General features: G+C 39.7%; 3 protein-coding genes across 3 annotated transcripts; all 3 read right to left on the reverse strand.

Annotated features, from left to right (window-relative positions):
• Window positions 1-739: 739 nt before the first annotated feature.
• Window positions 740-36,927, reverse strand: igfn1.4 (immunoglobulin like and fibronectin type III domain containing 1, tandem duplicate 4). Its single transcript, XM_061218707.1, has 24 exons — window positions 36,904-36,927; window positions 32,116-32,281; window positions 29,451-29,590; window positions 28,857-29,010; window positions 28,733-28,759; window positions 28,401-28,449; window positions 28,051-28,237; window positions 25,912-26,025; window positions 25,647-25,809; window positions 25,071-25,343; window positions 24,398-24,685; window positions 21,601-21,660; window positions 15,673-15,794; window positions 14,143-14,284; window positions 11,548-11,841; window positions 10,802-11,101; window positions 7,817-7,996; window positions 7,511-7,639; window positions 7,143-7,222; window positions 6,442-6,634; window positions 5,550-5,837; window positions 3,738-4,061; window positions 1,542-1,597; window positions 740-835 (listed from the first exon to the last, which is right to left on the reverse strand). Exons 1-24 carry the CDS (start codon window positions 36,925-36,927, stop codon window positions 740-742), a joined length of 3,849 nt encoding a protein of 1,282 aa, XP_061074691.1.
• A 7,349-nt stretch (window positions 36,928-44,276) lies between these two features.
• Window positions 44,277-69,191, reverse strand: LOC133109385 (immunoglobulin-like and fibronectin type III domain-containing protein 1). The gene is made up of 28 exons (XM_061218708.1): window positions 69,146-69,191; window positions 66,762-66,887; window positions 65,783-65,922; window positions 65,104-65,203; window positions 64,207-64,242; window positions 64,052-64,091; window positions 63,121-63,313; window positions 62,469-62,607; window positions 61,490-61,629; window positions 60,811-60,910; window positions 59,912-59,947; window positions 58,826-59,055; window positions 58,222-58,335; window positions 57,792-57,960; window positions 57,345-57,617; window positions 56,569-56,964; window positions 54,415-54,474; window positions 52,964-53,085; window positions 50,304-50,445; window positions 49,283-49,576; window positions 48,513-48,812; window positions 47,326-47,505; window positions 47,021-47,149; window positions 46,771-46,850; window positions 46,126-46,318; window positions 45,231-45,527; window positions 44,476-44,799; window positions 44,277-44,281 (listed from the first exon to the last, which is right to left on the reverse strand). The coding sequence occupies exons 1-28, from the start codon at window positions 69,189-69,191 to the stop codon at window positions 44,277-44,279; spliced, it is 4,404 nt and encodes a 1,467-aa protein (XP_061074692.1).
• Window positions 69,192-82,765: 13,574 nt separating this feature from the next.
• igfn1.3 (immunoglobulin like and fibronectin type III domain containing 1, tandem duplicate 3) lies at window positions 82,766-97,479 on the reverse strand. The gene is made up of 22 exons (XM_061218883.1): window positions 97,353-97,479; window positions 96,744-96,883; window positions 96,310-96,409; window positions 95,973-96,014; window positions 95,517-95,562; window positions 95,232-95,418; window positions 94,710-94,823; window positions 94,311-94,473; window positions 93,104-93,376; window positions 92,097-92,804; window positions 91,682-91,806; window positions 91,342-91,483; window positions 90,770-91,063; window positions 90,208-90,507; window positions 89,677-89,856; window positions 88,439-88,567; window positions 87,333-87,641; window positions 87,125-87,210; window positions 86,663-86,855; window positions 84,823-85,119; window positions 84,210-84,536; window positions 82,766-83,981 (listed from the first exon to the last, which is right to left on the reverse strand). Exons 1-22 carry the CDS (start codon window positions 97,438-97,440, stop codon window positions 83,977-83,979), a joined length of 4,248 nt encoding a protein of 1,415 aa, XP_061074867.1. The 5' UTR covers window positions 97,441-97,479; the 3' UTR covers window positions 82,766-83,976.
• Window positions 97,480-102,093: the final 4,614 nt, after the last annotated feature.

The raw sequence follows: 102,093 nt of genomic DNA on the forward strand, positions 1-102,093 counted from the left end.
CGGGATAATATACTCTTAAAAAAAATGTTTTGCTCAAATGTGTGACATTAAAAATATTAAATTTAATTAAAATCCCCTCCTGCTAACAGGTTTTTTTTATTTGTCAATCGATAGTGTATATCCAGATCATAAAGGCTCTTGGATTCAGAAACCTAAACTTTCAAATGTGAGCCATCCTAAGAAGGGAATATTTGACAATGCCTGCATTTCTCATTAAATGAGTATACAATAACTGAAAAAATGTAAAACACATATTTAACAAAAATCTGAAATCCTACAGTATGTTCACTGAAAGAGGTTGTACTGTGGTGTGCAGATTCACTTCTGTGGTAAATAACTACAGGTTATAAATCATAAGGATCTATTGCCATCTAGACACATGATGTCCTTCCTGTCATGAGTGCTTCAACAAATCAAGTTGAACGATAGTCAAAATAGTAGATTGTAAAGATTGTAAGATACAACTCACCTTTGGATGTCTGAATCTGTATTTGAATTAAAGTATGTGAGCCAATTCCAGTGCTTTACTATGTGAGAAATCTTTCCCTCTTCACTCTTTCAGTGATGGGTATAATATCTGTACTCTCAGAAATGCCACCAGTGCATATTTTTAATGGAGGCGTGTTTGGTGGATAAAGTTCAGCAGGTCACAGCAAACCTAACTTTGGCCTTATGAACATGATGTCTGTGTCTTGGCTGGTGTATACCTCCAGTGGTTTGCATTACACGGTGACAGCGGTTATGTTGGCTTGACGTGTCCGGACAGCTTGTACACAACTGCTGGGCTGCACTTCAGCTGTTCTGGGTTGAGGTGCATCAGCACGATGACCAGCATCTGAGAAGCCGATGAACTGGAAGTCTTTTTTCAGCCATAGGGTTAAATAAAATACAGTTGAACAGACTGCCCGAAGAAGAAGAACTGGGAGAGGGTTTCCGCTCTGAAGAGCAAAACGTGGGTTTCCTTTCAATGGATGAAATTCTGGGAATGTCCTAAACCTATTTTTAGCCCCCAAACTTATTGCAGAGATAATACACCACTAACAGGTTTTATCTGTGCAAAACCCTGTGGAGGCAGGGTCTTCAACAGGCAGTCAACTGGAGTGCCTGTACTATAGCACTGCAGTACAGGGGGTAATGGGCCCTTTACCTGGGGAACAACTTTTAGCACCCAAGAAGATTTTGTTAGACAATGGCTTCACACAATTGGGAAAAATGTCTATGCCACACTAGAGAGAGGAGATAAAACCAGGTTTCCACCTGAGACTACGAACTGACAACCGACTCATCCATTCTCTAAACCTCATAAGGTGTGAAAACAATTGGGAAAAATGTCTATGCCACACTAGAGAGAGGAGATAAAACCAGGTTTCCACCTGAGACTACGAACTGACAACCGACTCATCCATTCTCTAAACCTCATAAGGTGTGAAAACCGAGGCAAAAAAAGAGGCAGATGGTTGTCAAGGTGTATGACGGCTCCAATCCGTCCCCTCCGCCTTGAACAACACTGTCACTGACAGGAGCAAGCTTCAGTCACAAACCAAACCCACTGTGTCATTGAGCATCATCTCGAAGTGATTACCCATAATCATCTCATCTTCATCACCACATCCATCCAAGAGGTTTGAGAACAATGGAGGTAGAATCAGTGATGTTAACACACATAGCGACAGACTATAATAATGTGAATATCATAATTATTTAACTTTTTCTTTTGTTGTATGAATCTAGGTTTATTTTTTTTTAAATGAAGATAGTTCAACATAGTTCTTAATGACATTGGCTGTATCTTTGGGTTTGTTGTTCTGCTGCAGAATAAATTTGGTCAGATGCCTCCCTGATGGTTTTGCTTGATAGATAAGTATTTCTCCACCATTAATTATCCCCAACTCCATTTGCATAAATGTAGCCCCAAACTCCCCAAGGAACCTCCACCATGCTTCACTGTTGCCTGCAGACACTTATTCTTGTACCACTCTCAAGCCCTTCGGCGAACAATATGCCTTCTGCTACAGCCAAATATTTTACAGTTTGACTCATCAGTCCAGAGAACCTGCTGCCATTGTTCTGCACCCCAGTTCCAGTTTTTTCGCGCATAGTTGAATCGCTCGGCCTTGTTTTCACATTGGAGGTATGGCTTTTTGGCCACATTTCTTCAATGAAGACCACTTCTGACCAGACCTCTGGGTCCCACTGGTTTCTACCAATTCTGAGCTGATGGCACTGCTGGACATCTACCGATTGCGAAGGGAAGTAAGCATGATGTGTCTTTCATCTGCTGCACTAAGTTTCCTTGGCCGACCACTGCGTCTACGGTCCTCAACATTGCTTTGCATTGTTTCTTTGTGCTTCTTCAACAGAGCTTGGGCAGCACATCTGGAAACCTCTGTCTGCCTTGAAATATCTGCCTGGGAAAGACCTGATGCAGTATAACTACATTGTGCCTTGTTGCTGTGCTCAGTCTTGCCATGGTGTATGACTTCTGACATTAAATTGTCTTCAGCAACGTCACCTTGGAAGCAGGGGGTGAGGCTGTTCCTCACCCAATAATAACCCTCCGACACAGCTGTTTCTGTTTCAGTTAATGATTGTGTTTCAACCTACATATTAAATTGATGATCATTGGCTCCTGTTTGGTGGAATTGGTTAATCACACACCTGCCTATATGCCTACAAAATCCCTGACTTTGTGCAAGTGTACCTAGAAGAATTGATGCTGGTTTGAAGGCAAAGGGTGGTCACACCAAATATTGATTTGATTTAGATTTTTCTTCTGTTCATTCACTTTGCATTTTGTTAATTGATAATAAATATCTATTAACATTTCTATTTTTGAAAGCATTCTTACTTTACAGCATTTTTTCACACCTGCCACAGCACTGTACATTGATGAAATGTTAATGTCATGCTTAATTAATGTATGTGTACATCATGAATTCATCTTAACAACTACATTAGTTAGTGCTAATTAACTTAACCTTATAGTAAAGTGTGACCAAAGAATGTAACCTGTGTCCCTTTGGATAGAAGCGTCCACTGATGTCATGACGACCAAAGAAGTTCATCAAGTGATTCCGGTTTTAAATCTTGGTGAATACCATGTGGAAGGTATCATCATGATTTGGCATTTTAGAGAGTGTGTGTGCAAGCATTTTGCATATATTGTGTTATATAACATGGTATCATTGGCGATGCTATGTTCAACATTAGATATCCTCTTCTTGTATGCACAGCATGTGGATGCGTCTGTGACCTGTACTGCATATCAGTCCATGGATGTGGGTTGTGCAGGGCCAGTACATCAGACCTTATCCAAGGGGCACATTATTTTATTAAACCCTCTGCAGTATGCAGACTCATGCATAATCTTCCCTGCAATACATTGTGGGCCCAGCAGCCGTGCAGATAAAACCTTCCGGGTCCCAGTCATGTACTTTAGCCACTAGGCTTACATTTGCAATTAAACCACAGTCATAATGATAATAATCATGATTCTCCCAGGTATTCTTCAACATGTTGGCCATCTTGCTGCTTAATCTGCAAAAAGAAAAGGAATAAAACAATTGCTTATTGTAACACATTGAGTTATGTTTGACGTACATTCTCCGGCTCCAGCAAATGCGTGTGCATACATAATTCTGTCTGCAGGTGAACTGAAAAATTAGACCTTCTCAATGATGCTTCTCAATTTTTACCAGAGCCACATTAGTTATAATTCTGAAGGTTGGGTTCAGTACCTTGCACGGTGAGTTTTGTGGTGCATTCTGCCTTGCCGAAGGAGTTGACCGCCACCACCTTGTACTCGCCGGAGTCCTTGGCCGAGACCCGGAGGATGTAGAGGGAGCAGACCCCGTAGGCGTTGGTCATGTAGTAGTCGTTGTTGGACTCCAGGCTGGTGTTGTTGAGGTACCAGGTGACATGGGGGGTGGGAGAGCCGCTCACCGCACAGGTCATGTAGCACTGATAGCCGTTGGGGTGGTTGTGCACCTTCAGCGGGACCAGGACCGATGGGGGCCTCTCCAGGGTGAGGGCTGTGGCTGTGCTTGCTGTTGCCCTGGACGCTGGATAAAATGGCCAAATGGGAACAGAGTTGAACGCTTTGTCAGGTGTGTGGTCACTATGATTAGAATGTTCTTAACTGAACTTGCTAATGCTGATGTAACAGTCACTGGTAATTGAAAGCAATGGAGTGCTAGAACACTGACTTAAAATGTTGAAGAGAAAATCCAAAAAACAAAAAGAGTTGAAAGCCATTAACAACAAGACCACTGCATGTACTACTGATATTGACATATCTATAAAGTTGAATTATAAAGACATCCTTAACAAGGAGTGTGTCACGTTTCATGTTTGTCACGTCATTATTCATGTTTAGTTATTGTCTTAGTTACGTTATTGTCATGTCACATATTATGTTAGTCTTGTTTCACCATGTTGTTATGCTTCATTTCTTGTTACCATTTATTTCTTAGTCTTTCCATTTCACGTTATATAGTTTATTCATGTCACGATTTATGTTTGTTTCATGTTATGTTCCGTTCATTGTTTAGCATACACTTTTTCTTGTCTTTCTGCAAACCTTGCGTTCCTGCTTTTTCTCTCTCTCCCTTTCTTCCCTCACACTTCCCTAATTGTTTCAATTTCCCTTGTCTACTTACTAATCTACTAACGCTAGATCAGGATTGGGTAATACTAACATTCTAACCATGTGTTCATGTTACCTTACGTTTCTTGTGCATGTCATTTACTAATTTACTAACGCTAGGGCAGGATAGGTTTATTACTAACAATGACTAATTATCTTGTTAACTTGTCAATCCTGCACACCTGATTTCCATTCTCATGCTGCTCTCAAGCTAATTGTCTACACCTGTCTACACCTGCATATAAAGCTCAGTTTCATGTCATGTCTTTGCAAAATTGTTGCCTGCTGTTTGTCAGTGCACCGCTTTAGCGGTTTTTGTCAAGCCATTGTCTACCCGTTACGATCCAAGCCTGTTTATTGACAAAAGATTTTTGACTTCTGTTTTGTTGACCATTGCCTGCCTGTACCACGACTTTGCCAGCTGTCTTTGTGCTTTTACCCCGTGGAGCAGACTTCGGTCTTGACTCTTGCGCTGTCATGGACCCTGAGCCTGCCTACCGCCCGCCTGTACTTCTGCCCCGCTGACAGCTTTCCTGGCTACCGGACTTTTTGCATGGTGTACCGATTACCAGACTGCTTTCTCCCTCGGTACTGTACTTTGGTTTTGGCTGGATTTTACGTGTATGAACATTGCTTGTTTTTTGACTACGCTTACTGGACATTCCCTTAATAAAGCCCTGACGGGCTTTATTACACCCCTGTTTCTGAGTCGTGCATTTTGGGTCCAACCCCCCAGGCACCCGTCTCAGAGTGGGCACTACGATGATATTATAGTAAAACAGGTCTCAGTATATTTGAAGAACAAACTAGAAAAAACCTTTGTTCATTAATCATGTTGACCTTGATGAACACAAAATCATAAGGTTTACTCTTTTAAAATGGCAAATGGACACACGTTTGAGGCAGTTCATTCCCCAGGTGGGAGACTCAGAGGGGTCAGAAAGGCCGATGTCGTTCTTGGCGAACACGCGGAAGTGGTACTCTCTCCCGGACATGATGTTGAGAGCGGTGTAGCTGGTGGCGAAGAGGCGGTCGGCCACGGTTTTCCAGACGCGCGTGTTTGAGTCGTGCTGCGCCACCACGTAGTACAGCCTGTCATCCTCCGTCTGGTCAGGAGAGGCCTCCCATGAGATGATCACTTTCCCGTGGATGATCTGCTCCAGTTCTATAGGGCCTGGTGGCTTGGGTTCGTCTGGAACCGGATCACAAACACGGTTAGGGATCCTGCTTCAGACACTCGCAGAAATAAAGGTACAAATGCTTCTCGCTGTGGTGGTACCCTATTGGTCAGTGCTCCTCACTCCTGGTCCTGGAGAGCTGCAGGGTGTGCTGGCATTTGTTGTTACTCAGCACTTAATTGATCAATTAAAGGAGTTAATTACACCGTTAACTCACCTCACTAACCTGGTTTCTTGGGTCTGAATTGGTTGCTGATATTAAGGTGAAAACAAAAACCAGCATGCCCTGCTGCTCTCCAGACCAGGAGTGAGGAGCACTGCTACAGGTGCATAAAATGTAACCCCTAGCCAGCAATATACTGTACCTTTTTCGCTTACTCATTTGTACCCAAAAGAACACTACTGCACTTTGAGGGAACATTTGGAAAATTTGATCCTTGAAGAACAAAAATGTACCTCTACCCTCTTCCAGTGGCACAATGGCTTTATTGGGTTGATAACTTTGGCGGAAAGTAAATAAAAATTGATCTGAGTTCTCTGACAGTAGAACTTCTATGGTCATTCAAGTAGAGGTTCTGGAACCTTTTATTTTTATTAGAATGACTTCTCTGAACTCACCTGTGACTCTGACCTCAACATCGAAGCTTGCCTGCCCGACCGAGTTCTTGGCTCTGATGGTGTATATCCCGGAATCGGTGCGATTTGAAGCAGGGATCACGAGCTGGGATGACGTGTCTGTGTTGATCATACTGATCCAGGAGGGCAGCGGGTCGCCGTCCTTCAGCCAGGAGATATCTGGCAAAGGAGATGCCTGTAAATAAAGACACGGCAAGGCTATTATAATCAGTCATTATTTTAGTCAATGCTATTATTATGCATACATGCTTTTAAAAATCCATTTATAAAGCTGGATAGTTATATAGTGAAGCAATTTAGTACCTTCATGAAAGGTTCAACATCTGTGTCTTAACCGGAAATTGAACATACAACCTATAGCCCTCTAACCATTATTCTACAATCACTGTTTTGTCATCCAACAAGGCTTTGAGCATGATCTCCTTTGACCCAGCTTTGGTAGAAGCATTGCTCATGTTGTGTTTTTGATAGAGCATTAATTTACGGAGCAGGATTTCTGTGTGCCCTGAGATGGATTGCGTGTATTCCTGCCTCTTGTCCAGTGCATGCTGGGATGTACTCCAGCCCCCTCCATCAATCCCTTGATGCTGCGTCTGCATAAGCATTGCATGTGTGTGTACTGTCGTTTGTCATGCTTAAATATTCAAAGCAGTGAACTGGGAGAGAGCTTCTGTCCTGCTCACCTCATAGTTGATTTTAATTCTTACAGAATTTCCTGCTCGCATCACCAAGAAGTCTTCTGGATCTTTGAATCGTGGTTTCACTGGAAAACGACAGCCAGATTATTTACGTTGGTCTAGATTCAGAGAAAACCTGAAATCTATTTTTATGCCTATTGGATGATGGCATGACATCATTTTTGAACATTTTGCTTCTAGTGTGATGCACTGTAACTGCAATGATGCCGGCATGCACAATGACATGTTGAATAACCTCCCAAGAATAGCAGGATGAGTGACACCAGTATAATTCAAACAGTGGTCAGACTTTGGCCATATGCACCCTGTATGCAAACTAGTGGCCCCTGATTGTGATGTAGTTCTGTACGTACTGTCAGGATTCTTTGCGCAGACCAGTTCTGAGGGGCCACTGGGGTCCCCTATCCCTGAAATGTTGATGGCCGATACACGGAACTGATACACCGTTCCTTCTGTGACGTCTTTCACCGCATACTTCTCCTCTGAAGGGTGAAATTAAAGGGATAGAAATATTGTTAATTTCATGGATTAAAGCATAGTCATAGTCAGTCAGAAATTAAATGTTGTGAGTGATGGATGAGAACAGTCAATGTCTCTTTGAAAAAAGGTTGGGCATTGTCACCCATTAAATATAAACTTGGATGGAATGAATGAAAGACCTTCAATAGGCTCAGTCACAGAGTTCACAGAAATCCACTGAGTGGTGTCCTTCTTGCGTTTCTCCAGGGTGTAGCCCAAAATTTTTGTTTCCCTGGTTTCCGTAGGGGCGGTCCATGACAGGTTGATGCAGTTCTTGAAAGCACTGACCACTTTAGGTGGATCAGGTGCACCAGGGAATACTGAGGGCATCAGAAGAAGAAAGCTTTGAGATGGTAGCTGACAGAATAAAATGTTTGTATTTCATCCACTGACTCTACAATAACAATCTACATTTTGTTGAAGACTAAGGAGGAGTGGATCAAACAATGGCTTCAGTAAATCAAACCAACATTCATACCAGACTTATTTACATGTGCAATTTCAAAAAGATATTTCTGAAGCATGTAAATAATGAAGACTTAAAGCAGTGCACAACAATAGCAATAACCGATTTCCCAAAAAGTGTTTTTTTCATACTCTATGAAGGCAGAAAACTTGTATTTTATTGATTGTATTGCTCATCTAATTGTGGTCCCCTGAATATTTGGATCTTGTGTTGTATATGATGGAATGCTTTGCAGATGTGGAAATATTGATATCAACTGGGTTATTTTGTAAGCCTTTTTTCCAAAAACTGCATTAATTATACTACAATAATTCTCCAGTCGAAGTGTCTGACACCATCTATCTGTATGCACACAGCTTTGGAAGTTCAGTTTGTTCACTTTGAAGTCACAGAAACCTTTCATCTTTGTTCTAAAGGATGTACTGTACCTATTTCCAGAGTTTGACTGAGATCACTGATATGTGAAAGTTCTGTTCTAAGCTGGAACTTATATATCAGGGGCCTCATTTATAAAACTGTGCTTAGGATTCACGTCAAAAGGTTGCGTAAGCATGAAACCTAGGACGTGCGTACGCAAAACAATAGTCTGATTTATAAAACAGTGCATACGCACGTCCCACGCCAATTTTCCTTTATAAATCACAATCAACTCTAAATGTGGCACAGCTTTGCCGGCTTCATGTCCCGCCCACAGTTGCCTATAAATAGGCAGTGAAACGCCCCTAATGAATATGCATTTCACGAAGACGACAATGGCAAACGCTGAAAAGAAGGCCAAGAAAAGGGATTTCAGCCATTTGATTACCTCTGAAAAGCTACAGGTGTGGGAATTATCCTGTAAATGACAAACAGTTCTGCACAACGAATGTGATGATGACGATGATAATAATAATAATAATACACGTCATTTGTCTAGCACCATTGAAAACACAGTTACAAAATTAAGAGATAAAACGAATAAAAATTTATAACAATAAACACATTATAAAACGTAATATATGAATATGATAACAATATATGAAACTATGCTCGTATCTGCCCGACTGACGCATTGTAAACGGCATCAGTGCAGCGCAATTTGTCCGACTGTTCACCATATTATTTATGAGAATACATTTAATAACATGAAGTATTGTTTAACAATTCGTCTACATATTTGAGGGATTATTTTACAACAACATCTCCGTTTATATTTATCATCCTAAATCATATTTTTTGGGCACTCCAGGGAGCATCAATCAAACAGCTGTTTGTTTATTCGTTGTAAGAGAGGCTTTTATCCGTTTTTGCAAATTAACTCTTCGTATATGATACGTGAGAGGTAATATTTCATTACATTACATTACATTACATTACATTACATTGCCTGGCATTTAGCAGACGCTCTTATCCAGAGCGACGTACAACAAAGTGCAAATTAAACACAAGAACAAGTGCAAATAGGACCTGAGAGGACAGTATAGTTCCGAGTCCTAGTGTAAACATGCAGAAAATCAGAACCCTTTAAGACTACAATCAACAACAATCCATTTCGATTTATTTTACACAGTGGTGTCTGTTGTATATCATTTTCGACTTCTCTCGTCGCCAAATGTTGTGTTGCACTTAGGAAGGGAGAGAACCCGTATAGCGAGATTCAACAACACAACACTTTAATAAGTATAACAGGGACGAAGCACGTCCTTACAGCAGCCATACCCAGCCACAACTCCCGGCAAATCTTTATACCTTTTTAAATCCTGTTTCACTTCCCGTTTTCCTGGTCTTACGTCACGAGCATTAAAGGCACAGTTTCTCATTTCCCCAGTTAATGTGTGTACGCATGGGTCAGAGTTTCCGTGGAGGACCGCACATTTTCCGGTCAAGTTCGTTTTTTATAAATGCCAAAGTTTCTTAAAAAGTGGCGTACGCATTCTTTTGTGCCTACGCAACGTTTATAAATGAGGCCCCAGGTCTTGTTACAGTTGGTGACGAATCTATCCTCAGACTCAGGGGCATGTGAAGGGAACAGGGCAGTATAGTTGAGCCAAAATAGGAAACCAACACTCACAAATATACGTTTTATTATATAGGCAGCATGCAAAATAAGTACGGATATTTTGGCTATGCTGCCTTCATTTTTTAGCATATGCTTACCTGTGTTCTGTTGTTTCAATGACCTTTGGCAAGCAATTATTGTATGTTGCTTTTTTAACTGCTAAATAAATTAGATGTAATGTATATTTCTGAACTGTGCACAAAATAATGTTTTTGGAGTTGTGAGCAGAGCCATGTTTTTGATTACAAAAATACACTGTAGGTTTTCTATTTCTCCCGTCCCTGCCGGCCTACCCCCACCCCCCACCCCACCCACCCTACCACCTTCTGGGAGAAGAAATATAGTAAGGATATACAGTAATTTACTTCAGAGACCTGAAATCACCATCAAGACTTAACACAAGCCGCTACTGAATTCAGCCCCATCCCCCACCCCACCCACCCTACCACCTTCTGGGATAAGAAATATAGTAAGGATATACAGTCATTTATTTCAGAGACCTGAAATCACAATCAAGACTTAACACAAGCAGCTGCTGAATGCCAAGCTATTTTTTTCTGCTCCATCAATCACTCGGATTAGTGAGTGCATGTACATTATTAGGAGTACAGGTAAGCTCACCTAAGGTGCCTGCCATCAGGTACTCTGTCTCCAGTGGCTCGCTAGCGCCCTCTGCGTTCAGGGCGCTGATTCGGTAGCGGTACCTCCTCCCGTGGGATACGTTCCTGTCCCGGAAGAGGAGGGGGTCGGCCGGGACCTCCCCCAGCTTCTTCCAGATGCTGTCCCCAATCTGCTGCCGCTCAAAGAGGTAGCTGCTCACTGGGGACCCTCCGTCGTCCTTGGGTGGTCCCCACTTGATCTCTATCTGCGTGGAGGATGTGCTGACCACCTCCACCGGGCCTTGTGGAGGACCAGGCCTGTCTACAAATTAAAATAGGGAGAATTACACTCCTCCTTACTGCTATGTGTGTCGCACACTCTGCACAGGAATGCTGTGGATTGTTGCCCTGATTTGGACTTCCTACTTTTCCAGCTAGTTTATGACTAACTGTAACCCAATTAAATTCTCCTTTATACCTTCCTGGCCTGCGGAGGATGGGCTCCCCCTCTATAGGCTTCCTCAGAGTTTTCTTCCCATTCTAGATTTTTATGTATAAAATTGGACACAGATCTACAGTACATAATTGTTTTGAATTAAAAAATACTTTTCTGAGCTTGTTGAGTGTATTGGAACCTATGGAATACTCTCAAAAAGTCAAACCCCACCTGGTTTTCTTGGTTAACTCGATTGAAAGGTATTTGAATCCAAAACGGTTACCTGCTATACCCAGGTCTGATTGGACAGCAGAGGTCGTAACCCTGCTTACCGAGGACACTGAGAGTAGTTTTGGCCTCGACGGAGCCAAACTGGTTGCTGAGCTTGATGCGGATTTCTCCGGAGTCGGAGCGCAGACACTCCCTGAAGAGCAGCCGGCTGTGAGTGGAGTCCTTCACCAGCTTCACGCTCCCTCCGTCCCTCAGCTCCCGCTCGTCTTTCCACCACTGGGCCTCCAGCGCGTCCTGGCTGGAGAACGCCAGTTTGAAGGCCGCAGTCTGACCCACTCGCACGACCATGGGTTTGGAGAACTTGTGCAGGTCGTCCAAGTCAAACTCCGGTGGGCCTATAGGATCATGTTGTGCAGAGAACACTGATTTAAATTCCACCTAAAAAAGCATTTCCCTCTACTCACTAAAAAAACTGTGATGCTAAAGTACATGTAAGTGCGCTGTATTTACAAAGTGCTTTTATCCAAAATGCTTTAGGATGAATGCCTCTCATTCACCCAGTCACACACTTATGTTCCTGAGTTCTGTCTTTTCGTTTAATATTTTTATTCTTGTAATTTATTATTTTTCATATTCATGTCTGGTGTTCTGTTTACATTCATTTAGTCTTTGCACTCGTCTTTCCCTGTGATGTCTGAGTCTGAATGTTTACGAGCCCGAGTCACTCCCCTGTCTGTGTGCTCCACTATTTGGGTGTTTACGGTAGTTCCGGGGTTCAACCTTCCTTCCAATCTTGCATTCCTTACTTCCTGCTCTCTCTCCATTTCATGTTTGTAGATTATTACATTACATGGCATTTAGCAGACGCTCTTATCCAGAGCGACGTAGAATGAAGTGCAAATCAAACACAAGTATGAGTGCTAAGAGGACCTGAGAGGATAGTACAGTTCCGAGTCCTAGTGTAAACATACAGATAATCAGAACTCTTGAAGAGTACAATCAACTTCCAAAGTAGCATACCACAGTTGGCAGCTAGAATACCCTGAATACAACAATACAACAGCCAATAAAAAACAACAATATCTATGCAAGTAACAATATCTATACAATCTATACATAAGTGCCATTACAGTCTAAGGCTAATCATGGTGGTGAGTTAGGGAGGGAAAGGTGTAGCCTGAAGAGATGAGTCTTCAGTCTGCGCTTGAAGTAAGTCAGAGACTCTGCCGTTCTGACATCCACCGGGAGGTCATTCCACCACCGTGGGACCAGGTCAGACAGCAGTTGTGAGTGTGAAGTGCCGGTGTGGCGAGGGGGAGGCGCCAGACGGCACGAATAGATAGCACTAATGTACTAATCCCAACTAACATAGAATTTGTACAGTACTAATTATACTAACACACAAATATGTTTGTCAAACTAACCAACTAACATCCACTAGTTTTGGGTATTTGTGATTTAAATCACGTAACTAACTTACTAACACATCTCCAGTTTCAATTCTGTTCTGTTACTCCGCCTCCCTATTCAATCACTGATTACTTGCTTAGTTTTAGCAATTTAGTCTCTCCTTATCACTACATCTCCTGATTCTGTGCAATTGTCGACTCTCTAGTCCGGAGCCGTTTGTATTACATGTGTGTCTTTGTGAATTCAGTCCGCGTTTTCGTTTCCCCCCGGTATTGTGTCATTACCGCTTCATGTGTCTCACCTGATGTTTATTTGTTAGACCGCCCTCACTCCCATGCCCCGCCTAGGTTGTCTCATTCCCCTGTATATTTATACCTGCCCTTTTCAGTTGCACCTTGCTAGTTCGTCTTGTCCTGTTTTTTGAGTCCCGAGCCCTTGAATTCCTTCCCCCCAGTTCTAGCTCTCTTGTTCCCAAGCCCTTGCCCTTGTGGCATTCCATCTTTTACATTACATTACATTACATTATTGGCATTTGGCAGACGCTCTTATCCAGAGCGACGTACAACAAAGTGCATACCCATAACCAGGGATAAGTTCCTAGAGGGAAGTACAATTTCAACTGTTCCGCTGATTTTTGTATCTGGATTCCTGTTTATGACCCCTGTCTGCTTTTTGGACTCTTCTTTTGGATCAGCCTTTGTACTTTTGCCTGTGTGGATTGACCCCCTGGTTTTTGATCTTGGCCAGTTTTTGATTACGCTATGTCTGCCCCTTCATCTGCCATATACCTGCCATTTTTCTACACCCCTTTGTCTGCTCCTGCTCCTCTGTCTTCCCCGCTGTGACACACACACACACACCCACGGTGAAACGCTGCCATGCAGGACACAAGTCTGCTCATTGGGAGCAATTTGGGGTTACCACCGTCAATTGTAGGTGTCTTGCTCAGGGACACTTTGACACTCCCAGGGCAGGGGTTCGAGCTGGTAACTCTCTGACTGCCAGACGAAGGGTTTTACCACCTGAGCTACATGTAATCTAGTCCGCATACTCTAGTACTGAGGTAAGCAACTCTGGTCCTGGAATGCCTGTGCCATTTCTGTTTTTTGTTCCATCTGGGCTTGATCACAAGAGTTTGATGGATAATTAAAAGTCTGAGGTTGAATACTGAATATTGAATGGTGAAACGCTGAGTGGCTCCAGCACATGGTCTCCTGCCTTCATTAAACTTGATTAATAAAATGGAATCCAGTCATGCATGTTACAGTAATGACATATTTCCTCACCTCCAACAGCGACTTTAGCTTCAGTCTTGCATCCCTCTGCTTCAAACTCATAGTGGCCCGCATCATCGTCCTGGCAGCCATGAATCCTCAGTGTGTGATCAGTCCCGTTTTTAGAGATGGATATTTTATCTGAGGTAGAGAGCTGAGGCAGGAGAAAGTGATGGAGAAAGCGTTGACTTCACAGAAGCATTTTTTCATGGAGGGGCATCGTTGAAAAATTCCGAAAAATAGACAAGCTTTGGTTATACACTCAGTGAGCACTATATTAGGTATTTATTAGATTTCTGCTGCTGGAGCCTATGCACTTGGAGATTTGATGTGTTGTGTTTTCAGAGATGATCTTCTGCATAACACTGTTGTAATGTGTGGTTATTTGCATTACTATCACCTTATTGTCAGCTTTCACCAGTCTGGCCCTTCTCCTCTGTCCTCTCCCATTAACAAGGTGTTTCTGCCCTCCTGCTGCATTTTGTCATGGAGGGACAAATTCTGAAAAATAGCTAGCTTTGGTCTATATTTGTATCTTTTTTTAGGCATAGACTCTGAGCTCAGAGCATCCTATAGGTTCTGGAAGGGGAAATATTTATTCTATCATGAAAGTGCGTTCAGTCATGAGAAATAATTTTGTTGTGTTTGTTGTAGAAATCACAACATGCCCGTCATAAGTGTTGCAAAGCCATGATTATTTGACTGAAACAAAGACTAAAGCTTGCCGTGGCAAGGATACTACTTTACTAGGTTACTTGTTTTTAAGAATGAATACATTTTGTGTACATAACTGGCTAGCAAAATGGACAAGTTTGAGAAGAAGCTGGTTCCTATAGTAACAAAGTGAAACGTCATCACATACAGTACTCAAGCCACTCTGTTGCCAAAGCACAAATTCCTCTTAAGTGTTCTGATATAATCTGCTACCACATTTTGGGGTCCACCCATACACTAGAATGGCACCATAATAAGGGGGTGATCCACCCAACAATGCAAAACCTTTTAGTATTCAAAAGTCACAATTATTTCCCTGAGAGATCGCTGAAACTTAATGCTTTTTTGAAACATAATAATAAACAAGAAATCTTCTTTTTTTTATCTGAAATGTTTTATGGTGAATTGTCAAGAAAAGTATGTTTTGTTTTTGTCTGGCTAACTGTGTGAGCACTATGGCTTGCTATCAAAGTATACTTATCTCAGTATTGGCTATTACTCCTGATTTATACCATTGATGTTTCTGAAGTAAAAGCTGTGAACATGGATAAAATGTAACTGTGGAACGAAACCCATACTTTGAGGAAGAGGAACATAAAAGAATGATGTGGCGATCTACCCAGCAATGACCCATAAAGCAACATAACTGAATTAGCTGGATACGTTTGCTGAGTAAAACCAGGAACAGCTCTTTTTACTTCACTCCATGTTCAAGATTTGGGAGGTTTCCAGGTTTTTCTCAGTGCCATTATCCAGTGAACTCAGTAATCCTGCTTTGTGATACAGATCTCTGGTTGCCATGTTGCGATATCGTGCTAATGCCCTCACCTTCACCCCATCTTTGAACCAGGCTCCATCGCAGTCTTTACTGAGCTTACAGGTCAGCTCTGCTGGCTGTCCCCGAACAGCTCGGATATCCGATAACCCACTGGTGAAATGAAGCTTACTTTCTGAAATACAAAATAACACAGTTATTACATATCCATTAGCATGTTTTGACAAGCATTAGTCCTATCCAAGTAATTACCTGATAAATTATCTAGTTAATGCCATTCATAGTTGTCTTTTTGTACAAATGGAATTTCCTGAACTGAATGTTAATTATTTCACTGCACTTATCTGTGACATAAATGTGTTTTTACTATCAAAGTGCATGATAAAACACACACAGTAAACAGTGGGCCATAAAAATAAATTTAAAAGCAGATTAAAATTCCCATCAATTTGTGCTCACTGTGAAATGTAATAATTTGTGGATTGCCAGCCATTAGTTGCAGCAATCAGTCTTTCCCAATCATTTTTAATTTGTTGAGTAGACACATCTTGTAAAATCTTCACGTCTTTCTGTTGTGTATTGAATACAGTTCAATATAGTTCCTCTCAGCCTTCTGTTGGACATATAATCAAACCAATAACAAAACTGCCACAATTAGCTTTAAACAACATACAAACTACAGCAAAGTAAGAGTACAGCAGAGCAAATTCACTCCTGTGATTTACAACTGGTTTTAATAACAAAGGTGAATATTTCCTATTTGTAAAAATAAAGCACGACATGTACATTACAATTTACACGATGGAGATAATGTATAATATGCGTACAGTGACACCCAGACAAAGCCAAGCCTACAGATCCTGACACTTGACATCCCTGAATTAATTTGAACATTAACTTATTATGATAGCAAAAATTACATTTTCTGATTCAAGGTTAGCCTTGGGGGGAGATTTGGATAATATTATAATTTTTTTGGGATAGGGGTTATTGTAGTTGACACACAAACTGAAAAACTCTTGTTCCACAGTAGCTTTTATGTCCTCAATAATACCTTTTGACTGTCTTGAGGTTGTTAATTCTTTAAATGGAGGAGCTTAGCTGACACTCCCCACAAAATCACACACTTGCCTTATTTGTGAGATTCTTCCCACTTCCAAAGTCATTGTTTTGCAAATGACTTTGATGATGAGTACGGCCACCATTTTCCCACAGCAGTTCTCTCACCTGCAGTTCAGTCCTCCCACAGCAAGGGGTAGTAGAGCCTTATTTAATCACATATTTAAGAGAATTATCACGAAACACCTCCCCCAGTGTTCCACATTGTTATGATATTGACTGGAATGCAAGTTTGGGAACCCTGTGGGTCATTTTGTTAGGAAAAAATGGTGACCACAATAATGCTATTAAAGGGTTTGTTTACTTTCTTGAGTTTTTGGATATGAATTCTGTCCTAGTGTATCTTTTTGTATTCATTGCAAAACCTTGTTGGGCCAATCAAAAACGTTAATTAAAACTTAAGTAATAATAATGGAAAAACTATCAAGAAAGATCTCTTTTAGTCCATCCATGCAGCTGCCAGTTCAGCCCTTGCAAACTCTTACCAGTGACCGTGTCTGTGTCAATGTTAGAGATGGGGGAAGATTTGGATTTGGAGTCAAGGGAATGCTATGTTTTGAAGATAAGGGCAATTGTAGTACACTCGCAAACCAAAAAATCTTGTTCCACAGTAACACATGCTGCACAATAACTGTAGGATGGGCACCTGCCACAGTTACTTTTTGACTGTCTTGAGGTTGTTAATTTTTTTGTTTTATTTTTTAGACGTCAGGGGGCTTAGAGGATATTCCCCACAAAATCACACACTTGGCTTATTTGTGAGATTCTTCCCACGTCCAAAGTCATTGTTTTGCAAATGACTTTGATGATGAGTACGGCCACCATTTTCCCACAGCAGTTCTCTCACCTGCAGTTCAGTCCTCCCACAGCAAGGGGTACTAGAGCCTTATTTAATCACATATTTTAGAGAATTATCACTAAACACCTCCCCCAGTGTCCCACATTGTTATCATATTGACTGGAATGCAAGTTTGGAAACCCTGCGGGTCACTTTGTTAGGAAAAAATGGTGACCACAATAATGCTATTAAAGGGTTTGTTTACTTTCTTGAGTTTTTGGATATAAATTCAGTTTTAGTGTATGTTTTTGATTCATTGCATGCAAAAGCTTTTTGACTCAATCAAAAACGTTCATTTAAACTGAAAAATAATAATAAACAAGTCTATCAAGAAAGATCTCTTAGTCCATCCATGCAGCTGCCAGTTCAGCACTTGCAAACTCTTACCAGTGACCGCGTCTGGGTCCATCTTGTCTTCTACCTTTCTGCTTACTGCTCGATCCTTATCTGATCAGTAATTATCAAAGCCACTGTGAATTTCTGTCATTATCACAACTCTGCATGATGCTTTTTTGATAATTATTGCTGAAGAAATGTTCCATTGTTACTGTTGTTGTTTTAACTCTTTAGTATCATCAGACATGAATGAAACAAGCAGATGTCTGGTAAAGTTGATGAATGTTACATTACATGTAATAACATGTTAATGTAGCAACGGATGAGTTTTTTAACCAATCATAAGGCGAATAACACTGTAAAAGGGCATTTTTGAAATGCCCCAGGATTTTTTATCTTTTGAGAACAGCATGATCATTAATGATAGCTTCCTATTTTTGGTTAGAAATTATTCTACTAGGTCAGTACAAAGAAGTGATTTGAGTTATTAATGGGCTTAGTTCTGACACTACGTAGTTCTTCATATCCATGGCCAAAGCCATTTTTTCTTATCATTCATTCATTCATTATCCTAACCCGCTTATCCTGAACAGGGTCGCAGTGGGGCTGGAGCCTATCCCAGCATACATTGGGCGAAAGGCAGGAATACACCCTAGACAGGTCGCCAATCCATCACAGGGCACACACACCATTCACTCACACACTCATACCTATGGGCAATTTAGACTCTCCAATCAGCCTAACCTGCATGTCTTTGGACTGTGGGAAGAAACCGGAGTACCCGGAGGAAACCCACGCAGACACGGGGAGAACATGCAAACTTCGCACAGAGAGGCCCCGGCCGACGGGGATTCAAACCCAGGACCTCCTTGCTGTGAGGCAGCAGTGCTACCCACCGCACCATCCGTGCCGCCTTATTTTTTTTAATGATAGCAAAAATTACAATTTGTTTTGTTGAAGTTGAAGTCTGAGTCAAGGTTAGAGGTGGGGGAAGATTTGGATTTGGTGTCAAGGGAATGCTATGTTTTGGGGATAGGGGCTATTGTAGTACACTCACAAACCAAAAAATCGTGTTCCACAGTAACACATGCTGCACAATAACTGTAGGATGGGCACCTGCCACAGTTACTTTTTGACTGTCTTGAGGTTGTTAATTTTTTTCTTTTACTTTTTAGATGTCAGGGGGCTTAGTGGATATTCCCCACAAAATCACACACTTGGCTTACTTGTGAGATTCTTCCCACATCCAAAGTCATTGTTTTGCAAATGACTTTGATGATGAGTATGGCCACCATTTTCCCACAGCAGTTCTCTCACCTGCAGTTCAGTCCTCCCACAGCAAGGGGTAGTAGAGCCTTATTTAATCACATATTTAAGAGAATTATCACTAAACACCTCCCCCAGTGTTCCACATTGTTATCATATTGACTGGAATGCAAGTTTGGGAACCCTGTGGGTCACTTTGTTAGGAAACAATGGTGACCACAATAATGCTATTAAAGGGTTTGTTTACTTTCTTGAGTTTTTGGATATAAATTCAGTTTTAGTGTATGTTTTTTATTAATTGCATGCAAAAGCTTTTTGACTCAATCAAAAACGTTCATTTAAACTGAAAAATAATAATAAACAAGTCTATCAAGAAAGATCTCTATTAGTCCATCCATGCAGCTGCCAGTTCAGCACTTGCAAACTCTTACCAGTGACCGCGTCTGGGTCCATCTTGTCTTCTACCTTTCTGCTTACTGCTCGATCCTTATCTGATCAGTAATTATCAGAGCCACTGTGAATTTCTGTCATTATCACAACTCTGCATGATGCTTTCTTGATAATTATTGCAGAAGAAATGTTCCATTGTTACTGTTGTTGTTTTAACCATTTAGTATCATCAGACATGAATGAAACAAGCAGATGTCTGGTAAAGTTGATGAATGTTACATTACATGTAATAACATGTTAATGTAGCAACGGATGAGTTTTTTAACCAATCATAAGGCGAATAACACTGTAAAAGGGCATTTTTTAAATGCCCCAGGATTTTTTTCTCTTTTGAGAACAGCATGATCATTGATCGCCTCACAGCAAGGAGGTCCTGGGTTCGAATCCCCGTCGGCCGGGGCCTCTCTGTGCGGAGTTTGCATGTTCCCCCCGTGTCTGCGTGGGTTTCCTCCGGGTACTCCGGTTTCCTCCCACAGTCCAAAGACATGCAGGTTAGGCTGATTGGAGAGTCTAAATTGCCCGTAGGTATGAGTGTGTGAGTGAATGGTGTGTGTGCCCTGCGATGGACTGGCGACCTGTCCAGGGTGTATTCCTGCCTTTCGCCCAATGTATGCTGGGATAGGCTCCAGCCCCCCTGCGACCCTGTTCAGGATAAGCGGGTTCAGATAATGGATGGATGGATGGATGATCATTGATGATAGCTTCCTATTTTTGGCTAGAAATTATTCTACTGGGTCAGTACAAGGAAGTGATTTGAGTTATTAATGGGCTTAGTTCTGACACTACTTAGTTTTTCATATCCATGGCCAAAGCCATTTTTTCTTATCATTCATTCATTCATTCATTATCCTAACCCACTTATCCTGAACAGGGTCGCAGTGGGGCTGGAGCCTATCCCAGCATACATTGGGCGAAAGGCAGGAATACACCCTGGACAGGTCGCCAGTCCATCACAGGGCACACACACCATTCACTCACACACTCATACCTATGGGCAATTTAGACTCCAATCAGCCTAACCTGCATGTCTTTGGACTGTGGGAAGAAACCGGAGTACCCGGAGGAAACCCACGCAGACACGGGGAGAACATGCAAACTCCGCACAGAGAGGCCCCGGCCGACGGGGATTCAAACCCAGGACCTCCTTGCTGTGAGGCGGCAGTGCTACCCACTGCACCATCCGTGCCGCCGTATTTTTTTTTATGATAGCAAATATTACAATTTGTTTTGTTGAAGTTGAAGTCTGAGTCAAGGTTAGAGGTGGGGGAAGATTTGGATTTGGAGTCAAGGGAATGCTATGTTTTTGGGAAAGGGGTTATTGTAGTAGACACACAAACCAAAAAATCTTATTCCACAGTAACACATGCTGCACAATAACTGTAGGATGGGCACCTGCCACAGTTACTTTTTGACTGTCTTGAGGTTGTTAATTTTTTTCTTTTTTTTCAGATGTCAGGGGGCTTAGAGGATATTCCCCACAAAATCACACACTTGGCTTATTTGTGAGATTCTTCCCACATCCAAAGTCATTGTTTTGCAAATGACTTTGATGATGAGTATGGCCACCATTTTCCCACAGCAGTTCTCTCACCTGCAGTTCAGTCCTCCCACAGTAAGGGGGCAGTAGAGCCTTATTTAATCACATATTTAAGAGAATTATCACTAAACACCTCCCCAGTGTTCCACATTGTTATGATATTGACTGGAATGCAAGTTTGGGAACCCTGTGGGTCACTTTGTCAGGAAAAAATGGTGACCACAATAATGCTATTAAAGGGTTTGTTTACTTTCTTGAGTTTTTGGATAAAAACTCAGTTTTAGTGTATGTTTTTGATTCATTGCATGCAAAAGCTTTTTGACTCAATCAAAAACATTTATTAAAACTGAAATAATAATCATAAAAAAATCTATCAAGAAAGATCTCTTTTAGTCCATCCATGCAGCTGCCAGTTCAGCACTTGCAAACTCTTACCAATGACCGCATCTGGGTCCATCTTGTCTTCTACCTTACTGCTCACTGCTCCATCCTTATCTGATCAATAATCATCAGAGCCACTGTGAATTTCTGTCATTATCACAACTCTGCATGATGCTTTCTTGATAATTATTGCAGAAGAAATGTTCCATTGTTACTGTTGTTGTTTTAACTCTTTAGTATCATCAGACATGAATGAAACAAGCAGATGAATGTTACATTACATGTAATAACATGTAAATGTAGCAAGGGAAGAGTGTTACCTCATTTTTCTTACACTGTCAGAATTTTTTTTTAACCAATCATAAGGCGAATAACACTGTAAAAGGGCATTTTTTAAATGCCCCAGGATTTTTTTCTCTTTTGAGAACAGCATGATCATTAATGATAGCTTCCTATTTTTGATTACAAATTATTCTACTGGGTCAGTACAAGGAAGTGTTTTGAGTTATTAATGGGCTTAGTTCTGACACTACTTAGTTCTTCATACCCATGGCCAAAGCCATTTTTTCTTGTGATAGCAAAAATTACAATTTGTTTTCTTGAAGTTGAAGTCTGAGTCAATGTTAGGGGTGGGGGAAGATTTGGATTTGGAGTCAAGGGAATGCTATGTTTTTGGGAAAGGGGTTATTGTAGTAGACACACAAACCAAAAACTCTTGTTCCACAGTAACACATGCTGCACAATAACTGTAGGATGGGCACCTGCCACAGTTAATTTTTGACTGTCTTGAGGTTGTTAATTCTTTAAATGTAATTTTGAGATGTCAGAGGAGCTTAAAATCACACACTTGGCTTATTTGTGAGATTCTTCCTACGTCCAAAGTCATTGTTTTGCAAATGACTTTGATGATGAGTACGGCCACCATTTTCCCACAGCAGTTATCTCACCTGCAGTTCAGTCCTCCCACAGCAAGGGGTAGTAGAGCCTTATTTAATTTAATTTTGAAGAGAATTATCACTAAGCACCTCCCCCAGTGTTCCACATTGTTATGATATTGACTGGAATGCAAGTTTGGGAACCCTGTGGGTCACTTTGTTAGGAAAGAATGGTGACCACAATAATGCTATTAAAGGGTTTGTTTACTTTCTTGAGTTTTTGGATATGAATTCAGTTTCAGTGTATGTTTTTGATTCATTGCATGCAAAACCTTTTTGACTCAATCAGAAACATTCATTGAAACTGAATTAATATATTTTAAAAGATCTATCAAGAAAGATCTCTTAGTCCATCCATGCAGCTGCCAGTTCAGCACTTGCAAACTCTTACCAGTGACCGCGTCTGGGTCCATCTTGTCTTCTACCTTACTGCTTACTGCTCGATCCTTATCTGATCAGTAATTATCAAAGCCACTGTGAATTTCTGTCATTATCAACTCATTATCAACTCTGCATGATGCTTTTTTGATAATTATTGCATAAGAAATGTTCCATTGTTACTGTTGTTGTTTTAACCGTTTAGTATCATCAGACATGAACGAAACAAGCAGATGTCTGGTAAAGTTGATGAATGTTACATTACATGTAATAACATGTCAATGTAGCAAGGGATGAGTGTTACCTCATTTTTCTGACGGTGTCAGAAAAATGTATTTAATCAATCACAAGAGGTAAAGGTTTTTTTCTCTTTTGAAAACAGCATGATCATTCATGATAGCTTCCTATTTTTGGTTAGAAATTATTCTACTAGGTCAGTAAAAGTAAATGTTTTGAGTTATTAATGGGCTTAACTACCTAGTTCTTCATACCCATGGCCAAAGCCATTTGTTGCCAAATGACTTTGATAATGTCAATGCTTCTGTCCATGCTATGTTCAGTGCAACCCTTGCAAACTCTTACCAACTGTGACTTTGTCTTGTCCTTTCCTGCTTTCTGCACCATCATCCTTAGCTGATCAATAATCATCACAGCCACTGTAATTTTCTGCCGTCCTCATAACAGTTTTCTTTCATTCACATCAATTCATTGTACAATATATTTTGGAAATTATTTGTAAGTGTGTAATGCAAGGCAGAGTTTGCCGTAGTCCAAATAACACCACTTGGGCAAGAATTATAATTGAAGAAGTAATAACAGCTAGATATATTTTATTAAACATTTTTCATGCACACATTTCCACAGATTGTTGTCACTTTTTGAATGCTTGCAGTCAATTCTCATTTATATTTTTATTCTCACCTTAGGTGACACTTGTACCTTGCAAACAAGCTAACAGTTATGTTCCCAGTAATGTTGGCAGTCATTTATCATTAATAGTGTGAACACTGCTGTGAAGGGAAAGTAGGTATACAGTCATAAGTAGCTCACACATCTGACTGTAAAAATGAATTTGCTAATGTATGCTATTTGGGTACTAAAGTGATTCCACACAAGCAGGATACAAATATTCTGGATTAAGAACTGAATTATAGGCTGTAAAATCCTGTCAATGAAATTTAGGGCCAGATCTTCTGCAACTGCAGAACCATTAAAATGGCCTTTAATGTAGTGTTGTACTACTCTAACTACTGTCAGAGTAATGACCATCATATCTACTATAGTGATAACAATACAAGAACACTGGCAAGGACTATAAGACCAACAGAAATAATAGTAAGCACAAGTTAATTAGTAGTAAGTCGTAAAACAGAACTGTAGTGTGTATATGGCTAGACTCCAGTTAACACAGAGCAGTTGTGTGTGTGTATGTATGGCTATAGTATATTTCAGTTAACACGGAACTGTAGTGTGTATATGGCTATATGCCAGTTAACACAGAGGAGTTGTGTGTGTGTGTGGGTCTTACAGAGTCTTACCTGTGCTTGGTTCTGGAGTTCCTGTGTATTGTCTGGGACCATTGTCCTTTCCAGAATCTGTATTCTGTCCTGTGCTCTTCTGAGCTCCACCATCATCGTTGGTGACCGGCACAGCTTCTGGGATGGGCTGCTTTTGGGCTGCTTCGCTGGCGTTACTCATGCCCTCCTTATCCTTCTGCAGTTTCATTTGCTGCTCCTGGGCGATTTTTGCCAGGTCGACCCCCGCACCTCCTGCCTGGGTGGTTTTCCGAACTTTCTTTTTACCATAAAGATTAGGATCGTTGTCAGCTGTGCCCACCCAGAAGGACATGGATGAACCAAAGGAAGAGAGGTGAAGAGAGAGAGATTAGCAGAACTGGTGTTTTCATAGGACATTTGGAGCACTCCTTAAATTTCTCTTTAACTTTATTCTTAAAAACTCAGGGACAAAGCAGTTCGACGACGTTTCGCCCATAAGCTTCTCATTTCATAAGAAACTTAAAACAATGCAGAGGTATTTGATGAAATAACAAACAAAATCATTGTTGCGTATTTCTTCGTAATTAAAATTTACATTACATTACATTATTTTACAGTTTAATAATCATGTTCTATTCTTCGTGGCATTTTGCATCCTGACACCAAACTCTTTTTGAAAGAAAATGGACGACGCATTATGTTATCAGTGACTCACCTTCCACTATAAGCCATGCACTGCAGGACTTAATGCCAGCCATGGCTGCATAGATACCGCCGTCTACGCGCATACAGTCCTTCACCACCAGCCTGTGGATGAGCTTGTCCTCAGACACGGTGATGTCAAACTTTTCCCCTTGTTCCAGGGGCTTGTTCTTACCCATCCATAAGATCTTTGGGAAGGGGTGAGAGAGGAGGCACTCAAAGACCGCGTCCTCTCTCTCTTTCGCCTTCACCTCCTGTATTTTGACGATGAACTCGACGGGGATAACTGAAAGACATTGTGTGTTATTGCTGTGGCGCACATGCGAAGCCTTTGTTTTTATGTAGACAGGGGCTTTCAGCCCTGTAAGACACTGTTCCTAATTATGATTACGGTTATGATTATGATGCTAATTATTATTATTCCAGAGCTGAGATGTTGTGTTGTAAAACCAGCTAATTTTACCCCGCATTGTGGCCAACAGAAGCACCAAGTTACCTGCAGAAGGTATCTGAAAACATGTGGGTAAATCTATGTAAATTATCAGTTATTCAATTCTATATGGCAGTGGTTGTTCTCGTGCAAAATTACTCTTGAAGTCAGTTGAGAAGATGGTGGCATCCTCAACAAAAACTTGGTACAACCCAGCATCGCTTTGGGTCAGGTCCCTGATGCTGAACACATATTTCCTGCCAGTCTTCTTCAGGTGGTGCTTGGAATCTTTGTCACTGCTAAGAGGAATGAATTCACCATCCTGTCAAATAAAAACCACCATTGAAAAACATCAATTCTTAAGCAGTGATGTCGGATTGTATGCCATGCATTATTGCTCTGGACTTAATAGAAATAACTTCACCTTATAGAGGAAAACTTGATGCTGAGGGTTCGTTAGATCCATGGAAAATTCAAACTCTGCTAAACCGCTTGGTTTAATCTCAATATGTTTCAGCTTGGAAAGGTTCTCAATAAACTGGAGAGGTAGAGAGACCCAGGAAAAGAAAACAAAATGAAGGCAAACTGACAAATGGATGATTAGAAACAATAGAGGAGAGGAAATCTGGATTGAAGTCCGGTCCACTAGAACACCTGCAGATCAGACTACCTTTGCAGCATTACCGTTTGATAGATAGATCAGATAGAGCACTGTTAACCTGACCCTGATGATGATGAACTTGAAGGTGGATCAGGGGCTTTTTTCACAAAGCAGGATAAACAAACCAAACAAAAAACATCTGGAACATGGACTGAAGTAAAACTAGCTGTTCTGGGTTTTACTCAGTGAAGTTAACCCAGCTAACTCGGTAATCCTGATATAGACCCCAGGTAAATTTAACTTAGTGGCCACCAACCATGTTCTGGAGATCTACCGTCCTATAGGTTTTCATTGCGATCCTAATTTAGAAAACCTGATTCTACTAATTAGCAGCTCAACAGGATCTCTAGATGTTGAATGTACTGTGTTGGAGTAAAAACCTCCTGGACAGTAGATCTCCAGGAACAGGGTTGGGCAGCCCTGCTCTAGTTGTTGAATGAGGTGTGCTTTGTTAGGGTTGGAATGAAAACCTACAGCACAGTAGATCTCCAGGAACCTCTGGTCTAACTGAAACATATTACAGTTGTGTTCAAATAAATAGCGTTAAATGGTGCATTCAAAAAAGTGAATAAAGTGCAAATATTTCATAGCTTTTAGTTCCATATTTCAAATGAAGTGGAAACATTATACATTCAATTCCAAATCAAAGCATCAACAAATTTGATCAAGTCTGCCTTATTCTTTTACAGGAAGCAAAGAAAAGGAATATTAATCTGTTAGATAAAATTTTTCTCTTGAAACTCAAACTCTTACTGTATAAACTGAAGACATTTTTCAAGATTTAACATCCCTTTAAATTACTGAAGTAATATTTAGTTGCATAACCATTGCTGCGCATCGTCGTTGCATTGAGTCAACCAACTTCTGGCACCTAGAAACAGGTATTTCAGCCCAGGATGAACAAACAACATTCCGCAGTTCCTTTGAATTTTTGGGTTTTGCTTCAGAAACGTCATTTATAATATCACCCCACAAGTTTTCAATGGGGTTGAGGTTGAGGGATTGAGCTGGCCACTCCATTACCTCAATCCTTTTTGTCTGGAACCAAGATGTTGCTTGCTCACTCGAGTGTTTGGGGTTGTTGTCTTGTTGTTTCCTCTTCAGCATACGGCAACATAATCTCTTCAAGTATTTTGATGTATTCAAACTGATCCATGATCCTTGGTATACGAACCCAACACTGTAGTATGAGAAACATCCCCATACCATGATTTTTGCGCCACCATCCTTCACTGTCTTCAGTGTACTGTGGCTTGAATTCAGTACCCAGGGGTCGTCTGACATACTTCCGACGACCACTATACCCGAAAATAACAATTTTACTCTCATCAGTCCACTGAATGTTACGCCATTTCTCTTTGGGCCAATCGATGTGTTCCTTTTTTAGCCAATACTGCACATGCCATTTTTTCCAACAATGGTGCTTTATGGGGGCTTCTAGCTGATAGCTTAGCTTTGATCAAACGCCTTCTGACTGTAATAGCACTTACAGGTAATTGTAGATCATCTTTGATCTTTCTGGAGCTGATGAATAGCTGAATCTTTGCCATTCTGACTATTCTTCGATCTATTTTAACAGTAGTTGCTTGTTTTCTTCTGCGTGTTATGGGTTTTTGTTACCATTTGACAGTTGGGTCTGTTGTTTTTCTATTACACTAGTACATTTACAAGTAAATTATTTGCCATGCAGAAATATGACTACTACGAATAACAGTGGTTCATCAGGTTACTGATGCTGTACTGCTATTCTTTTGAACACAACTGTACATTTTAGTCATTGGCAGACGTTTTTAATCCAAAGCAATTTACAAGTGCATAGGTTCTTCCACAGGTTAAAGCATAAAATCCATAACTAGTAAAATACACATGAAGGGCTGTTCTAAACAAAACGACAGTTCATACCTCTGCTTGCTCTTTTTCTCTCTCTTTTCTTATCTGGTTTAGTTTTGTCAACGTCCAGCGGTAGTCTGTGACACCAAACTCAAAACAGATGCGTTCATAGTCTTTTTTTTCTGAACTCAGTAAAATCTCCCAGAATTTTGGGTCTATCTCCCCTTCCTTCTTTGGCCCGGCTTTAGGTTTTATAGCCCTTGAAAAAGAACATTAACAAAAAAATAAAAATAAAATAAAGGGTCCATCATTACTGTATTGTTGAAAAAGCATATGAGCTCATCAGTGCATTGTGTATGGTCTGACATTTCCACATTGTTCGTTGAGTGTATTTATATGTCTGGTTAATGACCCTGTCTTACCTAGGCTTCAGCAGTTTTCTGAACTTTGCTGGATCCTCTGCTTTAGGAGCTTAAAGGGTAAAACAGAACAAGTTTGAAATTTCATCACATATAGATACAGTATGGATCCATATAGAGGGCACTGGTATTCATCATAGAAGGGCACTGTATTCATAAAGGTCAACATGTAATGTTTACAGTATTTAAACTACTTGAACTGTATTTTTGTGATACTGTATGTACTGTGTGCCATTTACTGTAGTATATATCATCTGGTGGTTATTGGTGGTTATAACAATAAGAATAATTAAGAACAATAATTCAATTTGTGGTAACATGACATGACAACATACCTTCTGTTTTATTCATCTCGAAGGCAACTGGAAGAGAGAAATTACGTTTTTTTTTTAAATACCTTTTTAACACCTTGTGGATTCTACATTTTCATTAAATATAAGAGTGCCACCTGCTGGCCACATATGAAATATATATGCAGTGCTGATCCCAAAACCATATGTTGTCGTTTCTTACCTTTAATAACATTCAGTGTGGCAATGCAGATTGCTCTTCCAAACTCATTGGTTGCAAAGCATTTGTAGGTATCTTCTTGGTCTGGCGATACACTGGGTATCTGTTAAAAGGCAGTATGGAGATTCTTGTACTTCCACATTCAAAGGTACTATAGGTCATTTTGGACTTTTAACGGTCAAAAGAGGAATTGCAGGAACAAACACCTTGAAACCACAACACTGTTTATCCCTCCCCCTTCTCTTTGGGCTGACGTTGATGGTCGAATGGTCTTGTACCTTTTGAATTGTACCTTTTGTACCTTTAAGTATAATCAGCTCTAGTTGAGCACATTGCTGTCTGTTTTATATGTATACTTAAAGAATGGAGCTGACACTTCTAGATTGTCTTCTACATCAAATAACCCCTGGAATGTGCATTGGGAGTTATATTAAACTCTAACAGAGTATATATGAGTGCATTAGCATTGCAATATTAGAGCTGATTTAACACTGATTTAAAGCATTTGCAGATAAATATTGTTTTGAAAGGAAAGGTTCTCACCAGTACGGTGTATTCTTCGTCCGTTTCATCATAGGAATTCTGGTATTTTTCTGGGTCTGACATGTCTCCCTTGTTTCTTGTCCATATTACAGTTGGTTTAGGATCCCCACTGACCACCGCTTTGAAAATTGCTGGTTTACCTGTGAGGTTCACAAACATCATGTCACAGCAGGGGGGACAGAGGAACCAATAGCAGACACTGGGCTGATGCAAAAATGGCAGGTTTTAATTAAGGCAGATGAAGGGGCAGACAGAGTGTAAACAAAACAGGCAGAGTTAAAAAAAAAGTTTAAAAGGCAGAGGTACAGATATCCACAAAAACGAGAGAAGAGACCAGAGAAGCAGGCAGGGGTCATACACAGGAATCCAGAAAACAAAAACCAACGATGCAGAATGGCACAAGGGCAAGGGCTCGGGAACAAGGAGGGTAGAGCTGGGGCTCGGACTCGGAAAGCAGGATATGACGAACTAGCAAGGTGCAACTGAAAAGGACAGGTATAAATACACAGGGGAATGAGACAACCTAGGTGGGGCATGGGAGTGAGTGAGGGCAGTCTATCAAATAAACATCAGGTGAGACACATGAAATCATACAATCATACAATGACGAGGGAGGAACCAAAAACGCGGGACTGGATTCATATTTACTTTGTAAACTTGTACTACTTGTACTACTTGTATTTGGATGCTAGTTAAGCAGAGTTTGGCTAGGTAATACATTTGTGCGTTGCGGTATTACGATAAAAACAACAACAAAAAAAAAAACTGATGATCAAATCGGCCCTGGGGTCTCATTTATAAACGTTGCGTAGGCACAAAAGAATGCGTACACCACTTTCTAAGCAAACTTTGGCATTTATAAAAAATGAACTTCACGAGAAAATGTGCGGTCCTCCACGGAAACTCTGACCCATGCGTACGCACATTAACTGGAGAAATGAGAAACTGCGACTCCGATGGCAATGGGATGAAACGCGAGAAATGGTGTGAAATTGATACCACTGTGTAAAATAAATCAAAATATTACCTCTCAAGTATCATATATGAAGAGTTAATTTGCAAAAACGGATAAAAGCCTCTCTTACAACGAATAAACAAACAGCTGTTTGATTGATGCTCCCTGGAGTGCCCAAAAAATATGATTTAGGATGATAAATATAAACAGAGATGTTGTTGTAAAAGAATCCCTCAAATATGTAGACGAATTGTTAAACAATACTTCATGTAATTAAATGTATTCACATAAATAATATGGTGAACAGTCGGACAAATTACGCTGCACTGATGCCGTTTACAATGCGTCAGTCGGGCAGATACGAGTGCATAGTTTCATATATTGTTATCATATTCATATATTATGTTTTATAATGTGTTTATTGTTATGGATTTTTGTTTTATTTTTATTTTGTATTATTTTTTTAGTTTTGTTTTTTTCGTTTTATCTCTTAATTTTGTAAATGTGTTTTCAATGGTGCTAGTCAAATAACGTGTATTATTATCATTATTATTATTATTATTATTATTATTATTATCATCGTCATCATCACATTCGTTGTGCAGAACTGTTCTTCATTTACAATCAATCAGGATAATTCCCACACCTGTAGCTTTTCAGAGGCAATCAAATGGCTGAAATCCCTTTTCTTGGCCTTCTTTTCAGCGTTTGCCATTGTCGTCTTCGTGAAATGCATATTCATTAGGGGTGTTTCACTGCCTATTTATAGGCAACTGTGGGCGGGACATGAAGCTGGCAAAGATGCGCCACATTTAGAGTTGATTGTGATTTATAAAGGAAAACTGGCATGGGACGTGCGTGTGCACTGTTTTATAAATCAGAATATTTTTGTGCGTACGCACGTCCTGGGTTTCATGCATACGCAACCTTTTGACGTGAATCCTACGCACAGTTTCATAAATGAGGCCCTTGGTCCTTATCTATGTTGTGCAGGTAGCAGTTGGACCCTCTAGGGTCTTTCAGCGCACTTATCCCTGGTAATGGGTATGCACTTTGCACTTTGTTGTATGTCGCTCTGGATAAGAGCGTCTGCCAAATGCCATGAATGTAATGTCATGATTCAAATAGACCAGAAAATTCCAAAACCACCCGAATAGTGAAGCACGCAGACAGGGGAGTGACTTGGGATCAGAAAACATTCAGACACAGACATCACAGGGGAAGGTAAGTGCAAAGACTAATGAATGTAAACAGAAAACCAGACATGAATATAAAAAATTATAAATTTACAAAAACACAGAATAAACTAGCGGACAGAAATCAGGATCACAACACATGCAACTTCCTTTATTGCTTAAGGTATTGGCAGGGGCTTCATTCCTTCACAGATTAGCAGATTGTCAGTACGAATGTGTGTCTCTCTTTAAGGAGGTGTAGGGAATTATACTGGGGAAGGTGCTCTCTGATACATATTAGCTACATACAAGTGAATGTAAAGTAGCCATGGTAACCAGTAACTCACTATACAAGTTTTCCTTCCTTAGAAGTGTGTGATAAGTGTGACATTTATCTACAGATCTGTGGACTTGATACAAGCTGTTATTCAAAATAAAATAAACGTATGAAAGAATTGCTTTCACAATTGATGAGCAGGATGGTGTATTCTGTACCTCAAGGGCTGAAGTTGCAATGGGGATAAGAAAACCATACCTTCCTGAATAGTCAAGGCGATGGGTTTGCGGATGAAATCCGGAGTGCTTTTTCCTTCTGGAAGTTCCTCCACATACTGTGTGATCATGACACCCGGGACTTTGGACTTCTTTTTTATTGCCACTGCTAAAATCAATATAAAAGTTAAATATTTGGTATTTGGGGTCTACACTTCATTTAAAGGCATGTGGTGTATATAAATGTGTCTGTGTTTTTATAAAGTCGCAGGGTAGGTTGTTACACAGGTATACAACAGACGATTAAAGGTTGGAATATAACTGGCCAGTTTCACAGACAGATTCAGCCTTGTTTTAGATTAAATTCAGTTCTGAATGCAGATTCTCCATACAACACTCAATTTAGTCCAGGACTACCCTGAATCTGTTCCCATGAAACCAGCCCTATATCATAAGAATAAAATATTTGCCACCGAATAGAAAACCTTGCTCATTTATTGAATAGCACATACATTCTTATATTAGTGTTAATTCATCAGTAATACTATTCTTACTGAGCTGGCCAATAGCAATGAGAGAGTGGGGCTACAGGAAATCTCCCCTGCACTTTGCAGTGAAGGTTTTTCTGAATTCCTACAATCAACTAGTGCATCATCATTGGTGGTCATGAGATTTCTCCACCTGTTTTTGAAGTTTGAGATTCAGAAAGCATCACTAATCAATCATTTCTATTCAACCACTATTCATCTGTGCTAAAATAAAATCTTTTTGTCACAAACATTTTTTGTTTTAAAATTGTAATTTTATTTGGATGCTTTTAAAACACGTGTGTGTATGAACCTCCAGGACAAGGTTTATCTAGATTTTACAGTTTTACAGATTTTAGCCTAACCTTTTTGGAGGTTATATTGAAGTCACATTACACAGTGCTGTGAAGGCATATAGTCACATGCAATGTCCTGCAGACAGACACACTTAACAATACAACAAGAAAAATCTAAAAGCTTACTCTGTTTACATAATTTACATAATTTAAAAGTTGTAATCTGCCATGCTGTAATTATGGGAAGTGAGATGTATTGAGTATTTAAAACATTCTTGTTATTAAATTTGCCATGACCTACCTCCACCCTTGGGCTTGTCTGGAAAACCTTGTAGTGTACAATTGTGGTAACCAAACAGAAAGAAACAAGACAGGAGAACATTATTCTCAAACATAACACATCTGTGACTTTCTGAAATTATGTATGAGCACAAGCACACAGTGACATACCAAAATAACATACTGTAGCTTTACCTAAACATTACGTTACATTGTGTTACCTTATGTTACATTATTACAAACATTTGTTTTTTATGTCACCGTTTGCAATACCCTGTCACGTCATCTCTGTGGCAGAATGTGTTTATTGCACATTAATCAAAAATGTGTCACACTGCAGACATTTTGTTTTCAGTTCCTGCAAATATATTGAATGGCAGTCTTGAGTGTGAGCTGGTTTCTCACTCCCCCTGCTGAGGAAAGCTGATCACTTTTTACTTTTTCTTATTTTCTTTGCACAGACTTGTGGGGGAAAAGGCTCATGCACTGTTAGTCTTCCCAAGCTAAAATGGTTGGCACATAAGTTGTGAGTAGGTCTTCTTTTTTCAATGTGTCTTCATTTTTCTCTTTCAAGCTTCAGGTGACCTTTGGAGGTTAGGACTGCAGTTCCTTGTAAACTGATGTTGGTCCTTGCAGTGTTCCTTGTATATGATATGCATTTTCAGTCATTTAAAAGCCATTTCAATTTTAGAAAATCAAATGTTTGGACATCCCATCGTGTCAAAGACGCTAGTCCAGTATTGAGATCATTTCCTTTTGGGCCGTGTGGTCTTGCGTTGTTCTGCAATGTATAATGCAACTACAGGCATGGTGACAAATGAACATAAAATTAATGAAGATAGTTATCGTTATTTTGCTCATTCTAATGGTCAAATATCGTGAGGGATAATGCTCTTTTTGTAATGCATTTATATTTACAGGTATTTTTTGTTTCGTTTATGTTTTGTTTTTGTGGCAGAGGGGTGGTTTACGGAGCACCATGCTTACCCTGCCCGGGGGCCATTTCTGATTTCTGCTTTTTCCACATGATGGCGCCGCTGAGACTGTGCAGATTTAGCAGGCTCTCAAAGGCTGGAAGAAAATATGTTTTCTCTTATTTTGTTTCACAGTTTCACAGGTCATAGACTGACATGTTTAAGAGTTAAAAAGAGGCTTAAGTTATATTTAACTTCTCTCACATTACAACATGCATTTTTAAACTGTGATCACTTTACTTGTAAGTCCTGTAGCATTACCAAAATGTATGCGTAATGATTCTTGTACTGTCAGTATTTCTCTTTAAAGACTTAACCAGCCTAATTGGGTTACTGATGCTGCAGGTTATACTCAACATTAGCATTCAACAAGAAACACATTTCATCTTATTGTCTCAGCTCAATGTACCAATCAGAAGTTGTGAAGTCACAATAACCTTTTGTGGTTCCTTTCCACATAAAGTTGTGTAATCTTTCCCCCTTAAGGCTAATTTACACTTTTGTGAGAAAGTGTCTTGTGACAAATATGATGCAAAGCCGACACTTTTGAGCGTGTCTTTTGGGTGTTCTGTACCTGCAGATTTTTGAAAGGTCGCAGACACCTGTCAGAAGTGTTGAGCAGCCGTGATTGGTCTACTTAGATAAAAGGTTGCCATGGCTAGTTTAATAATTTACTAAAAGGCTACTTGTTTTATGAGTGAAGGCGTTTTCTTTTCAAAATGAGCGAGTAAAATGGAGGTTTTTTCTGTCAGCAGATACTTCGTCCCAAGACACTCTGTTGCCGAAGCATGAATTAACCTTTAGACTCACTTTATACTCTCACAGCTCATCTCCAGGTGTGACCCAAAAAAGAAAGTTAAATGTAAGTTATTTTTTATTCATTCCATGATCCAAAGTAGAATGTTTTGAAACCTTGTGAGCTATTCGCCTGGTATACAAAAGGACATGGAGCAGGTTGGGGTGTTCTCTTTTATTCCCTATCTTGGTACTGTATGTTAAGGCACCTGATGGCATCCTGATGGCATCCCTGCTTCCCAGGTTCTTTGAACAGCAGTTAGTTTTGAAATGTTCTGGGTGACATGGATTGACTGGTGCATTTCACAAGCTCTGTCGGGGGTGCAGGAGCTGACTATCTGACAAGGTTATTTGTGCTGCTTCGCTGTGAAAATATTCAGTGTAAAAAAAAACTGAATTTGTAGGCACAGCCATTTTTTTAAAATTAGGATGTTGGAAGATGAAGAATTGATGATAAAGTATTATTATTATTATTATTATTATTATTGTTATTATTATTATTATTATTATTATTATTTTTTTTAAATTATTATTATTATTATTATTATTTTTTTAAATTATTCTATAATATCTTTTTATTTTATAATACATTTAAAACTGGAATCTGAAACCCATGGCCTTGGCCTACCTGTATGCAAAGTGTGTTAAAATGAATTTGCAACACGTGTACAATGTATTCCAATACAAAAATTCTGTTGAGCTGTAGGAATTAGTGTGGGAGATGTCTGAAAAGTTAGCAACATGGTGGAAAGTTGTGGCAACATTCACACTTTTGATATGATAATTAGGAGAGTGCCCTTAGTCTCAACACATCCCACTTGCAAGATGTTGGTCAGTTTGAAATGTTCAAATTATTTACTTAAATGTTGCCAAAAGGAACAAAAGGAACACAGTGCCCTCTAAAATATTTGACTCTTTAGCCCATAAAGATATATTAGGATTTTGATGTAATATGCAGTACGTGCAGGGTAACTCTAAACGGATAGTTAATATTTTTATGAGTTTCTGGGGGTTCAGGGATCCTGTGCAGGCTGTGCTAGTCCATCAGGTCCCTGCTTCTGATAGGTCACATGCCCCATAAAAATATGGACATGCAACATGTGCACTAAGCTTCACCAACAGAGTAACCAGAAATGGCTTATTCCTCTTATATATTCATATTCATATTCTATATTTGTTAAAACTTTACAATAAGGTTCCATGAATTGGCATGAACTAATGTAGTTCTTAACTACTACTGAGAAGTTAATATTTACAGCTCTGTTAATGTATTTGTACATTACACGATTAATTCATGTTAGCAACTACATTAGTTACTGCAAATTCATATTGGAATGAAAAAGTCAATTAATGTATTTGTTAATGACAAATTATATTTAATTTCATGCTTAATGTATTTGCCTATCATTAATTCATTTTAACAACTATACTAGTACATGCTGATTCATGAACCTTATTGTAAAGTCTGACCATATATTTAGCCTTTATACGTGTGCACTGCCAAACTGAAACACTTTGAGCCTGGCAGTTATATTACAGTAATTCCCAGCACTTTTAAGGTACATGACCTATTTTAGTAAATATCAACTATAGCTGTGTGAAATGGATTTTATGTATATGATATTAGCCGTGCGCAAGTCAGTCTGTATAAATAGCAATAAAATATACAACCTAAAATTCAAAAAATAAATTCTTGAAAATAAAAGAGTAATATGGTGGTTGGTCTCATTTTCTAGGTTTTTATATGCAATTTGCACAAGAGGGCATAAAAGAAACACAATGAAATTATTAAATATATCCGTTCTTTAATTTTGGAGAAGTAAACGTTTGAAATGTATCTTCCTATTTTCAACCGGTTGAGTGTTCTCCTCGTAGTTCGTCACATGAGGATAACCCATTGACATATATATATATATATATATATATATGTCAATGAGGATAACCATTCATCCCCTCATACCTGGCACGTGTCATTATCCACCATGTTACTGCTTTAAAAATCACACAATCATTTCACACACATGAAATGATTATCTGCAGCTAAATAACATGGTAAAAATAGTGTTGAAAGCTACTGGCTGTGATAACTGGGTGCAAGCCCGATCAGTGACATTCACAGATTTTTTACGAGCAGGTGAAATGTGCAGGCAGAATTAATCGCACCATACTGCTTGAGAAAGGAGCTTGTTAGCTCCTCGAGGTGTTGAGTAGGTGAGAGGAAGCGGAGACTTCTTCCCTGCTCTGCTGGAAATCTTCATATCTTCAAATCTTCAGATTTTTTTCTGTTTATGGGTACTGGGTAGCGTAACACTACAGTTACATTACTTTACATTATATTCATTTGGCAGATTCTTCTATTGAAAGCAATGTACTATATATGTGTCACATTGAGTTATATATTTGTTTATATGTCGTAGAAATCATCTGTAGAATTTCTATATGTGTATTTAGTGACTTCTACTATGCTGCAAGAGTTGAAATAATAAAATGTAAATACACAGCCTGAACCCACCTGCCTTACTAACATGCAGGCAAATGATAATTCAATATTTACCACCCTTTCTACAAATTTTAACCGCTGTGAAATTGTCAAGAGCTTTAAAATGTCAGGGATCTTTTTAGACATCATTAGACATGGTTCCCAAGAACCTTAGAAGAGCCCCAAGAACCTAATTTATTTCCATTATTAGTATTTATTCCCATTCTATTATTGTGCATTTGTTTCTGGATATGGATGAATTACAATTGTGTTAGATCGTCCTTGTCTCAGTTCTTTGGGAAGATTGACCTGTTTTCAAAAGCGTTTATGCCAGAGAGGATTAAGCAAGTTAAAATAGGCAGAGATTACTATCTAGGCTAATAATAAAAAATATGCCATTTCAGTGTACTCCAAGTTGCATTATATACCTATTCTTCCCTTTCATACAGCTACAAATCGTTTGTATACTCCGTCACTCACTGACATCTGTACCATTGGTCTTGTGATCGGAATTGTTAGCAAATAAAGTACATGATAGGGCTGCACAATATGAGGAAATTGATTCGTGATGATGATATGACTTGCGATAAATAAACAGATATTGAAGTGTGCACAGTTCTAATGTATTTCTGCTTTAGGTACACTGCTAACATAGACCCCAGACAATAAATACAATTTAGACATTATTTCCAACAACTTTTGAACACATGCACATACAGACACACACTGACACATCTGCGCACACCAAGGCAGATGCACACAAACACATATACCGTATGTGCTCCCAACCCTGAATAATCACTAAGAAAGCACACCCACATGAGCCGGAAGAGTCAGACACCCAAACTGCCGGGATCTAATCCACTCGCATTGAGACAGAGTCCCACAGTGATCTAATCCACTGGCATTGAGACAGAGTCCCACAGTGATCTAATCCACCCGCATTGAGACAGATTCCCACAGTGATCTAATCTACCCGCATTGAGTCAGAGTCCCACAGTGACAGGGCTTTTATTGAACAGATTTCACATGAACAGCCTATCAGTTTAGCAGATTTAGCAATTCTTTCAGATTTTTCCCTTTTTCTCCCAATTTGGTAGGCAATTGTACACTATCTAATTCAATTAGTGTTAGCTGGATACACCGCCCACATCCCGTCCCTCGGCGGCCCGAAGGAGAACAACACGCCTTCTTCAAGCCGTCTCGTCTCATGCTCGTGACCGTGATTCCAAGGGGCCCGGGGTGCTGTTGTCCACGCGATCCGCTAACCCTGCCAAGTCCCTCCCTTTGGAACAGCGGGCCAATTATGCCGCTCCACGAGAGCCGGCCAAACATGGCTTTTGGCAGGACCGGGAATTGAACCCCGGTCCTCGGTGTGCAACTGCATCTTAGCCTGTTGCGCCACTATTCTCTATTCACCAGACTATTCATTACAGTTTCATACAGTTTTTTGCAATTTGTTTATCTTGCATATTCAAAACTTGATGACGATAAATATACGATATATCGTGCAGCCTGAGTAAATTCCAGAGAGAGTGGGTTTTTGGGTAAATGACCGGTTAAATAATAAATAGCAGCTGTGAGTCTTACCTGTCTGGTCTCCAGGAGTTCCTCCACTCAGCGACTGCTGGTCCTACTGAGGCTGATATTTTAGTGCTGCCTTCTGCGTGATAAAACGTTTTAGGAGCATGTACTTCTGAATAGTTACTGTTGGGTGGGTTTACTATGGGAAAATGAGAGCAGGGTGTTAGTAGCTCCCATGGAACTAAATTCTTGTGCTTATTTTAATACATCATCACCCTCCTGATGGAAGAATCATATACATCATGTACTATTTTAAATCCCTGATCTCATTCACTGCTGGGAAATTGAAAAATATGTTCTATTCCTAACCATTAAAATCAACTGTTTATTGAAGTAATTTTCTTCTACTGATAATGGGGTTGTAACTAATGATGTGGCAGGTCTGGTTCATCAGTGCTTACCCGTAGATACAGTAGAGACCTACAGGGTCACTGGTATGTGCCTTTATTCATTTCCCCTGGCCATGTGTGTGCTGGCACCCTTCAATTTAGTTTTTGTGGGGGAAATAATTCTAATTCCAAAAAAGCAAAGCAAAGCAATTGCACATTCTGCACACACACAATCACCATCTTAAAAAAAAAAAAAACTTGCCGACAAATGTGAAAAAAGTGAAAAGATGCCATGATTGATTATACTGGGTAAATGATAAGGCAAATGTTTCTTTCTAGCTAGTACTGTAATTCAGGGTGATGGTGAACATTTAAAAAATGCAATTTTCCTTTGTTGTTGTCTGGAACTGTGCTGGTAAATTAGATCCCAAGGGACACTCATAGGGATAGCTATTACAGAAGTCTCCTGCAAGCAAACCCGGTTTATGCATTCACGGTAAAGGCTACCTCCCTAAACTCTGCTGGAATCTAGAGTGTAATGAGCTGAATCAGATGGCAGAAAATTGAAATGAGAAAACGAAAGAATCAGGCAGGGTGCTTGGTGTTAAGAGATAGTCCAGTGTTGTATATTTGCAATTTATAGTTGTTTTGGCCTTTTAGATGCTGAATATGATGTTATATTCCAGGAATGATATAGTCTTTAAAAAAAATGTTTTGCCCTGATGTGTGACATTAAAAATAATTAAATGAAAATCCCCTCCTGCTAACAGGTTCTTTTTATTTGTCAATCGATAGTGTATATCCAGATCCTAAAGGCTCTTGGGTTCAGCAACCTAAACTTTAAAATGTGAGCCATCCTAAGTCGGTGTCGGTGTGAGGATATTTGACAATACCTGCATTTCTCATTGAATGGGTATACAATAACTAGAACAAATATTTAACAAAAATCTGAAATCATACAGTTTGTTCAGTGAAAGAGGTTGTACTGTGGTGTGCAGATTCACTTCTGTGCTAAATAACTACAGGTTCAACAAATCAAGTAGATTGTAAAGATTGTAAGATACAACTCACCTTTGGATGTCTGAATCTGTAATTGAATTCAAGTGTATGAGCCAATTCCAGCGCTTTACTGTGTGAGAAATCTTTCCCTCTTCACTCTTTCAGTGATGGGTATAATATCTGTACTCTCAGAAATGCCACCAGTGCATATTTTTAATGGAGGCGTGTTTGGTGGATAAAGTTCAGCAGGTCACAGCAAACCTAACTTTGGCCTTATGAACATGATGTCTGTGTCTTGGCTCGCTGGTGTATACCTCCAGTGGTTTGCATTACACGGTGACAGCGGTTATGTTGGCTTGACGTGTCTGGACAGCTTGTACACAACTGCTGGGCTGCACTTCAGCTGTTCTGGGTTGAGGTGCATCACCGTGATGACCAGCATCTGAGAAGCCAATGAACTGGAAGTCTTTTTTTCAGCAATAGGGTTCAATCAAACACAGTTGAACAGACGGCAATCGCAAGAAGAACTGGGAGAGGGTTTCTGCTCTGAAGAGCAAAACGTGGGTTTCCTTTCAATGGATGAAATTCTGGGAATGTTATTTTTAACCTATTTTTAGCCCCCAAACTTATTGCAGAGATAATACACCACTAACAGGTTTTATCTGTGCAAAACCCTGTGGAGGCAGGGTCTTCAACAGGCAGTCAGCTGGAGTGCCTGTACTATAGCACTGCAGTACAGGGGGTAATGGGCCCTTTAGCACCCGAGAAGATTTTGTTCATGGCTTCACACAATTGGGGAAATTTTCTATACCACGCTAGGAGGAGAAAAAACCAGGTTTCCACCTGAGACTACGAACTGACACTTGACCGACTCATCCATTCTCTAAACCTCGTGAGGTGTAAAAACTGAGGCAAAGGAAGAGGCAGATGGTTGTCAAGGTGTATGACGGCTCCAATCCATCCCCTCCGCCTTGAACAACACTGTCCCTGACGGGAGCAAGCTTCAGTCACAAACCAAACCCACTGTGTCTTCAAGCATCATCTTGAAGTGATTACCCATAATCATCTCATCTTCATCACCACATTCGTCCAAGAGGTTTGAGAAGAATGGAGGTAGAATCAGTGATGTTAACACACATAGCGACAGGCTATAATAGTGTGGATATGATAATTATTTAACTTTTTATGTTATTGTATGAATCCATGTTTATTAAAAAAAAATGATGTCATACGGTACATTATTCCAGTGCTGTACAAAGACATGAATAATGTTCACAGAGGACATCTTCATAGTGTTTGACTCCTATGAGTCATGCTTAATTATCTAAGTTGCAGATGCAGGTGTATTAGATGGTAGCGTCATGCCATCACATTTGTGAGACCCCACTGCACTTTGGTATAATGTGATGTGTGCTATAAATATACTGATGTCACTTGACAGTTCGACTTTGTCTTTGACTAGTCTTTGAAAATCTATCCCCTTTTCAAGCAGAGAAGTGTGTTTAGCTGTTAGGATGCCCTTATCTTAACCCACTGTACTTCAGTAGGTAATGAAATTGGTCAGATAGTTTTGAATCTTTCAGAATGCTGCACTTTATCACCTTATATGTTGAACCGTAATACCTGTTCTACCTAAAGTTGCTTTTTGTTTAAAAGTTTTGTAGTGCTGAGATTTATGTTCAGCATATTGTTGGCATGGTATGCATGGTGCTTGCGAAATGACTATTTAATTGAGTGAAAATTATTTATTTTATTGGTTGTTTTTGTAATGCATTTCTCATTATTTTCCCCTTTTGACCTTTAATTAAATATGTTGTTGTTCCTTTATTCATCTTAAACAAACTATGTTATTAGAAAACAATTTGGAGCTAAACATGTACCAACTATCTTGAGATCTGTTCCTAAATATTAGTGCTATAATACATATTTTCTGGATTCTCAATAGCCCAATTTTTATATGAAATGCCTGAACTGGTGATCTGTGATTATTTTTTACATGCCAAAAGTGTACTTTCTAGTTTTGTTAACAAGTGAAGTATTAAAGAAAAAGAGTATGCATCATAAATATTTGTCAATACTAAAATAGCCGGAAACGTAGGATTTTCCCCAAGAGAACAGTGTGAAAGTTTTTATTAAATGTCCATAAGCAATAAATGGTACATGCATTTTTAATTTATTATGGGCATGATACATCATTGTTCTGTTGGATCCTAGCACATTGTGATTTCATAAAAACAGTGCATTGAATATCTCAGGAAGATGTTGCTGCTGTGTGTGTTCTGTGAAATCCTGTTCAGACATGGTGATGTAGGACTGGACATGGAGAAATGGTGTATATGCACATTCTGATAGAACATGATGTATATGATTCTTCCATTTTAAATCCCTGATCTCTTTAACTGCTGGGAATATGAAAAATAATGGGATACCAGTGACTACTACTCAACAGGAAAATTGGCAGTACACATAGTTTCTCACATAGTTTAGATCACAGTGAAATGAGTGTTCATGAGCTTCCTAATACCTTTAGCTAAAATATCTTGAATAAATTATTAGGTTAGTAATAATTAAGCAGGACAGGAACTGTGGGACAGATATGGCTCCCACGCTGTGGTAAGAGACCATCTGGAAGGGTTGTTTTTTATTCCGACACAAAACAATGCCGTACCTGTTGAAATGTTAATGAAATGTTCATTCAATTCAATTTCAATGTATTTTTCTGTAACGCTTGTATAGACAGAAGACTGTGACAAAGAAAATTTACAGAGTAATGTATTTGTACATCATTAATTTTAATATTTGTTATTGCCAATTCATATTGGAATAAAAAAAAAAAACAGTTAATGTATTTGTTAATGGTTAACTAATTGTATGATTATCCTGTGGTTTGCTATTGCATAATTATTCATGTAACTAATACATTACTTTGTTGTTACTGTACATAAACTCACTGGGCACTATACTAGGTAGATCTGTACACCAACTTGTTAATGCAAATATTTAATCAGCCAATCAAGTGGCAGGAACTAAAGACATAAAAGCATGCAGACATAATCAAGAGGTTCAGTTGTTTTGCAGACCAAATGTCAGAATGGGGAAGAAATGTGATATAAGTGACTTAAATTACAACAGTGGTATGCCAAAGAGCATCTCTGAACACGCAACATGTCAAACCTCTTAAAAGTGCTAGGCTAACGCAGCAGGAGACCAATAAGTCTAAAAAATATGTCTAATACGTCATAAAGTTTTCACTGAGTGTACATACATTCATGCAATGTTAATGTCATGCTCAATTAATGTATGTGTACATCATATATACATCGTAACTACTACATTAGTCAGTGCTGTTTCATTTAACCTTAAAGTGTGACAAAAGAATGTAACCTGCGTTCTTTTGGATAGAAGCATCCATGTGTGGAAGGTATCATCATGATTTGGCATTTTAGAGAGTTTGTGTGCAAGCATTTTGCATATATTGTGTTACATAACATGGTATCATTGGCGATGCTATGTTCAACATTAGATATCCTCTTCTTGTATGCACAGCATGTGGATGCGTGTGTGACCTGTACTGCATATCAGTCCATGGATGTGGGTTGTGCAGGGCCAGTACATCAGACCTTATCCAAGGGGCACATTCTTTTATGAAACCCTCTACAGTATGCAGGAGGCATGCAGAATCTTCTCTGCAATATATTGTGTACACTTAATAATAATAGTTTATTATTTATGCAAGGCGACTTACAGTTGATTAGTCTAAGCAGGGGACAATCCCCCTGGAGCAATTTGGGGCTAAGGGCCTCGCTTAAGGGCCCAGCAGCTGTGCGGATCTTAGCGTGGCTAACCTTCCGGGTCCCATACATGTACCATACCAACTAGCCACTAGATGATAATAATCATAATTATCCCAGGTCTTCTTAAACATCTTGGCCATCTTGCTGCTTAATCTGGAAAAAGAAAAGGAATAAAACTTATCGTAACCCATTGAGTTATGTTTGACGTACATTCTCCGGCTCCAGCAAATGCGTGTGCATACATAATTCTGTCTGCAGGTGAACTGAAATATTAGACCTTCTCAATGATGCTTCTCAATTTTTACCAGAGCCACATTAGTTATAATTCTGAAGGTTGGGTTCAGTACCTTGGACGGTGAGTTTTGTGGTGCATTCCGCCTTGCCGAAGGAGTTGACCGCCACCACCTTGTACTCGCCGGAGTCCTTGGCCGAGACCCGGAGGATGTAGAGGGAGCAGACCCCGTAGGCGTTGGTCATGTAGTAGTCGTTGTTGGACTCCAGGCTGGTGTTGTTGAGGTACCAGGTGACGTGGGGGGTGGGAGAGCCGCTCACCGCACAGGTCATGTAGCACTGATAGCCGCTGGGGTGGTTGTGCACCTTCAGCGGGACCAGGACCGATGGGGGCCTCTCCAGGGTGAGGTCTGTGGCGGTGCTTGCCATTGCCGTGGACGCTGGATAAAATGGCCGAATGGGAACAGAGTTGAACGCTTTGTCAGGTGTGTGGTCACTGTGATTAGAATGTTCTTAACTGAACTTGCTAATGCTGATGTAACAGTCACTGGTAATTGAAAGCAATGGAGTGCTAGAACATGGGCTTAAAATGTTGAAGAGAAAATATGAAATACAAAATGTTGAAACAATAACAATAAGACCACTGCATATAATACTGAGATTGACATATCTATAAAGTTGAATTATAAAGACATTCTGGCACGATGTGGGCACGATGATGATATTATAGTAAATTTGAAGTATTACAGTATATTTGAAGAACGAACTAGAAAAAACCTTTGTTCATTAATCATGTTGATCTTTTTTGTTTATTAACTATATGAGCACAATATCATAAGGTTTACTCTTTTAAAATGGCAAATGGACACACGTTTGAGGCAGTTCATTCCCCAGGTGGGAGACTCAGAGGGGTCAGAAAGGCCGATGTCGTTCTTGGCGAACACGCGGAAGTGGTACTCTCGCCCGGACATGATGTTGAGAGCGGTGTAGCTGGTGGCGAAGAGGCGGTCGGCCACGGTTTTCCAGACGCGCGTGTTTGAGTCGTGCTGCGCCACCACGTAGTACAGCCTGTCATCCTCCGTCTGGTCAGGAGAGGCCTCCCATGAGATGATCACTTTCCCATGGATGATCTGCTCCAGTTCTATAGGGCCTGGTGGCTTGGGTTCGTCTGGAACCGGATCACAAACACGGTTAGGGATCCTGCTTCAGACACTCGCAGAAATAAAGGTACAAATGCTTCTCGCTGTGGTGGTACCCTATTGGTCAGTGCTCCTCACTCCTGGTCCTGGAGAGCTACAGGGTGTGCTGGCATTTGTTGTTACTCAGCACTTAATTGATCAATTAAAGGAGTTAATTACACCGTTAATTCACCTCACTAACCTGGTTTCTTGGGTCTGAATTGGTTGCTGATATTAAGGTGAAAACAAAAACCAGCACACCCTGCTGCTCTCCAGACCAGGAGTGAGGAGCACTGCTACAGGTGCATAAAATGTAACCCCTAGCCAGCAATATACTGTACCTTTTTCGCTTACTCATTCGTACCCAAAAGAACACTACTGTACTTTGAGGGAACATTTGGGAAATTTGATCCTTGAAGAACAAAAATGTACCTCTACCCTCTTCCAGTGGCACAATGGCTTTATTGGGTTGATAACTTTGGCGGAAAGTAAATAAAAATTGAGTTCTCTGACAGTAGAACTTCTATGGTCATTCAAGTAGAGGTTCTGGAACCTTTTATTTTATTAGAATGACTTCTCTGAACTCACCTGTGACTCTGACCTCAACATCGAAGCTTGCCTGCCCGACCGAGTTCTTGGCTCTGATGGTATATATCCCGGAATCGGAGCGCTTTGACGCGGGGATCACAAGCTGGGACAACGTGTCAGTGTTGATCATACTGATCCAGGAGGGCAGCGGGTCGCCGTCCTTCAGCCAGGAGATATCTGGCAAAGGAGATGCCTGTAAATAAAGACACGGCAAAGCTATTAAAATCCATTCATACAGCTGGATAGTTATATACTGAAGCAATTAGTACCTTCATAAAAGGTTCAACATATGTGTCTTACCTGGTAATTGAACAATATATAGCCCTCTAACCATTATTCTACAATCACTGTTTTGTCATCCAACAAGGCTTTGAGCATGATCTCCTTTGACCCAGCTTGGGTAGAAACATTGCTCCAGATGTGTTTTTGATAGAGCATTAATTTAAGGAGCAGGATTTCTGTGTGCCCTGAGATGGATTGGGTGTATTCCTGCCTCTTGTCGAGTGCATGCTGGGATGTACTCCAGCCCCCTCTATCAATCCCTTTATGCCGCGTCTGCATAAGCATTGCATGTGTGTGTACTGTCGTTTGTCATGCTTAAATATTCAAAGCAGTGAACTGGGAGTGAGCTTCTGTCCTGCTCACCTCATAGTTGATTTTAACTCTTACAGAATTTCCTGCTCGCATCACCAAGAAGTCTTCTGGATCTTTGAATCGTGGTTTCACTGAAAAATGACAGCCAGATTATAACAGGAAGAGTGCCACCAGTATGATTCAAACAGTCATCAGACTTTGGCCATATGCACCATGTTTCTTGACATTTCAGCCACTTTAATTTTGTTTTAAAGGTTGTGTTACCTAGTGGCCCCTGATTGTGATGTAGTTCTGTACGTACTGTCAGGATTCTTTGCGCAGACCAGTTCTGAGGGGCCACTGGGGTCTCCTATCCCTGAAATGTTGATGGCCGATACACGGAACTGATACACCGTTCCTTCTGTAACGTCTTTCACCGCATACTTCTCCTCTGAAGGGTGAAATTAAAGGGATAGAAAAATTGTTCATTTTATGGATTAAAGCATAGTCATAGTCAGTCAGAAATTAAATGTTGTGAGTGATGGATGAGAACAGTCAATGTCTCTTTGAAAAAAGGTTGGGCATTGTCACCCATTAAATATAAACTTGGATGAATGAATGAAAGACCTTCAATAGGCTCAGTCACAGAGTTCACAGAAATCCACTGAGTGGTGTCCTTCTTGCGTTTCTCCAGGGTGTAGCCCAAAATTTTTGTTCCCCTGGTTTCCGTAGGGGCGGTCCATGACAGGTTGATGCAGTTCTTGAAAGCACTGACCACTTTAGGTGGATCGGGTGCACCAGGGAATACTGAGGGCATCAGAAGAAGAAAGCTTTGCGATGGTAGCTAACAGAATAAAATGTTTGTATTTCCTCCACTGACTCTACAGTAACAATCTACATTTTGTTGAAGACTAAAGAGGAGTGGATCAAACAATGGCTTCAGTAAATCAAACCAACTTATTTACATGTGCAATTTCAAAAAGATATTTCTGAAGTATGTAAATAATGAAGACTTAAAGCAGTAGCAACAAAAGCAACAATAGCAATAACTGATTTCCCAAAAAGTGCTTTTTCATACTGAATGCAGAAAACCTGTATTCTATTGATTGTATTGCTCATCTAATTGTGGTCCCCTGAATTGTTGTATATGATGATTCCATTTGCAGATGTGGAAATATTGATATCAACTGGGTGATTTGTAAACCTTTTCTCTAAAAGCTGCATTAATTATACTACAATAATTCTCCAGTCGGTGTGTCTGACACCATCTATCTGTACAAACACAGCTTTGAAAGTTCACTTTGTTCACTTTGAAGTCACAGAAACCTTTCATCTTTGTTCTAAAGGATGTACTGTACCTATTTCCAGAGTTTGACTGAAATGACTGAGATAGTGTAAAAGTTCTGTAAGCTTCTTTCTGTTCTAAGCCGGAACTTATATATCAGGTCTTGTTACAGCTGGTGACCAATCTATCCTCAGACTCAGGGGCATGTGAAGGGAACGGGGCAGTACAGATGAGCCAAAATAAGAAACCAACGAAAACCAACGAAAATACTCTGTAGGTTTTCTATTTCTCCCATCCCTAGGCATAATAACTGCCGCCCCACCCCCCACCCCACCCACCCTACCACCTTCTGGGATAAGAAATATAGTAAGGATATACAGTTGTTTAAATCAGAAACCTGAAATCACAATCAAGACTTAACACAAGCAGGTGCTGAATGCCAAGCATCTATTTTCTGCCTAGCTCCATGAATCTGAGTGATTGATGGAGCATGCTATATGTTCATTATTAGGAGTACAGGTAAGCTCACCTAAGGTGCCTGCCATCAGGTACTCTGTCTCCAGTGGCTCGCTAGCGCCCTCTGTGTTCAGGGCGCTGATTCGGTAGCGGTACCTCCTCCCGTGGGATACATTCCTGTCCCGGAAGAGGAGGGGGTCAGCCGGGACCTCCCCCACCTTCTTCCAGATGCTGTCCCCAATCTGCTGCCGCTCAAAGAGGTAGCTGCTCACTGGGGACCCTCCGTCGTCCTTGGGTGGTCCCCACTTGATCTCTATCTGCGTGGAGGATGTGCTGACCACCTCCACTGGGCCTTTTGGAGGGCCAGGCCTGTCTGCGAATTAAAATAGGGAGAATTACACTCCTCCTTACTGCTGTGTGTGTCCCACACTCTGCACAGGAATGCTGTGGATTGTTGCCCTGATTTGGACTTTCTACTTTTCCAGCTAGTAACTGTAACTGTAACCCAATTAAATCACTTACTACACTGTTACATCCATTCTCCTTTATACTTTTCTGGCCTGCGGAGGATGCCTCTGTAGCCAGCTTCCACTGAGATTTCTTCCCTTTCTAGAGTTTTATATATAAAATTGGACACAGACCTACAGTCCATAATTGTTTTGAATTAAAATACTTTTCTACGCTTTACTGAGCTTGTTCAGTGTTTTGGAACCTATGGAATACTCTCAAAAAGTCAAACCCCACCTTCTGGTTTTCTTGGTTAACTCGATTGAAAGGTATTTGAATCCAAAACGGTTACCTGTTATACCCAGGTCTGATTGGAGAGGTCGTAACCCTGCTTACCGAGGACAGTGAGAGTAGTTTTGGCCTCGACGGAGCCAAACTGGTTGCTGAGCTGGATGCGGATTTCTCCGGAGTCGGAGCGCAGACACTCCCTGAAGAGCAGCCGGCTGTGAGTGGAGTCCTTCACCAGCTTCACGCTCCCTCCGTCCCTCAGCTCCCGCCCGTCTTTCCACCACTGGGCCTCCAGCGCGTCCTGGCTGGAGAACGCCAGTTTGAAGGCCGCATTCTGACCCACTCGCACAACCACGGGCTTGGAGAACTTGTGCAGGTCGTCCAAGTCAAACTCCGGTGGGCCTATAGGATCATGTTGTGCAGAGAACGCTGATTTAAATTCCACCTAAAAAAGCATCTCCCTCTACTCCCTAAAAAAACTGTGATTCTAAAGTACATGTAAATGCGCTGTATTTACATAGTGCTTTTATCCAAATGCTTTAGGATGAATGCCTCTCATTCACCCAGTCACACACACACGCACACCCACGGTGAAAGGCTGCCATGCAGGACATGTCTGCTCATTGGGAGCAATTTGGGGTTACCACCATCAATTGTAGGTGTCTTGCTCAGGGACACCTCGACACTCCCAGGGCAGGGGTTCGAGCCGGTAACTCTCTGACTGCCAGACGAAGGGTTTTACCACCTGAGCTACATGTAATCTAGTCCGAATACTCTAGTACTGAGGTAAGCAACTCTGGTCCTGGAATGCCTGTGCCATTTCTGTTTTTTGTTCCATTTGAGCTGGATCACAAGTTTGATTGATGATTAAAAGTGTGAGGTTGAATACTGAATCAGGAAACACTGAGTGGCTCCAGCACATGGTCTCCTGCATTCATTGAACGTGATTAATTAACAGGAATCCAGTCATGCATGTCACAGGTTTGGATGGAGCAAAGGACTAGGGATGCCTGCCCCTGCTCTCATACATTTTCATTTAATTAATATATTGGCATGGCAAAGCATGCAGTATAACTGGACTCAAATCCTAGCCATTATTGGGAACTACAGTAATGACTTATTTCCTCACCTCCAACAACGACTTTAGCTTCAGTCTTGCATCCCTCTGCTTCAAACTCATAGTGGCCCGCATCATCGTCCTGGCACCCATGAATCCTCAGCGTGTGATCAGTCCCGTCTTTAGAGATGGACAGTTTATCTGAGGTAGAGAGCTGAGGCAGGACAAAGTGATGGAGAAAGCGCTGACTTCACAGAAGCATTTGGTCATGGAGGGACCTCATTGAAAAATTCGGAAAAATAGACAAGCTTTGGTTAGACACTGAGGTTATACATAAATATGAGACGGGTGCGTGGGGGTTGGACCCAAAATGCACGACTCAGAAATAATGGGTAGATAAAGTCCCGTCAGGGCTTTATTCGGGACGAATCCCAGGAGAGTGGTCAAAACAAGCAAAGTCCATACACGAAGATCCAGCCAAACAAACAGTAAACAAACAAAAAGCACGGTGCCGAGGGAAGAGGCGAACTCGTAGTCGGTAGACATGCAGGGAGGTCCGGTAGCAGGAGAGCTGTCAGCGAGGCAGAAGTACAGGCAGACGGCAGGCAGAGGCGTAGTCGAAGGCGAAGCAGAACCATAAAACAAACAGCGAGGCAAAGGTACAAAATCGGTAGGCGAGGACGTGGTAAAAAACAAACGATGGTCAGCAAAACAGAAATCAATAATCGGTGGTCGGTAAACAGGCTTGGATCGTAACGTGTAATCAATAACGGTAAATGCTCAAGAGTTGCGTAGATAAACCAGAGGCAGACAATTTCGCGAAGAGCAGTGGTGCGACTGGGCTATAAATGCGGGTGTAGACAGGTGTAGACAATTAGTTAGAGAGCAGCAAGGAAATGAAAAACAGGTGCGATAGATGACAAGTTTAACAAGATAATTAGTAATCGTTAGTAATAAACCTATCCTGCCCTAGCATTAGTAAATTAGTAAATGACATGCACAAGAAACATAAGGTAACATGAACACATGATTAGTTTGTTAGTTCTACCCAATCCTGATCTAGCGTTAGTAGTTTTAGTAAATAGACAAATGGAAACAATTAGGGTGTGAATGACAGAAAGAGAGAGAGAGAAAAGGCGGAACGCAAGGTTTGCGGAAAGACATGTAAGTGTATGTTTAAACAGTAACCAGTCTACGTAACAATAAACATAAATCAAAACATCACACAAAACGAAACTAAGACGATAACCACTCAACATAACAAGGTAATATAAACGTAACGAAACATAACTAGACATGACGAGAAAATAAATCGTAACGAAATAAACTAAACAACATGACGAACCTAGACTAACATAATACATGATAAGACAATACGTGACTAAGACAAAGTGAATAAACATAAAACATGGCAAGACAGACCTGAAACGTGACAAAATATTAGGTATTTATTAGACTTCTGCTGCTGGAGCTTAACCACTTAGAGGTTTGACGTGTTGTGTTTTCAGAGATGATCTTCTGCATACCACTGTTGTAATGTGTGGTTATTTGCGTTACTTTCACCTTCTTGACCAGACTGGCCATTCTCCTCTGACCTCCCCTTTCCTCTGACCATTAACAAGGTGTTTCTGCCCTGCTGCTGCATTTTGTCATGGAGGGACATCATTGAAAAATTCTGAAAAATAGCTAGCTTTGGTCACATATTAGTATATTTCATCTTTTTTTAGGCATAGACTCTGTGCTCAGAGCATCCTATAGGTTCTGGAAGGGGAAATATTTCTTCTGTCTATCATGAAAGTGCTTTCAGTCATGAGAAATAATTTTGTTGTGTTTGTTGTAGAAATCACAACATGTTCAGATGCCCGTCATAAGTGTTGCAAAGCCATGATTATTTGACTGAAACAAAGACTAAAGCTTGCCGTGGCAAGGATACTACTTTACTAGGTTACTTGTTTTTAAGAATGAATACATTTTGTGTTCATAACTGGCTAGCAAAATGGACAAGTTTGAGAAGAAGCTGGTTCCTATAGTAACATCATCAGACACAGTACTCAAGCCACTCTGTTGCCAAAGCACAAATTAGCCTTAAGTGTTCTGATATAATCTGCTACCACATTTTGGGGTCCACCCATACACTAGAATGGCACCATAACAAGGGGGTGAGCCACCCAACAACGCAAAACCTTTCAGTATTCAAAAGTCACAATTATTTCCCTGAGAGATCGCTGAAACTTAATGCTTTTTTTAAACATAGTAATAAACAAGAAAAAAGCTTCTTCTTTTTTTTATCTGAAATGTTTTATGGTGAATTGTCAAGAAAAGTATGTTATGTTTTGTTTTTGTCTGGCTAACTGTGTGAGCACTATGGCTTGCTTTCAAAGTACTTATCTCAGTATTGGCTATTACTCCTGATTTATACCATTGATGTTTCTGAAGTAAAAGCAGTGAACATGGATAAAATGTAACTGTGGAACGAAACCCATACTTTGAGGAGGAACATAAAAGAATAATGTGGAGATCTACCCAGAAATGACCAATAAAGCAACATAACTGAATTAGCTGGATAAGTTTGCTGAGTAAAACTAGGAACAGCTCTTTTTACTTCAGTCCATGTTCAAGATTTGGGAGGTTTCCAGGTTTTTCTCAGTGCCATTATCCACTGAACTCAGTAATCCTGCTTTGTGATACAGATCTCTGGTTGCCATGTTGCGATATCGTGCTAATGCCCTCACCTTCCCCCCATCTTTGGACCAGGCTCCATCGCAGTCTTTACTGAGCTTACAGGTCAGCTCTGCTGGCTGTCCCCGAACGGCTTGGATATCCGATAACCCACTGGTGAAATGAAGCTTACTTTCTGAAATACAAAATAACACAGTTATTACATATCCATTAGCATGTTTTGGCAAGCATAAGTCATATCCGAGTAATCACCTGATCAAATTATCTAGTTAATGCCATTCATAGTTGTCTTTTTGTACAAATGGAATTTCCTGAACTGAATGTTAATTATTTCACTGCACTTATGTGTGACATAAATGTGTTTTTACTGTCAAAGTGCATAATAAAATGACACACACTGTAAACAGTTGGCCATTAAAATAAATTTTAAAGCAGATTAAAATTCCCATCTATTTCTGCACACTGTGAAATGTAATAATTTGTGGTTTGCAGCCATTAGTTTGCGGCAATCAGTGTTTCCCAGTCATTTTTCATTTGTTGTGAGTAGACACATCATCTTGTAAAATCTTCACACCTTTCTGTTGTGTATTGAATACAGTTCAATATAGTTCCTGTTAGCCTTCTGTTGGACATATAATCAAACCAATAACAAAACTGCCACAATGAGCTTTAAACAACATAGACAAACAACAGCAAATAACTCCAGGCTCTGGGGTAAAATTCACTCATCCTGTGATTTACAACTGGTTTTAATAACAAAGGTAAATATTTCCTTTTTGTAAAAATAAAGCACAACATGTACATTACAATTTACATGATGGAGATAATGTATAATATGCGTACAGTGACACCCAGACAAAGCCAAGCCTACAGATCCTGACACTTGACATCCCGGAATTATTTTGAACATGAACTTATTATGATAGCAAACATTACATTTTCTGATTCAAGGTTAGCCTTGAGGGGAGATTTGGATATTATTATAATTATTTTTGGGATAGGGGTTATTGTAGTTGACTCACAGACTGAAAAACTCCTTTTTGACTGTCTTGAGGTTGTTAATTCTTTGAATGTAATTTTTAGATATCATAAAGTCATTGCTTTGCAAATGACTGATGATGAGTACGGCCACCATTTTCCCACAGCAGTTCTCTCACCTGCAGTTCAGTCCTCCCACAGCAAGGGACAGTAGAGCCTTATTTAATCACATATTTAAGATAATTATCACTAAACACCTCCCCCAGTGTTCCACATTGATATGATATTGACTGGAATGCAAGTTTGGGAACCACAATAATGCTATTAAAGGGTTTGTTTACTTTCTTGAGTTTTTGGATATAAATTCAGTTTTAGTGTATGTTTTTGATTAATTTGCTTGCAAAAGCTTTTTGACCCAATCAAAAACGTTCATTAAAACTGAATTAATAATAATAAAAAATCTTTCAAGAAAGATCTCTTTTAGTCCATGCATACAGCTGCCAGTTCAGCCCTTGCAAACTCTTACCTGTGACTGTGTCTGCGTCCATCTTGTCTTCTACCTTACTGCTCACTGCTCCATCCTTATCTGATCAGTAATCATCAAAGCCACTAAATTTCTGTCATTATCACAACTCTGCATGATCCCTTTATATAATTATTGCAGAAGAAGTGTTCCATTGTTACTGTTGTTGTTTTAACTCTTTAGTATCATCAGACATGAATGAAACAAGCAGATGTCTGGTAAAGTTGATGAATGTTACATAACATGTAATAACATGTCAGTGTAGCAAGGGATGAGTGTTACCTCATTTTTCTGACACTTTGTCAGAAAAATGTTTTTTAACCAATCATAAGGCAAATAACACTGTAAAAATGTATTTTTGAAATGCCGCAGGATTTTTTCTGTTTTGAGAACAGCATGATCATTAATGATAGCTTCTTATTTTTGGTTAGAAATTATTCTACTGGGTCAGTACAAGGAAGTGTATTGAGTTATTAATGGGCTTAGTTCTGACACTACTTAGTTCTTCATACCCATGGCCAAAGCCATTTTTTCTTATGATAGCAAAAATTACTATTTGTTTTGTTGAAGTTAAAGTCTGAGTCAAGGTTAGAGGTGGGGGAAGATTTGGATTTGGAGTCAAGGGAATGCTATGTTTTGGCGAAACAGGTTATTGTAGTTGACACACAAGCCAAAAAATCTTGTTCTACAGTAACTGTAGGATGGGCACCTGACTGTCTTGAGGTTGTTAATTTTTTAATTTTATTTTTTAGATGTCAGGGGGCTTAGAAGATTCCCCACAAAATCACACACTTGGCTTATTTGTGAGATTCTTCCCACTTCCAAAGTCATTGTTTTTCAAATGACTTTGATGATGAGTACAGCCACCATTTTCCCACAGCAGTTCTCTCACCCACAGTTCAGTCCTCCCACAGCAAGGGGTAGTAGAGCCTTATTTAATCACATATTTAAGAGAATTACCACTACACACCTCCCCTACACACCTGGGTCAGTAAAAGTAAATGTTTTCAGTTATTAATGGGCTTAGTTCTGGCACTATTTAGTTCTTCATTCCCATGGCCAAAGCCATTTGTTGCCAAATGACTTTGTTAATGTCAATGCTTTTGTTCATGCTATGTTCAGTGCAACCCTTGCAAACTCTTACCAACTGTGACTTTGTCTTGTCCTTTACTGCTTGCTGCACCATCATCCTTAGCTGATCAATAATCATCACAGCCACTGTAATTCTCTGCCGTCCTCTTAACAGTTTTCTTTCATTCACATCAATTCATTGTACAATATATTTTGGAAATGATTTGTAAGTGTGTAATGCAAGGCAGAGTTTGCCGCAGTCCAAATAACACCACTTGGACAAGAATTATAATTGAAGAAGTAATAACAGCTAGATATATTTCATGTATGACATGTGCTGTAATGTCCCCCCTGGTGTAAATTAATGTATCTTATTTTCCATGCACATATATCCACAGATTGTTGTCACTTTTTGACTGGCCCAATCAGATGTTAATGCTTGCGGTCCATTCTCAGATATATATATATATATATATATTCTTTTTCTTTCCTTTTTCTTCTTTCTCACCTTAGGTGACACTTGTACCTTGCAAACAAGCTAACAGTTACGTTCTTAGTAATGTTGGCAGTCATTTATTATTCATAGTGTGAACACTAACTGTGAATGGAAAGTAGGTATACAGTCATAAGTAGCTCACACATCTGACTGTAAAAATGAATTTGCTAATGTATGCTATTTGGGTACTGCAGTGATTCCACGCAAGCAGGATGCAAATATTCTGGATTAAGGACTAAATTATAGTCTGTAAAATCCAGTCAATGAAACTGAGGGCCAGATCTTCTGCAACTGCAGAACCATTAAAATGGCTGTTAATGTAGTGTTGTACTACTCTAACTACTGTCAGAGTAATGAGCATCATAACTACTATAGTGATAACAATACAAGAACACTGGCAAGGACTATAAGACCAACAGAAATAGTAGTAAGCACAAGTTAATTAGTAGTAAGTAGTAAAACAGAACTGTAGTCTGTATATTGCTAGACTCCAGTTAACACAGATCAGGTGTGTGTGTGTGTGTGTGTGTGTGTGTGTCTATGGCTATATACTCCATGCAGCAGTGAACACAGGTTTTACAGAGTCTTACCTGTGCTTGGTTCTGGTGCTGGAGTTCCCACATCTTCCTGCACTTCTGGGACCAGTGATCCTGAGCCATCCTGTCCTGTGTTCAGTCCGGAACCTGTATCCTTACCGGAACCTGTGTATTGTGCGGGACCATTGTCCTTTCCAGAACCTGTATTTTTTCCAGAATCTGTATTCTGTCCTGTGCTCTTCTGAGCTCCAGCATCATCGTTGGTGACCGGCACAGCTTCTGGGATGGGCTGCTTTTGGGCTTCTTCGCTGGCGTTACTCATGCCCTCCTTATCCTTCTGCAGTTTCATTTGCTGCTCCTGGGCGATTTTTGCCAGGTCGACCCCCGCACCTCCTGCCTGGGTGGTTTTCCGAACTTTCTTTTTTCCATGAAGATTAGGATCGTTGTCAGCTGTGCCCGCCCAGAAGGACATGGATGAACCATTGGAAGAACCGAGGTGAAGAGAGAGAGATTAGCAGAACTGGTGTTTTCATAGGACAATTGGAGCACTCTTTATATTTCTCTTCAACTGTATTCTTAAAAACTCAGGGACAAAGTGGTTTGACTACGTTTCACCCATAAGCTTTCTCATTTTCTCAGTTAGAACAATAGCAAGGTATTTGATGAAATAAATAACAAACAAAAACATTGTTGTATCTTTCTTGGTAATTCAAATATTTTTAAAATCTTTTTACAGTTCATCATGTTCTATTCTTTGTGGCATTTTGCATCCAGACACCAAACTCTTTTTGAAAAAAAATGGATGACGCATGATGTTATCAGTGACTGACCTTCCACTATAAGCCATGCACTGCAGGACTTAATGCCAGCCACGGCTGCATAGATACCGCCGTCTAGGGGCAAACAGTCCTTCACCACCAGCCTGTGGATGAGCTTGTCCTCAGACACGGTAATGTCAAACTTTTCCCCTTGTTCCAGTGGTGTGTTTTTTCCCATCCATAAGATTTTGGAAAAGGGACGGGACAGGACGCACTCAAAGATGGCATCCTCTCTCTCCATGGCCTTCACCTCCTGAAGCTTGACAATGAAGTCCACTATGGGAACTGTAAAGTGGATAACAGGCATATTAACCATAAAAATAGGGGGTGAAAGATATATGTCTGTGCCTTGTTTTTGCATTTTACCTGCTGTAGGTATATGGATGCCATGTTTTAAACAGTGGTGAGCTTTATATAGCAGAAACAGTGTTTTTTTTTGGGTTTTGTGGATGATCTTACTTTTGAAGTCAGTGGACATTATGTTGACACCTTCAACATCCACCTGGTAGAAGCCTGCATCATCTGGCAGAAGATCTTTTATCGTAAAAATATATTTCCTCCCAATCTGTTTCAGGCTGTGCTTTGCATCCTTATCCTGTTCTTTGCTGTAAGGGACCATTTCGCCATCCTGGTGAACACAAAATCAACAGAGTGCTGTCACTCACACTGTCACTGTGTTAGCCATATCTCTCACACTATCAGTGTAATAGTAATGTCAATTACACTATTAGTGTATTAGTCATGTATGATACACTATCAGTGTAATAGTCATGTCAATTACACTATCAGTGTGATAGTCATGTCTGTTACACTATTACTAAATACAATGAATTATCTTTGTAAGAAATGACTAGTGGGAACATTAACAGTGAAATCCCATGTTAGGTACCTTGTAGAGGAAAATCCTGTTGCTGGGATCTAAAAGGTCCATGTCCAGTTCAAACAATGCCATTCCCTCTCCTTTTATTTCAACATGTTTCAGGTTACTGATATGTTTTACAAACTGTGGAGAAAGAAAGACATGTACAAGGAAGTTGAGTGGAAAATTGAATGAGGAAAGCAGAAATAAGTCAGTAGTAGAGAGGGTCAGAAATTATAGTTTTGATATTGTTGGATATATGATTATATATACCCGATAGACGACAATCTTTTATTTATTCTATATTCAACGAAATGTGCCTGTGAAAGTTTAGACCTCAGCCTTTGCTAGTGCATCACTCAGCTTCTTGAGTTGCACATGGTGGTTCATCCTAATAACACATTGGATTTTGACATTGTCATATGACCTGGCCATGAGTCATAACTGCCTCCATGTTTGCTGTGGGCCACAGTACTCCAGGGCGCATGTACATACCCCACTGTGTATGTGAAACTCCAGCAAGTTTCCTCAGTATATGATCCATATAGGATATGCGTAATCTATCTGAATGAAATGCAAATATAAAAGACTGAGTCTGAGAGTGTGTGTGGGCGTTCTGTCTGTGCTGATGCACCTGGGCCTGTTCCTCCTCTCGCTCTTTCTTCATTTCTTTCAGTTGTTTTAGCATCCAGCGGAAGTTGGTGACTCCGTATTCCTGACAGATACGTTCGTAATCCTTCTTGTCTGCGCTCAGCAACAGCTCCCAAAACTTTTCATCCAGAACAGGGCCTGCTCCAGCTTTCTCGTCTGGTTTCGGCAGTTTAACACTGGGAAAAAAAGATAATAAATCAGGCTGTGAACATTCTTCATTTATTTGCCATGTTTATGCATGCTGATGTATGAGTCGTAGTTTTTTTTAATATATTGCAAAACAACACTCATTCAAAATGTATGGAAATACCATGCAGTAAGAAAACAATCAACTGCAATGTGGGCAACACAATTAACTATTTCTTCTGTAGATTTCCAAAAGTTTATAGAATTTCCAAAATATCCAGTTCATGAACCTAATGCCTATTCTAATGCCTATATCTTACTCTGGCAACCAAAACACAGTAGTCCTGCTCGTGATTTGGAAGGATGATTGGTTTTGCGGTTGACTAACAGAGGGGTTGCAATAGTCTTTAATAAGTACAGCATTGAAATATATTCATTGACAATAGTTCACCACACAGCCTGTGATTCAGCAGGTATACTCACTCACTTTTGGTCAAGTGTGTGTCTATAGAGGTAGACAACCTCTATATCTGACAGATTTATAAATAATATGATGTGTGTCCATAATTAAGTTGCATTACTGAATCTGAATTAGTTGTTTTATATTCTTTTAATAGTTAAAAACATTGAAGATAGTTCCCCTACAAGATATGAGGTGAATTGTATGACATGTACTTCTTGTTTATTTCTATCAAAAATTGGTAGTTTCTATGATGTGAGATCATTTGATGTGAGACCAACACGGTCACTTTTGTGCCTGTATTCAGGTGTGTACTGGCATTCCTTACCGTCGTCTCTTAAGTACAGGTTTCACCTCTTCATTCATTACTGTACAAAAGAGGACCAAAAAACACATTTGAAAAGAAAATTGCTTTTATTCCTGGTGTAATTTTCTTTGCGTGCACAGCACACATATTCGGTGCATCCAAACTGTTACTTGTACCTTTCTCTTTCAATTCTTTGTTCTTCTTGTATCCAACTGAAAAAGAGGGAGATGCGTCTTATGAAAATGCATTATGACAGTCCAGGGCCCATTGCACTTCCCATGGCCCATAACTATATAATATATATATATATATATATATATATATATATATATATATACTGAATGTATATTATAGTCCATAAGTCTTTGGACAGTTTTTGTTGTTTTGGCTTTGTCGTCTAGCACATTCGATTTGAAATGAAACGTTGATGTGGTTAGAGTGGGAGCTGTCAGCTGTAGTTTGAGGGAATTTACATCCATATTGGGTAAACCCTTTCAGAAAACCCACCTTTCGTGTAGTGAAGCATTCGTAAATGTAGACAGACAGTGTAGACAGTGAATCTACAGTTATGATAATTATTTGGAACTCAACATATTCCAAGATGATGGTGGTGCTTGGTTAAAGGTGATGATGGTGCTTGGTGTTGATGGTGCTTGGTGTTGATGGTGCTTGGTGATGATGGTGCTTGGTTGGAGGTGATGGTGCTTGGTTAGAGGTGAAAGTGGTGCTTGGTGATGATGGCGCTTGGTTATAGGTGACGGTGGTGCTTGGTTAAAGGTGATGATGGTGCTTGGTGATGGTGGTGCTTGGTTAGAGGTGATGGTGGTGCTTGGTTGAAGGTGATGATGGTGCTTGGTGATGGTGGTGCTTGGTTAGAGGTTATAGTGGTGCTTGGTGATGATGGTGCTTGGTTAGAGGTGTTGGTGGTGCTTGGTGATGGTGCTTGGTTAGAGGTGATGATGGAGCTTGGTGATGGTGGTGCTTGGTGATGATGGCGCTTGGTGATGATGGTGCTTGGTGATGATGGCGCTTGGTTAAAGTTGGAGATGGACTGTAATGGCCGACTCAGTGTTACCTTCAATGACGTTCAGTACTGCAGTGACCACGGCTTTTCCGAACTCGTTGGTGGCGAAGCACTTGTAGGTGTCTGCTTGCTCAGGGGACACACAGGTCATCTGTGGAACAAGCATGAAAGAGCAGTGGGTTTACAAACATTTATGTTTATCCACACCCAATCTGTGGTGTCATTGTAGCCTCAGCCTGTCAATAGAAAAATACCTGATTTGACATCATTGATTTAGGTGCGCCCAGCAGCGCAACCTAGTTTAAAATGTAAGCCCGTAGGGAGCACTACAGAAGCTTTCTGCTCTGTGTTGAATTACTCTTTTAGTAGTCACCCCCACCCCCCATCCCCCCCAAAAAAACTTATATTTGTCCCACAGACATTGCTTAATTAATGAATTAATTAACCTGTTTCAATGGACAAATTGTATGGATGTATTGATGGTTTGAAAATGGTGCTGTGGTTTTGTTCATTCTCAATGGGTCAGTTGGTGCTTTCTGGTTGAAATATGGAAGTGTGAAGTGAGGTTGTCAATATTCTTGTGCCTGATTATTTTGTATTATACAGCTTACTGTATGTTAAATCCCTCTTCTTTCGCACAGTTCTTAATGCTCATCTCAAATTTGCTTAAATGCATCCTCAAATATATGTGGCCTCATCATTAGAACAAAGCACCAATAGTTTTACTCACCTCAATGGTGTGCTCACTGGATTGGGGGTCATATTTGGTTTGGTACTTTGTTGGGTCTGAGACATCTCCCTTGTTTCTGGCCCATGATACCGTCGGTGTTGGCTCTCCAGTCACAATGGCTTTGAATATGGCTAGTTTGCCTGTACGATAGACCACAGGGATATCACTCATACACTGTAAAAAAAGAAATCATGTTTAAATGTGAAAAGGTTAGTGTCCTTGCTGCATTGGAATTGACCATGAGAAGACATATTGTTTACACTAATGTGTCTTCACTTAAGTTCAAGTTCTAATGCAGCAAGGACACTGACTTTTTCAGTTGAAACATTACTTTCTTACAGTATTCTCACATAGTGTGCAAATGTCAGATAAACAGATTTGCGTACATCAGAACGCCTCAAGTCTCTTACCAGGAAACTTGACGCTGAGCTATGCACAGGGATTCAGTGTCACATTGAGGTCAAATGTCTTAGTCATGGATACCACTCCATATAATAAAGTGAGTGCCTGTCCATGCTCTAGCTACACAAGAATGTCAATAATTTCCAAACTGTATTATGTTGATGCTAAGATACAAGTATACCAGTTAAATCTATACCAGTGCATGTAGCTGTATATTTAGAAATTGAGTTTCCAGTTGCTGGGTTTAATCACAAAAAAAAGTACACAAAAAAGTAGAAAAGTACAACTACCTTTAAATTGTGCATAGGGTCGTTTATCGAATATACTGTATTAGTAAGGCTGTTGTTATTATTAAAACATATATATACTGTAGGTTTTATCTACTCATGTTTTTAATTTCATTAATGTACAAAAAGATCTGTCATAACATTTAAAAAGTATGACAGTTTTATTTTATTTGACATCAACTGTCATAATCTGTTATGCCACCTTGTGACAGTTGTTATGTCATGTGTATGGCAGTATTATGTAAGCCATATTTTGAGGGGTTCAAGTGTTAGCAAATAGGAGGCCATACCCTCCTGAATAGTTAAGGCGATGGGTTTCCGGGTGAAGTCTGGAGTGGTTTTCCCCTCTGGAAGCTCTTCCACGTACTGCGAGATCATCACACCCGGAACTCTGGATCTTTTCTTCTTCACCACCACTGATGGCATCATAATACAGGTGTTCAAATGAAATGTAATGATAATCATACACACTCAGTGAGCACTTTATTAGGTATTTATTAGACTTCATAAAATGAATTTCTGAAATGTTTGCAACAATGTGTAGTATGCATGCTAATACATTGTGCACCATAAACAGTCTATATAAAACCAAAATTATTCTCTCAACATGCATATGCACACATTATCACCATCATCAAATAATTTTCAGCCTTTGCTAGTGCATCACTCAGCTTCTTGAGTTGCACATGGTGGTTCATCCTAATAACACATTGGATTTTGACATTGTCATATGACCTGGCCATGAGTCATAACTGCCTCCATGTTTGCTGTGGGCCACAGTACTCCAGGGCGCATGTACATACCCCACTGTGTATGTGAAACTCCAGCAAGTTTCCTCAGTATATGATCCATATAGGATATGCGTAATCTATCTGAATGAAATGCAAATATAAAAGACTGAGTCTGAGAGTGTGTGTGGGCGTTCTGTCTGTGCTGATGCACCTGGGCCTGTTCCTCCTCTCGCTCTTTCTTCATTTCTTTCAGTTGTTTTAGCATCCAGCGGAAGTTGGTGACTCCGTATTCCTGACAGATACGTTCGTAATCCTTCTTGTCTGCGCTCAGCAACAGCTCCCAAAACTTTTCATCCAGAACAGGGCCTGCTCCAGCTTTCTCGTCTGGTTTCGGCAGTTTAACACTGGGAAAAAAAGATAATAAATCAGGCTGTGAACATTCTTCATTTATTTGCCATGTTTATGCATGCTGATGTATGAGTCGTAGTTTTTTTTAATATATTGCAAAACAACACTCATTCAAAATGTATGGAAATACCATGCAGTAAGAAAACAATCAACTGCAATGTGGGCAACACAATTAACTATTTCTTCTGTAGATTTCCAAAAGTTTATAGAATTTCCAAAATATCCAGTTCATGAACCTAATGCCTATTCTAATGCCTATATCTTACTCTGGCAACCAAAACACAGTAGTCCTGCTCGTGATTTGGAAGGATGATTGGTTTTGCGGTTGACTAACAGAGGGGTTGCAATAGTCTTTAATAAGTACAGCATTGAAATATATTCATTGACAATAGTTCACCACACAGCCTGTGATTCAGCAGGTATACTCACTCACTTTTGGTCAAGTGTGTGTCTATAGAGGTAGACAACCTCTATATCTGACAGATTTATAAATAATATGATGTGTGTCCATAATTAAGTTGCATTACTGAATCTGAATTAGTTGTTTTATATTCTTTTAATAGTTAAAAACATTGAAGATAGTTCCCCTACAAGATATGAGGTGAATTGTATGACATGTACTTCTTGTTTATTTCTATCAAAAATTGGTAGTTTCTATGATGTGAGATCATTTGATGTGAGACCAACACGGTCACTTTTGTGCCTGTATTCAGGTGTGTACTGGCATTCCTTACCGTCGTCTCTTAAGTACAGGTTTCACCTCTTCATTCATTACTGTACAAAAGAGGACCAAAAAACACATTTGAAAAGAAAATTGCTTTTATTCCTGGTGTAATTTTCTTTGCGTGCACAGCACACATATTCGGTGCATCCAAACTGTTACTTGTACCTTTCTCTTTCAATTCTTTGTTCTTCTTGTATCCAACTGAAAAAGAGGGAGATGCGTCTTATGAAAATGCATTATGACAGTCCAGGGCCCATTGCACTTCCCATGGCCCATAACTATATAATATATATATATATATATATATATATATATATATATATACTGAATGTATATTATAGTCCATAAGTCTTTGGACAGTTTTTGTTGTTTTGGCTTTGTCGTCTAGCACATTCGATTTGAAATGAAACGTTGATGTGGTTAGAGTGGGAGCTGTCAGCTGTAGTTTGAGGGAATTTACATCCATATTGGGTAAACCCTTTCAGAAAACCCACCTTTCGTGTAGTGAAGCATTCGTAAATGTAGACAGACAGTGTAGACAGTGAATCTACAGTTATGATAATTATTTGGAACTCAACATATTCCAAGATGATGGTGGTGCTTGGTTAAAGGTGATGATGGTGCTTGGTGTTGATGGTGCTTGGTGTTGATGGTGCTTGGTGATGATGGTGCTTGGTTGGAGGTGATGGTGCTTGGTTAGAGGTGAAAGTGGTGCTTGGTGATGATGGCGCTTGGTTATAGGTGACGGTGGTGCTTGGTTAAAGGTGATGATGGTGCTTGGTGATGGTGGTGCTTGGTTAGAGGTGATGGTGGTGCTTGGTTGAAGGTGATGATGGTGCTTGGTGATGGTGGTGCTTGGTTAGAGGTTATAGTGGTGCTTGGTGATGATGGTGCTTGGTTAGAGGTGTTGGTGGTGCTTGGTGATGGTGCTTGGTTAGAGGTGATGATGGAGCTTGGTGATGGTGGTGCTTGGTGATGATGGCGCTTGGTGATGATGGTGCTTGGTGATGATGGCGCTTGGTTAAAGTTGGAGATGGACTGTAATGGCCGACTCAGTGTTACCTTCAATGACGTTCAGTACTGCAGTGACCACGGCTTTTCCGAACTCGTTGGTGGCGAAGCACTTGTAGGTGTCTGCTTGCTCAGGGGACACACAGGTCATCTGTGGAACAAGCATGAAAGAGCAGTGGGTTTACAAACATTTATGTTTATCCACACCCAATCTGTGGTGTCATTGTAGCCTCAGCCTGTCAATAGAAAAATACCTGATTTGACATCATTGATTTAGGTGCGCCCAGCAGCGCAACCTAGTTTAAAATGTAAGCCCGTAGGGAGCACTACAGAAGCTTTCTGCTCTGTGTTGAATTACTCTTTTAGTAGTCACCCCCACCCCCCATCCCCCCCAAAAAAACTTATATTTGTCCCACAGACATTGCTTAATTAATGAATTAATTAACCTGTTTCAATGGACAAATTGTATGGATGTATTGATGGTTTGAAAATGGTGCTGTGGTTTTGTTCATTCTCAATGGGTCAGTTGGTGCTTTCTGGTTGAAATATGGAAGTGTGAAGTGAGGTTGTCAATATTCTTGTGCCTGATTATTTTGTATTATACAGCTTACTGTATGTTAAATCCCTCTTCTTTCGCACAGTTCTTAATGCTCATCTCAAATTTGCTTAAATGCATCCTCAAATATATGTGGCCTCATCATTAGAACAAAGCACCAATAGTTTTACTCACCTCAATGGTGTGCTCACTGGATTGGGGGTCATATTTGGTTTGGTACTTTGTTGGGTCTGAGACATCTCCCTTGTTTCTGGCCCATGATACCGTCGGTGTTGGCTCTCCAGTCACAATGGCTTTGAATATGGCTAGTTTGCCTGTACGATAGACCACAGGGATATCACTCATACACTGTAAAAAAAGAAATCATGTTTAAATGTGAAAAGGTTAGTGTCCTTGCTGCATTGGAATTGACCATGAGAAGACATATTGTTTACACTAATGTGTCTTCACTTAAGTTCAAGTTCTAATGCAGCAAGGACACTGACTTTTTCAGTTGAAACATTACTTTCTTACAGTATTCTCACATAGTGTGCAAATGTCAGATAAACAGATTTGCGTACATCAGAACGCCTCAAGTCTCTTACCAGGAAACTTGACGCTGAGCTATGCACAGGGATTCAGTGTCACATTGAGGTCAAATGTCTTAGTCATGGATACCACTCCATATAATAAAGTGAGTGCCTGTCCATGCTCTAGCTACACAAGAATGTCAATAATTTCCAAACTGTATTATGTTGATGCTAAGATACAAGTATACCAGTTAAATCTATACCAGTGCATGTAGCTGTATATTTAGAAATTGAGTTTCCAGTTGCTGGGTTTAATCACAAAAAAAAGTACACAAAAAAGTAGAAAAGTACAACTACCTTTAAATTGTGCATAGGGTCGTTTATCGAATATACTGTATTAGTAAGGCTGTTGTTATTATTAAAACATATATATACTGTAGGTTTTATCTACTCATGTTTTTAATTTCATTAATGTACAAAAAGATCTGTCATAACATTTAAAAAGTATGACAGTTTTATTTTATTTGACATCAACTGTCATAATCTGTTATGCCACCTTGTGACAGTTGTTATGTCATGTGTATGGCAGTATTATGTAAGCCATATTTTGAGGGGTTCAAGTGTTAGCAAATAGGAGGCCATACCCTCCTGAATAGTTAAGGCGATGGGTTTCCGGGTGAAGTCTGGAGTGGTTTTCCCCTCTGGAAGCTCTTCCACGTACTGCGAGATCATCACACCCGGAACTCTGGATCTTTTCTTCTTCACCACCACTGATGGCATCATAATACAGGTGTTCAAATGAAATGTAATGATAATCATACACACTCAGTGAGCACTTTATTAGGTATTTATTAGACTTCATAAAATGAATTTCTGAAATGTTTGCAACAATGTGTAGTATGCATGCTAATACATTGTGCACCATAAACAGTCTATATAAAACCAAAATTATTCTCTCAACATGCATATGCACACATTATCACCATCATCAAATAATTTTCATAGCAGGCATATGCGTATGTTCATTCTTTAAGTTTGAAGTAGGAAAGGAAACCTCTTTATACTGTACTCACATTTTATTATACATGTGCACATTTACCACCTACCTTTGTCTGTTGGCTCATGATCCATGCCTCCTAGTGTAAAGTATAGTAATGTTAAGCACATAGACACATACAGGATATACAATGCTTTTAGAGAGTTATAAAGACACAAAAGCAACGTAATGTTATCAAAACCAGGAGGAGTACAATAGACTCCATGAGCAGAGAGTATAAGGACTACATTTGTAATATTCTCTACATATTACATGTTACTAAACATGTTATTATTACTTCATAAAGCATTAATAAAGAACTGCTATAGCTGAACATTTTTGTCACGAAAAGTGAGACCATACACATAAGTTTAATATGGAGCCATCATTATGCAGACATGTTTTTGTTTCTGTTTCCTGAATTCCCAAATCTAGGCTGCAGTGTCCAGCACAGCGGCACTGGTAGATCATTGTCGTGCCATTAACCGGAGTTGTCACCTGTGTGTGCGGTTGCAGAAATCCTGCTGAAGAATGCCACCTAACACCATCTTTGTGTGGGTGTTAGCTAATCCAAACTGCTGTGTGCATCAGTGCACTTATAAATTAATAATTCCTTAATAATAATTTCTTACATTTGCTTTTATGTACAGAGCTTTTTTCATCAGCTGGTGACTCAAAGTGAAGTGTTTTTATAGTGATGAGTGGGAAACTCGTCTGAACCACCACCAATGTGTAGCACCAAGCTGGGTGATTCACGGCAGCCATTTTGCACCAGATGCTCACCACACATCAGCAGCTTTCGACCAACAAGTCTCAAAATGGTCATCTGAGATCTGGCAAAATATTGACAAGTTGCGAGTGCACTGTGGTTGTTCATCCTTTCGAGTCCGGGCTGCGAACTTTTGCACTGGACTGAACAGCAGATGTTCGCAGCGGAGTACAAATGTACCAGTTCAAGCCAGAGGTTCACACTGACTAACAGATGGTTCAGTAACACACTCTGCTGTTTCATCAAAGTATGCGCTGGTTCACTTTGTAGAGGAGCAGTTAGATTATAGGATTTGTTTTCCACTTGTCTCTATCCCTATTTTTGGTTTGCAGCGCTGAACATCCTCAAATTGAAGTTTATTCATCCCAACTGTCAATTACTATAGTTTTCTGGATATGGTCTCCTAAATGTCATTGTTCATCCTTGCTGTTGACATGCTTTTGAGAATGTCTTGTCAAACCATTTCCCTCAAACAGGGTCTTCTGATTCAGTTGGTGTTACAAGATGTGCTTATGTCTAGTTATGCCGAGGGCTTTGCATGGCAAAGGGCTTCAAATGAATGTTCCCCCTTTCTCTCCCATTATGACTGCAAACCTTACTTTTAAAACAGATGATATCCATGTAATACTGGCTTTCTCATGACTAACAAGCTCCATGGACTAAAGTGAGTTTTAATATTTCTGGCTTCAGACTTGCATCAGTTGAGACTCTGCCTTGATAAAGGACCTAATTTAATATTTTCTCTGCCGTAGCTACACAGTTGTGTTTTATAACAAACTGCACAACACCCGTGGAAAAGACAGTTTAGACGATTGCTTGACCACCTTCCACACGTCAATGTGAAGCTAAATTCAAGTAGGTCTTGGGATTATCGTACTTGAATGGGAGGGGTTTACTATTACTATTTGTGTCATGACCTTTGGCTTCAGCAGTCGTGCTGGCTGAACTCTGTAATTGTTTTGTTTTTCTTCAGCGTTGCTGTATAATTGCACATTTTCCCCACTGGACATGACGTCTTCATATTCGAGACAGTAGAGGAGCCGTTACATATATATGACATATTTCATTGTAAAACATTTAGACATCAACAAGTACAGTTATGCGCTTATAATTTATATACGGCCTCTATGCGTTGCAGCTTTGCATTTATATGCCTTTTTCTTGTTCTCTTTCTTGATCCATCCCTAAAAAAGAAGAGCAAGAGAGGGTAATGCTTCTCTTACCTTGACCAGTGGCAGTCTGATCCGTCAGTTTTGACTGCTTAAACATCCTGATATCGCTTTGCTCTCTGTGGCTTCAGAATCAGCCTCTCAATCTAAGAGAGAGGAGAGTGCATTTATGTGCCATGATTCAGACCATAAGCTGCAGGTAAAGAATGACGATGTTCACTCCAAAGTTATGTAGCTCAGGGACTACAGATAAAAATCAGCCTCCCTTGGCCAACTCCGGCACATTTACACAAATGTTATCCATGTGCATTGCTCCTGTCAAATAAATTCAATACATTTAAATCTAATTAAATTTCAGGGTTGGAGGAACCATATTAACATAGCATCATGTTGTGAATTCAGAGACTACAAAGTCTATAAAAAACACTGATGCTCAATGTGTGTTTGATAATGAGCACTAAATTGCAACACTGCCAGAGATGTGAATTTATTTTAATTTTATCTATGTTAATCCACAAATGTAAGAGCATCAGCAACGAGAGCAATGTGTTCATAGCAATATAAAAATAATTTGGAAATTAGTCTTCAATATCTAATTAATATCTTCTTGATATTACATGCAATAGTGGGCACTGGTGATAGAGGCAGTACAACACTGTAATATACATGCCTATAGAGATTTGCCTAATTGTGATTGCTGTGAGTCACCTGTAGGTGTCATTAAACCTGCTTGGATCATCAGTCTCTGGCCGAGTGTGATAGCAGCCATTTTATTAAATGCATTCATTTGCATATCTCCATGCCAACAGTCAATGCCCAGGGCACTTAGCTGTAACTAAAACTGCACAGGGACATAACCAAACTTGCATCTGAGATGTGTTGGCCTCTCCATGTCACACGGGGATATCCGTCTGTCTTTGTTATGAAACAGTCTGTCAGTCAGTCAGAGGGGATATGTGGGTCTCACTCCTGGATTACTGTAACAAATCAGCTGCCAGGAATCTGATGTTGACATTATTTGATTAAGCCCTGTGCTTGCTCCCCTAAATCCTACCTAAATCTAATAGTGAAGAACTATGCCAGCATTGTGAACCACAGAATACAGATGGCAGAACCTTCCTGGGTGTTTTTCCACCTCATTGTTGTTGTCAGGTCGGGTTTCTGAAAGTCCTGAATGCGTCTTATTTCTGGGTATTATAACTGTTATAGAAGCAATGCACATTATTCCAAGGACACAAGAAAGGACTTGGTAAATAACCATCATTTTTTTCATCAAAACATTTGCATAACAACTGGTCGCTTTAGCTACAGTAGTTTGCCTTTATTAGATTTTAGCAGGTTGGGAGTCATGGTACACACAGTATACTTTAGTGCTTTGATCTGGTGAGTTGTTTGTCAGGTATACCTATTGTAATTGCTGTAAACTTACATACACTCTGAGCATTTTATTAGGTATTTATTAGACTTATTTTTATCAAGTCTTCTGCTGCTGCAGAAGATATGTTGTAATGTGTGGTTATTTGCATTACTGCCACCTTGATCAAGTTTGTATGTAAAAAGTAGTCAACTGCCTACAGTAATATGTTTAATTTTTAACTTGTTTAATTTTGAATTTGAAAAGGATTAAAAGTGTGAGAAGGCGGACACATGCTTAAGCTCCTGTTTTTTGTTGGGTTTCTTTAGCTTTTACACATATACAGTATGTGTTCTGCCAAAATAGAATAAGCAGAGACTATGTGAGAAGAACTAAGTTGCTTATTTAGGATACATCCTTGTGAAATTAGATTACATTACAGTTATTTAGCTAACTCCTTTATCCAAAGCAACTTACATTTGATTAGACTAAGCAGGGGCCAATACCCCTGGAGTAATTTTGGGTTATGGGCCTTGCACCAACAGTTGTACTGACCTTATTTTCTACACTGGGGCTTGAACCACCAACCTTCCAGGTCCCAGTCAAGCACCCTAGCCACTAAGCTACAGACTGCTCCATAATAATAACAAAATAATAACATGCCAATAATTCTCCTTAAAGAACAGTTAACATATATTTTTAAATAAATGTATTATTGAAATGCACTTTTAAAGGCTGTATTGTGTTAGCTTGGCAAAAGGCCATAGTGTTTTTAAAGTGTGATTTGGTTTGGTGGGCAAATTACCAGTGGGCAAATTAATCAATATTCTGATTAGAAACCTAATTTCAGTGGCCTACTGCTCTGTACATTTCAGCTTTTTAAAATTTTTAATAATTTTCTATACCTAAAAATGCACTGAGTAATCACAATGGACATACACCCACCTGTATCTTTGAGTCCCCTGTATATTTTTGACCTGCAAAACCAATTAAGATTTTGATTTAATATGCAGTACCTCTGGTGTAATTCTAACCGGCGTGCAATGTGTGCAGTGTGATATTCCTGGATTCTCCTGGACGTTAGAATGCCCTTTTTGAGCTGCTGCAAGTGACATCGCCATACGATAGGTTGCCTGCCACTAAAGGCTATGCACTGGAATATCTCAGCTAACTTCCAGAGCAAGGCTTGGATTTATGTTGACAGAAAGCTTGGTACAATTGCATTTCAATATGGTGCCGTGTCAAATGCAACCAAAATGTATGTTGTGTAATTTGCTTTTGGTTAAATCTAAGAGTGGACATTTACTCAAATTTACTGTAAGTGAAGGCAAATTAAAGTGATGTCATGGAAATCCATATGGAATAGAATATCTTGTGAATTTCTGAACACCCACTATGCAGTTATTTAGTCAGTTGATTGATTGTTGGCAGTATTTACGGTTTAAAACTGCTTGAAACTGTAGGGGGGCTTTCTGGTTTCTTGGCAACTTTTTCTGATTTCAGAAGCATTGAGACATTGATGTACCGAACAAATATCTCCCTAGACTACTGGAACTGTTTGGAGTAATGTTACAGTCTCAGAAATAAAATAACGGTGGAGGTACATTTTTGTTCTTCAAGGATCAAATTTTCCAAATGTACCCTGAAAGTACAGTAATGTTCTCTTTGGGTATGAATGAGCATTCCGAGTTTTCCAAGAAAAAAAGGTACAAACTAGTTATATATTGCTGGCTTTTGTTTTATAGGATATCTATATGATACCACCCCAGCAACAAGCACTTGTACATTTATAGGTGCTTTTTGTACCTTTATTACTGAGAGTGTGTCTTGTGAGCTGCACTTAACTCAAAGGTTGTGGGTTTGGTTCCCAGCTGGGGCACCTTCTTGTACCTTTTCGGAGGTATTTAACCTGAATGGTAAATTGGTAAATTTCCAGCTGCCTAATTAAATCCAATTAAATGACATTTTATTTGTATTTTTTTTACAGATGACTGTAAAAATGTCACTTTACAGAGTAAGAGGAGGGCAAACAGACCCAATCCCCAAAAATAGCAAGTACCGGTAAAAAAAACTCCCTATTTCTGAGAAAAACCCCGAAACAGTGGTGAGAAAAAAGCTGGGAAGACATCTCAGAAGGAGCCTGGCTATAGAGGGGAGAGCCCATCCTTCACTGGCCGACACTGTGTAATGGCAGATGGATTTAACAGAAATGTAACAAGAAATACATTGTAACAATTCAGTTGGGTTGCGCAGGCTACAGTTAGGTAATACATTAGCTGGAAAAGTTAAGGGAAAAATAGCTTAGAGGGGCATGGAGGGGCATGATGATGCATCTGTAGTTCCTGGCCTTTCAGTATCAACCTTAACACCTGAACATACATTACCTATAAAGTTATATATTATTAGCTTGACATGCCTTGCTGACTTACTAAACAATCTGTTGTACAACACTAGTGTTTAAGATGCAACACATGGGCTGTATTCCCATGATGTAAAAATTACACCCATGTCCATCACATGCCACGGCGCAAGTGTAACTGGAGCATGTACTGTAGTGCCGTCATCTCATGTGTCAGTCGCTGAAACTGACCGACACCAATGGGTGTCAATGCAAAGTTTCAGTAAGGGGTCAGCAACGAGCTGGACCTTTCTCTTCCTACTGCAGGACCTTGTCTGCTGTGGATTTTCACAAATCTTACACCGTCGCCACCATGTCTGCTGTGGATTGGCACAAATGACACTGTGTCTCCTGACAGCTGGCAGGAGGCAGCCTATAGCATAGCCACAATAAAATCTGCACAGCTGTTGTGCCCTTAACCCCACATTGCTACAGGGGAGATTGGCCCCTGCTTAGTCCAATCAACTGTAAGTCGTTTTGGATACAATAGGATTCAGCTAAATTTCCCTCGGGATGAATAAAGTATCTATCTATCTATCTATCTAAGTAACATGCAATGTAGTGTCTCCATGTTATTGCTTCTTAGAAACCAGAAAAGAAAGTATGATTTATTCCTCTGCATTTTGGTTAATGCACCACTCATGAGTGATAGAATATTGAGCTGAATTATAGTTGCAGAACTGATGTAAAATGTTATGTTGTCTGGCATAATGGTTGAGAAACTCATTCTGTAACTCAGACGATGCTGATTTGATTTCCAGCCTGTGTGCCTGTGAGCAAAGTACTTAACCGGAACTACCTCAGTGCCAACTCAGTGAGTTTATTTGGTATTCATTAGACTTTTCTCGACTTATTGGTCTTCTGCTGCTGTAGCTCATCCACATCAAGGTAAAATGGTAAAATGGTTGGCATTTATATAGCGCCTTTATCCAAAGCGCTGTACAATTGATGCTTCTCATTCACCCATTCATACAAACACTCACACACCAACGGCGATTGGCTGCCATGCAAGGCTCCGACCAGCCCGTCAGGAGCAGGAGTGTCTTGCTCAGGGACACTTCGACACAGCCCAGGCGGGGGATCAAACCGGCAACCCTCCGACTGCCAGACGACTGCTCTTACTGCCTGAGCCATTATTATGTTTTTTATGTTTTTCACACCATTCTCCGTACACTCTAGAAACTGTTGTGTGTGAAAATTCCAGGTTATCTGCAGTTTCTGAAATACTCAAATCACCCTGTCTGGTACCATTATTATTCAACAATCAAAGTCACTTGGATCACTTTTCTTCCCCATTCTGAACATAACATCTGAACCATTTGACCATGTCTGCTTTTATGCATTGAGTTGCTGCCTTATGGTTGGCTAAGTGGATGATTGGCTGGTGTGTAGGTCGACCTAATATAGTGTTACTGAGTGTATTTATTACAAAAATTACACGTCTTAATAGCTGACACTGCTCATATTTGTTATACAGATTAATTATTCAGATATAGATCCATGTAAAGAATATACAATTATTGTTAAAATGAAATTGTAGTACTTCCCAGATAGCTGATATCATTTTCCATATATTTTTTGGGAAAAAGGAAAAGGACAGTAAATATTGGACTATCTGTGAGCAGTCACATTTGGTTAAATATAGCAGAAACAGTAGCTCAGTATCAGTGCTTTCTGCCAGTTTTAAAGTTTGTATGGCATTTCTCTTTAAAGCAATGCAGTGCTTCTTTGTGAAAGATACCAATCTTAATTAGGAGTCAAATATTCTGCCACTACCATGGTTGACGTATTATCATTTGGCATAATTTCACCTTTACATTCATTTTTACATTACATTACATTATTGGCATTTGGCAGACGCTCTTATCCAGAGCGACGTACAGTTGACTAGACTAAGCAGGAGACAATCCTCCCCTGGAGCAATGCAGGGTTAAGGGCCTTGCTCAAGGGCCCAACGGCTGTGCGGATCTTATTGTGGCTACACTGGGATTCGAACCACCGACCTTGTGTTTCCCAGTCATTTACCTTAACCACTACGCTACAGGCCGCCCCATTTCAAACTTGTTATTGGAACAACGGGGACAGTTTACAATTGGCTAATCTGCACTAGGTGGTTATAATTAATATGCCCAAAGATAGTGAATATCTGATCACACATCTGGATATTATTATTATTATTATTTTTATGTATTTTTTTGCTTTATTATTTTGGATTATTATTATAATATACATGCAGTGGGCACTATTAGGTATTTATTAGACTTATTTTTGTGACTTATTAAGTGTTCTGCTGCTGTAGCCAAGTCCAGTCTGGCCCTTTTCCTCTGAACTCTGTCAAGACATGACACTCACTGGATGTTTTATGTTTTTCGCACCATTCTCGGCAAACTCTAAAGACTGTTGTTCATGAAAATCCCTGGAGATCAGCAGTTTCTAAGATACTGAATCCACCCTGTCTAACCAACAATAATGTCATGGTCAAAATCACTGAAATCAAATTTTTTCACCATTCTGATGGTTGATGTGAACATTAATGACCAATGATTTTATGCATTGCACTGCTGCCACATGATTGGCTGATTAGATAATTGCATGAATAAGTAGGTGCATATTTTTCAGTAATATTATCAGCTGTGCCCTGTGCTCTATCATCTGATCCTGTAATGTGAGCCTTTATCATTCTTGGCAGAAAGCCACTTGTTTTTTAACCAAAACACATGTCAAATGACATGACAAATCACAGTTAGCTACCCAAAGATACCCACACATTCAAAATACCTAGTAATTAATATGACACGACCATTACTTGCAAAAAGGGCCAGGTGTCAACTTTGTGACATTCAATAGTCCATATTCAGTTATTACATCATATTAATACCTTCCAAGAATCAAATTCAAAAGTCTGAAGAAATTTAAGTTAAGTTTTTTTTTCTTTAACGAGACATTGTGGATCTAGAATTACAATACATATGAAGTTGAGAACATGAGAACATCGCAAAAACATGGTCTTGGTAAGTAATACCGATTAGCGCAAGGTGCGATGGAAAGAAAACCTACCGTCTATGCTGTGGGATACGCTCTTCTCCCCTTAGCCTCCTTGCCCACTCTGATATTTGAGTTTTGAGTGCTGCCTCCAGCTGGCTAATAAATCCCTGGAGGAATGTGTGTGTGATTATTCTGCGGGACCTCTGGAGCTCCGATGGGGGCAACTGCCAACCGGAGCCTCTCATTTTTGCCTCATATGTGGATTCTTGTTGGGGGGCGTGGGGTCTGACAGCACTCCACATTCTTCCTTAGATTATGACATTTATTATTTCCAGTGAAAGCCCAATGAAGTCCAAAAATATATCCAATCAAAGGGACAATATTGATCATTTCATTCAACAGATTTACTGTAGCATCATTGCCATGATGGAATTACTGGAGAAGCTAACCTCAGTTTTACGAGCTTGGTAGCTTACTAGAGTGTAGTTTAATGAATCTGATTCCTTTTATGAAAATGAAACACTCTTGGCAACTCTTTATTACATGCAGTGTGGAGAGAATTCATAATACATCAGTATGGTGCTTTCCCTGAAACCCTACAGAACGATCACATTCTACATTATCCATCCATGTACATATTCTTCTAGTTTCTGTTTAATTAGCTCTTAAACAAAACATCTTTATGTTATGGCGGGAAAAAAACAACACAATTGTGATTACGTAAAAATTATGCCCTGCGTGATGGTTTTATTGCTATGTAAACTGTTTATTATTGTTCCTACATAAGCCAAATGCCTATAATGTAATGTAATGTGTACACAGTGTTCCACATGACTGGCCAACCATCCCAGTCACAAATTCAGTCTTCCTCCTGCTCAAGCATGACTGCGTAGCGAAGGGGGATATTTCAGTCCAGGCCGTAAAATGGCTATGCTGGACACATGACTATCACCCCAGGGTAGTCATGGGAAGAGGTGAACTGACATTCTTGATGTTACTAGAGTCGAGTATGCCCGGTCAAGGGCTGTTCAATAACTCAATACCATACCATGCTACAGAGCTTGCCACAGAAAATCAACATTTATCTTGGCATGTACTCAAACTACGATGACCAAGATCACGTGTGCAAATGTTTACTAATGAATTAGTGAAGCTGAAAAAGACGAAAGGCATTACGTTTATGTTGCCGTGCATCAGTTTTATTGCCTTGCTGTAATGTCAGTCTCACCTGTTCAAAGACCACAAATCACATTCGCCCATCAGCAGAATTATGGCAGCATTGAGGGGAGACCTTCTTTTTACAACCTCATCAAAGCTGGGAAGCCTTCAACATTAAACCAAACACTTTGCTATCTTTTCTGGATGGGAAACGTTAAAATGTAATCCGTATAAATTGCTGTGGGTTCAAGTGTTTGCTAAGTGCCTGAAATGTAAATGTATCATCCACTTCAAAATATGGATTTCTTTTTTATATTCACCAGGGAATGGAACACTCCTTGAGTGGTGTAGTTAACCTGTTTTTTATTAATTTATTAATGTATTCATTATGTAAATGCAATATTAGATTTCATTTTCATATTTCAAAAACAATATTTTATGTATGAAAGGTGCTATATAAATAAATCTTATTATGATTATGATGATTATTATTATTATTATTATTATTAATAGTATTGCAGGCATATTTAGTTGTGTTTTCAGATGCTTTACATATGAGTAGATTTTTGTTGTATATACAATTATGAACATATATATATATATATACACATATATATATATATTATTATTCCATCCCATCCATTATCTGAACCCGCTTATCCTGATCAGGGTCGCAGGGGGGCTGGAGCCTATCCCAGCATACATTGGGCGAAAGGCAGGAATACACCCTGGACAGGTCGCCAGTCCATCGCAGGGCACACACACCATTCACTCACACACTCATACCTACGGGCAATTTAGACTCTCCAATCAGCCTAACGTGCATGTCTTTGGACTGTGGGAGGAAACCGGAGTACCCGGAGGAAACCCACGCAGACACGGGGAGAACATGCAAACTCCGCACAGAGAGGCCCCGGCCGACGGGGATTCGAACCCAGGACCTCCTTGCTGTGAGGTGGCAGTGCTACCCACTGCACCATCCGTGCCGCCTATATTATTATTATTTATTTATTTGTTTATACTTGTTTCCTCTCAGTCTGAGAAGAAAGGGTTCTAAAAAGCTCCTCTGTGTTCCCCTAGAGGAACCCTATCTAGTTCAATGGTTGGTTGTCAGGCAAAATTGTTCAGTCTGGGAGCTTTCATGCTTCACATCGACGAAAGAGGGCTCCTTAAAGAACTAAAAAGGGCTCCCTATATTACAGTTTTTTACAATCGTTTTCACATTTCACACTCAATACCATGTCCTCTTTTTCAAAACTCTTCACACAGTGTGCTTTTGAAACACACACCTTGAGCACATCAGTTAACCTTTGGTGCAAAATGCACTTCAACCACCAAAACACTTAATATTTCACCCAAAAGTGACTCATGCTGCCATAAATATAGCATATGCTTTCTCCCATAAGACTACTTTGTCACTCAATGTTCAATGAACAACAAAACACAAACAACTTGGAGCATTGCTAAATACATATATTATGTGTTTCCCTTTCCTCTATTTTTGCATCCACAAATATTTCAAGCCAAGCAGCTAAAGAAACTTTTGATCTGTTGGTTTGCCTCTCACAATAGATGTCATGACTGAGTGTGGTAAATTTACAGTAAACTGTAAATTAATTAATGAATGTTTTACTATATTGGAAACCCAGAATAACAATTTTTACTGTGTAATGTAAAACAATATATGATAAAGAAACAAATCACAAAAGCAACAGTATTCTTCAGAAGGTTTACAGTATTTTGACGTTTGTTCTCACAGTGCAATATAATTGTAATTCAGAAAAGAGAAGAAAAATTCCATCAATTACTCAAAATACATTACAATCAATAAAAAATACATACCAAAAAGCAATATTTTCACTATATACAGTAATTCTCACATATGTTGTCTGCCTATCAGTATCAGAAGTATACTGTTAGCCTGGCCCATCCATCCTGTCCTCTGCATTTGGCCATAGATTTTCATCAACATCGCTCCGAATGTTATCTCTTGCTATACACCGAGGAAAACATCTCTTTGCGTGCCTTATCCAGCCCTGGATGTGTTCCACTGTTATGTCCATACACCCAGCAGCCATTGCATCGAGAAGTGACATCTGTTCATGTGGGTGGTGGTCCTAAACCTTCACATATACCTTCATAAACTGCATATTGGGCGGCACGGATGATGCAGTGGGTAGTTGTTGTGTATTTCTCTTAGCCTGATGCTGTTGTTGACAATGACCATCCCAACTATTGTATCCTCCTGTTGAGGCGTAAACATTCTTCCCCTTCCCCCTGTGTGACCGCTGGGTCCTGTAGTGAGTCAAAGACAAATGTGCACTGATACATCTGCTGTTTCTGGAGACTTCCCAAATCACAGTACTGCTGTAATATACACATCAATTGAACTCCTTCAGTCAGAATGCTGTAAATACTGTATAGTACCTGTTGGTTTGCCTGAAAATCCTCACTACTGAAGCCACTGTGGATCTAGGCAAGTCTGGTTGAACCCTCAACCTGCTTCCCATGATTTACCACATGATCAATGACTGTGGCTCTGATTTCATCAGACACAACTGTTCTTGCTCTTCCGCGACGTCTTCTTCCTCTACCTCTGGCTGCATCCATTTTCCCCACCAAGGCTAAAGAATGCAAATGCCAATCCAAAGGTGGCCCCTTTTGTATATGTGGTAACGGGGCACAAACAACAAACACCTGGGTAGGTTGTTCACTGAAATGACAGCCAGGTGTTTCAACAGTACATATACAGCAGTAATAGTGGAAAAATCTCTTCAGTGACAACTAGATCTATATTTACCCTATCTACATGCATATTTTAATGCAAGTATGATCACTTTTGTATAGATGGTAACAAAACAAAAACATTGAATAAACTGAATAAACTTTCTGCTCAAATCAGAATGATCTGTCTTACGTATTTCAAGCATATAGTTTCATTTTTCTGCCAAAATGCAGCATATTTCCTTCCACAATGATCAGAATTTTTGAATTTTTCTGTTTTGAACAGAGTATCTCAATATCTGCAAAATTTTCTGTATTTGTACAAACTTTTGCTGGTAGTGAACACTGACTGAGAGAGGTATTCATGAATTTTGGAAGAAGTGGTGATTGAATGCCTTTAGTATGAAAGCAATGCAAAAATATCCACAGTTTAGTTCACATAATCTAATGATATGGTGAATGTGTTAAGTGTTTTGAAAAAGTGGACATGGTATTGAGACAAGTGTGAAAACGATTGTAAAAAAACTGTAAGACAAGCCGAAGACCCCTTTATGTAGGGCACACAGGTCTCAGGTGGCATCGCTACTGGTTCCAACAGAAAGTATATATTTTTCTGAGGAATAATTGGGTAATATACTCACATAAAACCTCTAGAGCAGGGGTGTCAAACTGAATTCCCAGGGGGGCGCAGTGTCTGCGGGTTTTTGTGGTTTCCTTTCAATCAGCTGCCAATTAAGGCCAATTAAGGCCTTGAGAACAAGGCGTGTGGATACTTTAACCAATCAATGACTTGAATGAACCCAGAACACCCCAAAAACCAGCAGACACTACGGCCCTCCAGGACTGGAGTTTGACACCTGTGCTCTAGAGGCATGACATTGCTGTAGAAGCTGCTTGGAATTCACGTGAAATGTATTTTCGTTTAGATCTTGAATGACCCACACGCCCCGGTATATTAAAGCCCCAGTCAGTCAGAAATTTCTCATAATATCAACCATATCCTTCATCACACACAAAAACGGAGTGTTTGTGCATACAGAATGAATTGTTTCTTTAACCTTTTGTTTGACAAGTGTGTTGTTTGACTTTCATCCTATTAAAAATCAAAGGCAGGCCTTTTAATGAAAGTAAAACCTGGCTGGGTTGGGAGGTCAAGCTCAATGACAGCTTTGAATCTTTCATTTTTATAACAATACACATTGGTTTTACGAGCTTCTATTATTAACTGATAATCTTCCCTAAATGAGGACCATGGCGTACTGATCTGATCGTAAAATAGAAATGCAGCAGGTCTTGTGACTGTTAGAAAAATAGACAAACGGCGTGACTTGGACTGTTAGTGCCAGGCTTAGGCTGTGGAGAGACACTGGATATGAGAAGAGATCCTGAAGCATTGGGGGCATTTTCACCAGAGCGGTGTTAAGGTGTTAATCCAGTTTACAGCTGCGCTTCAATCTCTCCTGTCTCGTGTGTCTCTGAGCTGGCGGGAAAGAGCGAACAAAATCTTGCCGTCCTGTAAAGTCTACCCAGAAATCGAGTTCCAGGTTTCAGCTCAAGTACATGGTAAATATGCAGTCTTAGACGTGTGTAAGGCCATACGGTATTTGTTGATGTCAAATGTCTGTCATACTTTTCGGTAAATATTATGACAGATTATAAAAATGTATGGATAAAAGTATGACAGTTTTGAAATTTGGCATAACCTGACATCATCTGTAATGCCATGTTGTGACAGCTGTTATGTCATGTGTATGACACTGTTATGTCAGCCTTATGGTGAAGGATTCAAACCACATTTGGTAAAGTCTTACCAAAATCTCACTTCCAGTAAAAAAATTGGTTTGATTGATTGATTTAGAATAATTTTGGATCATTTTTAATTTACCTTCCATGCGCGCAATCTCCATAGCAACAGAATTTGAACAATGAATAAATGGAAAAGCATGTTTCACTTGTGTGGATTTGCATGTGAATTCTTTCCCATTCTACTGCGATATTTAAGCTGAGCTGCATTCATTCAATTGCACCACATTAAAACTGCCGGACACCATCAGCTGCCATTCTGAGCATGGCTAAAAATGCTTTTGCATTATAGGCCTACTCTGGGCATCCCACGGCAAACTATTGTGGGTACTACTGACATTTCAGATTAATCCAAACTGGCTACGGGGAGCTTATTTTATTTCTGATTGCATGTGTACTGTTGTTTTTTTTCTCCTTCAGAATTGGGGACACATGCATGCATCATTGATGGTTATGGCAGTGTAGGGGCTGAAAAAAATAAGAATGCTTGAATTTTTGGATGCAAATAATTATGCCTTACTTTCTGTGATAGTTTTGATGATGTGTAGGTTTAGGTAAAGTATATAAAGTAAAATAGGTAGCCCAACGAGCCTACAGTAGCCTAAGCCAAATTAAGTAATGTAGGTAAATTCATTCTCAGTTCAAAAAATATGTCCATGTTTGAAAAAGAAATGCCAGATTTTTCAAATATTATTTTAGTTTATTTTATTCTTCTTTTTGTGTATGTAGCCTACCATTAGCTTGTTAGCTAAACCGATAACAGTTTTAAACATTTATCTGTTGACTGAGCTGACTGTATTTGTCTATTACGTGCTTGTCCTTCTGCCAAAAATCTGCAGTGATTGTTGTTGATGTGTCTGCTAACTCCTGTATAATTGTGCCAGCGGCAGAAATGAAATGGGCTTTCAAATGAAGTGTAGTGTGAAGTGTAAAAGCTCCAAAACTGAACAAGCGCAAGAATATTATTGTATAGTTACATCACACCCTGTAATAAATGTCTCAAATTCGTGGTAAAAGTGTAAAATAGCAATGGTACAAAACTGTAAGCAGCTTAAATGTAAATAATTGCATTATTTATAGTGAAACATTGTAACTAATTTGACATTTGTTAGATATCACATACAGCATGGTACCATACTGCTTAACAAATCCTGAACAGTATTTATACAGTACAGTTCTGGCAACCCAGTTGCCAGTATTTTACTTTTTACCTTTTATTGAACTTTTTTAATTACTTTTTATTTACCTTTTTTACAGTGCAAACTGAACCTTACTTTGGAACTGTATATATTTTTACTGTTGATATACACACTATCTATGCCAAGGGAAGTGTGAATGAAAGTACATTTTGGCTCCATTAATTACATAAATAACAAATACCCATATGCGCAACAGAGATTGCCTTTATTACATGTAATCATATAATAAATATATGCCTTTCACACTTTCTTTTTTAATTTAATTTAATTTTAAACGTGAATGTGTCTCACAAAAAGAATAAATTAGGTATCATTTAAAATGCCTTTATAACAATAGTCTTGGACAACTCTTGTTCAAATTGAAACAATGTTCTACATCAACACAATCCAAAGCAAAACATTTCACAGCTTTTGTATTTTCTGTTTTAAAGATTAAACAGACTCTAAAAATGGACCAAATTAAACTAGGAAAAAGTATTGCTGGGTGGGTGAATTTCAGATATTCTAAATGCCTTCACATTCTCTTACCTTGTGAAATGCATGTAGCATTGTTTACACAATTACCTCATTACTGGAACATGCCTGTTACTTGTATTGTTGCTACAAGTTCCCTACTATTCTTGAACCTCAAATGGTAATAAAGAACTTTTACACTTTTATATTCTTTGGCACTTACAGTTCCAGCCTTGTACTATATGATGGCCTCTTCAAGCAAAGGGCTGTTAGGAGATCTTGCTTTCTAACTATACGTTTTTATTCCTTTTATATAAGAGGTTCATCATCCAGGAGTCATCACTTGCAATACATACCTTTTCCTTTTTAAGAAAGACTTCACAGCATATTTAGCCATCACTTGCAATACACATTTACTCCTTTTTTAAAGAAAGGGCTCACATATATCAAGGACGAGACTTTCTCTTGCATTTTAGAATTGATCTTGTCTTACACTATTGCACTTGAAATATAGTAGATCTCCAGTTTATTTACAATTGTTATGTGTTCAATACATATTTCCCCTTTGAAACCGAAGGTATAGGTACCAATGATGTTGATCTCATTTCAACTTTTGGGGGAAAATAAACAGGAAATCTTTTTTTGTTGGGGGCACTAATTGTACCACACAATACATGATAATATTGTAAGGATTTGAAGTTTTCCCGGGATCTACATCCATGATAGGTCCATACAAACAAAACAGGAATTTCAGCTCATAATCAGTAGAAAAAGAGGTGTCCCATGACTTGATCTTGACAGTTGTACTGTCTTATTCTGAAAAAACATATAAAGAATAGAACAATGTAAATTAAAGACAGAAATCCCATGGTGCTTAGAACTCATCATACCACTTTTATAAAATGTATTAATTTGGATGAAAAGAAACACCATTTAATCCCTTATGGGCGGATGCGACCTGCACATTACATCTCCCTTAACAGATGTATGTGACCTGTGCATACATCTCCATTATGCAAGGAACTATTATTTATTATTATTTACCTTTGACGGTGAGTTTGGTGGAGCACTCCGCTCGCCCCAGTAAGTTTTCGGCGATGACTTTGTACTCTCCTGTGTCCTTGGGTCCCACTCTGAGGATCAGCATGGAGCACACGCCGCAGGTGTTGGTGATGTAGTAGTTGGTGTTGGTGTTGAGGCTGACGTTGTCTCTGTACCATGTGACATGGGGTGCGGGGTCGCCCCGAACAGCACAGCTCATGTAGCATTCATAGCCTTGTGGAGCCGCATGCATCTTCAGAGGGATCATGAATTTTGGTGGACTCTCTAAATTGCAGGTCTTTGATTCAATGGTATTCACCCTGAACTTCTCTAGATGAAGGAAAAAAAAGAACATGATTGATCATTTTTAGTAAAATTCACAGGGCCTGCTGTAAAATCCATCTATGCCAACTTGACCAGCTTGAAAATCGAGCTGGTTAAGTTGGGTATGTCCAGGTCAACCAGCTATTGCTGGTAGCTTGTCTGAGCTGTTTCAAAACATAGCTTCAGCTGGTCAGACCATGTCAAGCTGGTCAACCAGCTAAACCATATCGAGCTTGGAGTTGGGGTCAACTCAATTGTGAGAGGTAGGAAAAAGCATTTCAACCCAACAAACCTTTTTTTCTTGTGACCTCCCAGACTGGCGATTCAGAAGATTCAGAAACGCCCATATCATTCTTGGCATAGACTCTGAAGTAGTATTGCCGCCCAGGCATGATGTTGCAGGCGGTGAACTTGTTGTTGAAGAGGTGGTCAGCTACAGTTTGCCAGGTTCGTTTCACCGAGTCGCGCTTGGATACGGAGTAGTGGAGCCGGTCATCGCGTTTCTCATCCGGAGACGGTGTCCAGGACACTGTGACGGTGCCTGGAACATTTTCATCAACCTCCACTGGACCAGGAGGCTTGGGTTCATCTGGAACCAGGTCAGAAACAAAGCCATCAGAGACTGGCTGTGTTTGAAGCCGCATACTACGTACAATATTTTAATGAAAATCCGCCTGCAATTTAGTACGAGTAGTATTCTAGTATGTGGTTTCGAGTACAGCCACTGTCATCCATTCAGGTGTGTTTGAACTTTGAACTTGTAAATGCATTGCAGAATTCTGAACGACTGAAAACTGTCTCACTGTGTAAAGTGCCCAGGTCTTATCATAATTTCCTGACATTCCTCTCTATAAAAGTGCTATGCAGAGAAGCAGAGTAAGATTAGTGCCGTTGATTATATAGCATGCCAGTTATTCATGTAAAACGATTTGTGAATATGTGGAACCTTTTGCCAGGGTTGTCAAAAAAAGTGCATTTCTATGCTATTTCTATTCTTTTAGTTCAGTATCTTGCATTTCAGAAAGATTCCACATATTTGCAATTTATGTTTTACATTTGTGAATAGGAGGTGGCACGGATGGTGCAGTGGGTAGCACTGCCGCCTCACAGCAAGGAGATCCTGGGTTCAAATCCCCGTCGGCCAGGGCCTCTCTGTGCGGAGTTTGCATGTTCTCCCCGTGTCTGCGTGGGTTTCCTCCGGGTACTCCAGTTTCCTCCCCCAGTCCAAAGACATGCAAGTTAGGCTGATTGGAGAGTCTAAATTGCCCGTAGGTATGAGTGTGTGAGTGAATGGTGTGTGTGCCCTGTGATAGACTGGCGACCTGTCCAGGGTGTATTCCTGCCTTTCGCCCAATGTATGCTGGGATAGGCTCCAGCCCCCCTGCGACCCTGATCAGGATAAGCGGGTTCAGATAATGGATGGATGGATGGATTTGTGAATAGTTTGATTCTTCCAAACATGTTTGCTCTTTGGCAAGATGAGAAAAAATGGTTAATTTCATGTGGACATTTTTTAACCAGTTCTGTCACATTACATTTTGTCCTTGTTTGGTATGCTAACTTGTGTTTTGACCTACTCCATCACAACATCATACATTAACATGCCTGTCATACATTTTATTTTGACCCTTCAGTCAGGTCTTGTATTGGTAGTCATGCCTCATGTTCAGCTGGCATAGGCAGACTGAAGGAAACCAATTCACCAAGAGTCTCCAACACAGTGGATGTGGAGGATGACTGGAACACTCCATCTCTGGAGAATGGTAATGTCCAATAGCATGTAGCCCTGGAGAACAGTAATATCCAATAGGATGAAGCCCTGGAGAATGATAATGGCCAATTGGATGAAGCCCTGCAGAATGATAATGTCCAATAGCATGTGGCCCTATAGGGTGCATTGCTGCATAGTGCTTTACCTGTGTCCAATTAGCAGCAGCAGTGTCTCTGTTACTGATTCAAAAGCATTGAAAATCCAATGGCAACAAAGCTATTTTGTTTTATTACAGCTGCATACGCATATGGATATGCATCGATATAGTCTCAAATTGTGGTTTTACACCTCTGACAATGTTGTGTAAAGACCCCAGTAAATTGGTTACATGCTCATGCCTTAATTTAAATAGATAATTTACCTGTGACTCTGATCTCAACACTGAAGGTGTCCTGGCCCACCAGGTTCTTGATTATGATGGTGTAGATGCCTGTGTCAGTGCGCTCTGCTGAGGGAATCAGGAGCTGGGACGTTCCTTCTGCGTTGCTAACGGTAGCCCTCTTTGACACAGGTGAACCGTCCTTCAGCCAACTGACTTCTGGCCAGGGGGAGGCCTAGAGAAAATATCAAAATAATATAAATTCATCAACAAAAAAAGATCTTTAAAATATACAAAGCAAAGATTGGTTTTATTGCTTTATTTTTCTGATCAGTTTACTTTACTTTCTTCCATTAGCCGTCCATTTCCCTTACTTTAGAATCTTCCGGAAACAGCAGCTACAGTATACACATACACCATACAGACTACAGAGTTCTGGGCACAGCCATCACCTATAGAGGGAGAGATTAATGTCTCAACCTTATGTTCTTTCTTGCTTTTTACCTCAAAGTTGATGTTGACCCGTGCAGAGTGTCCAGCTTTCACCACCACAAAACTGTTCATTTTCGCATCTGTGAATCTTGGCCTCACTAGGGAAGAGGCCCAAAGGACAGGACTCAGAACTTTTTGAGTAACTTGTACAGCAATGACTTTGAGGAAAGTTTATAGTACAAGGCGAGATGAGGGACTCGGTTGTTTCCATTATACTCACCTGGGGGAGGCATAGCCAGGATGTAGTTGTCCAGTTCTTGGGGCTCCCCCTCTCCCCCCTCATTGGCGGCTGTCACCCTGACCCAGTACATGGCCATTGACTTCAGATGCTTTATGGTGAAGCTGGTCATGATAATGGCATTCGATGTACAACGAAGCCATTCTGGGTTCTCTGCTGGCCGGATCTCTACAAAGTATCCTTTGGCTTCATCTTGGACACCCTCTTCTTCATGAGGCTTAGACCAGGACAGGCACAAGGTGGTGTAGGTAGAGTCTGTCACCTTCAGGTCAATAACTTTACCTGGCGGCTCTGGGTGGAAACGAATGGGATTTGTTCACATGTCGGCGTTGACTAACAGCATGCTAAATACTATGCTCTCCATAACATTTGGGACAGAGACCCATACTTTATTTATTTGTCTCTGTTCTCCTCAATTTGAGATTTGTAATGAAAAAAATCACGTGGTTAAAGTGTACATTGTCAGATTTTAATAAATATTTTTATAAATTTTGGTTTCACCATGTAGAAATCACAGCAGTATTTATATATAGTCCCCCCATTTCAGGGCACCGTAACGTTTGGGACACCGCGATGTTATGTAAATGAAAGTAGTAATGTTTAGTATTTTGTTGCATATCTTTTGCATGCCATGACTTCCTGATGTCTGTGACCTATCGATATCATCAGAGCCTGGATATCTTATTTTTGGGTTGTCCTACAAGGGTACTAAAACTCTTTGTATTTGAATGGATCTCCATGGGAATTGGGGCATTTGACTAGATTCAGCTGTATATTATGCTGATACAGTATGCAACACATTTGTTGGCTAAATGGCATCAAGGGTCTAAGGTATCAAATGAGCCTCAGACCACTGTGATGCTGCCAGGTATGCTGAAAATAGATATGAAAATAATTGTTTCTCCTGAATATTTTTTCCATTGAGTTCAACAGGAAAATTTGTGAGGAGAAATGATTATTTTCATATCTACTGCATATCTGGCAGCAGCATGGTGCTTTTATCAGGGTGAGCTGCAGCAAATATCTAGAGAACTCATCACATTTCAGCCAAACTATTGGGATAGACATTAGTTTTTGTCAGTACTTACTCTTGGGGTCTCTGGCATAGACAAAGTCAGAGGGAACACTCGGTTCTCCTGACCCGGAAAAGTTTATTGCTGACACACGGAATTCATACTCCATCCCCTCTATGACGTCTTTCACTGCATGCTTTTTCTCTGAAAGCAGATAGCATGTAATTTGCGTTTGCAGTGCACTTCATGAAATTATGTCATTAAACCAGTGACATTACCTATGTAAAAGCAAAACTAAAGTGAAATTGCTTCAGTGAAGGCAAGACATTTATACTTCTGCGTTGAGTCTATGCGGAGGCTGTGGCGTAGCCTACATGTAGCCCCTACGCCATTGAGAGCATTAACTGTATGCATCTTACTTCCGTTAAATTAATGGCGACCGACAACAGCGGCAGAATTCACAAAGAACTGTAAAAGAGCTTGTCCACAAGTGCAAGTACGGCCTGTAGCGTAGTGGTTAAGGTAAATGACTGGGACACACAAGGTCAGTGGTTCTAATCCCGGTGTAGCCACAATAAGATCCGCACAGCCGTTGGGCCCTTGAGCAAGGCCCTTAACCCTGCATTGCTCCAGGGGAGGATTATCTCCTGCTTAGTCTAATCAACTGTACGTTGCTCTGGATAAGAGCATCTGCCAAATGCCAATAATGTAAGTACACAACGAGCTTGACATTTTGTTTTAGTTATACTTTATAAACAACATTTGAATTGCTTAACACACTGAAATAACGTATGTAACGTTCTAAGCCTCCATGAGCTAGCCAGCTAAATTGCTTGTAATTTCACATCACATAATCGCTTTACTTTCTGCCTTCAAAGTGCTTCTTAATCGCGTGCTGCGAACACACCTCCGAAGTTGCCTTTTTCTGAAGGACTGATTACTAATCAGGCAAAGAGGCATCAAGTTAGGTTTATTAGGTTTCGGTCGCAGCACATGCGACTGAAAATGATCAATGGCGGACCAGCCAGAAATGCATAATGCAATGCTATCAAGCGGACCAATCACAGTTCTTATGGTCCGCGTCGCCGCATAGGCTACGCCGTAGCCTCCGCGTCGACTCGACGCAGAAGTATAAATCAGGCTTAAAGAGGTAGGTCTTGAGTTTCTTTTTAAATGCATCAACTGTTTTGGCTAGTTTCAGGTCCAATGGAAGACTATTCCTAAGCCTCTCCATACATCATTCATGTAATAGGAAGATGGGTCCAATAAGAGACATATTGAAGATTTTCTGGCATATTGTGAAAATCTCAGACCTTTGATGGGCTCTTCAGCTGGGTTCACCAGGCTCCACAGGTTGCTGCCCTTCTTGCGTTTCTCCAGGTTGTAGCCCACAATGTTGGTTCCTCCCGTGTTGGTTGGGGCGACCCATGAGAGGTTAATGCAGTCCTTGAAAGCACTGACCACTTTGGGTGCAGCTGGAGGACCGGGGTATGCTGAAGCATAACAGAAGATTTGTTGTTAAAAACAATATTTTCCAATTAAAATGATGTGAATGTATAGTTTCATTCATACTACATTACATATTACATTGCAAATATGAGATTCACACTTATTTATACATTTATTTACATGTATACAACTTGATAAATTAATAAGAAGCAACTAATACCCATTTGCAGAAAATCACAGATGTATCATGGTGTTAGTTTTGAAAATTAAGGGGATTTTTCACCTGTAGTATTTTCAAAATTATCAAATGCTTCAAGCAGTTGCCTTGTCCTATCGCTAGATCAGTAAATTTAGGTAATTATGGAATTAAACACAACTGTCAATGCTGACCCCACCTTTTGTTCCAGCCTGTACATCTTCAGTCTCCATTGTCTCACTCACTCCTTCCGCTGTGATAGCCCTGATACGGTAGCAGTACTTCCTGCCATGATCCACATCAGTGTCCTTGTAAATGGGAGAGGCTCCGGGGATATCACCGATCTTCTTCCAGGTGTTGCGCCCCACCTGTTGACGCTCCAGGTTGTAATTTGTCACCGGTGAACCGCCATTGTCCTTGGGGGGTCTCCATTTGAACTCAATGCAGTTTGCAGAGCTCTCTATGACATCCAGTGGGCCTAGTGGTGGGGTTGGTTTGTCTACAAAAAAAAACACAGTGCAGTATTGTCTCAATGTACAATGCTAATCATTTTGTGAAATAGTTTCATAAAGCGATTTTTATTTATTTATCAATATTTTTCTTGCCAACTGTGACTGTAGGCACATCACATAACTATAAAATATTCTGACGATTTGATGGCACAATAGCACATGCATCAGTTCTATCTATATGTACCTTGTATATGGATTAGCGTGCAGGTCTGTTAGTGATAATTCCTGTTAGTGAACATTTCAGCTTACCAAGCACAGTGAGCATGGTTTTAGCCTCAATGGTGCCAAACTCATTCTTGATTTTGATCTTGACCTCTCCACTGTCTTTGCGCTGGCGCTTGCTGAGAATTAGACGACTCTGCTGGAACATTATCTCACGCTTTACATTTCCGCCATCCAGCTGCTCCTCATCGTCCACGTACCACTGCACCTTCATTGGGTCGTGACCCACAAAAGTCATCTTAAAGGTCGCCTTCTCACCAGCTCTCACAACAACAGGCTTTGAGAATTCAGCCAGGGCATCTGCATCAAGCCTTGGTGGGTCTGAAATATAAATGGACATTGAGCAGAAATGATCAGACATTCCATTGTCAGTGGAAATATAATAATTGTTGAATTATGTCAAATTTTACACATTCCTGGTACATTTTCAAGAATCCATGAAACTGAAGCCCAATACAGTACATTGATTTTATGCCCTCATTATATAAAATAATTATGACAAGTATGGCATCATTATCTATTTCAACATTATAGTTAGTTTTGGGGTGACTAAGTAAATATGGTCAATGCTCCCTAGCAGTCATAACAGCTGCTCTCACCTTCCACAATGATTATCGCTTCTGTTTTACGTCCATCCGCCTCAAAGCGGTATTTTCCGGCATGATCTTCACGGCATTTATGTATTTTCAGTTTCTGGTAGGCCCCATCTTTAGATAATGTCAGATCGTCTGTGGAGGATAGCTATTCAAGGGAACAGAAATTAATCAAAACGTGACTTGAGTATGTTAATTCTTCAGAACCTTAGCTGGGAACAATATCTTTAAAATGTTATTTTCATGTGTAGAATTTTAATCAGGTTGTGTCCTACATGTAAAATTGCCGATGGTGATGTGCTAACAACTGGTTGATGTAATCAATAAAACTGCTGCGAACCCCCACCTTTTTTCCATCTTTGTACCAGATTCCTTCACACTTGTCACTGCTCAATTTACAGACCATTTCTGCTGACTCTCCCAGAATTGCACTGATGTCTTCAAGGCCACTGGTGAAGTGAACTCCAGGATCTAGAAGGCATAACACAAGCACAGTAATGATGGTAGTATACTTGACAAGAAGGCGAACTTGGCCCAAATTGAACCACAGCCAAACACAGCTCTGCATACAAATCTGTGTATTCACATCGTAGCTTTGAGCTGTTTGCCAGTGGGAGGCATAGATTAAGATTCTGTAGTTGTAGTAACCACAGGAAACACGAAAGTGACAGTATTTGCCACATCAAACACAGAAAACAATAATGGCTGTGATGAAGGAGCAGAAAATCATTGACATTATAAAAAAAAAAACTGTTTCCTACCTATGACTGTATCTGGAATGAGTGGACCAGTTCTGACACGCTTTTTACGCAGGCCATCTGCTGCGTCGCCATCAGGGACATTTTCTGCAGGCACATCTTCAACTGGAACATCTTTCTTAAGGCCATCTTTTGCTGGAGCAGCTTTAGCGCCTTTAGTTCCTGCACCCTCAGCAGGAACTTGTTTCACAGGAACCGCCTCAGCAGACTCTGCTTTCAAATGAACATCTTTAATAGGTACAGCTTTCCCATTAGTAGCCTCAACAGAATCAGGTTTCATAGGAGCGTCAACAGTAAAGGCTTTTCCAGCAGCATCCTCAACAGGATCAGCTTGTCCAGGAGTAGCCTCACCAGAAACAGCTTTTTCCAGAGCTTTCTTAGGAGAAGCTGCAGCAGGAGCAGCATGCTTATGAGAAGCTCCATCAGGAGCAGCTGTATTAGGAGAAGCCTGCACAGCAACATTTTTCCCAGAGCCATTTTGTTCAGAAACCATCTTGGTGCCATCACTTTTTCCTCCTGTGTCCATGACTGTGACTTCAGCCTTTTTCTTCTCCTCTTGAGCTTTTTTCACCATTTCAATTTTCTCCTCCTTCTCCTTTTGCAGTTTCACTTGCTGCTCCTGGGCGATTTTTGCGAGGTCGGCCCCCGCCCCTCCTGCCTGGGTCGTTTTCCGAACTTTCTTTTTGCCGTGAAGATTAGGATCCTTGTCAGCTGTGCCGCCAAGGATGTGAAAGATGTTAAGATTCATCCACACAAAGTATGGGCCATTACTGAATTAACCAATAACAGTGCATCACGTTTACAACTAGGTTTTTCTAATCCCTTCCTTTTATGTTTGATGTTCAGACATTAGTTGGTTGTATGTGACAGAAAAAATAAGTGACTTGAAATTCACTGAACGCTGATATAAATGGTATTTAGCCATACTGTTCATTATGTCAGGGAATCCAGTGACCCTATCTTTGGCCTGAAGGAAATAGCTTGGATGATATTTGAATGTATTGACTCACCTTCCACTATGAGCCAGGCATTGCAGGACTTAATGCCAGCCACGGCTGCATAGATACCGCCGTCTAGGGGCATACAGTCCTTCACCACCAGCCTGTGGATGAGCTTGTCCTCGGACACAGTGATGTCGTACTTCTCCCCTTGTTCCAGGGCTGCATTCCTGCCCATCCACAGCATTTTCGGGAAGGGGTGGGATAGGACACATTCAAAGACAGCATCCTCTCTCTCCATGGCCTTGACCTCCTTTATCTTGACAATGAAGTCAACATTGGGTACTGGAGAAAGGGGAGAGATTATGGGTTGTATTCAGTCTCTTTGAGAGCATGCATAGTACAATTAGACCACAAGTTGTAATTTTATTTGGTTTATTCAGTCAAGTTGTGGAAAAAATGGCAAATGCTATTTTTCACGCTATCCTTATATCTCGGTTTGACTGAATCGATTGAATAATTTTTCTTAAAGGAGAAATATGGTGGTTGGTCACATTTTCTAGGTTATTATTTGCAATTTGCACTAGAGGGCATTGAGGAATCACAATGAAAGGATTAAATATGTCTATTCTTTAGTTTTGGAGAAGTAAGCATTTGTGACCCATAGTTTGCTCCGCTGGCCTCCAGGCAAGACAATGAAAATATTTGACTAACGTTAGGTTCACTTAAATTAGACTGTCTTTTAAGGACTATTATTTCTATTTGTATTTCTGGGTTTATTAATTTAGCTAGCTGGCTAATCTTATGGTTTCATAAGGAGACATTATTGATAACATTAGCTGGCTGTTTTGCTTTCATAAGGACGTTATAGTTGTGCTTATATCTTTATTTGGCTAGCTAGCTAGCAAAGTTTGTCATTGGATAAGTCAGTGTCCTTACCTTAGCTATCAATATTTGATATACTAAGTTAGCTAGCAAGTGAAAATTCAGTCTCCAAAGATTATGGAGGCAGCTATAGTAACATGGAGGCAGCTATGGTGACGAACAACAATGTATGGAAATGCAATTGACAGTTCTCATTACCATGCCCAGACAGTTTTGGTGGACTTTTATAGCGGGAAATTTTGGCTTAGAAAAATAAGTTTTCAAATACATAAAAACTGAATAATACAAAAATTAGGCACATTTGTTTTGTTGTTGCCTAAAGACAACATTCAACCACCATGTTACTCCTTTAAAGCATATCCAGTAGACATTTCAGATTTGACTTAGCTCTTACCTTTGAAGTCTGTTGAGAAGATGTTAACACCCTCAACATCCACCTGGTACATCCCAGCATCCTCAGGTAGTAAATCTTTGACAGTGAAGATGTACTTCTTCCCGACTCGCTTCAGACTGTGTTTCTCGTCTGAATCACAACTGAAGGGCATCATCACACCATCCTACAGAAACAGAGAACGTGCTCACTTCTACACTACAGAAACAGAGAAAATGTTCACTCCCAGACTACTTTTCATCATACACGTGTCTCTTCTTAGGTAAAGAAAATGTATTTATAGTTTATCTGGTCTTTGAGATTTTATGACTATCTGAAAAACAAAATCAGTAAGTTCTCTCATTGCATTCTGTCACTTACTTCTGGAGAGAAGATGCGCCCAGTCTGTCACACCAGTCTCACCTTATAGATGTAGATCTTGCTGTTGGGGTCAGTGAGATCAATGTCAAGTTCAAACTGTGCAATGCCGCTCCCTTTAACTTCAATATGCTTCAGGTTGTCCAGGTGTTTAATGAACTGACAAGAGGCACAAGTTAGAAAGGGAAGGAAAAAAGGTCACAGAGGTTAATCATGGTGATATAGGGAATATATATATATATATTTGCACAATACTGTAAAGTCTTAAGAGAATAACAACCATCATCATTACATCAATGACAATCAACAATAACAATAATCATAACAGCCTGATCATCATAACAACAAAAATCATTCTTACAACAACCATCATCATCATTATCATCATCATAACTGCAACAACAATTATTATCATAACAACAACAAGCATAATTACCATCATCATCATAACAGCTAACACAATCATCCTAACAATGACCATCATCATAGCAAAATAAAAAATCATCCTAACAACAATAATCATAACAACAATCAATGTCATCATAATAACAAGAACAAAAATAATACCACTGCTTGTTCCTCTTCTCTCTCTTTTTTAAATTCGTTCAGTTTTTTGAGCATCCAACGGAAGTCGGTGACCCCATATTCCCGACAGATACTTTCGTAATCCTTCTTGTCTGCGCTCAACAGCAGTTCCCAGAACTTTGGGTCTATTTCCCCATCCTGCTTCTCTGCTTCTTTAGGACGTTGAGTACTAGATCAAATTAAAATCCATATGTTTGGGTGAATCTACCTCATGAAGTCCTTAAATTGTAATTAAATATGAGATTATTACAGCCCATTGAGTCTTACCGTTTCTTCAGCATTTTCTTCATTTGCAATGGATTCTCTCTGATGGCTGAAAGCAGCAGTTATACCTGTCAATCTCACTTTCATTGTTTAAATGACAAATTAATTAAGAACTAGTAGTGTGTACTCACCTTATCCATATCTCTCCTGAAGCATTCTGAGTATTTTATTATCTGACAGCAGTACTTATGGTTATGCCACTAATTATGGTTTTCAAAATGGAAAATTTAGTGACTAGCCCCGATTGATGTTACATTTGAATTTTAATGGTCCTGAAATGTTTCACATGGACAGTGTTACCTTTATTCATGTGTTAGAATTTATGGTATGATAATATTCAACAATGTAGCTAGGTAGCTACTATATTTTTAGCCGTATACAGTGCCTGACCAATTGTCTTTCTGTGCTGTAACTGAGAGTTGTCAAAGTGTTCACTTTTATAATTGCCAAAAGACGCACCTGTTCTTGACTCCTGCAGTGCCTTGCTCTTCTTAAATCCAACTGTAGTGAAGATTGTTAGGTTAAGTTTTTTTTTTTAAACTTAATTACGGTATTGTGCTGTTATTTCAGCAAGGTGCTTTATTACCCTTGCACATGTGTTAAGGCATTACTGTTATCATATTATCACTGTACATCTGTTTAAGGCATAAATACAGTCATATTATATTACCCCTGTGCATGTATTAACATTAATATTATCATATTACCCCTAGACATGTGTTAAAGCATTAATATTATGTTATTACCCCCATTCATGTGTTGAGTGGCATTGTTATTTTCGGAACTATTTTCTCACCTTCAATCACATTCAGAGTGGCCGTGACAACTGCCCGTCCAAACTCATTTGTAGCATAGCACTTATAAGTATCCGCTTGGTCTGCACAGACATCGGGCATCTATAGGAACATTGAGGGAGTGACATCATTTCCTCATTCATTTAAAGTGGGTTTCAAACCAATGAACCCTTTTTTTTTTTTACCCTTTCATGAGTAGATTTTTGTTTTATTTGTATTTTTTTTAAACATTTTTACATTAGTCTGAACTCTGAGCTCAGTTCTAGAACTGTTTTCAACATTTACCAATAGTGATCAGCATTGGAATATTCAGTTAAGTATGTTCTAATCACAAACTGTTCAGATCTCACACCATAAAAGGGTTAATAGAAAGACACATTAAACAAGGCTAGGAGGTTCCACTATTACGGTACCTTACATTGTCAAACTGACTCACCTCCAATGTATGTTCATGAGACGCAGGGTCATATTTAATGTTGTATCTTTCTGAATTTGAGGTGTCACCATTGCTTCGTTCCCATGTTACAGCTGGTTCTGGGTCTCCGGTCACAATGGCCCTGAAGACGGCTAGTTTTCCTGGAGGACAACACACTTACTTGAGGGGTAATATACCGTCTACCTGAAAGCCATCCATTAGTGTTTAGAGCTGCTGCTTATAACCAATAAAACCTTCATGTTTTCGCTATCAAGAGGTTGATAGGATATTTTAACACCCCTGACAACTGCTATACAAACAATATATAGAGTTATGTCACTATATCACTTCTTATTGCACTAGTACTGATGCTAAAAGTATAACATTTTCTATAATTTGTATTTCATTTTGTAATTTTGCACATATAACTATGACTGTTTTCTTGAAGATTACATAATTTACTTACAGATTCTGATGGGCTATTGATTCCAGTATATGTACAGTAATGATATAAGTATATTTATTTCAAATAATTAGTCAATGTTTTTGTGTTTCTTATGCAAGAATATTCTGATGTATGGTATACTTTGGTTTTTTGCTTGTGGAAATGAAAGTTTAGAAAAACCATACCCTCCTGAATAGTCAAGGCGATGGGTTTGCGGGTGAAATCCGGGGTGCTCTTTCCTTCTGGAAGTTCCTCCATAAACTGTGTGATCATGACACCCGGGACTTTGGATCTTTTTCTGATCACCACTTTACACAAAAATGTTATTTTGTCAGTTCAGCACATCCTGCAGCACCTGAATACAACAAGCTTGCTACCAGGATCAAGACCCCCCCAGAATATTTTGGACTAGGAAAGAAGTCTGTTCTTAACCCTTTAATATAAAGTCAAAATTCTAAATCAATGTTGTAGAACTCCATTGCTCCTCAGTACCAGTAGTGATTGTTACATTAGCATTGGAAAGTTGAGTAATCACATATTTGTGATCTCACACTGAAAAGGGTCAACACATCCCTGGCTGAAAGAGGCAAGATGGTTGGATGATCATGCTTACCCTGCCCATCGGCAGTGTATTCCGTCACTTTAGTTTTCGTCCACATCCTGGTATCCTTATAAAGGTCAGAATAAATATGAGGCCTCTGCACCTGAAAAGAGAGAAAGACCCCATGAGATTGGGCAGAGGCCATCTTAGGGCTTTCAGATAAGCCATCCACGGTGAAGTGGCAGAAGCGTTGAAAGCCATAATGTTCAAATGGAAGCAAATGCTTTATGAATTATGGCTACGGCTCCAACCACATTTTACCACAAAATAAAATGAGATTAAACATGATCATGGAGGCTTCATGCAAGACATAATGTACATATCTATGGTGCATTTGTGATGTGTCAATTCTTCTACTTCTAAGGGTTTCTTTACTGGACAAGAATATCCATGAATCAAAGTGACAGCTCAGGAAATACAACACAGATTTACTAATGAATGTCACTGACCCTAGTAATTGTCGGTATGCCTAGATGTGGTACCTTAGCTGATTTCATATTTGTCTGTGCAAGTTCAATGAGAATATATAAAAGTAATATATATGTATTCCATGAGGTCTTGAAGCATGCAAATAATGAAGAAAGTCAGAACATCGGAATATCGGAACTTGATTAATAATTCAAATAACATTAAGAAAACAATATACACAACATGTGCAATTGCAAGACTTCATTTGAAGAGGGGAGAGTAGTAGTCCGCCTCACAGCAAGGAGGTCCTGGGTTTGAATCCTGGTCGGCCGGGGCCTCTCTGTGTGGAGTTTGCATGTTCTCCCCGTGTTTGCGTGGGTTTCCTTCGGGTACTCCGGTTTCCTCCCACAGTCCAAAGACATGCAGGTTAGGCTGATTGGAGAGTCTAAATTTGCCGTAGGTATGAGTGTGTGAGTGAATGGTGCGTGTGACCTGTGATGGACTGGCGACCTGTCCAGGGTGTATTCCTGCCTTTCGCCCAATGTATGCTGGGATAGGCTCCAGCCCACCTACGACCCTGTTCAGGATAAGCGGATTAAGATAATGGACGGATGGATGGAGTAGTAGTCCAGGTAGTACCAGAAATGAAATGGGTGACCATAGGACATTCCCCCATACGTGGCTAGTCAACAGTCAACAGATGGGGTCATATGTGGATGCCCCCAATCCGCCCACCCTCTACTCCTGTATTGAGGCAATATGTCTACCCCAGGAATTTGATGTTGACATGTTTTGAGTAAGCTCCGTACTTGTTGGAAATCATGGAACATGGAGTAAGGAAAGGCCTTGGGAATGTTATCCAGAATTAAGACTTCAAACCAAACATGAATGCTTGTCAAATCAACAATGAAAACTGTCAAACCAAACATGAACACTGTCAACCCAACCATGGAGAGGAGGTTTCTTCTCTGGAGGATTCCATGAGTTGATGAAGCTCTGGATGTAAATTGACACAGTCTAATTACTGATACAGCACTTGGAGGAAAAGACAGAAATACAAACATCTGGATATGTTGATGCTCATCATTCTTCAGTTTCCTTACTCAAATTGCATAAAGTTCTAGTTTGTCATTTTTGTGTCTTTTTAGTTTTCCAAGCAGACATTTTTAATGAAGTATGTATGTTTCGCTGTGAATACCTAATGGGTGATAAGTGCAAGATTTGCTTTCGGGTATTTATTTATAGCACAACCATCATTCTTATTTACTTCTATATACACTCAGTGAGCACTTTATTAGGTATTTATTATACTTTATTATTTTTATTTTTTGCTGCTGTAGTCAATTAACTGAACATTGTGTGTTCAGAGATGCTCTTCTGCATAACACTGTTGTAATGTGTGGTTATTTGCTTCACTGTCACCTTCCTTTCAGCTTCGACCAGTCTGGCCCTTCTCCTCTGACCTCTCTCATTAACAACACATATTTGCCTGCAGAACTGCAGCTCACTGGATATTTTTTTGTTTTCCACACCATTCTCCGCAAACCCTAGAGCCATGTTGGCACCAACAATTATTCCACGGTCCACGGTCAAATTTTTTCAAATTTCTTCCCCATCCTGACATTTGGTCTGAACAACAGCTGAGCCTCTTGACCACATCTGCATGCTTTTATGCATTTAGTTACTGCCACATGATTGGCTGATTAAATATTTCCATTAACAAGCTGGTGTACAGGTCCATCTAATAAATTGCTCACTGAGTGTATATTCAATCTGCAGGATGCCCTCTGACCAATGAAGATATATTGGGGCATTGACATACATTTCATCTTGGGTAACCTAAAACAGACAGCAAATGTAGGAATTCTATGAAGCACAGGATCGTACTACGCACTATGCAGCTGTAGCCAGTGACCTCGGCTCTTTTTGCATGGGATAGGTCAGGAAACCCACCCAGAAATCCATCACAGTTCCCTCCATCAGGGGTGACGTAAATCACTGGTTAGGCAGAGTGAGGAGCTTGACCAAAAACTTTGATCAAAATAGCTGTTTCAAGCAACCTCACAATCTTCACTCTATATGCACCTACATATGAAAGAATAGTATATATCCAGAGTATGTGTTTCTGGTATTTTTAGGATTTAATGTGAGATGTGTGTATCATTACTTGATACCCGTATGACATAGGCAGTAAAGGTCATGGTATCGTCAAGGGAACAGCCTGCTGTCACACTGAACGTTTTTTTCATAGTAAACACAGTGTTCCTCACTATGGTTTATACTCAAACACTCTCCTTTGAGACTACTAACTTGAGGTTAGCTGATTATCATAGATCATGTAAAAATCTGGCTGAAATATTTACTCTCTGACATTTATGGACAATTTACTTTTGAAATATTAAAATAAGTCTTAAATCCCTGTGAAACTGTCTTGAGTTGAAGCAACATATGTGTAAATGTCACATAAGATGACCATTTTACATCGCCAGTGTCATAAAATGTATTGTTAAATGTTTTTCATAATTCAATTTAATGTTTTTTAGACATTTCCGATGACTATATCAGTATTATTATTACTAATATTATTAGTAATATTTCATTTGATATATAAGAGAATACATTATTATTATTATTATTATTATTATTATTATTATTATTATTATTATTATTAGTTTTAGTGTAGTAGTAGTAGTAGTAGTAGTAGTAGTAGTAGTAGTAGCAGCAGCAGTAGTAGTATTAAATTATTATTATTATTGATATTGTTATTATTATTATTTTTATTTTCATATTGCAAAAGTAGTTGAAATGCATGAAAACAGGAGGAACGTAGTAGCAGCATTGTATTATCAAGCCATTAGCATACAAATAAGTTCAGTGATTCCATCACACTAGCTCTTTGTTCAGGAATGCAGTACCTCCCCCTGCATAGCAACACACACACACACACACACATACACAAACATGTTTGTAAAATGTTAATGAGGGCATAGCTATGGTTGCTGCTAAAGCCAAACTCTCTTGGTTTTATTAGTGAAGTGTTTTTATGTGTCTGAGTCTGAGGAAAGGAGACAAGGTGATATATGAGAGGCTACAAGGCCACATGTGGCTTCGACATGTCCTCAGAGGTCTTGCCCTGCCTGTAGGCGTTCGGTCTCTTTTGACCTCCTTGGGATATTTCTGTAACTTTTTATTATCAGACATAAGTCGTATAGAGTTACCTCTGATGCAATGATATTTCAGAAATGTTTCAGCTGAAGCAGGCATGCAAATTTAAAACCACAACCTGTCTAAAAGCTAGCAATATACAGTACGTATTATTAAATGGAGAACTACACTACCACTAATTTGAATTGCCAAACCATACCATCTATCACTGATCTATACTGCTTCACTTTTATTTATTCAGATTAATTATGTTTTCTGTGTTTCTATATCTCAGTATAAATAATTTAGCACACTTACTAACAAATGACTGACTAATTACTAACAAATAATTGACTAATAGAACTACCTAGAACTGTCCCAATTATTTTCAATGAGCTTACAGTAACTGACAAGAAGATTCTGTGTGTGTATGTGTGTGTGAGCGTGCATGCGTGTGTGTGAGCGTGCATGCCTGTGTGTGTGTGTGTGTAATTGCTTGTACATGTATGAGACTATTTGGGACTCTAATGTCATTTGGTTGTGACACTAGCTAAACATTTTTACACAGGTGTAATTGTATCTTTACAACTTTGTGCTGTTGTCCAAAAAGAGGTACGTGTGTCATTAAAAAAGGACAGTGATGAGAATTTTCATGCATATATTTAAGAGTGACCAAATGTTTGTCATACTTCTCAAGTTTTTGCACAAGTGTTTCCAGTATGGAAACATACTGTGCTAAAAATGACTCAACTCAGGCTAGGGAAAGTAAAGAC

The sequence above is a fragment of the Conger conger genome, chromosome 14 (genome assembly GCF_963514075.1).
Source record: "Conger conger chromosome 14, fConCon1.1, whole genome shotgun sequence".
NCBI lineage: Eukaryota > Metazoa > Chordata > Actinopteri > Anguilliformes > Congridae > Conger > Conger conger.

Coding starts and splice junctions, on each gene's coding strand:
- LOC133109385 (XM_061218708.1), bottom strand. CDS start 69,191: ATGTTTAAGCAGTCAAAACTGACGGATCAGACTGCCACTGGTCAAG. Junction 63,314..64,051: donor CCTGTACTTAAGAGACGACG/GTAAGGAATGCC, acceptor TTTTTTTCCCAG/TGTTAAACTGCCGAAACCAG. Junction 47,506..48,512: donor CCTGATGGCAGGCACCTTAG/GTGAGCTTACCT, acceptor TGATGCCCTCAG/TATTCCCTGGTGCACCCGAT.
- igfn1.3 (XM_061218883.1), bottom strand. CDS start 97,440: ATGATCACACAGTTTATGGAGGAACTTCCAGAAGGAAAGAGCACCCCG. Junction 96,015..96,309: donor CACTCTGAATGTGATTGAAG/GTGAGAAAATAG, acceptor TCTTCACTACAG/TTGGATTTAAGAAGAGCAAG. Junction 91,484..91,681: donor GGTACAAAGATGGAAAAAAG/GTGGGGGTTCGC, acceptor TCCCTTGAATAG/CTATCCTCCACAGACGATCT.
- igfn1.4 (XM_061218707.1), bottom strand. CDS start 36,927: ATGGTGGATAATGACACGTGCCAG. Junction 11,102..11,547: donor AACTACTCTCAGTGTCCTCG/GTAAGCAGGGTT, acceptor TTTAATTTGTAG/ACAGGCCTGGTCCTCCACAA. Junction 4,062..5,549: donor TCCCACCTGGGGAATGAACT/GCCTCAAACGTG, acceptor CATTTTATCCAG/CGTCCAGGGCAACAGCAAGC.